Source organism: Anomalospiza imberbis, chromosome 3, assembly GCF_031753505.1.
Source record: "Anomalospiza imberbis isolate Cuckoo-Finch-1a 21T00152 chromosome 3, ASM3175350v1, whole genome shotgun sequence".
NCBI lineage: Eukaryota > Metazoa > Chordata > Aves > Passeriformes > Viduidae > Anomalospiza > Anomalospiza imberbis.
This window is the reverse complement of record NC_089683.1, coordinates 66564330-66672241: the sequence shown is the minus strand read 5'-3', so window position 1 is coordinate 66672241 and position 107912 is coordinate 66564330. Positions and strand designations below refer to the sequence as shown.

Sequence of the window (107912 nt, the reverse complement as noted above, 5' to 3'; positions counted from 1 at the left end):
GTGACTGTTTCTCTGTGCTTGTCCTCGGAACTTCTTCCTGTCACCCCTGGTCTTGTTCTCACTGAAATGAATCATGCACTGTGTACACTGCACATCTCTAGGCAAAATATCTCATGAAAATGCAACCACAGTTTAGTCACAGTTTGAATTAGATCCACTCAAGCACACAATATAGGGAGAGGGGGGATGTTGATTTGTTTGTTGCATATATACTGGCTGTTAATTTTTTATTGCTTGTAAACTTTCTCGATATAAAATCTGTGTGAAAGCTGGACTGCCATGGTAAAGGAAAGTTACCATATGGGAAAAATATGGTTGATTAAAGTGGCTGTTTCCATGTTTGCTCAGTGTTGTGACACATCTTCACACTGGGTAAGGTGATTGGCAGAGAAACAACAGCAGTGAGCACTGATGAGTGTATGCGTCATGTACAAATGCCTGGAGCTCACTAGGGCTTGGTTTTGCAAACTTCCCAGAGCTTCCAAGCATGATTTATTGAAGATTTTCTGCAATAATGAAGAGATTTTAAAAAATAAAATCAAATAAGTGTCACACTTCCTGCTATAGACTACTGAATGCAAAATGAAGAAAAAACAGGAGGACTGTCTCATGTGGGGAATTAAGGTTTAACACTGCAAATACTCTACAGAAGGTACAATCCCATCTTTCCAGTGTGTATTATCTCCCTTCTTTGCATTCCAGGAAGGAAGGATGGTCTTCTTAAACCTGAGTTTCCTGATCTAACACAGACATTGAGTATGACCTGAAACTCATGTCATCTCTTCCTTCAGCACTCCATCTACAAAATGTGGTTAACACTTCTTTTCCCTTAGTCTTCAACCTTGTATATTTTCAATACAGTTTATTCTATGTGTGTATGTAGATATATACTCAGAAATATACAAAATCTGATTTTCCTGGCCACTAGCTGGTATTGTAAAATGAGAATAAATAGCTCTCAGTAAGGAGCAAATATGGTGGACAATTCATAAATTTATCCACTGGTCTAAATCTGGACACCAGTTAGACCTGTAAGCACTGATTCTCATGAGATGCCACAGGTAGCAAAGATGTAATGCACAGGTTTCAAGATGTTTTGCACCTCAGGATATTTAAGCATTTGAAGTTTCCTTAGAGAGGGACAAGACTATTAGCTGTCCCTAGCCACTGGGATGGAAAGCCCAAACACAACCCAGCCTAAACCATTCCCTGTGAGCAGTGCTGGTTACTGTCAGACATCTTCATTCTGTGACATGGAGAATGGGATGTTGAGGACTACCCCGGACCGCGTTCCACAGGGTGACCCTCAGTTGGCTGGTCAATGGGTGCCTGGATAGCGCAATTAAAATCCCCACCGGGAAGACGGAAGGACTCTTGAGCTGCTGGAATCCGAGCGGGTTTATTGAGGATTGATCGAAGGAGTAGGGAGGCAGAAATAGGAGCAGGGAGACAACCGCACTCAGGGAAGGCAGACTCCGAGAGCCTTGGGGAAGGAGAAGCCAAAGTATATAACTGGGGCAGGAAGGATTGCCTAGAGTACAAATGATCCAATGGGAAGAGGGTGTAAGGGAGGAGCAGGGATGGGGTAACATAAACTGGGCCAATGAAGGAAAAGGGAAGGAGTGGTTTTCAGAGAGAACCATTAGAAGCAACAAGAACTTTCCAGAACTTGGGGAGATGACAATCACAAACTAACAGGTGATGGGCATGTGCTCATTTGTATTGAGGGGCAGAGGACTCCGGGGAAATGCCTTATCCTAAATGACTGTAGTTTCCCATGGCATTCCCACACTGTCCTCCCCATGGGCACATCCCACAGGACGTGGTCCCATCATCACTGCATTCTTTTTGGTAGGCTTTGCTTCAGTCCCTGTGGATGCTATACCAGCCGCTTCATGTCTCATCTCACATCCATCCTGAAAAAGCGTGGGGTTTTTTCAGACTTTCAGCCTGTAGATTTTCTTCCTTCGTCAATAGTCTCTCATCATTCAACTCCAGTCTCAATCCCTTTATTCACAGAAGCTAACCTAGAGCTATTTTTTTATTCAGCCCAAAATATACCCTGATGCAGAAGCTTCTGAGGTAATTTTGTATTTCCTGCTGGCCTGAGGCAAGTCTTATTCTCAGGTGTTCCTTTTACCAGGCCTCACTTACTTTGTCTATTCAGCTTTCTCCTGCTAAAGCCCAGATTCCATGGAATGCCCTAACTTGTCCAAGAACTAAGCTTTTCTGAGGTAAGGTGAGGGCAGAGGTTCTAGAGGGGTTCTCCCTCCTGGCTGGCACATCACTGCATGGGGCAGAGCAGGGATGCAGCACATGAGAAGCAGAGCAGGGGCAGAACAGGGAACTAAGGAAGCATTTAGAAAAGAGTCCCTTCTGAGCCATAGGGACCCCAGCTTTGTATTGAGGAGGAGTAAGGTCACCATTAAGCCTCAACTAACTCTTGGTATTTGGACCAGCCTGCCATGGAATCCTTCCCTGCAGCACCAGAGCCTGCTCCACCTGTGAGCTGCTGGTTACAGCTTCTCTAGAAGTACCTGCATGTGCTGAATTCATGGAGGGGAAGTAGACTGTTATATGGTGAATTAAGTCTCTGGATAACCCTGTGGTTAATTAATCAATTACAGATGACTAATAAACAATGTGAAAATGACAATAATGAATTTTATTTTTAATATTTTCACAAGTGGAATAATCAGACTTGCTCTGATCTGGTGATTTATCAGCTAGCTGACAGGTGATAGCTTATGATTTTCACTCAGGGGCTATGAAGTGGTTTCTGCCAAAACTGTCAGCCCTTCACATATTTTTTTAACTTCTGTCATCTAGGCTTTTCTTCTTGGGCTTATTAGCAATCAATGCCTGCCTAGCCTAGGTGTGTTTCAAATGGAAAGACACAATATGGAATAACTTTTGTGGAAGAATATGAAATTAAATGCAATTTAACTTGAGTGTCAAGCAAAAAAATAATTTTGAGGGAGACTTTGCCATCACAGCAATTGAACTTCAAAATGTAACCACTGGCCAAGAATTCAATCACAAAGATGTCTCCTTTTTGGGCTTACCTTTTGAGGCCAGATATGCAGACACCTTTCCCTTGACAATTCTCCCTCTGTCATTCTGAAAATATTACCTAAACTTTTGATTCCAGCATCAGTCTAATGGTGTTTCTCCTGGAGACCAGTTAGCAAGAAGAAAAAGGAAAATAAAAGGTGTGAGAAAGCAATTTTTTGATTGTTAAATAATAATTTACTGCTGAACTTTTCTGAACATTTGGAAATATGGAAAAATGTATGTCCAAAATTAATCACATGCACACACACACAAAAAGCAACACATGGGCATAAATTATTACAGTATTTGGTTCTAGATGTGCTAGTCATGACACAACACTCATTAAAAAAAAAAGCTCATTGTGCACTGTGATACTTGTTTCTTCTCTGGTGCCCATGAAAGGCAGCTTTCTAAACTGAGAATTCTGGTTTGTGTCTCTTTGGCCAGCCCAGGCTGGTGCTCTGGATACATGACTTTCCTTCAAGGGTCACTTTGTGGCTTTTGGGAGAACCAAACAGCTGCAAGGTACAGAGAACCAGACAATCCAGGGACTGTAACTCCAGATGCCATGCAGCATTTGGAGACGGACAGTCACCCTGAATTTACTGCCACATACAAAGAGCAGAACTGATGGGGATTAGCTATTTCACCTTTTTCCCCAAGTTCAGAGCACAATCTGTTCTGTTGCTATATCCATTTAGGTTACACAGATAAAGATTTTGCAAAACATCCTTGACCTTGCCACAGTGTTTTCAAAATATTTACTGAATTTCAGTGGAAAGAGATACATTCTGTAGAGAAACAACCAGGAGTATAAAACTGCTACACTGCCAGCAGTGGTTAAAATGCCAAGGTGTATTTTAAAAAATTTAATTAAATTTGAGTTTTACAGTACCACAGGAACTGATTAAACATATGCCTTCTTTTGACAGAGCACTCTACTCTGTCTGTTGTCGAGGGAGATATTGGGAACTAGACTCCAGCTGGCTGCTGTGCAGTGAATGGGGCTGTTTGCATGTCCAGGGCCTCCCTGGGTTTCATCAGACTGTAGCATGGCCTCTTCTTATTAGCACTGTTTTCATGGGGAAACACTGCTCCAAATCTCAGGCAGAAGCTGTGTGAGCAAAAACCTTTCACTTTTCTCTGAAGAGGGAAATCCTGCAGAGCGCCCATGCAGAAGTGGCAGCATCTGTGAGCCCTCCCCTGCCTCTTCCCATGTCTCATCTGTGGACAAGAGGATAACCCAGCCTCTCAGCCCACCCATTTAGCTTTTCTGCAACTCAGCTGAACGCCAAGTGCCCTGTGGCAATTCCCTTATTTTAGCCTTGAAGCAAACCCTGCTGAAACCCTGCTACTATCCCGTGACTCCCTACAGCTGGGACTGAAGCAGCCCCATCTCCTAAAAATACACTCCCTTCTAGCCTGAGAATAGTCGGTTTGAGGGTTGTTTTTTCTGATCTCATTTATTTCCCATCACTGTGCCTCTGATTACTTTCCCTCAAGCCCTCTCTCTCCCTCCTACCGGCATGCTTTGCCTAATTCCTCCCGCGACGTTATCAGCTGGGATGATGAGCAGCTGAGCTCGGTATTAGCGCTGACGCAGGCGGGCTGACAGATGAAAGCGTGAGCGCCGCCGGCTGCGCTTTCCCGGGAAGCGGGAGGTGGAAGCTGACGGGCTGGCGAAGAGCGAGAGCTGGCGGCTCTCGAGCCCCTTCCCTCGGTGGCTCCGGGCGCAGAGCGACACAGGGAAAAGACCCATATGCTTCGCTGCCCTCGGCTTGCCAAGAGCCCCTGACTACCTGGCTGATCCGGGCCCTGACCGGTGCCGTGTCGCACAGCCTGCCGGCAGCTTTGCCAAGGGATTCAGTGCTTTTTATTAGGCTTTTTGTCGGTTGGTTGGTTTTTTTCCTGAGCATTCACCCTTAGGATCACAAAACCTGGGTGGCGTGACTGCCCAAGGCCTACTCTAGCAGGAAATGGTGGGAGATGAAGCACCATTTGAAAAACAAGGCATGCCCTTAGTTAGTCTACCTTGAAGAGGGACTAGATCCTCACATTTTCACTCCCACTGCTCCAAGGCTAGGTAGCTCTACACCCTCCATCTACCAGCCCCTAATCAACTGGGAAGCGCTGGGGATTTTTCTTAAGCCTCAGTCCTTGGCATCAACTGTAAAAACGGTGAGTCCCCCTTTGTTCCAAAAAAAGGTGGGTTTCCAGTTCTGCATTGGAAAATGTATACTGAGCAATGACTGGCAATAATTTTACATTATAAGTTCTAGCTGACTAGATTCAAAGTCTGTTTTCCCTCAGAAGACCTTCACAACACCTCGAGCTGGGTTTGTTCCATCACAGCTACTGTGATGAACTGCCAGGAAGTCTCATCAGGAAAATTGTACATAACCAGCCAGTATTTCTCCTCTCTACTTTGTTACGGGCTCAGCCACCTATCCCTGCATGTTCCTCTGCTAGTAATGCTTCTGATGAGAAGATGTTTCTCCTTTCTTATCTGACCAGCTACAAGAGAATTACAAGGTTTATGCTCTGCTTCACTAATAAATCTGGATTTATGTGTGAAAGAAGGCAAAACAGTTTGGGGGAAAAAATCTACTCTAAAATGCAAATGTCCATTGCTTCAGTGGACGCATCACACAATACAAGTAAATAAAGCTGTAAAATTCTCAATTCCTGGGGAGCTGGTGGTCCCTGTTCCCAAGGAGAACAGGGACCACCTGTATCCACACCATCCCTGTATCCCATCACAGGGCCAGAAGAACCTCAGTTGGAGAGCCAGTACTGTCTGCTGTCTGGTTAACTATGGGCTCATATTATTTTCCATTAGCTTGCATAATATAAATCCCACAAGGATGAAAGCTAAAAGAAGCACTATTCCATACATTCTGCATTAGGCTGTTCAAGTGTGGCAAAAACAAATAGTGTCACCCAGTGCTCTGTATGAAAGGTGGCAGGTGGTGGCCCTTGGGGTGTGATCGAGTGGGTTTGTTTCACCACTAGATGACACTCCTGTCTTTTCAAAAGGCTCCCACCACCCCTACTGTGGCTGCAGGTCAAAAAATTTTGAGAACAGATTAACCTGGCTTCAGGTGGGAGCTCCCTGAGCCCCTCTTAGACACAGTCACTGCCTGATTAATTGCAAGTGGTTGCACATTAGGAAGCCTCACCTTATTATTTTGCAAAAGTAAGGTAGAGAAAAAATGATAACTCAACTTCTGAAATTTCGGTTTCCCTCCCAACAGAAGCAAGCTAACAAGTGCTTAGTAGAGAGGGCTTCTCCTACTGCCTTGTGAAGCATGGCTGTGGATTAGCAAGAGAATGCATTGAGCTGGTTGTCAAAAGTATGATGGGCTCAAGGCCCCGGTACTGCAAGACCCCAAACTCACTATGAAACCATGGCCAGGAGGTGCCTCACTCCTAACACCACTTTAAAAAAGCCACAGGGCTTATGTGGTGTTATGGCCAATACCTAAATTATACTCTCTGCAAAACCAGGACAGCTCCTGGTGCCCCAGATCTCTCAGAAGACAGAAATCATCTTGTTTACAAGTGCTCAAATACCACAGGGTTACACACCATGATGATGGAGAACTTTCTGAGTGATACTCTTCATTCTGCTTCGGCAATTGATTATAAGTATCTGATAATGCAAATTTTGGAAAGGTAAGACAGTAAAAAAAAAAAAAAAGCCTGAGATTAGAAGAGCCAATAATAAAAAGTCCAAGATTAAAATGCTAGTATGGCTTTAGGTTACACAGCCATCTAGTAGCAGAACACTATACAGGACACAGGGAAATAGAACATGGTGTTTAAGGACAGCTGTAATTACATTTCTGAAAACTCTCCATGAAGAAATGTCCATATACTTCTGACACATGCTCTTTGATTCCCAGACAAATACCAAAGGAGTGAAGCGCCTATTCCTCCCAGAAATAAGAAAATAGAACATTCAAACACAGCCTGAGATGGCAGCCCTACATCACCCTCTGATCAACTTCAACAGGCTGGTAATGTCATGCAGAATCCCATGGGATTGTACTTCCACAGATCTGCTTGCCAGATGGGAGATTTATGGTTTTTTATGGCTTAGAAAGTGATTATGGTGGAGCAAGATAATGGGGGCAATTTATCTGCAAGCTAGCCTTTACAGAAAATTCCTAACATGAAGACCTTCTCCTCACATTGTGCATCTTATGAATTACAGTCTTATGAATTTTGCTGTTTCCCCAGTTTATGGTCTTTGCTTCCTCTTTTTCTACAGAAACGGAAATCTGCTTCCCAAGTACCTTTCCTCACTTGTAGTGCTGGCCAGGCAATTAACAACTTCACTTAAAATCAATATGTAGAGTTTTCCTGAGTGTGTAATAAGGTAGGAGATGAAGATAGATTTTTCTTGTGTAAGCTTTCCACATTAAACCTGAGTATTTACTCCTCTTGCATAAATCTACTTACCTCCTTCTAATCATGATGATGAAATCAATTAAATACATTTTACTTGTCTGCACAAAAACTAATGAGAATACAATTTACAGGCAAGCAGAGTATTCTTGATAATGAATTATTGGATGGAGACTCGAGCTAGCCTCTAAGACTTGTAAAACTCAAAAGACTTTTAGAGTGCTGGAAAAGTCTGAAGACACACCAGACTACCAGTGCCTGAAACCTGACTTTTCTCCCCTGTCAGAACAAAGCAAAAGCTGTGTGCCTGATTAGAGCTATGACCATACATAGGAGAAAACTGTCCATTTTGGGGAAGCAATTTACAGGAACAGCTTGTTTACTTTCGGACAAACAGTGCTGCCTGTGAAAGCCCAATCTCAAGCACAGCTGCAGCTGACTTCAGTGGGAATCTGCTATGAGTCAAAAGTGGAGGCTCAGTAGTGCTCTATGGAGAAGTATAATTATAATCATAGCATGGATTATAATTGGAGACTTGCAAAGTCAATCAGCCTGCTTCTGGTAATATCAATAGCAGTCTGGTGGCTAAATTGCCTAGACTAATTCTTTTTTAACACCTCAGCCTTAAGACTCATCATTAGACAAATGCCATATCCTAATATATACTGCAGCTTAAACACAATGAGAGCTTCAATCTGTTTTTTAATTTCTGTGATATTCTGTCTTTTTGCCCACATACAGGGAAAAGAAGTTTATTGTAGGCAGAAGACTGCACAGACTGTTCCCCATCAGAAGGTTCTTGCAGTATTCTTGTCCCTGGGAAGTGATGAGCTCCTGCAGACCTCTGGTGCATGATGACATTTGAAAAACAAGCAATAAACAAAACAAGTATTTGCTGCAGCTCAAAAATTTGCTGAAAGAAATTATGAAACTAATATGTATCAGATTTATAAATGGGAGAAAAAGGCCAATCACCTGTTCAAAAATCTAGGCAGCCCCCATTATGATCCAGCTTACTTGTACAGTTACCTACTCAGTCCCTGCAAGAATGAATACTTGGAGGGGAAAAAACTGACCCTTGCTTATCCCAATCCCCCATTTTCCTCTTGTACAACAAGCAGAGTGTGGATTTGGTTCTAGCTAAAGAACCTGTCCAGGGTCAAGCAGATGCATATCCAGTGGTGATGGCACTTGTGCTGTGTCAGGCCCCTTAGTGGAGCAGGCAGGGTCAGTACCACTGAATAGCACCCTGAAGTTGTCAGGAATATTTTTATGCTTGTTCATTCCCTGGATCTGTTTCAAAAGGCAAGCATTACACTTGGTGACAGCAGCCAGTGTTTTCAGTGCTAGGCTCCACCAGCAGTTAACTCAAACTGGCCTGATTTTCAGTGTTCCAATTTGAAGAAAGTTCCTCAGCTCCTCACTCAAGTCATTTTTAGTTATAGACCTACCTTTTGGTAACTGATTGGGAACATTATGACCTGCCTTTAAATGTAATGTGTTACAAAATTAGAGGGACAATTTATGGGACAGCAGATACTTCCCTTTGCAAGTTTCTAACTTCCCAATGCGTTATATCCCTATAATGAGTCAATAAAACAAGTCACAGCTGCAGCACAATGAATGTCAAGAGGCACAATGGACAGCGGGTATTTTTGATGATTTACTCTACCAGCCTCCTGAACAAGCACTTTTACTTTCCGAAAGTTCACTGTGCTACACTGTACGAGGTGAGTGCCTCTCGATGCTTTGGCTGCACCTCCCGTACCGCAGTGAGATCGATACCGTACACCGGTGTCAGCCTCGCTGGGAGAGGAAGGTCAGCCGAGTTAAGCCGTCAGCTGGCCCGCAGACAAACCCTGAAAACAAAAAGCGCAAAAGCCTTCAGGGACTCTAAGGCTTAAGGCAACTCAGGCTGGACACGGCCAGCGGCCGCATTCCCGGGGGCTGGCAGCAGCGAGGGTTCAGCCGCGGGTCAGCGGAGCCGGGCTCAGGTTTGCCCTGCAGCGGTCACACACTCGGTGCCGGAACGGGCAGAGGGGCTGGAAGACACACAAAATCCTTCCAGTTCACACAGATGCCTTCTCTTTCAAGCGGAATAGGGGCAGACGGGGCACAGCTCTGCAGGGCCCGGATGAAAGCACGGGGCTTTGTTATTCTGCAAAGCCAGTGCCTCCCAGTTATTATTTTTTACTTTATTTATAGCGCTACTCAAAACTGAGTACACATTTTGCTACGGGGGAAAGAAAAGCCTAAAAAAACCAGCTATCCTTGCCTCCAGCCTCTCGGAAATTAGCCCGGGTCAGCGAGAATTCAGCACTTCTCTCCTGTAGAGGGGAGGGGCTGAGGGACCGTGCTCGGTGCCAGGGCACAGCTCGGAGCAGGCGCTCCCTGCGAGCTGCCCGGGCCGTGTCCCGTCCCTGTTGGCGGCGGGGCGTGAGGGCAGGGACGAAGAGGCCCGTGAGGGCAGGGGCGGCCGCCCAGCAGTGCCGCCATCCCGGTGGGGTGTAGGGGCAAGGCTGGAAGCGGCCCGTGAGGGCAGGAGCGGCCCAGCAGCGCCGCGATCCCGGCGGGAGCAGGCACGGGCGCAGCGCCCCCTGGCGGGCCCGGCCGGGAAGGAATGGCGGCGCAGGGACGTCACACGGAAAATCGCGAGTCCTGTCGCAAGATACTCACAGTGTGTGTTACCTGTTGGCAGAGACACGATTCACATCGCCTTTTAAAAATTCCTCCAGGCAACAATCATGATTATGAGTTTTTAAAAGCGACTGAATGACTCAGCCTCCAGATTTGGATGTCTGGAGTTAGGCGTCCCCTCTATACTATCTGCACTATTTATGATTAAAAAAAAAAAAAAAAAAAAAAACCAAAAAAAAACAAAACAAAAAAAAACCCCAAAAAAACCCCAAAAACAAACAAACAAACAAAAACCACCCAAAAAAACCACGAAGTCTGTGCCACAACATTTTTGTATGTTTCTATTTAAGTTAATTAGTTCATTTCCATATTATTCTCCATACAGCTACACTGCTACCAAGGTGACAGTATGAAAGAAACAATGAATACAGTGGAACCTGTAAAAAAGGATGGAACAAGGAGACTACATCGTGTTGAGTCTGAAAGCAAAGTACTTAACTGGACTGCCAAGAGTGCTATCTGTGCTACCTCACAATGTTCTGCCCTGTGCATCCCGCTGGCGAACTCCTGGCCTCTTGCAAATCTCCAGCTGAATGTCACTGAGCAGGGACTTGATCTGATAAAATGTCTTGCACTTGATTTGCAATTGTTCTGCACTGCACGCCAACTCTGTTGTAAAAGTGCTGGCTGTGTGTTGAATTATAGCAATGATATACTCAGCACATATGTGCTGATAGATAGGTGGGGGACAATAATAGACCTTCAGCTCATGCTAAGTTTAGTGAGAAGACTGAAAAGAGAATGATACTTCATATGGACTTGTTTGTCTCTGCTTCCAATTTGTAAATGGTATGACAGAGATCTACATTCTTCTCACCTTAGCCATGTTTTCAGATTTTTTGTTGTGGTTTTTTTTTTTTTTTTTTTTTTGTGGTGAACAAATCAGAGTCTTTAGGAGAAAGCAGATATGGACATAGACAGACAAACACACGAAACAGAACTTAAATATCTCAGCCTATGCATATGGTACTTCAGAGCATCAATTATCAAAACAGTTTCCATCTGCTACATCACAGCTGCAATGTGCTAAGCCATATATGGGAGAAAAGAAGAAACCACTTGAAAAACCTAAGTTTCCAAAGAAGTCTTTTAAAATCACAACTCTGAATAGTTCAGGTGAAAGCCATTTAAGCAAGTCTGAGAAATGTACTTTTAGGAAACTCACCTGTTGCACTTAGAACAATAGAAAAGCATTTCCTAGCTTTTCCTAATGCTTTTGGTGAAATGCTGTGAGATTCATTCTACCAAGAGTAAGAACAAGGTAAGAGGAAGTATCTCATTCCTGCATTAGCTGAACCTCACATTCACTCATGCCACATTTTTGTGGTGTAAGAAAGAAGAGTACAAACATAGCTTTAGGCACTCATGGCTAATATTTAGTTCCTTATCTTTCTCCAGTTCCCAAGAGTAAAATTTTTATGGGTTATGTAAACTCCTGTGATATAAAGGCTTTCATTCCTTTGTCTGCTCTGGTGGACTAAGGGTGGAGTAGTTTTAGTCTTTCCTGGATTTTTGGATCTGTGATTGTAACCTCTGCCAGCAATAGTCTCCAGAGCCAAGTAAGGGTTTTTCTGTAATAAAAAAAAAAATAATAGTAATAAAACTCCATAATAATTGTGGCCTTAAAGATGAAGGAGTGGAGTATAGAAGATGAAGGACAGATTTTTTTTCACTGCCCCTTTGTGCCCCTTTAGGTATTTTCTGCTTTCTGTATGTCTGATGTAGTTCTGATTGCTGCTAGCTGTGCCACTGCTGAGTGCTTGGACTGCCTCTGTACCTGCCTGTAGCTGACATCTACTGGCTTTTGCCACGAGTAGAACGTCCAGACATTGGATGGAAATCAAATCTAGCACACTACAGGCTGCAAAACAGTAATCTCCTTTTAGCAAGACACGTCACTAATTGACTTATTAGCAAGTCAAACCTTACAGAAGTCCATGAACATGCAGCTGCCCTATCCCTCCTTGCATATTCCAGGTTTACAATGAGCTGGCTTATATACCGAACCAGGATCTCTCTTGCCCTATGCTTGGTCTTGTGAGCATGGGTCTGGTGAGAATGGGTCCCCCATGGTGTCTGGGAAATATATCTGGGATGTCCTGGCTGTGGGCCCACATCCATGGAATCCAGCTTTCTCAGGCTGAGAGTAGACAAGCCTGGGTATTATTTTCCATGGCTTGTGCTGCGCCCACAGGGCTGCCATGTGCAAGGAAGCACCTCACATCTACCCATGGAAGACTGAGCCTTTTGGGGCTTGCCTTTTGAGGGAAAGCCATGTGTTGGGCAGGGAGGCTCAGGTTTCAGAGAGAAGCGTGCACCAAGATCTGACCCAAAGTGACATGTCCTGGCTACACCTGGGCCTGTACATGATCTCATTTTCAGAAAGGCCTGCCAGTCCCTGAACCACTGACCCTAACCACATTCTTGATGCCACACAGATCAAAGTTTCTGAGTCCTATCTAACAATGTTCTCCCACTCCCCCCAGCAAATATTTCTTCTTATTGTGGCTAGTGGCGTCTTCACTGCACCTTCCTTTTGTGCTGTTATCTCACTTCATACAATGCAAACTGTTTCCTCTCTTTTCCTGGCTTCCTACTTCTCTACCGTCTTTGTCCTCTTTTGAGATGGAGGACAACAGCATCTTGTTTTTCTGCAAACAAGAATATTTAAATCATTGAAATCTGACCTGAACTTAGAAGCTATTAGGACTGATTCAAGAAATGAATGAGAGGAAAAAAAGGCTCTGAGAGTGAGATTTCTTCTGCAAACTGCCATGTGATTATGCAAAGCTGTTCTCTTATGTTTTCTGCCAGACAAAATATGTAGACATTTTTCTTGCCTTTTGGAGGGGAAATGCTGTGCATGTGCATAAATTCTGTCTTCCTTGAATTAAAATGAGACCTTACAGAGTGGGTAAATTGCACTTTGCTGGGGTGAGCAGACTGGCAGCTCAGAACTGAGCCTGGTTTCACAGCACATTGCTGGTCTCAGTAGCAAGGCAACATGGAACAGGCTTGGTCTGCTTTTTGGTCTGTAACTCACTGTGTAAATGCCAGCCAAATTAAAGCAAAGCAGATGGGGCAAGTAATATGAAGATTAATGAAGCTACTTGCATTTAAAAGTAACTGTAGACACATATTTTAATGGAAAAGATCCTTTCTAATTCAGAATAGCTGGTCAAAAGAAAAGGATCAAGCAGTGAAAACTACTAAAGCTTAGCAGAACATACCTACAAAGAATTATTACAAGTGAATAAGTCCTTATGGACTTAATCCCCATTAAATTGAATTATCAGGTAAAAGACGTATTTTCTTTCTCTGCTATCTGCACCACACTGTGAATCTACCATTTTTCCTAAAACGCAGAAGTAAAGAAATCAAACTCTGATAAATTCTTTAGGGATTATTCACAATGAAATCTAACATGTTTTCATTCTCCTATGACTTTCGCAGTTTCCATCCAAACTTTTACGAATTCCTACTGAATAGTGACATTTTTCCTTTGTATAACTGGCTACACTTCAGTTGAAAGAGAAATCAGTGTCAAGGAAGAGTACAATAAGCAACTTCTTTTAGTTTTACCACACAAAAAATACAGCTCAACCTTAATGAGATGCTGAAAGATGCTCTGTGCTCTAATAAAATTCTAAATCAATATTCAAAATTCCAGCCAATTACCAAGTATATTTGTAGAACATTTTCAGTATTACTCTAAACTCTGAGCTCACTAGGTGTTTCAAACTACATACCTGGTTCAGAGGAGGAAAACCAGGCTCGTCTCTCACATGCCACTGTGCTGCTTCTTGAAATTGCTTCTTCTTGATGTATAGATACTAACAGACTCTTCAACTGTGTTTTAAGTGCAGAGAGTGGAATCAGCTTTGTATTTTATTCGTGAGTTGGAGGTACTTAAAGATGTGGGGGAATCACAAAAAAATAAAAAGAAAATCTTACCATTATATTGGAGACTGTCTCTAAGAAGCACACAACCTTCTGCCAGACCCTGATCTGGATTTTTGAACTGCTGAGTTACCAAATTCTCTTTATCTCTGTAAGGAAATGGCTGCCAGACTCTTCTTCTGGAGTCAGACTTGAAATTTCAGGGGAGAAGTATGATAGTTAAACTGCAAGTTTTCAAGATCAATATACATATATGTGCTGTTTTTCATACCCAGAGACTTTTCATGAACAAAAAATGAGAGGCTGTGTAAGTGACGAACTGTGCCAACATATGCAGAGATGATTTTCTCTAAGAAACATTAGAAGGTCCCTACTCCCACTCCCTCAAACCTCTTCAGTGTTATGATGCCACCAGATACCTGGTACAGTAGGCTTTGATGCAGCCATTCTGCTATTGCACCTCCAAAATGAATGTCATCTTGAAAGATAACGCAATCCTGTCTTGATCCAGAAAAGACTGCCCTATCTGTTCTGTTCTGTAAAGGGCTTGACTCCATGTGTGAGTCCTTTGTTGAAGTTTTTCACTGAGTAAGAATGCACATAATTTCAGGGTTGTCCTTCTGTCCCTAATGAATCGGGCCCAGTAGGGCTGAGCTAAGTATAAGCAGGACTCATGACAATCCAAATTCCAGTACTTTCATTACAGTAAATGTTATAAAGTTACGGTGCTTAAAAATTGTGTTACTCCTACAGGGCAAAAGAATAAACATGTTTTACCCATGTGAGCACATAATTTGACTATTGAGAAGCTTGGTCTACAAACTTCAGGCAAAAATCCTATTGATTAAAACACAACGTACCATTCTTGCTTTCCATATAGTAAAGTGCTAAACGCAATGGCTCTTGAACTTACTGCAAATGGCTGTTTTGAAATAGTTTTGTTTTAGTTTTTGTACATCTTTCCCCACTAACTTAGCCTGTAATATAGTGCACCATGTAAAAAAAGCTGTTTTGTTGGCATGAAACTGATGCATATGAAATGTCATCTCTTTCTGGTCCAATGTATGTATATTCTTTGACACAATCCAAACAAGGCATTTTCTCTTCCAGGCTCCACTGAGGTAAGTGAATATTTTGTTCTTCTGGAATATGCACAGGGATTTAGTAAAACTGTTACTGTGCTTCTCTTAAAACATTACACACTCCAAAGTACATGCAATTAAACAGTGTGACAGTTATTCACACCCTCATCATATCTGCACTGTTGAAATTATAAAAGCCAATTGAGACATTCACAAATCACACAGCAGATTTCCACAATGCCACATTACCCTTCAGCATGAGAAAATTATGAAACTTAGAATTATGTTTAACATCAGAACAAGATTTGATAATGTAGATCTGAGTACACTGTGCCTGAGTTTAAGTCAGTTGACAGCTGATTACATGTGGGGACAGGTTGTGATCATGAAGGCTATTTGCTGAATTTTTGACATTTAGATACTGATAATGCTGGCGTTTGGAGCTGGATTGATTTTTACAACAGAATGTCATTATAGCGCTTGCAGTGACATGAAGAACAGAACTTCAACTTGATCTTCCTCTACAGAAGCTCATTAGAGATTCACATAAGAAGACAACCAACATGTGCTATTGCCATGGAAACAAGATGGAATATTATGAAGCAGTATATTCCATATTCCAAAATAGAGAGGACAAAGACCAATTACAGCAAACGACTGACAGGATTTTTATTTGCAGCCTGTATGGGTCAAAGCAAAACTTAGCTCCTGCTCTTTGGAATAAAAATCACCAGTGCAGTTTTAGGCCTCTGGTTTCAATTCTTCCTTTTCAATGACAAAAACTCAAGCTAGTTAGTTTAGTTTAGTTTATGATGTATGGGAGGAAGGAGGCTGAATGGAAGCATTGGCATTGCAGCAGGTGTGTAGGTGTGATGAGTTACAAAGCACATATGTCATAGAACTGACAGAAGATTGAGTCAAGTTCAAACCAAATAGTGAGGTATGGAGAAAACAGAGGTGAGCAAAAGCAGCAGAAGCTAAATATCTGGTCATTAAGATGCAGAGGAAAGACTAGTTTCAAAGACAATGGCTAGCCAGTACCAGTGGCCAGAAATGCAAAGGATAAAATTTCTTGTGATTTACATTAAATTGGTGAGTCTCACAGTTTCTTACCTTGCCTAGATAATTAAATGATTTTGGACATCCTCGACATATTTCAGGTATACAAGACATACTTAGTCTAACTTCCCAGTCTTCTGCTTGTGACTACATACATGGAAAATACTTACGTCATTTAAAACACCTGTCTGTTCTGGAGTTTTCACAATTGTAACAGTCTGATCATTGTGTTCAAGTAATAGTGATAATTTCTGAGTGGATTTTTTTGGGAAAGAAAGATGGATGGGGAAGCAGAATGTGATGTTAGTTTTTTGTGTTTGATGACATAATGACAAACACAGGAATTCTGCGATAATGGAAACAAGAGCTTAGGGGAAATATTTCACCCTTTGAATAAAAAGCCTGTGATTGCTACTTCACTCACACACTGGTTTACTTTTAAGAAATATTTTTAAATTCCAGCTGGGAGTCTATTGTAATTAGTCATTTGAGCAAAGTCAGCATGGGCAAAATACATCTTAGGAAAGAGAAACAAAGAAAATAATAGGGTTTTAAGGAGTGTTTAACAAGCCTTGGAAAGTTGTGTCATGAGTTTGTCACTACAGAGAGTTACTGTGAGATTCCAAAACACTTTAACAGAATGATGGAAGGGAAAAATATTACAGTACATAGAAAGCTTGTGAGCCTACTCCATCAGGCTTTGGTAAGCCTTCCAATGGCAGCGTGTGAAAAATGTGGTTTGCCACTATTTAATTATGATAAGCTCCACAAATTGTCATCCACTTAAGGAGCCAGGTCAAATGACTTTCAAAACTGTCAGGTTGCATTCACTATTTCAACTCTGATTCATTCTTGACTGGTTTTGTTTTGACTGAAAAGAAAAAGACAAAAAACACTGGGGTTTTGGGAGAAGAGTCTGAATGGAATATGAATTTTATTGCAAAGTTGTTCTAGCAAAGCATAAAAACTTTAATAGTAGTGAGTAGCTTTGTAGAATACTAGATAAAGTTTTTCTCTAGCAACAGGCAAAGAGATAAAATGTGATATAATTGCCAAAAGTACTTGAAAATAATAAACATTTTTTTCTCATCTTTGCATATGAACTTTCCTTCCCAAACTGTTAAATACAATTCATAAGTGATAGCAACTACACTTTTTTGGTTAAATCTTTACCATTTTTTCTTTTTCTTTTGCTCTGCTTGCAGGGCTGCTTCCTGAGCTGCCAGTTCTTCTTCTTTTCTGTGCTCGGCCTCCAGCAGCTGATTTCTGTATGCTTCCCGAATGCTGTAAACTCTGCTTCGGGCTTCATCCAAGGATGCCTAGCCAAAAGCAAACAGCAATACTGCCCTCTCAAAACATCAGTCTTGATTTCACCACAAGCAACTGCATCCTTCCTGTTCTGTTTCACTTTGTGACTCTCTAAGTACAAGGAGAGCATGTCTCCTTTTCTTTTTACATGGATGTTTATTGATTTCTCAAAGGAAACAGCTATATGTCAATCTTTTCACCATGAAGAAGAGAAAGTTCAGGAAAATCCTTTCTAAACTGCTGGCATAATAAGCTAGTTGTGTGAAAGAAGAATAGGGCAACAGAGTAGTTACCTATCTGGACCTAGTCCCTTTTCAGTTACTTGTTTGCTTTGCAGTCTTAAACAGGTCTATTAAAAACTAGGTGTCAGAAATGCTGGAATGGCTTAAGAGTTGTGGCTTTTTAAGAGGCTAAAGGAGCCTAACTCATAAGACCTTCAATGAGACTTGGGGCAAGTGAGACTTTGACACCTCTGAAAACTTCTCCCTTTCCATTTCCATCCTGAAAAATGGGGATACCTGGAAATCTGTATATAGTTCTTCGTGGTCTACAGATGAAAGGACTGCAAAAGTGCTTATCAGCACAGTGTGCATATTCACAAGTAAATCTCATTTTAAATTCATACTGTGAAACATTTTTAATGGAAATACTTTCTAGAAAGAGTCAAGGATCTACTCTTGTGAAAAATTTGCCCTTCTAATATACAATATGTTAGGCATCCAAAATCATAGCAACATCTGAAAACCTGGACTGGCATCCTTATTAGAGTCATCCACTGTTGGAGAACTGCAGCTCCTTGCTGACCTGTAGTTGAGCAATACAAATCGGGCTGTCTGGGAACTAGCTAAGGAGATGTTTTCAATTAAGATTTCTGTAAATAGGTTGATTTGATGTAAAATTATTTTTACTGTCTCTTATCCAGTATGAACAGTTACCAGCTGATTGATAGTGGTTATTGTATCACCACTGTAACAAACAATTTTGTTCCTGTTGATGCTCAACAGTTAAGCCAATTTGGTATGATACTTGTACCAATTTCACGTGCAGTGATTTGGCTGACCTAATCCTCACAATGGAGCCTACACTCATGCTACTACATTATTATTTGCAGACATGTTTTTTTGAGGTTTAATAATATTAATTCTTCATTTGCTGGCATCATGCATATTTCAAGAAAACTGCATTCTCTCACTTTTCTGAGACACATTAAGAGCAACTTATCCCCCTGTGTAATTGTTTTTTTATTACTTTTCAAAAGCTGTATACAATTTTATAACCAAAAAAAAAAAAAAAGCCAGACTGGAGATGCTGTACCTAATAAGCATCTGGTCATGTATGTCAGTTTTTGGTCATTTTTTTCTGACTTTTAACCATCTTTTTCTGGTGATACAATAGTGTTTTTGCAGAGAATGTATCAAAAAATACCAATAATATCATATTAAGGGTGTCATGCAGTACTGTTTTTTTTTACTTTAGAACTTTTCACTTTTGCCCAAGTGAAATTTCAAGCTTGTTCATTGCTTCTAATGTGTAGTACTGACTACAAAAGCTTTGATAATGGTTGATCAGGATATTCAGACTAGTGGCGGACATCACAGCACCAGTTAACTGGAAAGCAATCTTGAAAACATACCTGCAGGTTCTCATACATTTCAAGTATATTCTGCTTCAATAAAATTCTGTCATTCTCTTCTTTTTGTTTTTGTTCCAAAGCCAGCATGCAAAGTTGCCTAAAATGGTTGAATTTTTCTTCTTTATGTATCTGTTGCTGTAGAATGATAGACTCATTTCTCAGCACAGGTTCAGACATTGTTTTTCTGAAAGAAATACAAACCAGATATTTGTTTCATGTCAAATGCAGTTTTGGTTGTTGTCTATTTTGCTTAATATCTATATGCAAGTATTTGGCTTATATTTGGCAACATCACCATCATATGGTTGGATATGGTTAAGAAGTCACTTTTCCTCTGCTTCTATATAACACCAATAAGAAAATACATTCCTGAGACCAGGTCTTCTTGTACTTGAGTGTCTATTTTAAATCTATTTGTAAAATCATGCTCATTTTCGAGCACATGAAAAACTCCAACATGTGACACTTTTAATTGGAAGAAATGTATTTTCAGAAGTTTTTGATACTATAATTGAAACAAATGCAATTTATCTTTTAGGGTTTTTTCTGCTTTTGTCATAATGGCACATAAGTGGATAATATACTTTTATATTTTGCCCTAAATGACTAGTGTAAAAGTCAAGGAGTTGAAGACAAATGAAATGCTTTCAAGATTTAAGCTTGTGGAAGGTATTTTGCCATATTTTTGCCATACTGTTTTAAACTATTCACTTCAATATAATACCAATTTCCTTCTCAATTTAAAATTAAATTTGAGCATATTTTTAAGCATTTTTGAAGTCTTTTGAAGATCAATGAAATGCAAAAATGACACATGGAATACAAATGGACCTAAGCATGAATTGGGCTATAGCTGCAGCACAGCAAACAAGGAGGTGCATTTAAATTAGCTCAGTAAATTCATATCAACACTTGTAATAAAGAATATCGTTCTTTTGAATAATAAATGCAATTAGTACAGTTATTTCAGCTATTAACTATTATTAACTGAAGTGCATTTGTTAAATATGGTATTTTAAACCTGCATAACATCCTGACAATTTTTTTATTACCTGGGATTGGCTCAGTTGGTTGGAGTGTGGTGCTGGTAACACCAAGCTTGTGGGATCAATTCCTGTACAGGCCATTCACTGAAAAGCAGGACTTGTTGATCCTTGTGAGCCCCTTCCAACTCAGAATACCCTATGATCTGGATGCTCCTTTCAAGAAGATTCAAATAGCATATTTGCCTGAATCCTCATTTTCTTAAAATGTTTATGTCAGATACTCATTACATGCAGTGCAGTGATTCAACACCTTTGACATTTATTATGTTAGGGCATAATTTCTTACCTCATGTAAGGACTAAGGTCTATAAGCTCCCATTTTTTTTGCTGTGTTTTTAATCTTGAGTCAATAGCTGTTTGTGGTGTTTGCTTTCCTGTGGTAAGAAAATATAAAACAAAACAGATTAAACTGGTTATGTGGTTATGCTAGGGAGCTCCACCTAAATTCTTACATAAATTTTTCTTCCTTTGGCTCAGCAAAATACATTATTAAATAAGAATATGGGCTGGAAAGGACATAATATTTCTGCCCTTTTATTTCCAACACTTAGGACAGAATCAAAGATGCTATTAAAAACCCACATATACTAGAATGAAACTAATATGTGTATTTAAGCTAAATCCCCTCTACTCAAAGTTAGTAAATCTAAGCAAGAACATTGACTTTGCAATGCCTAAAAAAACCCCAAAACAACTTCTGAGTATCATATTCTTTTGTTTAAAAAAAAAAATCAATAGAAATATGATCCTCCAGTCCTGGCTGTAGTTTAAAAAATTATATTCCCTTTCAGGGATAAGATATAATTTAAGAAATACCAGTTTAAAGAAAAACTGTGACATACTAAAAATGCTTTTCTGAAATCTTAGACTATTTCTTTAACCACATGGATAATAACCATGCTATGTTTTATTGTAGCATTCTTGCAGTACAATGACACCATTAATTATGGCAATGGGCTGAGCTGCTTTGTCATTATTTCAATGCTTCCTTCTTTCAATTTGTCCCGATGTGCTGAAAAAACTTGTGAAATTTGATGAGATTTAATGAAAACTGCACTAGTTTTCTTTTATAAAAACTCTTTTACTACCTTACTTATAGCAGTAACCAGTTGAATTATGTTAAAAATATTACTGGACTTTTCTCATGAGAAATAGGAAGAGGTTTCTGAGCATTAAAATGATTACTGTTTATATATTTACTGTCTATATATAGACAAATATATCAGCCTTCTCTGCTGGTCTCAAAGGGTGACTTGGATCTTTGGAAGTGCCTTATTCACAGAACAGTATTCTCCAGAATACAAAAATACTGCATGTTACAGAAAAGTTCAATCTCATCATTGCCAAATGCTGCACTCTGTGAAATAGAACCACAACAGCTTAAAGTCATTGGGGTGTCACTCTTTACTTCCTAAGACATTATATTAGATTCTAAATGCTTAGTTTAGAAAAAAGCTCTTTGTGGAAAACCATTAATTTTGAAGTCCTTTAGCCAGTAACTTCGAGGAAACAATATTGTTTCAAGTAACGAATGCTGTGTTAAAAGCATTAGGTGAGGATTAATTCTACTTTAATATCTGAATCTTTCCTGTGAAGATTACTTACTGGGATGGAAAAATACTGATCTATAGTTAAGTACTGGTCACAGATTCTAGTTCCATGCAAGGGTCATGACCAGATATTGTCACAATCAGACCAGGAAGTATTCTTTCCTTTCTGTGATGGCCTGATCTCAGCGTAATCACAAAAAAAAAAAACAAAACAAAACCAACCAAACAAAAAACCAACAAACAGCTTGAAGTCTTGCACCCAGTTCAACCTTTCATCAGAGTACAGAAATTGGCAGGGAATACATATGAAGAATCCATAGAAGTTGTAATCACTAAATTAAATTAGACAGCACTAATGGAAGCTTCCAGGAAACTGATGCTACTCAGTATGCACTTTTTGACACCTCTCTTCCAGACCACCCTCCATGAACAGTTTCCATGAACATGCACTTTAGGTGTATTAGTCTCTTACTGACATGCTATTTTAGCTGCTAAACACTTTTTTAGCATTTCTACACTAATGAACTGGTACTTGGAATTGAGGGAGAAGGTATTTTCCACTAAACTTCCAAAAATTTCAGATTAATTTAGGGTTAGAATTCTACTACAGAAGGGCTACCTGTAGTTTGCTTAAGGGTAACTTGGCAGCCTCCAAGAGCTGTGAGGCTGTATCTATGTCTGGAAACAGAGCACTGAAACAACTGAAATAAAGAGGGGATAGAGAGCAAGCCTGCCATCGCACATTTGGACACCTTATCAGGGCTGATCTATCCATCTACTACCGGTATTTAATGCAGAAGTATTTCCTAAGGAGTGAAACATGCTAAACAGAAGACAAAGTTGTACTCTTACCTGCTTCTCCTGAACTAGGTGTTAAGTTGGCAGTCTCAGCCCCAGCTATGGGTTCCTCTGAATCTCTCACAGCATACTTATTAATAAAACGCACACGTTCCTGAAAAGCCTACAAATCAAAGTTTTATAATCCAGATAACAAAACTTTTACTGCATATTTTAAATCTCAAAGAATTTTCAAAAGTAGGATTCTATAAGTCTTCAATAAGACCTAACATCAGGGTGTAGTGTGCAAGTCTGCCTGGTGCATCAGAAAAGATGCCATGGCCCCACTGAATCAGTCATGAGATATTGTACACTTACACTAAAGATCACTGTCCAATGAAATGCTGGGAAATCACTGATCTCTGGGCAGTTGACAATAGTATTGGGATTAAAAATAAAACAAAAGCTGTATAGCTGCATGTATGGCTAATGCACCTCATAGGAACTCCTATAGCCTATGATTTAGACTTCCTCTTGAAAAATGGGACCTTTGGATGCAAACCCTTTCAGACTCAATTACCTTCACTGCCAAAACCAGACATCAGCACTTCTGTCTTTTCAGAAGGTGACTTTGACTCACTTGGAATTCTCTTAAGGGCTGTCATTGCCAGAACGGACAGAGAAACCCTTTGGCTTTTGGTCAGCCTGGAGTCAGGCACTCAATTTCCAGAGTCAGAGGGTCTGTGACCCCTGGAATAGGCAGACATTGGGCCAGGGTTGTCAAGAAGAAAGGAGAGGAAAAGTTTCCTAATCTGAATAGCATATCCCCAATTTGGACCTTATTTTAGCATATTCTGTTGTGGCTGCAATTTTTTCAACGACAGTTGTTTAAAAAAAGTCACTAAAAAAAGCCCTAAGGGCCTTCAAAAGTGGAACCCTGTAGTTGCAATTCAGTTGATTTTCTGATTAGAAAGCTAATGGTGATAGAACCAGATTCTGAAGAGTCTTCACACATCAAAGGGTATTCATTTCTAGCTGACCTTTACGAGGCTGTACTTGCATTTTCAGTCTCAGCACAACTAATCAAAGCTGCAGAGCAGCATTTCTCCCTAGTTCAGAATTTAATAGAGTAGTGTCAGGAAAAGTTTTGAGCTTTGAACACACTGAAAAAACTGAGAAAATCTGAGAGTGTAACTGGAAAGGCTCATGTCTGAGGTTCATTTCTGAAAGATAATATTAAAAACCCCAAATTTCTAAGCTAGGGATTCTGGCTGAACATCCCTTAATGGACAATGGTATTGGGAATGACTGTCAGGTGAGTTTGAAGACTGCACTTTGTTCTTTTATTTTTCTTTGGTAACGATGCTTCCAATTCTGAATCAGCACTGCACTTTTTGCTTTGCTAGAAAGAACACATATTATTTTTCCATCTCAAGCATATGTCATGTCAAAAGCACCCAGATGTACCTGGCAACTAGATCAGTATTGCTTCTCCAAAACTGTGAATTCATACTGACTGTGTGTTACAGGCTCTTGGGAAACCTGCAAGGGACAATTTGGGTACTGATATGACCAGGTGCCAGTTCTTCAGGAGAAATAATTTTTGGCATGTTTATAGCAGTGTATTTCTCGATAGAATCTGTTCATGCTAAACATTAAACTTGTCACAAGTAGCAGCTTTGCAAATGTGTAGAGGCAGCGGGCTTTCTAAGGAGAAATTTTTCTATGTTTTGTAAAGTAGAATCTAAAGTCTCAGTGATCTACAGAAGCCTGATCTAGATGATCTGGATTCTTACCCAGAATTCAAGCACATAATCACTTTTAATTCTTTAAACTGTAAAATTTCCTGTCTTCCAGAGGAGTGAAGTGATCAGCCCTATGAAGACAGGTTTCTGTTGTGGCAACTGCTCTACCATTACAACAACTTCTGGAATTTGTGAATAAACATTACTGCAGAGATAGCACTCTGATATTACCTTGACAGCTCTCCCTGGCTCCGCAGACTCCCATGCTTCTTTCATGGCTCTGATCTCATCTACTCGCCGGGTGTCCATTTTCATCTCCAGAAAGTCTGCCTCTTTCTGGTCGCTAACTATGCGTAAAATCCAGTAGGGTGCGTTCGAATCTCCTGGCTGAAATTATCATAAACATAGTGTAGTCACTTGTATACATCTATTATCACTCTTTAGGGTGAACTTATGTTTTTGTATACTGGTAATTTTTCTGACTGATATACATTGTACAATGACAGACTTTGATATGCATTATGACACAAACACAGGCTGCCAAAAGAAAGAAAGATTACTTTGCAATGCCTAGAAGCTCTTTGAGGTGTTTTGTTTACATGTTTTCCCCCACCCCCATGCAGCATGTTCCACACTCCCAGTTCTTCTGAACAGTTTGTCTGAACAAGAGTGCTTTGTGTGATTTTTCATGCAATTGTTTTCTCTCCTCTCCTCCCACAAGCTTCTTCACTAGAAGCCCTATTATATTCAACTGGGATTTTTGTATAAAAATAAACCTTGCTCTGTCTTATAAGGTTCTTTCCCAAGCACTTCCCAATCTCTAAAACCCCTTAATGCGTGGCTTCTCCAGAACCACAGGGTAAGTAGGGCCTGAAGTCTAGTACACTATTCTGATGCCTGACCAAGAAGTGAGATAGAGTACTGCATATGTTTCAGGAAAACATATCATCTGAAGAAGCTTTAAGCCTAAGACTTAGAACTAGGGTTAGCAGTTCAGCTCTTGTTTGAGACTAAAGGTGGACATCTTCTTTCTGTGAGGGCTCCATCTCAAAACTTGTATCTGTTCTAGTGTGGACTCCCAAGAACCATCATCCCAGCACCTCTAGTGTAAGGCACGGTTCCAGAGCTCTGTATAATTAGGTGTGGATATGAATCATAGGGAAGTCTGCTGTGCAGCAAGGTTACTCAACTAAAAAAATCAGTAGAGATTTCTTAATGAAAACCTCTATGGTTCTTTGCTTCAACTACACACCATGAGGCAGCAAAATTCCCAGCAAAAGCAATGCCATTAAACAAGAAGCTGTCAGTTCCTTCATTGCTTTCCATTAATCCGTTTGCAACCAATAATGTCAATTATTCCTTTTAAGGCATAAATGCTGGCAATAGCTTTTCAGACAGCCCCAGAACACTCAGATGACCCACCCCAGGGGATAAGAACTTCCAAGTAAGCAAGTACACACCAATTTTTCTGCCACTGTATGTCTACATGCTAATGACAATTGTGATACATGAGACAGGAACTGACTACAGTGGAATGACCTATTTCATCTCCCTAGGAACCCATGGAAGCCACTACAATGAGGGATTAATAGGACACAAATATGGTGAATTCTTGGAATTTAGTAAGCCTTCAGCAGAGAGAGAAACTACACCAAAAAAAGGAACCACCAGTTTTTCCTTTATACATAAATAAAGAAAGTAGCAAATTGTGTCTCTAAATCCAGGATGCACATCTTTTACATTCAAATTTTTTAATTCAACATTTCTCAAGCACTAAGCTCAAAAAGGTGGCAAAGCAGGGTATAGAGAAATACAAGGGACATTAGAAGTTATAGCAGTACTGATTTGCAGACCTGAGAATATCTCTATATTCAGTGCAAGGATGGCATATTCAATAAATCAAGGCTTTGGTTTTGTTCTCACCTGAGATTCAAGTGATGGACTTTCTTTCCAGAACTTCTCTTTTTCTATCTTCTCAAATGCTTTATCTTTTGATCTTCTGGTTGATTTAGGAATATTTGCAATCTTTTTTACTTGGAAAGAAGTGAGAATTAGGGGAAAGCTGTGCTTCTCATACTGTCTCCTGTGTGTTACTCAAATGTAGTTATAATGCATTTTGATTTAGAGAATGTCATAGTTATCCATAAATACAGTTCTCCATATAAAACCCAGGGTGGAATAACAGCACAAAACAGCCATACAGAGAGACAAAGGAAAGCCAGTTAATTAGTTGACACTTTCAAGTAGTACCAAGAAAGAGTATGAGGACCAAACAACTTTAAAAAACATACTTACAAGGTGAACACGTTGTGACAGCCTAATCTGTCCTAAATAACACTTTAGCCAGTCCTTAATTGAGAGTTTTCCATGGTGCCTGCCAGCATTGCTGCTTTGTGTATGGGTCAGCATAAAGACTGCAATGCACAGAATCACAGCCTGACTCTTACTTCTCTTCCTCCATCTCATACAATCTCTGTCAGTGTTTGTTATGCACCAGGAAAGTAAGAAGCTCAAAACAGGTAAAGCCAATGTCCTCATTATCTCACATCCTAAGACTGTCTAGTGCAGAGAATGTAGATACACCCCATAAAAATGCAAGGATGTTAAAGCAAAGAAACATGTTTGAGACTCAATGAATATTTAAGAAATGAAAAATTGGCATTGTCAGAACTACGTGAGAAAATTTTAAATTAACTATATTATCAGTACATATGTATACTATATGTTTGAATTAATGATACTGAGAATTGACATTTGCAACAGGTATTTTGCAGTGTCTTAGCTGGTGAGAGCTGTAAGAAGACTTCTTCCATGTCATATTGTTTTTAAAATAAATTAGTAAATAAAGCATGTAAGAGCATATAACTTTAATAGCAAAAACAATGTGTCAGTTTAAACAATGAGGGATGAATCCAAAACACTATGAGAAAGATTAAAAACTTGGGTCTTAAATCTCCATTTCCTTCCACCTTTCTACTGCCTGAAACATTGAGAGAAATGCTGAAAACCTAGATTTAGCCAATATGGTAAAACAGGGGATTTCTCTTAGAAAATGTTGATATGAGTGACTGTTTCACAGTCTGATTATAATAATATGTCTTTCACCTAATTATTTTAAAGTAGATATCTTTCACTTAGTGCTTTTCCAATTTCTTTCCACTGAGGACAAATCACTGTACTGCACAATTAATGTGCTTTGGATGAGATCTGCATTGTCATGGCTGAGGTTATATGGATACATAAAGTTGTAAATGTTAATGATATAGAAACATATTTATAACTCACCTATAGCTCCACATACAAATATATATGGTATATAAGTGTATTACATATATATCGTACAAGTGTTTGCCTATAAATGGTATTATTCTTGTCCAGTGACATTTTACACCAAAGTGTAAAGCTTAAATAGGTTCAGTGCTGCTATATTAATGAATGAAAGCAAAAAATTAAAGTGGTCTCCACAAATATTGAATATACTAAAAAAACTCCACAGGAAATGCAAATATAAAACAGTGATGACACAATTAAAAGTTATAAAATTATTACATAAATGGCTCTCCCTTCAATTTCATATTATCATTACATACTAGCACCATAAATCAGGCTGGTGTACATGCATTATTCAAGGCATAATTAATTTTTAGAGATAAATTATTTGTTGTTTATACAAACACTCAAAGACATTCAGTGTAGTTAGCTAAATGATCCCAAAGACTTTCTATGTAATGGGATACTACAAGTTTTGTCTGGTTTCTAGAAATATTTTGTGACTCTGAATTACAACATTTTGATGCTCTGAACTTATAGCATACCCTGATAAGTTAGTAAAGAATAAGAAAGCATAAGAAATGACAGGGGCTAGAATGAGGGCTAGAACACTTTACTCCAGATATGAAGGCTTAGTGCAAAATTAAGTTGAGATCTCCAAGCTCTCCCATGTACTGCACTGTCCAGGTTCTCCCTGCCCTTCCCAATTCCTCAGCAGAGCAAGCAGTATCCCCAATTTAGGGATCCACCTCCAGAAATGCCTGGAGGGGGCAATGACAGCATTTTGGCATGCTGCCCACTCTGATTCAAAGGGAGATGTGAACAGCAGCTTGGGGCTTTTCTAAGGGTAAAGCTAGGCAAATGCTTTGAATGAGATATGATAAGAAAGGCAGGCAGATGATAGAGAAAGTAAAAGGCCATTCCAGCTCACAGCTTGTGCATCAATCATCACAAAATCTCAGTGGCAGTTTTTATATTTGTGTGGCACCAAGAAAAGCTTGGTCATCACACAGGCTGACAGTGATGACACACAGCTGACAGCAACTTTAAAATTAGCTTCTCTACTGCTTTTCAATTATTTATACAAAAATTCATTTAGTCTAATGCCAAATGGGACCAAAGTGATCATCCAGTCTGATATCCTGTCTATGACAAGTTAAACAATTGCACCAAATGATTCCTAGCTGAAACTCAGCTTAGGCAAGATAGACAGCTACTCCTGATTTATGCAATTTAATTTACAGAGAATCTATCTTATTCATAGGTATAATACAGAGGAGTCTTTTGAAGCTTTCTTTGAGAAGACATCATGCTACTGCTATCTGAAATAGGCTCTGAGCATTTAGTGGGATTACCCAGTAGTTGGTAGTAATGACTGTTAGTTGCCCCATGAGGGACTTCCAGATTTCATTAAGAAAAGACTGAGAAGTTCAGATGTTGCTTTTCCTTCTTTGACTGGACCCTCAGAAGGATTCTTGACAGATGGCAATGTCAAAAGTCTTTCCAAAGTTGGGCTCACCCAGATACTAAAGTTAAGAAAAAATACACCAGGATAGAAGCAAACCAATAATCTGGTTGCAGTAGTAGTGTGGGGTTAAGGTGTGGCTTAGAGATCTGCACCATCATGTACCCTCTGTGAACTATTTGTTCACTGAACACCAGGCAAGTGATTAATCACTACTGACAGGCAAGCTGGGAAAGGGAAAGAGAGAGAGAGAGAGAGGGATCTGAACATCCTCTTAAACATCCCATGGAATATTCTCCTTGCCATGAGCCAGCAAGTTCTCCTGTGGGAAAATAAAACCTGTGGGAGAAACTTTCACTGCTCTGGAGAATAAAAAGGAATATTCCAAAGCATATTGCCTGTCCTGCCTTTTCAAACCTACCTCTACTACCCGGGCTGGGCACTCTATCTTCTTCTGCCTTCCCAGTTGCATAGACAGTCCTCATCAACAGCTTACACTCCTAAGTTAATTTAAGGCAATATGTAAAATACGTGCTGCAGTCAGCATTCAGAACACAGTGATGATTCTGCTTGGGGTTGTGACAGTTGCACAATAAAACTGATGATCTTACTACAAGAAAAATAAAACCAAAGAACCAAAAAACATAATAGCCGAAAATCTTATATACAAAATGAACCTTAAAATGATTTTGTTCACACAGTCAAGCAACTGAAAATGGTACTAGCAGTTGCAAGATTGCCTGCTAATTGTTCCCCTTTTGCACAAGAATATTGAGCTTACATTTTTAAAAGTCTTTTCCACAACAGTTCTCAGATCTCAGAAGAAAGAGGCAAAAAAAAAAAAAAAAAAAAAAAGTAGGAAAAAGAGAGGAAAGAATGAAGACATAAATGAAGTATAAATAAACTACATGGAACTTGCTGATTTCTGCGTACTAATGCCTTTTTAATGCTTTGTTTGTGCAGTGGGCTCTTTAATGAAACATTTAATGGGATTTCATATATAATAAATACGACCTAAATATTATTCACAAAATAGCTTTCGCTAACATAGTTCTTTTTACAAGTGCAAACATCAAGAAATACAAAATTATCACAGCATCTGTATATCAGAGAATTTACTTTCTTCAAAAAAGTTCTAAATAAGTATTTATAATATTGGTGAATATCAAGACTATAATAGCATGGGTCTTAATTTAAAGGGAGACTAGTTTAAAATATTTTAGTAGATCTTAATACAAAGTTGAAATATGCTTTTGACATGATAAATTAGCTTTAATACAAAATTAACTCTAGATGGCAGTGTTGGCTTACATGAAAAAGAGATACTTGGAGAAAACTTTTCACATAAATTTTTAACCTGGCTCACTGCAGCATTCTTAAAAATCACGTGGTGAAACAATACCTTTTTGGTTACATACCAGTATTACTATTATATTAATTTTGTGTCTGACAACTTGTGTCAGCAATTTTAAATGGCAAAGGTCAGTTTTCAAACTGATTTAAGACTAGGTCACAATCAGAAAAAGGAATAAAAGTTTGAGCTTTCCCCAAAAATACTTAACTACAGTAAGCACTTCTGATAAATATTGCTGTTAATAGGGGTACAAAAAAATAGGCATTAAGTATTAAATGAATATTTACTTTAAACTTTTTTATATAAGTTGTGTTTAAACTCTGTTGGTGGCCTAGGCAATCTGTTTGGTATCCTTGTATAAACAGAAACACTCAGTTAATAAAAACTGTGAAATAGATTTGGTTACTTTGAAAGGCAGCATTTATGAGAGGGCACAAAAATTACACAATTTAAAAAGTATTATATTTGCACCATTTTAAAATAATCCCAAGAAAAAAAGTGCTTGTTATCACTGACTGTAGCTTAAGTATGTTTGACTGCAAATGAGCATCAATTAGCATGGAGAAGGGGAGCTATGAACTGGAGTACTGCTACCTTGAATTCAACATAACACTCATGACACTGACAATGTTCAGTGATGTGAGCTAAGAACTAGCGAAGAAACTTAAGAGAATAAGTGACCTCCTTTGACCTGCAGTTTTACAGACCAAGGTGAAGCTGTATAAAAGGATATTGTCAAGTGCAAGCTGTCACTATGTTGCCAACTCAGAAGCTTAAGAGGATGGAACAGATTTGTCAGAATTGTTAGATGTAACAGATTGTGAGAAGCAGTCTAACAGGGAAAATGAAGAGAATGAATGCAGTCATCTAGGAAGAAAAGATGATATTGTGAAGAACCCAACAAAATTCAAGCAGGTGAAATCACTAAAAGAGCTGTGTACAAGCCTGTAAGCTGACATAACTCCTCAAATGCTACTAAAATTGTCTACAGACTGCAGTAAATCAAGAAGATACATATTTTTAAAGTTGTGTAATAATAACTGAAGAAATAATGAAAAAAGTTTCAAATATTGCACACATCCCAAATCCAAGAAATTAAAAAATATCTATCAGCAATTACTGCTACTGAATCTAAGTTCAGTCCAGAGTACTAGGAATTACTGAAAAAAAGACTTGACCAGACATTTAAAAAGAAACGATTAAATAGAATAAAAACTGAGACATACCACCAGTAAATAACACCCAAACCATCCTAAATAATTTTTTTTGAATATTAGCAAGTATATGTATATGAGGAAGCAAATAATTTCTTATCACTTATTTTAAAAATTGAGTTATAGAACTTTAATATTAATGATACAGAAAATCTACTGAATGATGGGAAGTAATATTTTAGGTTCTGCAGAAACGTAGGGATGAGAACACAGGAGAATCGGCTGTGGGTGTGTGTATGTGATATTCTGCACCAGCAGGTGGAGTAGGGCTGCAGCCTCAGAGCTTGTAGGGGATGCAGAGGAAAGCTACTGGGCACATTAGGTGTCTAAGTGCAGCTGGTGGAAGGATCCACCATTTTAGAAATATACAGTCTATCCAAGGAACTTCCATTCTTTCCAGTCCAAGAGGGAAAAGCAAGATAAGGCAGTTGGTGCTGTTTGTGTTTGTGCTTCGAGTGTCTGTCTGAGATCTCAGTAGCTGGCAATGTGTGTGTGTGTGTATTTGTGTATACACACACATACTTACACATATACATCATGTGTAAGCGTGTCTATGTGCACGTGCTTGGTGGGATTACATCTTCAGCCTCACAAACAGTTGGACCTGGGAATGTGCAGTGGCAGCGCCTTGCATCTGTCAGGCTCTTGGGTCCGGAGGGATAAACTTGAACATAATAAAGATCTAAATAATTTTTGTCAAGCTTGCTGATAGAGGAAGAAGAAAATATGAGACATTTATCTAATTTACAGACTACTGACTAAGATTCTAAGTTTTTTTTAATATGTCTTGGGATTGGTTTTTACTGTCCCTTAAGAAGAAATGCTACAATAATCTGTAAAAAATCAAAAACCTTTTGTAATTTCTCTTCTTCTTGTCCCCTTCTATGTAGATTAGACATACATACTGCACTTGGGAGCAATCCTAGTCTTTTCTCTTCCTAAATTCATCTCCTAACAGTACAGAAGGAATACATTTCCCAAAGCAGGCCTTTCCCCCCCTTCTTCTTCAGTGCATTTTCTTAAATTATCAGCAGCCATGTTTCTGTTCCAGATCTCTACTTAAAGCTGAGCCCTAAGAACCTGAGTCTTGCAGTGTATTCTGATTTCCTTATATATTGTGAACTGAAGATGTAGATTCATGCAATCAAACTTCATTTCTAAGAACTATGAAACAAAATGTTTTGTTGCCTAGTTATTTCACTCAAACAGTGAAAAAAAATTGCTCGGAGCAATATTTTTTAAATCAGTAACATGATACATTTGACTAAACATGTACTTAGATCAACCTACCTTTAATTTCATTTTTCTGCATTTCTTTCAGTTCCTGAACAAGCAAAGACTCACTCTCAGTAAGTGGCCAACTATCATGCAACACCAATGCCTCTACTGAATACTGGTGAGACTATGAAAGAAAATGCAACATGCTGAAGTAATAACAATTGCAGCAAGCATTCAAGTCCTGCAGGTTAGTAAAGTGCCAGCTATTGAATTCAGCAAATAAAATACATAATTAATTTACAAGCTTGCACATAACAACATTCACAAGAAGCTTAAAAAATTAATGTTAATTCCACAGATCTTATTTTAATTCCTGTGAAAGGAAACAATTACTCATGTGTTTATCAAGTAAAACTAAAGTGGGCTACACAATAAGGAGCTACATTCCTGTAAGGTTTCCATGTAACTTCCCTATGTATGCCATGTACTAAAACAAAGACTTTTGTCTCTGATTTTAAGACCTTCTACAGGGCTTTGAGCCCTTGTACTAGCACTCAGTAATGCCTTAATTTGAGATAGAGGTGACAGGGTCCATGGGCTGTTTTAAACATTGTCTAAACTGAATTGGAAATCATTGTATTTAGAAACTGTTTTCCAAAATTCTAATGCCAGTTCTGAGTCAAAGGAACAACTTTGGAGTTTATTTCTCAATAATTTTTGTTTTCTTTATTTTGTTTCAATTGAACTCAACTATCAAGAAAAAAAATCACAGCACAAAAACGTGGAGATGTAAAACAAGAACTTTTTCAGAAAGTATACTCAATTTCTCTAAAATAGACAATACTAAATGGCATCAAGAAAAAACAGTGGTTTGACATTAGCCTCTGACAAACTTAGCCTGAGTAGCAGATATTATGTGTCTGTTACTAAAGCTTGCAGCTGACTGGAAATAGGTGTTTCTCTACGCAAACTATTACAGACGGTTTTCTATAATATCATATTTCAAAGAAAGCTCATATTGAAGCATCAAAACTTTAATTTCTGGTAATTTTTGATCTTTATGTGAAAGTTATGCTATACTTGTATTGGATTTGCCAAATGAAGAACACTTAAAGATAGAGAAAATCACCTCGATATGAAACCCCCTAGTTATTTAGTCATTCATACATGTACATTGTCCTTTTTTCATCACCTCATTCAAAAGCTACCAAAATTCTTAATTTTGGATTCTTGTTTTTACCCCAGGATAGAAGATTTCTCCACATGTACCAAAAGAATTAGCAATAACCCTACACTGTTTGTTTCCCTTTTTTTTTTTCTTCCCGAATCCCAGTGATTAACAAACTCTTACATGTTGTGGGCTTCCAACATTATTTTCAAAGCTTTCTGAGACTGAAGATTCATCTGTTAATATCACTGAGCATTCTTGTACAAGGTCTGTCTTGGAAGAAGTTTTGCTGTCCTTTGATGAATTACTGCTTCCTTTTTTCAATCGTCCAGTTTCCTTCACTGCACTACTTTGAATACTCTGGAGGTTTTTTACTGCAAGATGACAAAAAAAAAAGGTCCTGAAATTCTATGAATTACTGGTATGAGGTAAACAGATGCTCTCAAAAAGTAACAGAAAGATTAACATAGTCCATTTTCTCATACTGGATTGTACTCACAAGCTTCCAATTAAAATCATGCTTATTCCAAATACTACCCTTGTTTCATTTCACATGCAAATCAAAAATATCTTCAAAGCAAATAATGAGAAATTTAAGACTGTGTATAGATGACTGCTGTTACTGTTTATAAAGCATATAATTTTTCCCCTCAAAACCCATGCTTCTCTCCTGCACTAACCATCACAGCACCATGCTATACATTACAAAATACAGAGAGTCTTGTGCTCCCTATGATTGGATCCCTTTGTGGCTAACCTAATTTAATAAATAGTGTAAAACTGGATGAAGGGAAGAGGTGCATTGGTCACAGTTTTGACACTGCATACCCTTACAGAAGTACCTTATCTCTTTGTGCCAACCTGAAACAAAGATCATAGCTAACATGAGCTGAAAAAGAGCCAGTCTTGAAAGGAGATATAAAACTATTTGTGATCTATCCTTTATCAATGTACATAATTGTCACATAAGGAAGATATTATGTGGAAAAACTGTGAAAACCAGAATGTTCTAAAGAAGGCCTGGCACAGAAATATTAAGTCAGGAAATATAAATTTGTTTTCATTTCTAATGCCATTGAAATGTGTTATTTTACCTGCATGTCTACAGAGAAAGTAAAAAGGAATTCTAAAAATGAACATCTCAGAAAATTGAATAAGGACAAAGAAAAACACCTCTGGGGAAGTAGTTTCACCTGTGTTACATTAACCATAACCTGTGTTACACTGGACCATCTCTGGGAAAGAGATACCATTCTGACTTCACTGTGGACAAGAGGTTTTACTCCTCCCAGGGTTTATTGTATAAAAAAAAGGATGATACTGCATAATTGTAACACTTTGAAGGAAAAATGCACACTTTCATGCATGTTAATGAAACATCCAGGGAAATTCACAGGAGGTGGCAGGACTATTAGACACCACATTCAACAAAATTTAATGCTGGTGTGTCAAAGAATAAATGCCCAATTAGAGGTTAAGTTTGCCCCTAGACACTCAAATGGAGCCAGGAAATATTGTTTCTTATGAAACCCAAATGTCATGGATTACTTCCTATTGCATCTTTCCTCTGCGTAAAGCCAGTGCTTCCTTGTTCCTAAGAAAAGCAGAAGTCAGGAAATCAAAATAAGACCTTTCAGAGATGGTCTCTCAAAGAAGTCTCAAATCACAAGTTCTGAGTTGCACTTCTGCATTGCGTTCAGAATCTTTAGCACCAGAGCCGTCCCTCTTGCTGCCCCTGTGGCAAGGAGGTCTGTGAGAGAAATGTGAAGGAAGACAATACTTGGTTTCTTCCAAATCATTTCTAGGGTGCTGCAACTCTGTGGCTGTTATTTTGTAAAAGGTATGCCTAAGCCAGCCTGTAACTGAGGAATAGTTTCTCACTCAGCTGCTGCTGAGCTTTCTAGGTATCAGTTAACATCCCATGCTGTGAAGGTGAGAGTAGATGTAGTTCATAGTGGTTAGATTATTAGGTCTTTCACCAGAAGGAACCAAAATCATGAGGCTTTCACTCAATAGAAGTGCATTGGGATGAATAAGAAACAATACCCACAGATCCAAATCTTGAATAATATACATCTGCAAGAAAACCTGTTTCAAAGAAACAATTTGTATTCCAGATGGAAGAATAACTTATATGTCTAAATAAAGACATTTTCTAATTGCATAAATTGCCTTTAGGTTACCATTTGCAATATTTGCATAAAGGTTTCAAGTCAGGAATGATCTTCAGTGCCTGTTTGAGCACTGTTAGCAAGGGCCAGTGGATCTAATTTACAAAAGGGTAGCTTTAAAGCAGTGAAGCCACCTAGATATACTCCTTTCGAGTCAACAGATGGGTGAGCTCCACTCCAGGATGTGTTGTCGGGGCTTTAGGAGAAGTGCGCTGCCCTCTGCAGGACCTTACCTCTACCGAGCAAGACAGGTAGAGTTCAAGGGAGGTTGTATTCCTTAGGCTACAACTGGTTTTCATGAATGCATTGCTATTCTCCTATTCTCCCTCCCCTAAACCTGAAGAGTCTGAGTATTGAACAATTCTATAAAGATTTTCCCAGAGGAAGATCCTGCCATGAAGATCATTCCTTTCAGAATGGTGGAATCCCCCATAACAATCAATCTGCTTCCTTTGCAGGAAAGATCACTTGGAAAAGCACCCCAAAATACATACACAGCCAATAATTCTTGCAATGGTCACCATGGGGTGCTGTAACATCAATTTTTTTTCTTACTACATACAAAAATATATCTATGTCACTCTTAGTTTTCCTAAGTTCTGGCTAGAAGGAACTTCTGCCTACCTCACTTCCATATTCAAACAAATTCCTGAAAGGTATTTTTATATTTCTTAACAGGATTGTATCAGACTGCTACTGTGGAAAATAAAAGGATTGTGAGCATTCACTTGCCCGTCTGTGCTTAGGCAACTGCTGTGCTCGTATCAACAAAACAAATAGTGGTTGCAATGTGTATGTCAATATATAAGTCCATTATTGTCAAGCAAATGTTCAAGGTCCAAGTCACCTGCTACATCTTAGAAGAGGTAAATGTACTCAGAATCAGTTGGTTTAATGTAGTTTTTGAGCTGTAAAAGACATTAATAGAACAGCTGTGACTGGAGATGAATTAACAGGCTGTGGGTGGGCAGGGAGATAATGTTTTCTTGGTGATGGTTGCACAATAATGTCACTTAAGAGAACTTCTGGCAACACAGTGATCAATCCCATGAGACACAGAACATGTGTGGTAGTGAATAAGTGTCAAATTTAGGGATTGTATGAGGCTTAACTAACAAGACTGGTGCCAATGGTATAGCAGTGTTTTCTGTTTATTCTTATTCCAGGAAAACATACTTTTTTAGAGAACAAAGCACTAGTTACAGAAGGAATCTTGTTGCATTGAGTGTCAGTTGTATGAATCTTCACCTGAACTTGGAATCAGTATTCCTGAGTGTTTCTATATTGTTATTGTACAGGCTATTAGAACACTTCTGACAATACCAAAGAAACCTGCTTTTACAATGCCATAGATCAAACGCCTACTGAACCTAGAGACACTCAGTAGATTGGGTAATACAATACTCTCATATCGGTTATACTGAGTACATTTCACAATATTTTCATTTAATTTGGACACTATGAAAGATTCTACACAAAGTATCTTTGTGATATACAGGATGCATATTAATAGGAAAAGAACTTCATTGTTAAGGCCAGTTGGTCTAGTATTGTAAAAATATAATAGTAAAAAAACCCAACAAACAGTAACAGCTTCACAGTCATTCATTCCAAATGGCAACTCTCTATATACTCACACACACTTAATGAGCATCAGAATATTCATTTCAACTTCAAATATAGCTTAAAATCATAACAGGATTTTAAGCCTTCCACTGCTAAGGAGACCCTGATTCAAAAACCTGCCTATTTTCAATCAGGTTAAAGTATCAGATATTTCACTGAATAATTCAAAGTGGATTAAAATAATTTAAAATTAGCAGAAATTATTTGTATCATTGCACATTAAAGCTAGAGTGTTTGTGTCTGATTTCTGAGGATATTTTGCAAAGTTCTCACATATGTGTCCTGGTAGACTGGCTAAAGAAAAACACCACTTCTAGTTATTTTGCCCCATCCTCTCCCTTTCAGCATTTACTGGAATCCATTTCTGTTCTCTGTCACTTGACTGTGCCTTTGAACTTATTTCAGTCTTCAAACTATCACCTTTGCAAGGAGACAGTCTCCCGAAACAAAGTTTCTCCTTCATTTAGAGTAACATGGCGACTTACTGCCACTACTGTGATGCTGATCCTAAACTGAGCTATTTTATACTTTCCTCTTTCTATTTCGACCAGTCTACCATGAAGTTTACTAGTCCACTTCCACATCCCAAAAACATTAACCAAAAATAACTACTGATTATCTTGGTAACTCAGAGACAATCATGACAGGTTCTCTATGACTTCTTTTAAAAACCTAATGTTTTCACCTGATGAAAACATTTTAAGAGCATGGTGTCCATAGGACTAAATATTTTTTTTTTTACATTTCTGGTAATAACAAGGTGCAGTCGAGACAGAAATTGAGATGTTTCATAAATATTATTAAATTAATTATTTTTCCCATAAAACATTGGAATTTCATATTGCACATTATGCTAAAGGATCATGTTTGAAAACTCCAGAGTTCAAAATAGTCGAGGTGAGCAGAAGAAATATAATGCTATTTTGGGCTTTAGCAAAGCAATAATCCAGTATTTGAACAATTTCTCTTTGCCTCAGGTTCTCAATATGCTCAAACAGGCAAACTCAGATTTACAGAAGATTTATTATTTAGAAGTCTTCATAGAAGGACTGAAGACTTTCATATCTTACATATCTTATGTATAGTAGTGTTGCTGGAGAGTACAGTAGCAGACTTGTTGGCTTATAAACATCTGCTTTATTTAAGCAAACTTGCAATTCTTATGAAGAATTAATTGTAAAACTGAAACAAGTATAATGAATAATTCAAAACATCACACAAATAAAATGGAAATCATTTGATTTAGAAATGAAGTATATAGAAAACAGGAAAACAAATGTAGATTATCAAAGAGGATGGCATGGCAGTTGCCTCTAAAATCTATTATGTATAAAAGAAGTAAAATGGAGGCAGGCAGATGGTACTTAATTTTTGTTAAAAATTACCTGAGCACTACAGGGTCCATTGTTGAAAATATGTCTAAGAATTATGTACCTAATTGAATTGTACTTATTGGTTTTGAACAGTAAAATTAAAGGTTAATGAAAAGAGCAGGGAAAAATAGTATTTTCCATGATTATCTACAGTTACTGTAAGAATGTATATATTGCAGTGAATAAAATTATTAAATATGGCATACAATACTTACACTGGGAGCTCAGAAGTGATTGATTACTCCAGAAATTAAAAACTGGGATGACTGCATTGCCCTTTCCAATGACACTTGTAATTTCCTTCTCATTATCTAGGACTTGTAGTTTAATGAACACGTCTGAATTAGAGGTTTGTACCTGCAATGTAGCAGTATGTGGTGCTGTGACCTTTACAAAATACCTAAAGAGGAAGAAAAAAAAATAGCAATATAATTAACTATACCTGATCATTCTTATTAGGAAAGTACCTAAATGTTGTGCTGAACTGGAAGCAACCACTTAAAATTGAGTTACAAATCAACTGTTTTCCTGGAATCTGATGGGCTACGCTTCCTGTAGTGAAGTTTAATGCAGTGAATCAACAAAAAAAAAAAAAAGCAAGTGCTGCTGCTAAAAAATGGGATGGTCTAGCTATTTCTTTTTTTTTTTTTCATTGCCTTATCAAATGTCCAACTAGACATTTGACTGCCTACTGTACTTTTTTTGTTGAATATCTTTAGTCAGATTAAGAAACTGTATCATTACTAAAGTACATGAGGAGGGAAAAATTATTTGCTTTCAAAAAGATAGGGATATCTCTTTTGATAGCAGTAGCTACTTTGGTCAGCTTATAAGACTGTGGCATTAAAAACCAGTTGAATTAGAGTCTGAGGACAAAATTAAAATAATTTTTATGTTCAAATTGTTCAAATAGTTAAATAGTTGTTATGTTGTAACCCATTGCTTTATGTATTATATGATTTTTGTCCATAAATTCAAATTGTTATGACTAATCTCAACAAACAAGCAAAGAAACAAAAACACACAAAATCCATCACCTTGACTTCAGCACATTTGAAGCTAAAAATACATAATTTTTTTTTTTTAGACTGGCAACATCAGGAGGGGGGAAAGAATGAAAATCATCACGAGAGTGTTTACAAAATTTTAGTGCATTTATTTTGTTTCCATTACATGCTTTCTTTGATTATATTGAAACTGATTCCTTCTCTTTAAGAGACTTGTATCCCAAGAATAATCCATTGGTTTGAAATATTGAAAAAGCTTTCAGGAATCAAGATAAAACATTTTAGAATTAACCTTCAAAATATACACATTTAATCAGCTCTATGCACAGGGCCTGTTGTAGTGCAATATGTAGGTATTTGTGTAAAAACTTAAATATAGCAATTTAGGAATGGTCAGTTCTGAACTCAGAATGGATTTTAATGAACTTTAATTAATTAAAAAGGATTAATAAAAACTAAATCACGTTTGTTAAATATATTCTCCTAAAAGAATCAGCATGCCAAAACAAAACATATATAAAATTTTCTGCCAACACTTCAAGATGAAAATTGGTCTGATATATTGGGAAAAAAGGTGTTTTAATACATGTTTATTCCCCAAAAGTATTATGGAATTTCATTAATTGGCATATGGATAAGACAGAGCTTATAGAAATGCAAAACACTGAATTTTGATTTTAAAGTTACAGTCTGTTTACTTCACACCTGTTCTTCATTAAGTAGTGGCAATATTTCTGAAATAACACTTTCACTAATCAAATGTTAATTTGATAGCCCATAACATTCAGATATTTGCGTCAATATTCTCCCCTTCGAAGAAAGTGGAAAGAACACATTTTTCTGGTAGGGATGACCGATATAAACCCCAGAATTTATTCATTCTTCTCTCAATATTTACCTAAACAGTAGGAACTCACTGTTGGGTATGTAATACTCTTTAAATTGTAGAGTAGAATAGGTATTATTTACAGCCTCACGAGAGAGAACTGGAAGGGCACTATGGGAGCTGATGAAGCGGAGCTTCCATTTGCCACCTGGCACAGGCTGGTCACCAGTGTGTGCTTCAGCCACAAAAGTGTATCCTTTCTGAAAGGGAAAAGAAGTCATTTTTACACGGCAATAACACTACTCAAAAGGCACTCTGTGACTACATGCAACACACTTTTTGTCCATTAACTTATTAATATAAAAAGATGTCCCTCATCAGCAAGAATCTTACAACTCCAGTCTATTCTGACTTATGGAGCATCTCTTATTTTAGCAATTTATATTTGGCAAAAATTTACATGGCAAGTTAAATTCAATTTCATCTAACTGGAAAGCTGGCAGGTGTTTTTACAGACAGATACAACCAAAGTCATTTTCTAACCACATTATTTGATGATTTAAAATGCTCCTTCATGCTTAGGCAGTGTGAAAGTAGGAGTGGATGAGTTTGCTGCATGGAAATTTAGAAATAAGATTATTTCAGTCTTCAAATTAACATCTGCCCTAATTTAATAATGCCACTGCAGATATAACATGAAATGACAAGATATTAATCTTATTTTTATTAATATATTAAGAAAAATATTTCTAGTATTAGAAAATTCAAGTAAAAATAGTAAAAAATGTGACACACAATTAATAAGGCTGATGCAGATTTAGGTGCTCTTTATGAATCCTGAGAATAGGAATATGAGGAGCCAGGATATAACATAAAAAGATTCAAACTTTGATTACTTTGTATTTGTGAAAATGAAGGCAATGTGAATGTGATTACTTGAAAGGAGGGGCAGGAAAAAGGGATATAAGGAGTGAAATGGCCACTTGTAATGTTGCAGGGGAACTCAGAATTAAGTCCCTTTTTCATGTATTCTAACTAGTCCTACTAACTCCCTATTTCAAGTATTAAAATTTCATGTTCCACTGAAGAAATAGTCCAAATGAAAATTCTTTGAAAGGCGCTATTTCTTTCAGTCCTCTTCTAAATTGCATTTAAAGAGATCAGCATTTACCAGCAAAAAGAGCTTTGTTGAACAATCCTTATAATAAATAGGGTTGTGATTTCAGAATTATCCAATAATTCAGGGCTGTGGCTCCATGAATACTGAATATTTAGAATGAAAGTAAAATAAATTATTCATTATTCCAATTTGTGCAACAGTAGCAGTAAGGCACTTTACAACCTTGAATCGCCACAAGGTAACAGCAACCACTCAGAGTAACCATTCAGGAGAACTCATTTAAACATCTAGTTAAGCACAGAGTCACAGGCCCCTCTGTTCCTATCAAGTACACCTGGAAACAGAGAAGGATTTAGCCAGATAGTCAACTACTTTCTGACAGCATGGGATGCGTGAGAAGAACAAATTCTCACAATTTCTCTTGGATACCTATCTATAAAGTTAATGTTATACAATCTTAATTTTCACTAAAAATATTCAGAAAATTCAGACTTCGGACCAAAAATTTGTTTGAGTGAGCATTTTGTGAATACTACAAGAAACTAGAAAGCACAATAACTGAATTTTGTGTCTGGTGGGAGGATCAAGTCACTACTGAGAAATACGAAAACAGATGTCAACAACCCCATTAAATTTATGTCTCCCTTGTAAATAACTTTCAAGAGGTTTCACTACTTACTTAGATATCCTGTTACAATTCATTGTCTCTAGAATCAGAAAGGATTGTTTTTTAATATACCACCCAAATTAACTTTATAGCAAAGTAAGATGAATCCCTTATGTCCTTCTATGTCTAGTCAAGAAAAATAAATGAGCAGTGTCCTTGCTCAAATAGATTTCTATTTTCTAGACTAAATATGGTGGTAGTGATGATTCCTTACACTCTTATCTATGTAGGTCAGCTGAAGCTTGAGTGCTTATCTCTATCCTTTTCTACAATCTGTTCAAAAGACTTGTGAATAATAGAGTAGAATTTAAAAAAAAACCAACCAAGAATTAAAACAAATTCAACTGTATCCAGCAGTAGAAAAAAAAACACACAAAAAAATTTAATGCAACCCGAAAAATCCAAATAACGCTAAGCAAATACCCAGTTTCCATCTAGGTTGTAAAGTCTGCAAAAAGAAGACAGACTTTATTGCTAGTGTGCAGATTTAATCTTCATTGTCAATCATTCTGAAATGAACTTTAACGTGTTCCAGAAGTGTCTCTGCAGCAGAGTAACAGTATCTGTTGACAGGATTCCTTTTTATTTCTGTTGTAATTTGCTGAGTCATAGTTTGAAAGCAGAACTGGTAGGTGTATTAAAAAAAAAAAAATTATGTAATAATACTGACATTTAAGAATTCAGGCATACTGAATAATTTCTTGCTTAATGTACTACATTGTTGACTATTTTTTACAAAATACTGTTACAAAAAATGTAACAGATTAAAGTAATACCATTGTGTTTACTAATTGCAAAATGTCTTGTCAAAGCATCAATAGAGCTTTTAAAAGCACGTGCAGATCCACTGAAACAATAATCAACTCTTTGCAAATGGGAAGAAAGCTAAATTGTAGAGCATAGGGTTATATCCTTACTGAGGAACTCAAGAGCTCAGTGACTGAAAAATGCTGTAAGAAAAAGTAGAAAAATACAGCATGCCTGCACAATTCTGTTTTAACACTCTAAAAATCACTCTTCACTGCTATCAACCGCATTTAATATTACAAAATATTGACCATTAGTTTAGCAAACAGTAACAAAACTGTGGGTTTAAGAGAGGACTTCTTCAATAGGGAAGAGCAGGAATCCAGTGAAAAGGGCCAATTTCATTATTGACAGAATCACTGAGGCTACTGTGTTGTACCCATGTGAAGAAAATACATACCCTTATAGTTCCTTATGCAAAATTTTTATGACCACAAATTAAACATTGGCACAAAGTTTACTGTGCTCAGTGTTATGCATGATGAACAGGAAAAAAAAAAAAACAAACCCAAAATAGCAGCTGGAAAGAGTACAGAGGAGAGAATAATCAAAAGTTGACTAATAAATATTCAACACAGAAGTAGATCAGTGATGGTCTCTGTTCAAACTTGCTAATAAACAAGGGTGTGCTTTTAAGAACACTATGACATAGCTAAAAATCTTAACAGAATTTGAGCATTTGTTATTATTTTTAAAATTATACTTTTCACAACAACTTCTTGCATTTACCTTATTTTTGGCATAAACATGAGGTGCCACTTTGAAAAAGGCATGTGGCATTTCCTCCTGTGTGTCATTATCAAGAACATGAAGTCTACAGGAAGGGATAGTGGTAAACACCTTTGTCAATATAAACATGTCTTCTGGGACAATAAATATTTCTCTAAAAAATAAAAATTAAATTATATCAAAATTATTTTCCCAAATAAAAGGATATGTGCAATACAAAGCAAAAAATATTGACATGGTTTAACCCCAGTCAGGAATTAAGTACAATGCAGCTGCTCACTCACTCCCCACACCCAACCTACCTGAGGGTAGAAAGAAAATATAAATCTTGTGTGTCAAGAACAGTTTAACAATAGGAAAAAAATATACTAATAAATATTCTAATAGTATGAATATTTTTAATGATTAGGAGAGGGAGAGAGAGTAACAGAACCCAAAATAAATTAATGATGCTCAATACAATTGGTGTCCACCCACTGACCAATGCCCACCCTGTTCCTGAGCAGTGATCAGCCCCCTTTAAGGTAATCATCCCCCAATTTATATACTGAACATGACATTCTCTGGTATGGAACATCCCTTTGGCCACTTCAGGACAGCTGTGCTGGCTGTGCTTCCTCCCAGATTTTTGTGCACCTCCTCACTGGCAGAGTGTGAGACACTGAAAAGTCCTTTGCTTGGGGTATGCACTCAACAACCAAAACATGAGTGTGTTATCCATATTGTTATCACACTAAATCCAAGTACACTGTGCTCTACCAGCTACTAGGAAGAAAATGAAGAAGAAATTAAGAAGAAAATGAACTCTATTCCAGCCAGAACAAGTACTTGTCAGAATTTAAGGAAAGCAGACAGATAAGTAAGTTTTTAAGCAGGTTAGTGAAAAAAAAGAGTGTATTTATACTATTCCCCCATAAGAGTTCTAAGGGCTTTGTGAAACTCACCTGAAAACCAGAAACCAGGCATTTGGTGGTTGATCAGCATATGTTACTACATAGTCAGTGAAATACATCTTACACCATTCATCTTCATAACAAGGAAACTTTTCAACTGAATTACAGTTTCTTTTAAATATTTCTCTAGAAAGCAGAAAACAAGATAAAGACTTCAATCTAGTCAGGATGACATACATATATATATATATATAAACTGAATTTTACTTATGCTGATCATGAAGAGCACTACTTTGTGCATGAATGTAAAACAACATAAAATGTGTTACTAATGTTTCTTTTGTAGTTTTTCACTCTTAAGTAAAAAAAATCATGGAGGGATCAGTTCTTTCACACCTCATGGCAAATATATACACATATTTCTATCCATCAGTCTACCTGTGACTACAGCTGCTTCTAATATCCCAAGATGTTATGGCTTCTATAAAACTTTACCTCTTTTTCTTTTTTTTTAATGAATATCAGCATAATTTCACTTTCTTTATATTAAGTTGTCATCTTAAAGCTGTGGAATCATTAGGAGATTAAAATCCTTCATTTAGTTTTAAAACTTTTTGGAACAACAAAGGAATAAAAGCAAAACTTATTGGCCAAGGTGCTAGATTGTTATGTTAAATTGAAAACTGTTAGCTGTTAAAAAAAAAAATTAAGCACAAGCACATTAGCATGATTTTAACACTCAAATGTATCCCTCAGGACAATGCTTATGAACCCCATAAGTTTTATATGTCTGAAAGCAGGCTAAAAACTGTATCTCGTCTTTGCTGATGTAGAAATGCTACAAATCTAAAAAGGATGGCAAATATTTGGAACAAGGCTGTGGTTGCAGAGTCCTGATCCCATCAATGTACACAGGATTTACAAGATTAGAAACACTAAAAGGTGAAATGAAATTATACCTGGTGTGAGTGTTGCTCAAATTGCTGGTTATAGGGAGTGAGGATTTATATCCACAGGCAGCAAATATTGCCAATTTTCACTCCTCACCCCTGGAAGAACTGATTTACTGCTAGATCAGTTGTGCGAACACTTGCAGAGAGATTTTTGGAGGACTTAATGGAAATACGTGATCCCCAGAGAGTGTTAGGCTTGCAAATGACTTAATGAATACTGTTGAAATTATTATAGTCATCTTTCCAAAAGGTACAATAAAATATCAGGGAAAGCATAGAAATACACCTACTACATTTCTACTACCTAGAAATACATCTACTTCAAGCAAGTGCAACAAAAAAGTCCCCTGTTGAGATAATAAACTGTGTACAATTCCACAGTAAAGCTATCTTCTTCCTACTGTCAATCATGATTGCTTAACAGCACAAATCAAAAAGTTTCCTTAAATCAACTGTTTAACTAAGGAATCAGTATCAGATCTATACTTATGGAGCAGCCTACCAAAAGGTAATATTTTAGATTAAAAAAAAAAAAATCGGAAAAAATCAGTAACATATCTAAAAATTATATTTTACTCATGTAGGGTGCACAGAATAAAGCATAGCATATATTTAGTAAAAAACATTTCATCCCTTCCATCAAGGTTTTGTAATTTTGACAGTAATAATGCTCTTACCATGCTTATTTTGTGAAAAAACAGTTTATGACAACTACCTGCAATAAAATAGTTTGATTTATTGCACAATTACCTTAACAATGTTACAGCACACTGTTCAAAATTTAACTCAATCATAGCCCACAGGTTTTTCAAAGTTTCTTCAACATCAATGTTTTCTTTAGTACCTAGAGATAATAAGTTACAAAATATAACATTCAATTTTGCTATTGTTCTAAATTTACACCTGCCAAATACTTCTGAAAAAAAAACCACTTGTACAAGTAAATTGCCTTATTTATTTGGAGTTTTACAGAAGTCTCACTGAGCTGAAAACTGTATTTTTCTTTGACAGAGTATATTCCATTCATCACCATCTTTGTACTTTTCAGCATACCTACAACTGCAAAAATTATGTGATCAATATTTTCTCCAATTTACAGTTTTTTCACTGTAACATGTTGTAGTGATATATGGCAATCTCTGTCCTCAGAGAATATGCTATTGAACTCCCAGAAACTTTCATCTGCCAATAGCAGGAAGAGGTAGGGATGCACCTAAACTATCTGTGTATCTGTGTAGCTAACAGGAAAAGAATTAGGCAGCTCCAATGAGTAATTCACTCCATCCGTGTTGGATAACTCACATAACAGGATGTGTTGTCATCTCAAGGTGTCTGCTTCTATACACAGAATACAGATGAAGACTTAGACTAAAAGTTTTCATTAGAACAATACAAATCTTGGTTTATTTCAATAAATACCTTATCCTTTTAAAAATAAATGTCACTTTTCTAACTTGACCGTGTCCAGATTCAAGACACAAACTTTGAATCTCAGACTAAAGATGTTTTTGTTAACCTTTGGATATCAGCCTAAAGACACTTAAAAATTATAGCAAATCTTTTCTTATCTGGTCTTTCTGAAATTACAAACTAACAACCTGTAAGTACAAGGCCTATATTTAATCCTGATCCTTACAACTCTACTCAGAATTTTGCAGTTGTTATCTTTCTTTCTTCCTGGACTGTGGACACTGCATTTGGACACAGTATTCCAACTGAGATAATAGAATTGCTGAATAGGAAATATGCTACAAGTCCTGAACTGCTATGCAAGATTCCCCTATCTATATGCACAAGAATGATGGATAGTGTCAGTACAGTGTCTTTGGAGGACAGCATTAGACTGATACTGTGTGTGTTCCACTGACTACTCATTATGATATTTAGATTCTTGTATGATTTCCTTTACATTTCCAGAAAAAAACTCTAACATTTAGCCCAGCTCTGACCTAAATCTACATTAATATAATTTCTGGTTTAGTATCTATGCAAATCTAGGTGGGTGTATCTTTCAGATACTTTTCTGTATCATATGTGCTAACTGAGTGGTTAGGTGTACTTAAGAGAACTACAAGTTCTATTTCATTAGTTTCAGTTAATTTTACCTAGATATTAATTAGTAAAAAACTCTTTACAGTGAAGATTTTAATAAGATGAAATATGAAATATTTTTGAAAGGCATTTTTAAATGACACACCTGGTTCTCTGCTCTTCAGTATTTTCCTAATATAGGTCCCTCGCCAGATGGCCTGAATTTTGAGAGCTGCTGCTTCTTCTTCAGATGTGGGAGTTTGATTCTCACAACTACTAAGGGATTTCTCCTCACTGCTCTCTGAAGGATTCGAAGAATAAGTAACATCAACAAAGCTGGAAGTCCTGTAGTTGCCTGTAACAAATTTAAAAAGAAAAAAAAAACAAAAAAACAACAAAAAAAAACAGAAAAAAAAAAAACAACAAAACAGCAAGAGACTGATTTCAAACACAAATCTTCTATGATGAAAATATCACTCTTGTAATTTTTTTTAATCATAAGTTGGAGAAAATATACTGTATAATTACACAAAGTCAAAATGTCAGCTACTTTGCTAATTACAAACATCAAATCATTTTTCTCTCCATGGACAGCTATTGCAGGACATTTTTTAAAATCACATCTCCTACTGTAATTTCAAAATATTCTTCCAAACATGAACCAAGAGGATTTGATACACTAAAGCCTGACTCTGTACACTGCTTAAAAGAGCTTCACAAGATTTTGATTACTTTTGTCTCTCAATCTGGTAATTTTATTAAATAATAATTTCAACATCAGTGTTGTTCAAAACATTTTGTTTAACCTTCACAAAGGAGCCACAGAATAAGGGTAAGTTCTATGATAAAGGGAGAGCTCATTTATCTGACTGACTTTATGTTACCAAGGAGTTTCAAAGTGCAGCAGCAATTAGTGGGTTCTGACAGGTTAGCAATGAGGTCTTTGAAGGCATTGCTGCCTAGAAATTAGCATCCTGGGAGCCATCAGCACCAGGAATTAGGGAGGGGTTTGGGGAGCAACACTCCCAGGGACCAGTGCCAGAGGGGTAGTTTGGAACTGCACACATATGGAAAAAAGGGAGCAAGACAGCGTGATAGGAAGGAAACAATGCTGCAAAAGGAAGTACCAACAAAGAAAAAGAAGAGGAATCTGCTTGAAAAATGTAGACAACATTGCAGACAAACAAGCTATCTTAAGATACTGCTTTCATCAGCCAGCTCACACATTTCAATCTAATCACTTTTACTCAATATTGCCAAATCTGGTTGTATTCTCAAACCATCATTTCTCGTCAGTATTGCATTTCCAAACCCTAGAAAGCCTCTTTAATGCTTGGGGACTGGAAGATTACACAACCCCACTTCATTAGAAGCCAACAATATGAATGGCACAACCACTTTTATAAAACAGACACATACACTCAATCACAGAATAACAGAGACCTTAGTGGACCACTGAAAGTCATCTGGTCCAATCCCACATCCAAAGCCAGATGAATTTAGAACAGGTTTCTCCTGTTCTTGAATAAATGTCCAGTCCATTTTTTAATACATCCATAACAATGGAGACTCCCTAATTTAAGTGGGCATTCTTTTCCAGTTTTTGACTGGCCTCATAGTGAAAAAAGTTTTCCTAATATCCAACTGGAATTTAACACTTTCTAAGATGTGTCCTGTCTGTGCATCTCTGGAAAGGTTTTGGCTCTCCCATTCATTCATCACTGTAACACACTTCAAAATTAATTTGTTCAATCTACAAACCTGTCTACTTTACAATTAAACATCCTAGTGGCAAGATGACTTCTGACCCCACTAATCATTGTCTTCATGGAAGGGAAATAGACTTCGATTTCAGCTCGTGCTTTGGCTCAGAAAAATTAGTTCTGCTGCAGAGCCTACATTTCTCATATAAGGCAAAATAATGGATTATAAAGTAACAGTTGTATATATATGAACACACATATACACAGATTGATCTCATAGGTAAGAATATCCTAACATGGAGCAGGAATCAATAATATAGAAAAGTAAATACAAAAAGTATTGGTATGGTGTTGCCCTGTGAACCAGCTAAAAACTTCATCCACTGGTGGGCTCTATAACAAGAAGTAAATACCTATAACTCTAGAAATAAAACATTTCATTTGTGACGAGAAAGAATATAGGGATATACAGTAAGTTAGTTAAATGTTAAACTGTTTCTGAAAACAGAAATATAAAAAAATTTGTATTGACCGTCACACAAAAATCAATTCTATTTAAAGAAATGGTCAAAAGTTACCACTGATCAGGCCACAACCCAAACATTATGAGTATATATTCCTAAAGTATATACTCCTAAGGAGTTTTTTTTTTGTTCTAAATTTTTTAAGCTATGTCATAAGAACAAAAATATTTTTCTTTGCAACATTTAAGGCAAAATAATGAGGTCTTAATTAAATATTCTGATCTCTCAAGGCTTTTTTTACTTAACATTTCTTAATATTTTTTCTTATAAGCGGAGAAATGTATACTGTGAAATGCTTTGAATCAATCAATCTTGAACTAGTGAATGCTTTAAGTCTATCACTATTGAACTAATGGATGTTTCAAATTTGACATTATGATTGAAAACAGATTTGTCAAAAATCTGACATGCCTTAGCTGTTAATCAGAAGATACTGTGCTAGTAATAAAACGGAAGCTTTCAAAGCAGCCTAGCAAGACACTGCTCACCATAAAATCACTGCAGCTCCTGGAGGCAATGTAGGAATTATTTTTTTGAAAAAGGAGTATTTTGCATGTACTCAAGAGGCATTTTACATATTCAACCAAATAATGTCAAACTTTTCCTCCTTCCTTACTGGAACTCAAGCTCAAATCCAAAGTGCAAGAAGAAACAAATGTTCAGAATTCTCTTTTCAGTCACACAATGCAACACAACACAACCGTATAATCAATCAATTTAATCTATGTTTCTGGAGAGAAGCTTGTTCTGAAAAAGAACTGAGCAGGACTTTCCAAATACAGTTTCACAGTCGAGATAAGCTTACCAAGAACAGCTTGACTTCTAGATAAAATTTCAGACCAGAAGGTTTTAAGAGAAGTGTACACAAAAGGCACTCCACTTCCAACTTCAAAGTTGCAATTTATCCATGAGAAAGAAATGTAGCCCCTGAAATGTGCCTAAATGACTGTTAAGTGATTGAGACTCTTGAAAATCAGGGCCACAGACCTCCACTGACTCCACTGGCTCACTCTTGGGCCCAATGAAACCAGGACAAGGTAAACAAAGAACATGTGCAACAGAGAGCAGGCAAGCATCCTGATATGCTTCCTTTCCCAGGAAACATCACATAACTCTGTAAATTCAGTACCTCATGATTGCCTGAAGTTCTGCAGGGCCCCTTTATTCATTCTCCTCCCAGAATGCAACAGAAGAGCCATGCCATGGGGAAGCACTCAGCTTCAGATACTTCCATCTTTTTTTTCATTTGTTCACATGGCACAGTCTACCACTTGTTTCTTGTGGCTCTTCTGCTAATTGCTACTTGGGGATGGATGATACTTGGCAGGCAAATAAATATGACTAGATCATTTTCAGGATGGTTTCTCAGAAACCTTTGTAGGCATGACCACTAACTGCAGGAAATCGTAATATCCTTGCCCTTGCTAAATCTTGACATTAATTCAGCACACAGTGGAAAATTAATATAAAATGGAAGCACTGTTTCAAAAAAATTCACATTTGACCTGATATACTTGCAGACCCAGATGACAAAAATATTTCATTCATCTGTTATGTAGCTTACACTGATGTCTGTTAGGTTCCAAAGGATTATAGCCTCAGGTCCTGAGCAACTAACCTGACAATGCAGCAGTGCTAATGTGGGGGTGGGGCTTTCAGCTGATGCCAATCCTTCAAGGCCTTTCTACAACGCAGTTTTCTACTGGTATTTCCTGCTACCTACCTGTTTTTCCCTGATAGTTCACTTGGTTTATGTTTTATTTCTTTAGGTTTCTGGATGGAACCTGAACAAAAGCATTCATTTACTCCAAAGAAACATGTATTAAACAGGGCAAAATGTCAATAAAAGTCAAAAAATGCCCAATATCAATAAAATCAAAGAGAAACAATTACCTTTCCACTCCAACAGGGATCTCTTGTAATTTAATTTCAGAAAAGCAAATAATTTAAAAGGATATATTGGACACTGGAAGAAACAAAACTGAAACAGAACTTGCTTTCTCCATATATTTATTCCACTTTTTTGATTCACTGCCCAACTGCTAAAAATTATTCTGTCACAGTGGATCTCATACTTTAGTAACTTATATGAGATCTTTGCTACAACCTGTCAACTGTGCTAATTATTCAAATCTATTTAAAAATGTCTTCTAATGCTGACAAGTGTTTAAGGGTTTTTTTTGGAAAACAGAAATCAGTAGCACAGTAATACTTTAAAAATGTGACAGCTGTTGTTTATTTTAAGTGGTTTGATAAATGTCAATATGCTGACCCTTGTAACATACTCTTGTCATGGGATGGAATTCTCTGAAAAATACCTGATGTCTCACAGGAAGAATAACCTTCAGAAGAGAGGAGATTCAGAGGAAAGTTCCCAGTAAAGAGAGATAAGTATACGTGCTTCTAAGTGTTTTCTTAAAAGGACAAAAGTATTACAACATTTTGTCAATAAAGTTGTTTACATTTGAATTCAGTTTTTATACTATTTTCTAGAATAAACTGACTAATCTAAAGAAAGTTCGTATAATTTTGTTCGATCAAGTAGAAACACTTTATTTTGTAAGTTCACAATAGACAAAGAAAAAGCTAAGTCCCCATAAAAAGCCTTCAAATGGTGATCATGTCTCATCCCACCAATCAGATATATTATTTTTCTGTTGTGATATGAAACCATATACATAAGGCTTTTATTGGTAAATTAAATGCTAACATTAATAGATTAAAAAGTTACAGAGACTGAAAAATAAGTCCTAAAATGGAAAAGAACCACATATTTGGTTGCCAGGCAAACTTAATTCTAACTGTGTAAAACTCCAGCCTGCATAAAAAAATGAAGCAAAGAAACAGTGGGAAGAGAATTATCCCTGCTTGTAATAAATAGGTTGGCCTTCCAATGGCTCCTCACAGAGTATGTTCAGGTACACACCCTGACCACAGGCTGGAGAAGAAGCAGTTGGTGCTGTAGCCAGTTCCACACTACATGGGTATGACCAGCCAGCCAATTAGCCAGGCACCACAGCAATTACCCAAATAACAAGCTTAAAAAGCAAGCAAGCGAGCAAGACAACAAAAATTTAAATACCCCTCCCCCAAAAAACCCCAAAAAACTCTCAACCCAACACTAAGAAATAGTTGAACTTTCAATAAAGGTACTAACTTGAGTCTACATTCACTCTCATGTTCTGAACAATATAGGCATTTCAGGTCTTTTCAGCTGAAAATTTGAATAAAAGTGATGAGGTGCAGTACAACAGGTAAAAAATGCAGATGTGTGTTAATGTTTGTCAATATTGACAAATGCAACTCAAAGAAAACCATGGGCAGTTTTATAAATTAACAAAGGGTAATCAGACTTTCTGTAACAAAGAAAAGGATCATTTCTATTCTGAGATGAACCTCAGATGTCCTCTCAACAGTAAAAACCTTAGACTTAAAAATTAACTGTGCCTACTTAAACAAGAAAAAACAAGAACAGAAGAGTTGGCTTCTCTGAAAATAAGAATGGGCAGACATATTTGAAGTGATTAGCAATATCAATACATTACCTGAAAACATAGCGTCATCCCCAGAAATATCAGTGTCTTTAAAATCCAAAGTAAAGGACCTGAAGGCAAATTTATATCTGTAAAGATCCTTCTTGTCTGATACATATTCGATCAAATACCAAAATGCATTATTGAAAACCTAAAATCAGAAAGAGAAAAGGCATTCAATGATTCATTTATAAAGATTGATTTATATTGCTTCTCATTATTGTTTCAAAAACTGTTTCTCTCATCTCTTACAATGTATAAATGAAGTCTTTAACTTCCTCAAACAAATACTGAATCTGAGAATTAATCCCCATTGTAGGACTATAATCCTTCAAGACAACAACAGAGAGAAAACCTGTTTCATGTCTGGCTTATAAAGAAAATAGGACTCATTCTACAGTGTGTTCATCACCCAGAAAGATCCTAGTTTATGTGTAGGGGGTTGACGGCCGCATACCAAAGGACAGAAAAAACATATTATAATTGCTATAATGACAATGGGAGTTCTAAAGTTGAGGATTCAGAATAGAGACAGGAAACTGAATGGGAATACTTTCGGGATTAGGAGGTGCCACAGTATGGGAAGAATTGACTCTATTTTTATGCTTTGACACATTGATTCTCTTTAAAGAGCAGAAATCCAGTCTTTTCCTCCCTCATTCCTAGTAGATGGGAATTTTTTAGCGTGCTTTACAGAACTTGTTTCATAATCTGAGGTAAAGAAAATAGTAACAACTTACTGGAAAAGACAAGATTTTTCTGTTTCATTGCCCTTGGTTTCAGATTTTTCTGCTTTCTGGAAACATATTTTATGTATTTTAATACTAATAAACATGTCCTTTATTTTTAAAATTGTAAAACTGGGGAAGAAAGACTATAGTAGATCCTTTCTTGTATTCAGAACAATTTTTCACTGTTTGTATTAAAGACAGATAATTTCCATATTTTCATTCTTGAATCACTGGCACTCAGTGCCTTTCATTTATCTAATTTCTGTCTTTTTATTCCTTTTCAGCCATACATTGGTCTTCTTAGAAGGGGAAAAATTAAGGGATATGTGGGTTGACAACTACAGAATTTTTCTTAAGGTCTCAAAATTTTGCACATATTTCACATGAGCATATGCATTTAAAATTTGTTTATTCAATTCCTGAATTCAAACCATTTTTTTCCTCGTGGATTTGGCATGTAAAATACCTCTTTCATGAGTGGTGCACCTGTAATAATTGTTCCTTAATTCTGTTATTTTGCTGAATTTGAGTTGGTGTCCAGCCCATGTATAAAAGTGCTAATGTTCTAATTTTTAATAGCAGTGATTATAAAAATATTAAACCCTTTTTCTAAACTACACATAAAAAGTCTAAACTGCATGAGCTAATACTTTTACAAAAATAAATGAACCTTGAATATATAAAATACTGACTTTAGAAAAATCAAGTTATAGCAATATGATCAACATTTGCATACACATAAAAATTAGTGTATCTTCTACAAAAATGTTTTGTTGCAATCTTTTTATAATATTGGAAAGCTATAGCATAGAGATCTATCAGAAAACTGTAATACTGTCATCATGTATCTTTAATTTATTGTACATAGAGAGCAGAAAAGTTAAATAAGAATGCTGCAGTTTCAAGAAACAGAGAAAAGGAACTTGGAATACTGTGAATGAAAGAACTCATTACTGCCTTCAGAAAAATAAGCTGTAATTATGTTTTCCTGTTCCATCAACATTAGGCACAGAAAGTAACCATTAGATTTTTCTGCATTTCAGGTAGTATCTTTCAAATTCAAAATGAAGTTGCAATATAAACACAGCTCATGCTTTCTGCCCCAAAGTATGCTAAACTAGATTGACAAAAATAGACTCAATTTAGAATCTGCTACTATGTGCACATTGAAATTTTTTCTTCTTAAAAGAAGATAATTATTATACAGTTGCAAGTTATGTCATTTGGGCTTACACTTTATAATGAATGTCACATTCACAGCATGCAGGTGGGCCTTGTTAAGTGCACAGGGATTGTTTTGAAGAGGATAATGGCAATGTGAAGCAGTTATCCAGTTTCTGTAGCTTTTAGATATGCGTTCATTCAAACTATTTGCTCACCTTGCTGTTTTCTTCAGCTATTTTAGTATCATGGAGCCCTGGAGGACAATAAGCTACTTCCAATTCCTTCAAGGCTTTAGGAAGCTCATCCTTACTGCTGTAATTATGTATCACATTTCCAACAGCTCTCAGGATAGCTGTAGCCTGTTCTATAAATCGAGAGCTTTCCTGAGGAAAGAGAATAAAGCAACCATTGTTAGAAAGATTGTTTTAAGATTTTCTTTGGTTTTCCTTCTGGGCCATGACAGAATACAAGTTTTTTTTTCTGTGATGAAGTAAAAAAACTTTTGGAATTCATTCAGATGTTCTTAATATTACAAACTGTAATTTATGTCTCTGATATTAAAAAGCATATCAACTTCTTACAAATTTTAGCCAGTGAAATAAATAATAGGCACCATAAGATATATCTATTAATTGTTTTATATATGCTATATATGTTTATATATGCTTATATATGTTATATATGTTTATATATGTTTATATATATTAATTTATATATCTATTGGTTTATTTTTTCCTATAACATTAGTCCTAGGAAATTTAATCAAAAATAAAATCCATATAGAAATTTTCCACTGCAGTGGTAATAGTGACAGCTGAAGTGCTCAGCATCTTCTGTTATGCAAGGACAAATTAGTATTAGTATCCTGCTGAAAGCAATGATCAAATATATGCTGCCTAAAACATCAATAATCTTCATCAGGATTTCTGTGCAAGAATGTGGATGCTTTCCTGCAAATGACAGCCTGCAGATAAGTTGTTTCAAAAAGAAGTATAGGGAAAACCCAAGGATAAAATTATGCTTTATTTTCTTGATGAGAAATAGCTTTTTGTCCCAAAATTGAAGGTAAGGGAATAGTACAGCCACAAGATATTTTTAATGATCTGACTTCTTATATTTCAACTTCTTTACCACAATAAATGTGATAAATTTGCACAAGCTGTTTTAGTGTTCTATTCTTAGGAGACAGAATCTAAACTATGTAAATTGGTTGTTACACTCACCTTTTAAAATGTTTTTGCACAAATGTTCTCTAGAAAATATATTCCCTCCCGTCAGGGACTTCAACAAATATTTGGGCCTACTGCTTGCTAGAGAAACCTTGAAAATATGTATGACAGTGGTGTCTGTCTGGATTACGGATAATGAAGAACAAAAGCTGTAGTAAATTCTCCCCTGGCCCTCTTATCTCAGCTATGAAAAGTTGTTTGATTAAATTGTTCATTTTAGAAATAAAAGCTGCTCTCGGACCCGGTGAGTAATATGCAATCTCATGGGACTGAACATACTTCACTGATGTAAGGTTTTATTTAAATAGGCAGGTATTTTTTAATATTAGTTAATATTTATATATGTATTTCATGACCTGGAGTGGGTTATACCCTACCCTGGCATATATATTTCAACATTTTCCACATTTTATGCTGCACTTCTATGTAAATCACAATAATACCCAATTTTAACTTACATATTTATGTAAGATAATTTTTGCAATATGCATCCAATACCTGTTGTGCTGCAAAACACATATCTTTTATGCCCTTACCAGTTTCATATTAAAATTAATACTATACCATTGAATATAATAACTCTAAATGGAAATCCAATACTACTTTAATTAGTAGTCAGAAAAACTTTTATCACAATGTTTGATTAGTCATTATGCACACCTTCTGAAGAGCTGGCATCACAGTCTCCTCTTCTCCAAAGACACATGGCACCATGGTACACAGCTGAATGTGGTGCCCTATGGGACAAGTTACTGTGAAAAGCAGGATGTGTCGCCTAAAATCAAGGAAAAAAACCCAAACAAATTTTCTTTTTTTTTTTTTTAATTGCAACAGTTCTTAAGCTTTTCCTTTCACACATTTGGTGATATCAACAGAATTGTATTTAGGTGAAGAATCTTATCCAGGCCACAGCTTCAACATGTTAACTAGAGATCCAGCAGCAAAAGTAAGAAAGGAGAGTTCATGCCCCCCAGACACACTGGCAGTTTTAAATTACATCTTCTTTCAACTGAAATTTAAATGCTCCTTAGCCACTAACAGACAGTAGGAAGAGCATTCCTTCCATTCTTACCAAGTGACTTCTCTTTTGGAATGAAATGGGGAAGTGGTCAGTAAGCCCATTTGTCTCCCACACCTTTTGTAAATTAAATCTGACTGAAAGCTTCTTGTCTCTGACTGGAGTAAAGAGAATCAAAGGTGGGAAGTTTAAAAATTTGAGCTGATGAATTTATAAAATTGAGCTATCTCTCTTAGCTTTGAAATTTACTGGTGCAAAAAGATACACATTTTTGGCCACCCTACAGTACAGAGAGATACAGATTTTAGAAACTACATTGAGAAAATACATGTGAATCCAGAACTAGATGTGAATGTAGTCTATAAACATAATAATAACTATTTCAGTTTTATTCTGAATCAAAAAAAATAAAGAGCAAGATAAAAGATCTTTGATTTAATTTCAGCATGCTAGAGCTGTGGTGTTTTCTTTCTATGTCTATTTATTTATCATCTTACTTAACTTTTTAAAAGTATATTTTGCTTCGTCTCTTTGAATTTTAACTGATGATTTTCTCTTTTTGGGAAAGTAGAAGGCCTCAGTTAATTAGGCAGGAATATTATGCTTATGACAGGACATGAAGATGCTGTTTTCCTGGTTTCCCTAGAAAGGTTTACAGAAAATAACATATCAAGGCCTCTTGCTTTCTATCTATTTCTTTTTTTAAATAATCAGCTAATGCTCCACACTGAATATTTAGAGTTACATACAAAGAGAAAAAAAAAATCATATTAAGTAATACATGAATGGGAAGTAAGATATGCAAGACTTCATGGATAATGTTAGAATTTCTCCTGTCATGTTTCTTAAATCCTTTTTCATGAAAAGCATTGATACCACTTATGGTATCATCATGCTTTTACAATTCCACTAAAAATGCTAATTCTTACATTTTTCTTGCTACTCCAGGGAACATTTCAAATCATTCTAATTAGAAACACTTTTAAGTAGGAATTTGTAGGAATTCAAATCTATTTTTTAGCAAGTCAGTGTGATTTTTCTTGTTAAATGCCCCTAAGTAAGGGTAAAGAACTCAGAATCGTTATAAAAGTGTTGGTAAATTCACAGTAATTTGGCAGTCTTATCAAATCCTAGCTATCAACCAGTCTGACACTCCTAAAACTTATGTTTTAGGAAATAAACTCTTACTGGGTTATTGTGCAACAATCATTTCAAGCCTTAACTAAAGAGTTAAGACAGAAATGAAGCCTCATACATACCCAATGGGAAGATTTACCACAGTAGCTTTGGTTGCAGATGTATGCATCTTTAACACAAGTTTTCCAGGAGTCACAGATTTCCAAGAGAAATATTCAACCCTCAGCACACCTGTTGGACATTCTTCTTTAGTACCTAGGTTAAGAAAACAAAACAAAACACAACCCACATAATATGGAGAGGGCAAATAATATTCAGACATCTATGCAGAATCTGTAGCTACTTCACAGTCATTAAAATATTCATTTAGGTTTTGCTAACACAGAAAAAAACAGCCACTTAAAATGTATTGGTGGTACAAAGCATGGCTTATTTGTACTATTTGCTAGAAAATAATGGCTATAAAATGTGTTAGTGAGAAGTATACATCTGATGCCTTGAGAGGCTACCTAGAACAGAGGCTAGACAGTGTTAAAGAAATGAAGTAGGTATTTATTAAAAACTTAAGGTATCACATCAGACATCTCCAAAGTCACTTAAGGCTGCTGTAAAACTCCAAACAAATCCTTTCTGTCCACATGCAAATTAAGTAAATAGCCATTAAAATTATATTTATTTACATTTATAGCTTACAGTTTAATTACTTTTACAGAATGGTCAGTTTCATTTTTTAAAGCATTCTTTTGGTTCTTTCTATTCTACTCTAGATGCATTAAATTACATCCATGTCAAGTGCTTAAATATATGATTAACCTAAGCCAACTACCATAAAATGCCATAACTCTTCTGAATTCCATTCTATGTTTTTAATAAAATACAAGGGAATAATATTTAAATCATTCAAGTTGTTAGGTCTTGAAAAAGAAAACTTAAAGGTACTTGAGAGCTTATTGTGTACCAGTTTAAAAATAATTTCAGAAATTTACTTTTGTTGTATTGCTGTTTTTGCTACATTATGATCAGCTAAGGCATAACGTAGCTTGCAAGACTGGAATTCATAGAAAAGAAACACAAGGAAATCCATTCCAGAAATATACAGATGAAAAGCTTCCAGCAAATCATAATAAACAGAAAAGGGAGGGATTGTTTAATGAAAATGTTCATCAATATGAAATAATGGTGAATTATTGCATGAATATCAGTGTATTTCTTAAAACCAATTTGACTATTTCAAACTATTGCTAAACTCTTGAACTGTGCCCAAGTACACAACAGACAAACACAACAGCACAAACATATTCAAGAGTGGGAAAACACAACATTGACATATACTTTTGTGTGTTGGCCTTACCTTCAGTACCATACCAGCGTACTAATGCAGAAAAGCTAACCAGGATTTCAATGGGCATCAGACTGTCCACAAGTAAATAATAGAAGACTTCCTCATCAGAAGACTGTATAGAAAAATGGACGTTTGTTCATTCATTTGCATTGAATGCTGTCCAACTGGCCTTATACAAAGTAGGACTAAGATTTTGGATATGGTGACCTTAGCTATGGTATGGGAAATAAGCAATTAATTGTCACTACTTCTTCCAAATTTCAGACATGTCATTTAAGCCCAGAGTCTCACACTGCATGTAGAATAGTGTTCAGTTAAGAGATAAAAGGAAACAGAACTTTTTTTGCATGAGAATATATCTACTTTTATACTGATCATATGTACCTAAATGCAGTACTTTTACTTGTCAAACAACAATTAACAGAAGACAAATAACTTTGGGTTTTGCTGCAACTTTCTGATTCTAATTAATTACAGAAAGCTTGAAAGAAATAAGTACTCTTTGAATTTGTAGATATGAGTTGATCCTCCCTTATAAAGGGTTTTTTATCCTACAAATCTCTATGAGGACAACATCTTTCTCTCTTAATACATTATTCCTATGTCAATATTAGAAACTATAGAATGATTCTATTTTTCCTAGTAATTCTTCAAAATCTAACAGTGAATGAGCTTCTTTCTTCAGAACTATTAGAGTACAGTTCTTCCTGGATATTCCAGAGTTATATAAATCAGGTTTTTTGGTATATCTATCTTCCTATCATAATAAGAAAATGTTCTTTTATAAGCATGATACAGAATTTACCTAATACTGTAAACATGTAATCTCTTTCAATGTTAGAAATTAAAACAGTTTTACAGCAAAGGGTTAGGGGTTTTTTTTGGCACAAGAACACACAGGCTTACACAGTCTTAATGCTGATTATGGCTTACGAAAGTATATCATGCAGTCATTAGGAACATTTCTTGTGATGTGATTACAGAGGTGGGAAATTGCAGGTGTACTGCAATTATGGAGCATTAATCCATGTAGTTAACCTTCTCAGTACAGGATTTTACATGAGCTTCACACCTGGAGTTTACATTTCGGTACTCTACAATTACGTTTCAGATTCACTATAAAATAAGAGCTGGGACACGATATTCAAGCATGCTGAATAACCCCCTGATAATATGAACTAATGGCAGGTTTAGAGAAACTCCATTATTCAAATGTAACTAAAGAGTATTTCTAAATCCCTGCAACAGGATGCTGTAAATAGCAAAAGGACTTAGCAATTACAGATAAAATGGAGTGTTATGCTAAACAGACTCACAATTTGGGTTTTAGGTAACAGGGGAAGATGAAGGAGAATTGAACAGCAGATTATGTAGCTGAATCATCATTAAATTCTATTTAGACACCCAATTGTTAAAAGGTCATTTAAAATCAAAATAAAGAGTGGTTGGAGATCTGATTATCTATAATTTTTCTTTACATAAGCCAATTTTTTGTTATTGTGCAGTAGCATTCCACAGCATTTTTCCTTTTCTTAAACACACATATATAATGCGGAATATTTGCTTGCAAACATACGTTTGTATTGACTACAGTAATCTTTCTGCATTGTTATTTTTCAGTAATAGCAGTTCTATATGCTCTATCAATATCCGTTTGGATATATGTATTATCTAATTATGTAAGACTGAGAAAAAAAAGCACAATACAATCATTTACCGTAAAACTTGTCTTCTGATAATTATAAGCATATGTATGTGGCTTGTGGAAAACATACAGGTTCCTAAGAAGGATATAAAATTGAAATGTAAGACATATAAATATAAGATATACACTAAATATAAGATATATATTGAAATATATGATATATATGTAAGAAAACAATCAGTAGAAATTACGCAGTTTAGATAAATGCCTATTTCATAGCAGAAGACATTAATTTTACTTTCACAAGTCAGATTCACAGCTATTTCTCAAAAATGGTTCAACACTTTTAGTCATAAAACAGGTGAATAAAATTAATCTCCAGAGAAAACAGCTGAAATTAATTCATGTATTTGCTGCATTTCTACACTTTTCCATTGGAGGTCAGGCCACTAATTTGTTTATTTTCAACCTGTAAAGGGTAACATGCTAATATTACTCTAAAACATCCATACCCACATAAAAATCACTGTGATTAAGTTTTATACAATGTATAACTGATAGATGGACTGTTTTATATATATTATTCTACTTTTTCCAGTTCTCTGCTGTTTGTAGACCTTCAGAAAGCTATACAGTTCCTGACAGCAATTTTTTCCGATTTTGATTTCACCAAGGGAGACATAAATGGCTTCAGCTTTAATTGAGGGTGGAATCAGATCCGAATCAATGTTGCGATTACTCAGAAACTCCATTGGGATCCTGATCTACTGCTGACATAGCAATTCCTACAATGACTAAAATACTCCTCACTTCTCAAAGTTGATATGAACTATGAACATGCTTCTTAGTTTCAATGTATCTGAGAGGCAGGCATGACAGAGAAGGAAAAGCTTTCAACTGAACAGACAGATAAAATGAAAATCTTAGGTGCCTAATTTCTTATGAGGGATAAATTCTTCAAAGGTCAATGAAGATGCTCTGTTAACAGCCACTTTACCAGTTGACTCTGAAAACAAACTCTCACTCATTTAGAGATAAAAAACTGACAAATGCTTTTTGCCTTATTTAATTTTAATATTGGTCTACAAAAGGTCAACAGTACTTTAACATTTGGCTAATAAGGTAGAAAGTTCATATTTCACATTCTCTGTATGTGAGCAAGACTTTTAAAGGAAATTAAATTGCTTGTGATTTTTTTTTTCCTGAATGTCCTACCTTCCTGAACCTAGGACTACCTAAAAGTATCATGGAAATCTTAACAAGGCCTAAAGTGATTGGTGACTTTTTATTCCTAAAGTTCCTGTACTGCTGGCTGGTATAAAAGTTATAAATTCTCCTTTAGAGAGTGACTGGATTTTAAACACTAATTTATGAAAATAGAAGCTTCACAAAGAAATTTCAGTTACACATTCAAACAAGAAAAGAACTGGGTGAATTTTCTCTGATAAAATTACTTCACTCAGGAATCTTAGATTCTCTAATGGATATGTTTGTACTAGGCTCCTTAAATCTGAAAGACAGAAGCTGAAGATATGATGCTACAAGTACACTAGATTTTTTAATATTTTCAGAGGCATAAATGCCTTGGAATGATATTGAAAAGGGAGCGAGACAAAACATCTAGTTGATCAAGCAAAGCTATGCTGATGGCAACAGATTTCAACAACCTTTTTTTCTTTAGAACTGTGTTGTCTTGATGCAGACTGTGCCTGCCCAGTGCCTCATTGGTTAATGGCCACAATACTCCAGGACCTACAATCTTCCACCCCAGCTCTAGTCTGACAGTTGCTTTATGGAGCTGGTGGTTGTGTTCTCCACTATATTCTGGAGGACACACCCAAGGCACAGAGCAGGGCTGCAGCCACAGACCCACTGTCAGCAGGGACAGTATGTCTGGTCTGAAGAGTAGCCTTGAAGCCACCCTGAAAGGCAGGATAGCTAGACAAAGGAGACCTGTTAAGAAGATACAATTTTTATAAAGCCATGTTTTGAATTTTACTGTTGTTATACAGTATATTGCATGGAATAAAACCCAAACCCTCTATTCCTTACTGGAAACAAATGCAGAAGTCTTCAAAGGTAATCCAGGTTTCCCTGGAAACTGAAATATTTTCTGATGCTGTTTCATCCTTTGATTTAGTCCCTGTCTGGCTCCTCATATCCGCATCAGCTCTTTCTGACATTTGTTTTGTATCTGAACTGATATTGTCATGTTCTTCTGCAAAGACAAAAAGACACACAGAGACAATACAGTAACAATATGCAATTTAAAGTAGTATCATTCTTAAAAATTATCCTAAAATTGCAAGAAAATTATCCATACATCAGTTATTATGCATACAGTTTAAAACTAAAAGCTATCACACTAACCTAAAGAGCTCAAATGGTGACTGAAGCAACTCTATATGGAAATTTAGGGTTTGCAGCTGCAGCTGCTTAAGTAGTCTGCCTCAATAAACTGCCACATATTGAACTGTGCCCTAGAATCTTCAATATCAGCTTGTTAGGTATACATACATATGATTTCTGCAAACCTAAATTCAGCTATATAAAGAAAAATACATACCCTTGTCCAAAGCTCCCATTCTGTGAAAGGCTAATGAGGAGTATTTTACAACACACAAAAAAAATACAGAGAAAATTGGAGGACACAAAGGCCTAGCCTTGCCTCTGGTACTTAGTACCCCTCTGATGCTACTCACACAAATTAGTCTAACTACTTCTAAACAGAAACAGATTTGAATTAAATTACATTAATTTTCTTGAAGGAAAATCAGCATTAAGGTCAGATTCATACCAAAATATAAACATGGACATATGTAGACAGATTTTGCAATCACTTAATAACTTTTTGTGTTGTAATGTAACTTTTTCTGTGTTTATTCTCTGAGAGTCATATAAATAGTTACTGAAAATGTTTGACCTGGCTCAAAAAGAAGAAAATAGCTCAACAAGTGAAAATAGAAGAACTGAACAGCTGTTAATTCAGAATTCTTGTCCAGGAAAAAAGATGAGGTTATATTCAAATATAAGGAATAACAAATGAGAAAGCAATTAGAAACATACATAATTTATATTTAAATGTGCTTTGTAATTCATTATCACCCGTACACATGGAGCTTATGTGTGGCTCTAAATCAGTTTGCATCTATTTTTCAAGAACTGAAAGTAATGCAAGGAAAGGCACCAAAGGCTTTTTCCTTTCTTTCAACTATAGAAAAACGAACTGAAAGCTAGAAAATCTATACTTTCTCTTCAATTTAAGTTAGCATAGGTGTTAGGTTTCCAGTAAAACAACCATAGTGCTCTTATTTTTAAGAGCCTCTTATTTTTCTGACCAAATCCTTCAAACATTCAAAGTAATTTAAAAAACAAGGTATTTGTTTTGAAAAAAAAATTGAATACTCTTCAAATAGTGATGTAAAGCACATTTCAAAGGAAAACGCATTAAAATGAAAGCTGATTTTTGGTTCTTTTTCTTTTTTTTGCCATTTTTCAGAAAAAAAAAATACTATAATTCACAGTTATTAAAAAGAGCTCTTTGTAAAAACTCCACTGTATTTTCCTGGAGAGTAACTTATGAGAAGTGTTTGCATTTTTTTGAACACCAATCTGAAGATTTTACTCTAAGTAACTATACATGCTATACCAGTTCTTTGAAACCTTTTCCTGTAAAACCAACACCCATAAATAAGTAAGACTGCTGATATATGTACACGAGGATTAACGCTGGTACACCAAAAACATGGGAATGGTAAAACTCTGACAATAAACTTTACACATACTTACCTTTACTGGGTACCTCTGCATTTTGTTGCAACAAGGGAATGGTCTCCTATACAGTAAAAAAAAAACAAAACAAGAAATAGTAATGATAGTGATTATAATCTTGCATTATTTTGTAAGAGAAAATACTTGATTTTGGGGCAGTCCTTCTGGAGACAGAGAAACAAGCTGGTAAGTTATTATCATTGGCTTGGGCTGGGTTTTAAAATGAAAAATAAAAGTAGCAAATTTCATCATAATACCTACATACATATCAGCAACAGGCAGATTGATGTTTCTCTAGAGAAGTACATGTCATCTGCAATGTGAGATAAAAGCTGTTTCATATACCTACCACTTCACTATTAAAACAGTGTTCTTTGATGTTACTGGTTTTTGACAATAAAGTAAGTTTTATTCTAAGAACTAATATTCATATTCTACAACCAATTCTTTTTTTTCTGTTTCCATTCTTGAAAAATTTATAGAGGACTCCTTTTCCAACAAGCATTTCTTACTGTGCAAGTGACAGTACACAACTGTCATTAGCAACAGCATCCTTGATTATAATAGCATCTTTTGTTTTCTATCACAGTATAAATAAAAAGTAACCTCTTTTTTAAATGCTTTTGGCAAACAACTTTATCCTAGTCAACCCCAGCTCCAAGCTAAAATTGCTGAACTAATATGAATGCAATACAGCTGCTAACACGAAGTTCAAATGAAATTAGCCAGCCTTTCAGAAAGTCTACTCATTAAATTTACAAAGACAGGGTCCTTGTTTTTGAGAGATTAAAATCTTTGATTTAAAAACATGTTCCTAGTCATCCTTCCTTCTCAACTGCCCTCTTGTCTGCAATATGTCATACACTGAAAGAGTTACTTCCATCTCTTTTCTTTATATTTTGTGAGGTTGGGCAGGACAGATTGCACAGTTTCCAGTTTACTTCCTATTTGAATGTAGTACAACTAATGGCTTAGCTGGACTGGCTTTGCCTTTGCAAAGGCAAATATTAAAGCCTAAAAAAGCTATTACAAACAAATTTGAAAGCTTCCTTTCATCCCAGGTTTTCCCTTACATATTTTTATGTGTGTTAAAGGTGCTGATGCTGAAGCTGGTAGCATTGACCTGGCCAGCAGCTGGACACACACAGTGATTTTCTGTTCTGCATTTTGAAGAGGAGTGTGGGAGCTTGCTGACTTGGAGCTTTTATGCTTTTTCAGTACAAACAAGAAATATATTTTGAGGGGCAGACTGACATAGTTTAGACAGTCTGAGTTAGACTAGATGGCAGGTCACAACAGCACCTAAATCTTGCACAAGGTGATTGTGCTGGAAATCCAGGTCTGCCTCAACCCTCCTATCACAGACTACGCAGCATACACTATGTAAAGGGACCTGTGAACGCTTCCTTAGAGGAAAACCTTATGGCTTCCTACTTTAATTTCTAGCTCCAGTAAAAGTCTTCTTGCAGCATTTTACAGAATTACTATGGGCTCAGGACATGGGAACAGGCTCAGGAATCTCACCTCTGCCTCTGGCAAAATTTTAGGTGTTTGATATTCTCTAAATTAACAAATGAAAGAGCTGAGCAAATAAACTACAGATTTAAGTGTCTCCATCCCAAAACTGGAAGTGGCAAATAATTTAATACACATAATTTAACTACAATATTGTTTATTATGGAAATTTGGAAGTCCCACTTTTGCACAGCACAAATCTGAAATTCTATTCCATGTCTGTTATGGGCTTTTGGGTTTTTTTTAATGTTCGTGAGTCAAAGCTGGGGACAGAGCTAAAATTAAGAGCAATTAAGAGAAAAATTAAGACACTGCTGAAATTGTTAACACTTGGATTAAGAATTTAGTAATTGAAATATATTGCATTTTACAGTCATTTTTAAGATTAATTTCCTGGTTTTCTATGAGCTGAAAAGGACACTATAGGATCTTGCAAATATCCATGTATATTGGATATCAGCTCCTGTTTGCAGAATTCTGCACACACAACTAACTGTTCAGAACAAGTCAAACTGTGATCGCTTGTCTTGTTACATTGAGAGCCATGTCTCAGCATATGAGCCTGAAAAAAATCACATGGACTATCCCTTCCCTTTAAACTGTGACTTCGGAAATACATGCACAGAGCTGTCATATTTCTCCTTGTGAGCCTACAACTTTCAAGATTCCAGTGTTGCCAAATTTCTTGTGGGAGTCACAGGACTTACCTAAGCTGATATATGTCAGCTGTACAATTTATCAAGTTTCTTCTCAGAAATCCTGGGAATGTCCAAAGTATAAAAAGTATGAGATCTAGTGTATAAGCCTTGAAGACTGCAACATCTGTACAACAAATCTAGCACTTGCTGCCCAATGTACTGCTCATGGACAGTACACATGATCTACACTTCTAGTAGGGGCATGAGGTAGCTTAATATAGAGCTACTTTGTCAGTACTAACAGCTGGCAGCAGGGAAGCCTGGAGAGATACAGAAAATCCTCAAAAACTGCATCAACTGAATTTCCAGTAAAGAAGGAGAATGTGCCCTGGAAAATCTGGATGCTTGGTAACTTCATGCAGTCTGAACTGTGAAACCAGTCTAACCACAGCTGTGTAGAGACTCCCATAGGCTCATTCACTCAGTTTTTGGAGCACAAACATAACACAGTCAAAAGCGGTCTGCTTTTTCAATGGCACAGGATGTGTTCATCTACCTAATCTTCACTGACTTGGAGACAACTGGAGTGTCAAGTTCTCATTCTTTTATACTATTGCCTCATGTACAGTGCCTAAGACATTGACACAGAAAGAGAAAAAAAATAAAGGTATTTTTCCTCCTTAATGAACACGCATTGCCTGAAAAGTCAGCTCTGCTGCCACAGTATCTTATAAAGAAATAAATTAGAAAATATTTAGGTCCAGCTGTGAACATGGAATGATGCACACAGATTCTGGGAGAAATATTTCCTTCAATGAATGGCAAACCTGAATGATAATTCCATAGATAACTCAAAAATATAATTTATCATCTCTTGTTTTTCATAATCACTAATGCATATTTGTAAAAATAATGGTAATTCATAAATTTATAGCTATCTTGTTACATTCAAGAATTAATTCATATTTTTCATATTTCCTAACAATAGCTATATTTTTATTTTGTTCAAATCTACCAAATAGGACAGTCTTCCTTTTATTCCTCATTGTGTTCACTAAATGGAATATCAGTTCTCATTTTAGCTGTGATGTGAGAGTAGGTAACAGGTGGATTTTGGAAAAAGGAAATGTTACAAAAGAACAAATATCTGCAAAGCTGTGCACAAACTGAGATATAGAAATAGCTTAAAAATACTAGATTAACAATTTAGCACCTCTTTTATTAAGTCTCTAATGTTGAATCTGCCCAGTATATAGGGGCAAGTAGATAATTGTGGGCCCATCAAGGTGTCTCTATACCACAAATGTCTAAATGCCTCTTCTCAAGTCCCTCTTCTAATTCACGTGTCTCATATGTCATGTGTAATTTTTCCCTGAAAATAATAAGCAGGGAATTTTCATTTTATGCAGGGTGAAGTAATTTTCAAAATGATAAAATCTGTAAGGAAAATAGATTTGTTTTATTTCCTGACTAGCTCTCCTGGTGACTCAATACCAATTCACAGCACTTATGAAATATAACACAAGAAGGATTGGAGTGAAAAGAAGAAAAAGCTTGTTATGATACAACAGTCAGTAATGCTTCTGGTGAGCATGAAAAGACCACACAACAAAGCATGCAAATTAAATAAACTGGTAGCAGTTGCACACGAGAAGATAAGACTGAGATTGAATATATAACGGACAGACTGAAGTAAAAAACATGAAGGAAACACGAACATTAAAAAACAAGTTTTTTCTATTTGTGTCACTAGGAGAGAGTGGAGACTCTAACACTTTTGCACTAGAAATTAGCATTGTCAGGGAGCTTGACACTGAAGAAGCCACAAAGAGAAAGATGAGTGTTCTGCTTAAGAAGTATGAACACAGCAATCAGGTCAGCATATTAAAATATCTAGTAGCCACTGCACATACTGATGGTAAACACATTGTGCTTTTCTTGCTTTGCATTTCCTCAAACAGAACACATGGACCTTTACTCTCAATGGAATTGGAGAGCTATCAAAAAATTCATCCTGATGAAGAATATTCAAGTAGGCTTTTGAATGGCACATCTACAAGGAAACATCTATCTACTCCAGGATCATCTTTTTCTCAGAAGTGTTTGACAAAATTACGGTTGCAGAAATCTGCAGGACTGTGCAACTTATATATGATGACGGTTTTGGTTTTTTCCTGGCCACAAAGTACTTCCACATGTATTTCAATATGTCCTACACTTATAAATTACTTCCTATTGAACAAGAATTAAAGAGAACCTCTCCAAATAAGAATTTGACCCTATGTTATTGAGTTTTTAAGCAAAAAATTAACAAAATGCATTTTCTTAAGAACAGTGATTCAAGATCAATTTAACTGCCAAAATTAGATATTTTTAAATGTTTTTCCCTAATGCAAATCCAAATGCTTCCAGTTTGAAAAAAAAAAAGTTTGAAAAATTCAATACTGAAGCATTTCTATTTTTTAGCATGAATATTTTAAGGACATGATAGATAATGGCATGTCTTTCAGCTTCATATTTTTCAAAGAAGGTACATCCAGCTCCTAGAATTTTTTCTTTCATGTATCACTAGTCTCTGTTTCTGTGACAACAGACCTTGCAAATAGTGAATCTGATATTCAGTAATGTTACTTCATGAAGTTTACATTAGAGCAAATTGAAATATGACAGTTTAAACTTGTCGAATATCTGGCAAAGCAGCTGACTGAATTTCAGTCAGCTTGAAGAACAGAACTGCTGCATCCCAAAATTTACCAAACCTGTATCAAAGGTTTTAAAGCAGATGTCTCCTGACTAGTAATGCCTCAGTTTAAAATGGAGAAAAAGTTATTCACATTCAGTAAACTACAATGCAAAATTTTAAAAATTAGCAATAATAATTTGGGATATCAAAGTTTCTCTTTCAGTGTTTGCTTTTTTTTAATCCCTAATTGACTTGTTTTTAAAAAGCATACATTATTATATTAAGTTTTAAAACTACAGAAAGCAAGCTCTTCCTTTATGAATTTGCCAGAGGTATCCTCATAATTTTGTTGATGAAAAGATTTAATATGCAAAAAAAAGAAGATTGTCCTCCAAGTAAAAAACATTTTCTTTTCCACTCTGTAAAAATGAAGTTCTACTTGCATACTTTAGCTATTAACAGGCACAGCATTTTTCAACTGAGGTTTAAATTGATTAAGTAATATTAAATTGAGGCAAAAGTTCACGTACAAGTCAATTAGCTGTTCATAACTTCTTACATTTCATGTCTGAATCAGACTGCCCTCTGCCTACATCACATTCATGTCTTCTTCCAACCATTCCTGCTTCATCAGTGTCTCTGTAATGTATTTTCATACTCGCCCTTGTCTCTCCTTGACTGCATGTCCTACTGTGACAGATCAGCCTTCTAAATGACTCTGGGACTAGGCGAGAAAATCTAAGGGATGTTTCACACTCCTTTGATATTCCAGCACATAAACTTCTATTAATTTACAACTAGCCAAATCTGTATTTGTACACCTAGAAGCTGAAATAATGAAAACAATAATTATTATATGCTATAAGATGCTACTTTGTTTGAGGGTGATTTTATGATGCTTGTATTTCTAATTGTCTGTTCTCTTTATGTTGGATGTTAAGTTTTGCACTCTTAAGACTGGTTCCAGAGTGAAGGTGGGGAGAGAAGAAGTGCACAGTTTGCAGAAATTGCACTTGCTGGTTCACATTCTTTTGGTGTGTGTTGTTTGCAGCACGGACAGTGAGAGAGAGCTGTCTTTTGCTTTTAATTAGATTTTTTGCTAGCTGAAGCAGAGAGTTTTTTGGACTGTAGGTTGCTGAGTTTTTATGAAACTGTTAAAACTTATTTTGGACTGAAAATTTAGAAAAAATATTGGAAGTTCACATTGGCCCACTGGGGCCCAGGACACAGCATTTTCCAGAGCAGGAGGGAGTGATAATAGACTGAGCAAGCTGACCTACAGCCCACAAAAAGGACTTTCTGGATTTGCCATCTCTTCAGAAGAGCTAGAGGTTCTATTGTTCAATATTATTAATTTTTTTCATGTTTGTGGATACTTTGCTTGTTAAGTGAATACTTTGCTTGTTAAATAAACAGTTTTTTCCACTTTTCTCCAAGGAAATCTTTCCCAAACTGGTGGGAGGAGGGGCTGTTTGAATTTGCTTTCTAGAGGGACCTCATTTCAGAGGTTGCCTTCCAAATTTCTTCCAAACCAAGACATGCTTACAAGCTCCTTTTTACCCTGATGCTTCTTGTAATGATTTTTGTATGATGCCTTTATTAAAAATACTTTTAAAGGTAAAGTACTATTGAAGTACTAATTAGGCTATTGTTTATAAAATGTATACAAAATATGGAATAGCTAAGTATATCACAGAATCACAGCTCATAGATATATTCCATTGTAAAGCATTCTTCTTCCCTGCAGAATTGCCTTATTTTAAAATTCTTAAATCCACTAATGATATCCACACATGTACATTATCTAAACACACAGTATTCATATAGATCTGAAATATAAAAATGGTATAAGTGTACTGTGCAGAGGAAAAATAAATAGACACTCCAAAAATTACACAGAAAATTACTTCCTATTCATTTAAAAAATTAAAGCCAAAAGAGAAATGCTATCAAACGGCCTTCTGAGTAGTGTTTACTGGAGTAAGAATGAAATTGAAGAGATGCTGGCACTGCCACATTGAGTTTTTTTGTAGGTGTTGAGCAAATTAAATAACTTCAGTGGAGCTCTGTTTGTTTCTTTTTAAGTGAGTATTTAAGTCTTTATTTCTCTATGTTGCCAATTATTTCCCTATATAAAATATTTTTTCATTAAATGTATTGTTCAGAAAGTCCTTGAAAGTATCATTTTTTTCTCTGTTAAACTTGTAAGATTTAAATATTAGAAGGAGAATTTTGTAAAAGATTTATCTAAAAGCAGACTTTGGTAGCATATTCACACTCCAATTTAAAAACAGAATCAAGAAAAGTATTTCAAAAATCAGTAATTTCAACTTCCCAAAGTCATCCTGGTAATGTTTCATTCAACTTAGGTAAGATTAATCTTATCTATCTTGGAAAATTACAGTGGAGACTTCTACCTAGTAACTAGCATTGGCTTGGGTGGTTTGAGCCAACTTGTAGTCAGTGCTGCTTCTAGTGAACTTGTTTGGAGGAATGTCATTCCCTCACAGAGCTGCGCAGGAAGCCTGAGGGTCTATATCATAGCTGAGGATTCCTTTAGAATGCAGAGCTTCTGAAATTTAAGAGCAGGCCAACTGAGCAGTGAAGCTCTACCTCTTTTTCTAGATCTAGCCAGAAATCCTTCCATTCAGTCCTAAATGAGGATGTCATTTTTAGGCATGTGTTAATAAAGTTTACGTTTTTCTAGTCACATGCCTAGGTACATCTTGCACTACAGTCAAAATAAACTATTCATAATATAAACTAAGATTTATTTAGAACACTGCAGCCTATCTTTTTAAGATACTCCTATCAAAAGGATTTTAAACAGCAAAACCAGGACAGTGTTAGTAATAGAACTTTTATAATGTGAGTGAAAATCATAAAAAATAAAGTTAAAGATAAGGTATTAAGAAAGATTTCCCACCCAATACACATCAATATAACTATAAAACAGAAAGGGTAGGGAAGTTACTTAAATAAAAAGGGAAAAAGCTTTCTAAAATGTCTTTGAAAACATGTATTTCAGTATTAAATAGTTTCTATTTTGTCTTTCAATCTCCTTTGTAATATAAAACTAGGTCAAGTTAAAAAAATAGAAATATTACCTGAGAATAATCTTCTGCATTTGTGTATCTCCCATTTTGATTCATATCCCCATTACTGTCATTTTCATCAGTTTCACTAACAGTAGTGAGATGGGATATAGAATTAAATCCTTTTTTGAGGGTAGACGGTAGAAAGTGGCTAAATAACAAAAGAGAATGCAAACACTTTAATCCACACATTTCCTTTCAAATGACAGTCTTCATAACTATTCTTAACAGAACAGTTAATTTGTGTCTCCTTTATTTTGAAAGATTCCTGGGGCAGCACAGAATCCATATCTTCATATATTTCCTGTCATTACTGGCTTGGCACTACACACAAACTTAATGATAGACAGACCTCTTAACTAACCCTCAAAAAAGCAAAACCCAAGCCATCTGAAAACTAGACAATGTCAGAAGTGAATAAATTACTATGGCCCCTAGACAAAGAAAAAAATACTACTTGAAGGGAGGTAAGGCAAAAAATTAAAATGTTTTATGTCAGAATACTTTTTGTCTTTTCCCTCAAAATGGGTCTCCATAGCTACCTAAAACACAGGATAACCAAGGAAACCTGTGCAGGCCTATTCTGGTACTAGCAAAAGAAAGCTTTGTTGCTGACTTCACTGGAGGCAGGAATAAAAACTGAAGGAAATATAAGTAATTCTTTGCTTGTTAAATGAAGAACTAGAAGAACAAGACCAAAACAATTTTGTATACATACTAATTAGACTTAAGTGTGTAATTGTGCTATTACAGCAATAAAGAACAAATTAAATCTAAGCATGTGTTATCTAGTTTCTAAGGACTGAGATAATGAAAGACCAAGATCTTTTGCAGTAACAATCAAAATTATCTTGCCTTTTAGTGTTTCAAAATAATTTATTAGAAGAAAAGGAAGAGATTAAAAACCTTCAGTCCCAACTGTGTATCTAAGTCCCTTATCTCATTTACACAGCTATATTATTTGAATGAAATGTTAATACCTGCTATATTTTTTTTTGCTGCTACCTATTAATTAAATCACAAAGATTAAAGTAGCTAATTGTCATGGAAACTTAGCATATTAAATAAACTATCCTTCCCCAAATGGGTTAAATTGACAATGAAGCAATCTATCAAATATGAAAAACCAATATAAAATCTGTTAAAGTGCAAATACTTCAACATCTTCATTATTAAATCTCTCATTACTTTGATAGCCTGTTAATTGCTTAGAGCATTATAATGTATTACTACTCCTACTGTTTGAAAACAAGCTGTAATTTAAGTACTTTTAACTGACAAAATGCAGCTGTATCAGCAAAACAATTACATTACCAGAATATTCCAAGGTCATGTCACCCATGGACAAATGCTACTGTTCAAAAAAATTAAGAATATCTAACACGTTTATTATCAGTCCATCCAATTATGATGATCAAAATGTAGAACCTGCCACATATGTAATTTAGTCAGTTTATTTAGAGATGTACTCAACAAAAGGTGTACACACCCTAAGAATATACACAGATCTCCAACAATTTACAATCTATTTTTGGATTCAAGTCTCAGGAAAATCATATCCTCCAAAATGACATAAACCTTTTGGTGTACACTGGGTATAAGATACATTCAATTCTTTGTGACAGAAGCACAACCAGAATAAAAGAGACAGGATTAATAACTCTAGAACTTTTCTGACTGTTCACATCATAAGCTGAAACCTGACAGAAGTGCATTATGCAGTGTGTCCTGTGGAAAAACACACAGCTCTGATAAATTTTATGGTAATCTTTCTTTTCTTGTCAGGAAGCAAGTATTATGCTGAGCACAGAAGATTGACTAGAAGTCATGTATACAACAATTTCTGAAACTTCTAAGACATCCTATATAAAGACTTTGGTTTTCAAGGGTTTATAGGACTTCCAAACAGTCTTTAACACAAGGCATTTATACAAAGCTGTGTTTTGACCATGAGCTGCTTCATCTACACTCTGTGGGGCCTGTTGTAATAACAATCATGTACAGAGAACAGCCTCTTTTATGCATAAACATTACGTGTTCCATATCAAACTTGTGATGCCCATGAAAATACTGACTGGCTAGTCAATTATTTCCTTGTTATGTGTTAGAATTAAAAAAAGACAAGTAGTTTGAGGGAAACTTTGAAATACTTCAAAGAATATTCTTATTTCTGGCAGAAGTAATCTAGCAAAAATTCTACATCTTTGGGCCCACTGGGTAGAGAATATGGTAACGTGTCTTTGCCTGACAGCACTGTCTGTCCTCCAATGTCAGAAGCCCTGAGAAGTGTGCATCTGCCTAGGTGACTGTCTGTACTGGGTGTCACAAGTGAAGACCCATGTGGGCATGTCCACCCCCAGGAAGCTTTCTCAGCAGTACAGTCATGAGCAGAATGTAGGGAGACACAGCCAAGCCCAGAGACTCTCATCTTCAACAGGAAGTGTGTGCTGCACTCCCAAAACAGGAGGTGTTCGTAAGCCTCAAAGACAGGAGGGTGAGTATAATTGCATATGTATGCATCTGTGTGCCCAATTGGAACTTCTTGAGATTAGCTGCAGGAAGGCATTCAGAAGTTTTTAGGTGTTTATTAGCATTTTGTAAGCATCTAGTATACAAACTTAACTGTTGTACTGTTGATATAGATCCTAAATGTACCGTTCACTGATAGCTCTTTAATTATGTGACACCAAAACATCAACAGAATGCTTTGTCCTGATGTGCTTCAGACATGATCTGAGCAGTTTTTCCCTGTGACACAAGTAAAGATAAGTCATTGTACTTTCACAATGCTAATGCTGAAACTGCATTATATACTTACATGTCTGTTGGAATTTTGACAATATCCAATTTGTATTTCAAAAATAGGCTAGCGATCTCAACATATTTTTCAGGTTTCTCTACCACAGACTCTGGGGAAAAAAGTAACTTGTTAAATATTTGCATTCATAAATGTATTTAATACTAGAAATGTTGGGAAATAATTTCCAATGGGGATTCATCACCCCTAAATAATTTTCCAAGTATTATCCCATGCACTTGAATGGAACAGAAAAAACAGGGGTGGTTCTAGGTGACAGATCATAAAAAAATAAATGCTTTACACTCTGATCATCAGCCTGCAAAGCATTAAATTGTGCCTAATTTATATGTAAAGTTGGCCAGGGTAGCTCAAAACAACTACGACAGCACTTTTTGCCTTTGCCAATTTCCTCTATTTCTTATTCCACTATACTTTGCTAGCCTGCCTGTAACACTTTCATGCTCAAGCTTTCTCATATCATGTAACTCCATTATGCAGTACAGACAACCCTAGGAAAAAAATTACTCTAAAACCATGAGTTGATGCAGCAGGACTAGTCACATACTTTAAATTTTTAAAAGGTGTTCAGAAGCTTTCATGGTTCTGGATCAGAGAGCTTCTGTGTTACTTTGATAACATCCCCTCTTCATTTGCTCCACTATAGTGCTTTTTTCAACGTAAATTAAGACATTTCTCAAAGCATATAGAAAAAATGGCTAAGAGGAAGTAATACAAAATTTAGTTCAATTGAAATTGAGCTAACAGATGATAAGTATGGTCCTGAAATAATTACAATGTAATTACAAATTTATTTTGCAGTTTTTAGTAGACAGACCTTGGGGTTCAGATGTCACAACAACTTTCTTTTTTGGACGGAAAAGCTTCCAAGGTGGAAGTGGTGGTGGTTCTGAAGGTGCTACCAGAGGACAGGACCTAGTTCTAGTGATCAGGACAGGATGGCTGTGCATATGGGAAAGCCCATACTGCCTCATCTTCTCTGAAGAATCAGCCTATGGAACATGGAAGGATAACCTGAGTCAGATCTTCTTTCTCCTTATGTCTGTCTAACAAACAGGAACAGTATGCACACAAAGGAATCTAACAGCTTGTATAACAAATGAAATTAATATAGTTCACCTGGCAAGACTATCCAAAAACATGATTAGAATTTGATATTCAGCACAAGAAGTATATTTAGGCGTTTACATGCATTTCACTTTTTATAATAAATTCATCACTTCTTTTAACTTATTCATATAACCATAACAGACAATGAATATGTAAGAAAACAATAGGCACAATATTTTCTTTTAATTAATCATACTTTAAAAAAAAAACACTTTCTTAGGGAAAATGTCCTTACTTCATGCTGAATTTATAAAGTGGAAGAATCCTGAAATCAACTGGTCTTTTAGATACCTTGTAAAAACTCTGTAATGTATTGCTTTGAACCAACACATCATTCAAGCTAAGATTTTTATGTGATGGATGATTTATAAAACACATTAGAGACAGTTCAGTTGACCTGTATACCAAAGCCCTTAGCAACAGACTTAATAACAATTTTACATGTGGACATTGAGTGGTGCTCTTCACACTAAAATAATAATGGCCTAGTACTTAACAACTCAACTGACAGTTCTGTTACAAGATTTAAAAGAGACCAGTAGTTAGACCATCCTTTTAATTTTAAAAGCACACATGCTAAGTAAATCAATAACTTATTTCTTTACCATACTCATCAGCAAGTCTGATGGCCTCTACTAATTTTAAAGTGTTCCTTTGGTTCTGTATTTAGGAACTCTATAGAGAACAATGTTGTGGTTGTCAGTTGAAGAGTGGAGAATGATTTAAATTAAAAATGCCAGTTAAAACATCCAAGATTGAAAAGGATTTTGAAAATAACCAGTTAGGTGTCATAGAGGGGAATTTAGCTGTTGAGCATACTAGACACTTGTATGACTCAATTATTGATATTTTTTTCATTTTATTTGAGCAACCAAGACAAATTCAAGCCACCACAATCCAAGGAAATCCATACTAGAAAGTAAAGCTAAAAGGGATACTGCAAAAATCTGGGAGGAAAATTCTGGCACAACTGCAGTCAATGACAAAATTTTCTCTGAGTTTAGGGAGCAACTCTTATCCCAGTGAATTCATTTTCTAAACTTCATTTCAATCAGTGTCGTTTTCCTCAACCCTTTAATACAGCTTGAAAATGGTGGGGTTTTTATCCATAAGAAATCCCCTACTCTTCTAAATTTGACTCCTGTCAACTTCCATTTTTCTATCAAGTCTTTACTAAAATACTAGTTTGGACATATAGATTCATCTGTCTCATCCTATACTTCTTTTTCAGTAATCTCTATATCCCAACAGACTGTAGTTAAGTTTGAGACTCAGGGTGTTAGGTGGCAGGAAAGATATAAGCCCATGTCCCCACTTCCACTTGCCTTTTGATGACTAGCATTACTTATTATTAGCAAAAAGACAATATTGACTGAAACCTTAAATTAAAATAAATTCAAACAATATCACAGATAACATGTTAATATTCAAAATTGCATAAAATACACAGCACAATTAAAAAAGATTAGTGCAAGAATTAAGTGCACTAAAGCATAACACCTGCAAAACATTTCTGGAAATTTCTTTATTAGGCTTACCAGTTTCCTGAGAAGACAGCTTCAAAAGTAATGATATAACTATAATAGATAAAATTTAAATGTACAAAAAAAAAAAAAAAGACACCTAATTAATAATCAACTCAAGAAAGCCTGCTCTGCCATTACAAAAAGCTTTCTGAGGAGTGTGAGTGACTAAGTAGAAATTTAAGTGTTGTTTTTACCTCAGCTTCATTAAGCACTACATTTTTTCCAGCTGCTTCTACCAGTTACAACACTAATATCAGAAATTGATATAAACATGCTATTTCTTATATAACAACATACAGGGAATCTTAACTGTCTTCAAAAAATTAAAATTCATGTTTTTCAAGTAGCCCTTAAAATAATTAGACTTTCCATTCAGAAGCATCTCATCATGATACATTTTCTAGACCACATCTAGTCTCTCTTATGAGACTTCAGGTTCTGGGATCCTGAGGAAACTGGAGGAAAACTCAGTAAAATCAGCAGGCTTTGGCAGGGAAAGGCATGTTCAGAACACAGAAGTACCAAAATATAAATGTAACTGAGAGTTATCATCTAGTGACTGTTTCACTGTGCTAATTGTATTCTTTTTGTTACAAGATTGTTGCAACAAAATGAAACACTGATAACAAAATAAGGAATGTTTTCCTGTCCTGGGAGCACAGAATCTTACCATTTGTGTTAATAAAAAAATGTCCTCTTCAAACAAATGCAGTGGTATACAGCCAGCATACACGACCATTTCTGGCTGGGTTGGTATGGGCAATTCTACACAGAAAACATCAACATGCTTTAGAACAAGGTAAAGAGTAAAAAACATAGCTGTAGCTCACACTACATCATTGTGCTTTCTCTGTGTTATTTTTATTACTATTTTCTTTGCCTGACTATTATTTTATTCAAAAGAAGAGCTCATTGTATTGCACTCTAAAAAGAAGCCATGGATGGAAAAAAACACCTCATTTAAATAATCAACAGCACTTGCATATTTTACTTATTTTTCATAAATGAGTGACAGAAAATACAATTTAAAAATATGACAGATCAGAGGTAGTGAGGTAGCTTTCAACATTGTTTTTTTTCTCTACTTCAAATTTCAAAACCAGTAGATACTAGCATAAAGAAAACAACACACATAATCTGTGTAGATGAAGTAAAAACATTCTGATTGGCCAGTACTAGCTAAATGCTTCTTACCAGTGAAGGCAAAATTTGATCTTGCCAACAAAAGGATCCAAAGCCAGAGCTCTGGCCACTGCTTCCAAGGGATATAGAGATTGAGATAAGTAATTTGAGAAACATAGTGCATGGTTACTGCTGTCGCTTCTGCCAAGCAGATGAAAAAATTGAGGTAATGATGGCTGCCTCAGAAAGTATGAAGTTCTTATCCCACATACCTTATAGAAGCTTGTTTGTCTGTAGTTCTGCTACAGGCAAGGAATAGAAACAGGGGCAAATTCACTTTGTTAAGCCTAAAAATCTGTCACACTAGGCAACCATATGATCATCTCCTACTCTTATCTGTGAAAGAGGCCACTGTCAGAACTCACCCCCATACAGGCCACCAATTGGTGGCTCAGTGCTTGACACCAATCAACAGTGGATGGGAACTGACTGCCACTGTTAATTTATTATCTTACTGTAAAACTTTCAAACCCTTTCTCCACGAGTCCTCACAGGCAGCTTCTCACAACACTTACTCCTTTTCTCTTTCTTCCACACCGCCAGCTGATTCCTATCTGTCCCTAGTAGCACATATGAACCCTTCCTGTCCCTATCACGATTGCCTGACCCTTTCTGTCCTTAACAGCACACACTAACCCTTACTGTCCCTAGCACAACTGCCTGATACTTACTCCTCACAACAGCACAGCCAACTGACTCCAACACTCCTCTCAACCAGCTGACCCACTCTTTTATAACACCCATCCTTACTGGACCATCCTTACTGGACACAGCTGTGACCTATTAAAGACAAGGCTGTTCCCACTCTTTGGTAATTAGTACAGCTGCAACTCCTCAGGGGCGAGATTGCCTTCAGCACTATCTCTATTCTCTCACAATCCATCCTCCCACAAGCCACTGCTAATTCCTGAATCATTAAGAGAAGACAAGGATATCTGATAGTCAGTTCATGCTGAAGGGAAATTAAAAGTCTAAAACATAAAACATACATCTCTGGTTTTAACAAAAAGACATCTCAAAAAGAAAGGTATCTATTTCTCTCTACTTTCCCTTAGTCATCTCAGAAAACTCACATACAAGATTTTAGTACACAGGTTGTGACAACGGTTTTTCAACAGAATGTTTTTTAGGAAAAAATTCTTCACAGAAAGAGTTGTTAATTATTGGAACAAGCTGCCCAAGGAAGTGGTTGAGCCATCATACCAGGAGGTATTTAAAAGATATGTAGATGTGGCACTGAGGAACATGGTTTAGTGGTGGGCTTAGCAATACAGGCTAACAGCTGGATTCAATGAACTTAAAGGTCTTTTCAAACCTAAATGATTCTATGATTCTATCCCCATCTAACAAATCCCATCCCCATCTAATAAATATTCAACTGGAAGTTGCACTAAGAATAGGTATTTTCCGTGAAATGAAATAAAACGAAGCTATCTGCATATAAATAGGCAAGTGTCTGGAAAATACAAATTTTCAGACCTAAACTCTATTTATTTAGAGGGTATGCAACATTTTATTCTCAAAGTCTAATATCTTCGCATCTTATATATTCTTCCAGGAATTCAATTACCCAATTAAATATAAGCTAAAGGCAAGTAAGAGTTACTTTCCAATGGATTCCTAATTTTTCTCACTGCATGCATGTGATTCCTATGTTAACCACAGCTCTTGTGTTAGGTGTGGGTTTCAACTTATTCAAAAGCAAGGCTATTGTTAACTTTAATCTCAGTCCTTACCAATATATCTGATCTGCTACAAACACAGCAATATTAGCTATGATGTCCTGCACATTACAGAACAGTATGTGCCACAAGGTATACCGATCTCATTGCATGTGAGAAGTATTTCTGAAATAAAAGTGTTTAATCAAATACCAGGTGGAATGTAAAGCTGTCATACTCAGTCCAGATGGGTTATGAAATAAAATGTCTGCAGGGCAGACAATAAACAGCAATGAACAAATTATTGGAGCATGCAAATGATTAACCAGGCACATCATATTCACTTTAATAATACCATTACAATAGTAGTACATTATGTCAGTAGCTTTAAAAATTACATATTATTTGATCTTTTCTCACTGTACAAAAAATGAGGACAATTTATGCAAAATATTTGGCACCAAGTGTAATGATGATTAGTGTGGATTCAGCATTTGGGGAAACTAGTTAAAGCTGACAGCCTTTATAAAATTGCACTATTAGATGAAAAATGTTATAATACACAGTACAACAAAACAGAATCAGCAAAGCCTGTTATTTCTATCCATCAGTGTGGATATAATAATTCTGGAGTCCTTTGTTAAAAAATTCTGAATCCATGTAGCTACTAACATTTCACACTTGCAGCTTTGCAAATTCACTTACAGAGAATGAGCACTGAACAACACAAAAAAATGCTTCTGTCCCTTCAAGAAGGGAAAGTAAGATTTTAATTGATCCATGTAAAATACATATCCAGTCACTTAAAAAGAAAGGCCAGGAATTAAAATTGTTGGTTTTAATAGATCTTAACCATTTTTATTTGTTTATCATATGTTTTGCATATGATTTGCAAAGAATTTTCTCATTCTTAATGTTTCTTTTAAATATTTATCTATCAAACAAGAGCTGATGGTATAGTATAACTTTATGATTAGTAGACTAATGATGCCAGATGAGAACCACAAAGGTGATGTGAAGGCTGGAGAACCTCTCCTATGAAGAAGGGCTGGAAAAGTTTGTGTTGTTCAGCCTGAATTAGAAAAGGCTCCAGGGAGATATTAGAGTAGCCTTCCAGTATCTAAAGATGTGCTTACAGGAAAGCTGAAGAGAGAATCTTCAGGCCATGGAGTAATAGAAGAAGGGGCAATTGTTTTAACTGACCCCTCTGAAAGAGGGCAGGCTTAGATGTAGAAAGAAAATTCTTTACTGTGAGGATGTTGAAGCACCAGAATAGGTTGCTCAGAGAAGCTATGGATGCCCCATCCCTGTATGTGTTCCAGGCCAGGTTGCATGGGTTAGGCTGTGAGAACTCTGGCTTAGTGGAAGATGTTCCTGCCCATGGCAGAGGGTTGGAAGTAGATGATCTTTAAGGTTGCTTCCAACCCAAAACATTCCATGAAAACACATCAGTTGGCTTTCAATATCCTGACCATCAGGTGTGCAGCTCAGATGTTAACTTCTGCTGCTGTGATAGACACAGATCAGCTTTGCATATTGGAAGTTATTTTTGAGTTTTCAGAAAAATAACCTGTGTGCTCTTCTGAAGTGACACAAATATCGCAGAATGATGATATGCACTTGAAAAACCAAAACATTAGGCTTCAGTCTTGTAAATGAAAACTCTTGAATAGGCAAAAAAAAAAATTATAAGAATGTTACAGTGATGTGACGTTTATCTCATTGACTTGGATAATTACAGATCTACTCATTTGAGTTCAAAAACTTCTAAGTATAATAATAATGTTATGATTTAAAAGTATGTAACTGATAAAGGCCTGACTGCATAAAAAAGGCCTGGTTTTTACAATAAAGCAGCTCTCCTTTGCACCTGCCTGGTGACCCTGTGTCTCTTTGGACTCTCACCTCACAGTACCTCATCTCACATCATATCATTTCACTGTAATGACTGCTCATAAAACAGGGGGATACCCTAAGTATGAAAGGTTTGTTACCAGAAGAAAAAGCTGCTGAGTGGAAAAGTACAGTAGGAACATATGAATTGTCTGCCAAAACTTCCCAAAGACTGGCTGACTGATAAAGTCAGATCAAAAGTCAGTCAGAGAAGTCCTTTATCAAAGACAAAGTTTGGTTGCTCTCAGGAAGGGTTCAGACTGACCATATCAAGGGCTTGTTATTCAGCTCGATCCACACAACTGGATGAATAGAGAAACAAGTTCAATGCTTCAATGATCCTGCTATTCATAATGTGTTTGTGGGGTGCAGCAGGCATTGGTCTGACTGTGCAAGTGGTTCAGAACTGCATATGTTTTTATTGGATCAGGCCGGGTTTGAGCTATCATCCAGGCAGCCCTTGTGGTACCATTTTAGATACATCACCAAAACACTGGGGTAACACACAAGTACGTCAGTGGCTGCTGAGCCGAGCCGCACACCAATAAATCCTCTATTTCTCACTCCACTACCCCAGCAAGAACACTGGGGGTGGGCAAAGGGTTCAGTCCTCATTCTCTGCCCCATCCCACTGTGGGGAGTGACCAGGTGGATGGGTGGTGGCTTAGCTGCCAGACAGCATCAATTCACCACAACCTTATAGCCCACACAAAATCAAAAGCCTGTAAGAGAAGTTTCCAAGTACTTGGAAGTAACTGGTACTTCAATGTGCCATGAATAACAAGGTCATGAATACAAAATGCAATGAATACAGAAAGTTTTGCCATTTTAAAAGTCAAATATAAATAATATCTGGAGTAGTTGAGTATCTCTTTAGAAACAGTCCATATTTATCACAAAGAAGAAAAATTTCCTTGAAGTCAACAGTCAACAGGCAGAGTGAAAGCTTGCAGAAGGGAAATAAGCACTTTTATCATGCTGGGAATGAAAGAGTTTTCACATCACTTAAAATTAAAAAAAAAAAAAACAAGAAAAAAGTATTGCTGCAATAAGTAAAGTCACTGTTACAAAATTCCACCAGAAAAATTCAGAAACATTTTACAACTACTGCCTCTGGAGTCTGACTTTGAATCAAAACCTAGTTTCAGATGTTATTTTATGCACAACAATGGTTCTACTGTCCGGAGCCACTCTGCAGACCGTGTGTCTCATAAAGCCTGCAAGATTTCCCTCTTTTGGCTACACTCTCACAACAAAAATGCATCATAATTCAGTATTATTTCAAACCTCAATTCCTTTTTTTTTTCCTTTCAGTCTAATAATTCTAAATTTGCTCTGTTACTACAGAGATACTTACCTCTTCTCCAAAAGTCTTTTTTGGTTCAAACTTAGGATAAAATAGTTCTCTGATCAGTGTACTTGAGACCTGAATTAATAATCTTTCTAAATAACCTCTTCACAGGACACTAATTGGCTTTCAGAAAAAAGCATAAACTGTGCTTTAAGTGGCAGGATAAAGATCTAAAAATCATGTCATTATCACATGGAAGCACTGCCTCTTTTTTTTTAATGCCCTTTCACTCATTTTGCACACTTTCTAGAATACATATCTTAGATCTTTTTGCTTCCCTTCCACTTTCTTTTCTCAATCACCTGCTTGAGTACTAGTTAGTCACTTTACTTATAGTCACATGAAACACCTCATTTCCTATTCCACACGTGCTATGCTAAACAAACTACATTCCTGCAATATATTTTAAAATTTACTGCCATTTAACTCATTTAGTGGTATGTAAGGTAGGAATTTAAAGAAATATATTTGCTGATGACAAACCACAATCTTAGTTTGCTGTAGTTTAAAATTATTTAAATCACTCATTTTAATCAGGATTCAAATCAAGAAGCAGGAATACCTTCCATTTATGTAGTAAATTTCATTTTTACTTTGCAGTTATTTCCCTTAAGAAGATGTTCTACCTATTCTCACCTACTGATTTGCAACTGCAAATTACTCCAGTTAATAAGTGGTTTTTGCTGCTAGTCACATGGAAATGCCACATGTTTCCAAACATAAGCAAAGCCAAGAGCATATAAGCTTATTGTATATTTGTTAAGATCTTCTACAGTTTATGCTAATACATTTGAAATATCTTGGTTGATTGTTTAGCTGACTGATTAGTATTTATTTGTAATTTGTCTAAAATGTATTTTCTTGAGGTTTTTTGTTTGTTTGTTTTTAACATTAAATATAAATGCACAAAGCAAGAATTTACTTAATTTTTATGGTCTTATGAATATATCAATACAGGAATCAAATTCACCACTATGTATTTCCTGGATAACGATAAAAAAATTTAGATTTACATCATGGAGTGAATTCTAACAAATATTTCTGCCTCCCCCCCAAGCTCCCCTGCCCTTTGACAAAGAAGCGTTCCTGCTTTTTCCAACTGCAATTTTGTATATAAAGTGGATATTGAACAAATAAAGTACAAAAGAGGAAGGACTGCTGCAACTGTAAGACAGTTTGGCACTAAAACGAAGCACTGCAATATACTATTTTTAATCTATATTGCAGATTAGGTTACAATGACTTCAGTGTGTAACATGAGCTATAAATAACTATAATTTAAACAAAAAAAAAGTAAAAAGTAAATACAACCTCCCCCCCCAGTTAAGTTCAAAACCCAGTTAAAGCAAAGCCTTTTGCTTTACATATATCTCCTGTCTGTATTTTTAGCTTCAAAACAATAGGACTTACTTTCAGTTAAGTCCTGAAGGCCTTGGGCTTTTGCCAACTTTTCTGGAGACTGAAGTGCTACCTTGCCTTTTTCTTTCTCTCCTTTTTTTTTCTTTCCTACTTTTTTCTGCTCTGCTTTTTCTATTAAGCAAAATAAAGATTAAATATTTTTCTTTCTCAGATAAAAACTTTCAGCCATCAAATATCATACAGTGTAAATGCTTTAATAAGATTTTAGATAAATTTTAAAAACAATCAACCACAAACTCTTTAAAGTCAAGAGTTGAAATACAACAAAAAACTAATTTAATTTAATTAAAATAAATTTTTAAAAAAAAGTAGTCCTTAAGATGTAAATGAAGATTTGCTGAGAAGGAGCCAGAAAGGCTTTGGTTCCACCTTTTAGCTATTGCACAACTTTTATGTCCTCACTACAATGTAAGAAATCATTGTATTTCTGGCACTGTGCCAAATATTTTCTTCATGTCCTTGCTCTCATGCATCAGTAATTACAAAAAAAAATTCACATAGACAATGCATAAATTTCCAATGGACATGGAAGTAGAACGTCTCCCACAGATGAAACAATCTTTGAAGTCTTAAAACTTAGACTACAGGAAAAGACTTCTTAAATGCATTTAAAAAAAAATCATAGAATCATGGAATGGCTTGGGTTGGTAAGGACCTTAAAGATCACCTAGTTCCAACTCCCCTGTTGTGTTCAGGGACACCTTCCATTAGAGCAGGTTGCTCAAAGTCCCATCCTGGCCTTGACCTCTTCCATGGATTGGGCAACCAGAACTTTGAGGAATCTGTGTCAGGAGCTCTCTATTGTCAGAAAGAATTTCCTTCTAATACTCAATCTAAACCTGCTGTCTGTGACTTTAAAGCTATTCCCTCTTGTTCTAACACTACATGCCCTTGTAAAAAGTCCCAGTCCAGCTCTCTGGTAGGCCCCCTTTAAGTATTGGAAGGTGCTCTAAGGTTTCCCTGAAGCCTTCTCTTCTCTAGGCTGAACAATTCCAACTCTCTGACTGCCTTCATAGGAAAGGTTATCCAGCCCTCTGATCATCTTAGTGGCCCTCCTCTGGACTTGTTCCAACAGGTCCATGTTTTTTTTTTTTTTGTGCTGGGACCCCAGAGCTGGATGCTTCACTCGAGGTTGGGGTCTCACAAGAGCAGAGTAGAGGGGGAGACTCACCTTCCTCATCCTGCTGACCACACTGCTTTGGATGCAGCCTAGGATACAACTGCCTTTCTGGGCTGTGAGCACACACTGCTGGCTCATGTACTGCCTCTCGTCCACCAATCCCCCGTGTCCTTCTCCACAGGGCTGCACTCAGTTCTTCTTCCAGTCTGCACTCATGCCTCAGATTGTCTCAATCCAGGTGCAGCACCTTGCACTTGGACTTTCTGAACCTCATTAGATTCTCATGTGTCCAATTCTCAAGTTTGTCCAAGTCCTTTTGGATGGCATTCCTTCCTTCCTTTGTGTCAACTGCACAATACAGCTTCACAGCTTCAAAGAATCACAGTGGTCCAATCTGGTCCAACCTCCCTGCTCCACCAGGGTCATACTAGAACACATGGCAGAGGATTGCATCCAGACAGTTCTTGAATAACTCCAGTTTAAAGCCACTGCCAGTGAGGGAAAATCTCTCCGGGCAATGTGTTCCTGCTCGATCACTCACACAGTAAAGAAGTTCTTCCTCGTGTTCAGGTGGAGCTTCTTGTGCACCAGTTTCTGCCCATTTCCTCTCTTCATATTGTTCAGCACCACAGAGCAGAGCTTGTTTTCATATTCTTGGAACCCATCTTTTAGATACTTATACAAATTGATGAGGTCTCTTCTAAGTTGTCTCTTCACAAAGCTGAACAGGCCCAGCTTCCTCAGCCTTGCCTCGTCAGAGATGTTCCAGTCTCTCAATCATCTTCATTGGATTCTCCGCTGGACTCACCCAGGAGCTCCATATCTGTAATGTGCTGAAGAGTCCAGGTCTGGACACAGCCTTCCAGATGCAGACTGAGTACAGGGGCAGGATCAGCTCCCTCAACCTGATAGCAATGCTTTTCCTAATGTATCCCAGGACATTATCGGCCTTCTTGACCCCCAGGGCACACTGCTGATTCAGGGACAGTTTGTTGCCCACCAGGATCCCCAGGTCCTTATCTCTCATGGTGACATGGATGGCTTTGTGTCATTCAAACATTAATCCCAAACATCAACAGAACATCTCAACAAAGCTTTTAGCCTCAGAGGTGGAGATTACAGAGCTGTATCAGACACAATGGTTCCTAGATTCTTAGTGATTTCAGTTACTAATGAATTTTTAAGTTTTAGGCAGTATTACATTTACTTCGTTTTCAGGGAAAAAAATGACAGCACCCTGCTGGATGAACAACAGTGCTGTTCCCAGCGACATGTCCATTCCAAACTCTGAAATATCTACCACACTGATGGCTGGGTCAAAATGATAGCAGGATTTCCAAAGAAGAGAGAGTACTACCTCAGCCAGGTAACTTCTAGGACTTTCATAACACTTTAGACATTGGGACATAGTATTTGGGATTCAAAGCAAGGAAGTCAATGATTTTGCCAAAAATCTAGGAAGAAATAGAAATTTTAGCATGTGATTTGTACTCTCCAAAGGCATGAGAAGTGTTGTGAAATTGCACCCATGCCTTCAAGTTAAAAACAGCAACTAAGAAAACAGTCTCAAATAAAAATAATGACAAATAATATACTGGAACAAACAAGTTTCTAAATCTATTTTTTTAAATTTAAATGTAAGTAGGATTAGCAGCTCTTAAAGAAAATGACTGCCTATACCTAATAGCATAAAATAAAAGTTGCAATAAATAAAAATGCAGGTAGATGTTAGGACATATTTGTCATAACTCTGCAGATAATCACACTTTACAACACCCATCATGAAATGTATAATTAATTGATGGTCAGAGCAGTGTTGCCTTTGGAGAAACTGTAACCTCTCTGATTGGTATCTCTCTGCAAGGAACCGGACTTTAGAGAAAAAGTGAAGCTATTTTTATAAAATAAAAGACTAGTACTGCTTCTCATGAGATCTATAGCTAAAACAAAAGTATTTTGAATATAAATCATTGCAACATGTTCAGTGAAACAACAAACCCACAGAGTTGCATGTGGCAATATATGCAAAATATACTTATATGAAACAGAGATTATGTTAACCTTATTTATGCTTGGCCTACAAAGATTAGACTATGTAAAATTACAGACCTTTGCTAACATTATTGGCTGTCTCTCCTCTCTCAGCTGTATCTGGCAGCTTACTCACAGATGAAAGTTCATTTTTTAACTCTGAGTCTCTGCTCTCTTCAGGTTTTGTGTCATCCTGAGTAATCTCAAGTTCTGGAGCCTTCTCCTCTGGCAACTTGAATTCTGGCACAATCTCTTTCAAGAAGCCCCAGACTTTGTCCAAGTATTCAGGCCTTTAAGAGAAAACACAAATGTGTATGTCATTTGTGGAGATATAGGGATATTTCCAATAAAAGAAGAAAGTGTGATTTTCATTTAGACAGCACTATACCACAACTGACAGTCCAACTCTACAAAATGCTACTGGGTTATTTTAGTAGCTAGAACACACTCGGTATCAGAAATATTTGTTGAAACAGCTTACGGAAAGACCCATAAAAAAGAGATGGTGGTTAGAGATGCATGCAAATAAAGCATCCTTTTTCAAGATTTTTAGCAGATACAAGTTGTGGCAGAGAAACTTGCAGACCACTTTACAACTACACCATATAATACTGTGATTCTATCTCTGTATATTAAAAAGCTTCTCAAAAGTACTTCCAAGCTGGCAAGTTTCTGATATGATGTAACAGTTGCAGTCATGTTGATTTTCCACAGAAACTCAGTGATTCCAGAAATAATCTCAGAGTCATGAATGAGTTTCATGCAAACTAAATGCATTCAACTTTTTTTAAAAAAATAAACTAAGTGATTGTAAAATGAGCTAAAGTCATCTTATACTACTATTCCAAAGACTCTGTAGTATTCACATTCTCATATTCCATGATATAATGTATTTGTAGTAAATGAATACTGCTTTTTGCTGTTGAAGTTGTAAAAGTAACTATAGAAAGAAATAAAATTTAGGCTACTTAGATTTTTAAGTCCATGAACTACATACACACTACTGTAGGACACAAATATATCAAAAACCTAAATCGCAAGCTAGCTTGAGACATAAAAATTACTGAAAAATGGAATAAAATATTATTTGACTGAAATTATTTATTAGCAAAATATGGTTATAAACAAACAACTTTATCTAAACAAATTATATATAAACAATAACTATTTGTTATCTATATATTCATTTGAATGTATATATCAAAAGGCAAAAGGGTGTAATTCAAAAGAAAAGTCTAAATATTTAGTATCAGTATCCAGGTAATTTAGTAAAAAGAATGTCAAGCTGAAAAGTCAGAATGCCTTCCTTTAAAAATACAAAATTAACATAAAACACACAGGAAACAAGAAAAATATTATCGTAGGTAGGAAACACTATTTTTGCTTGAAACTAGAAGTCTGTTAACTGTTACAATTTAAAGGGTGGAAACACCATACTAGCTGACATTGATTACTTCCAAATTCATGACATGTGCTTCCTGTGGTATATTCAGATATAAAATTATTATTACCAACAGATATTTTAAAACTGCATACTAAATGTAACATAGATTTCTCTAACCTTGTTTACCTCACACTGTTTAATATTAGTTAAATTAATTTTATAAAGAACAGGCATCAGCATGATAAATAGCTTTACAGGAAACTGTAAGACTTACAAAGAAAAACACAATAAAATTACATTTCTCAAAGGTATATTTCCCAAGTACCTGAACTATAAACCATTCACTTTCCCAAACTGATGGTGAAGGACTTTTAGGGTTCAGCTTTATTTTTCATAATGCCTTATAGAATTAAATATTAAACAACTGATACATAAATTGTTAAATAAAAGAACTTACTGGAGAGGAATAACTTCTGGCATCCATCCAGTCAGTGTTTGTAGAACTCTAAATTCCTCCATCTCTCTTTTTCCAGTTTCATGTATACTATAAGACAAAGCAGACTTATTACAATTATAATGTTACCAACTACAGTAAACTTTGTAGTCTACATTGCTTTCTGTAATAAGACAATGTAATAAGGAATAAGATCATACACAGAATAGTTTGATGACAAACAAGTGATTAATTGCAATTTTAGGAGTTTTCCAAACCACTGCTGACTACTCCCCTACAAAGTCAAATTATTTTAGTCCATTATTTTAGTGCTCCCTCTGGTACAATGGCATTTTTTTTCAACTTTGTTAGCAAGCATACTATGCATACTTGCACACAGTTGCAGGGTTGGAGATTGGGTTTGAAATCCCTTGTGCTAAAAGAGGGTTATGATTCTACAACTTCCATTTCCTAAGCAGCTTCTCTAACTCCCAGGTTATTCTGAACAAGCTGGTTCACTCTAGCTGGTTCACTCACTTTCAAGCTGGTTCACTTCCACTCTAGCAAAGTTCACTCTTTCAAACTGACATTCTGCTGCTCTCTGGAGAGGTTTCCTGAGAGGACCAAGGCAGAAGCCAGCACTTTTATGGCTAACCCTTGTGCTCTGGAGAAATGCAGTATGCCAATCACATTCCTGCAGAGTTTCCTAACAGGCACCTCTTGGCAACTCCTTAGCCTGTGTCAACATACTTTAGATGACTCTTCTGACAAACATAGCTTGATAGGATGAGAACAGGAAAGCTTCATTACCCACATGTGTGTTTTCAATTATTTTCTCAAACTTATTCATTTAAATTCTTGGTGTTCATTCCTCATCCCATAGGAACCTGTAGCCATAATTGTCAATTACTGCATCATAGGCCACCTTCTACCTTTCCAGTCAGTTCTAGGGAACTAGATCACTGTACACAACAGCACAACCGTAGCAAAGGTATCAAAAACAGCTCACAAAACTCTACTTTTAATATTGTTTGAGTGAATACTGGTTAAGGCTCACAATAACAATTTCATTAATAGTTCACAGGTACTTCTGTTTAGCAGAAAGTCACATGTGAAGTTTTCAGGAATAATGTCAAACAAATGAAGCAAATAATGAGAGTACTCCAGTTTCTTTGTAAGTTTTCTGTGAATAAATTACAAACTCATCTAAAAATGAAACCCTGGGCCTTCTGTAGCTATAGAAGATTTTGTTTTACTGATTTACAGTGTCAGCTTTTGGAAGTGTATAACTGTCATTACAAAACATATTTCCTATGTATACTAAATCAACCTTTTGCTGTTACCATGTGACTTCACAAAACAAACCAATAGTGAGATGACAAAACATACCTAGTATTTGCTAACTTAATTATAGCTTTGGACAGCAACATTGGCCAAAGTTCATTTTGGCAGGTTGTAGCTGGTAATAATAAATTCTCTTCTTCACTGAACGGCATAGTGTCATCCACAATGATCTTTCTCCAACACCCCTGTGACAGGGAAGGGGAGGAAAGCAGAAAGAAAAAAATTAGTTTGTGGACTGGCAAGTGAAGAGTATGCAGGAGAACTTCAGAACTTTTAATGCTTTCCCAAGAACCCAATTCTACTGTAACTTCATTTACATCACAGATGGCTTTAAAAAAAGTTCTCACATAATCTATGAGAAACATGGAAACAGCATTCATAGCATTTTATTACTGCTCTGACTTATTTGTTCCAGAGATTAATCTAATTGCTGCTATTTCCAAATATATTTCATCTCATATGTGTAGTACATCATGTGCATGCATTCAGTACTGTTTCTTCAGTTGCCATGACAGATGCCCTGAGAAACACTAATGATTAAAAAAAAGACTTAACTAAGATAGCAGCTTTTTTAAATGTCTCTTTAGATATCAGTCAGGAAAATACTTGTGATATAAACAGTCCCCCTTACTTCCCAAAAACTACCTGGGGATATTGACTGGCAGTTAGTCTCCTGTTAAGCATTACAACAGTACTTTATAAAACACTATACTAAACAACACAAAATGATCAAATGTAAAAAAAAAAAAAAAAAAAAAATTTAAAAAAATTTTCTGTATTTCCAGGATAAGAAACAAACAGGTAAGAGAAAGTACTGATATCTCCAATACCAGATGCTTCATTAGTAAACTGAGCTAATATTCCACAAAATAATCTGGTCTACCATTCTCCAAATAAAACTCTCTGTCCTAGTGATGAAGATACAATAGAAAACAGGTGGGCCAATAGCAATTACTTCTGTTAATTCACCCACAAAATGATGAAGAATGACCAAATCACTGAAGTGCTCATCATGTGTTATCAGAGAGTGAAAAGCTATTATTCTCTGTTTGTAACTAAACTATGGATTCAATCTGAAATGACAGCTGATTAATGCTATGAATTCTATAGGTCTAATGAGAAAACAAATTCAGGGCAGAGGTCAAAGATATTCAAAAAGCATAAAAGAAGCTAATATTTTTTAGGATAAGAACCATTTTGTGACAACCAGAACAAAATATTTAAACTTCCCTAATTTGCAAAGGACCTAGTCAGGAATATGATCACATATTCATCTCCTCTTCCAATAACTGCTGAAGTTTACTAGGGAGAACAGAACAAGTTGATAAGTAAAGGAAAAGAAACAAAAAAAAAATTTAAAAATTTTAAAAGTGGGGCAGGTCTATAGAGGGAAAAAAGTGAGAAAAAAATAACTACAGGAACAAGTTCAATAAACCTCAGGAATGCAAACTGAAAGTAGAACACGGGAAAGAATTTATATATTGTGTCAATTATGTGAAAAAATTATTATGCACAGGTTTGATGTGCACAACAATGCCTTCAGGATTCAATGCAGAACATTAGTGAAATCAGTTCATTATTCTTCCACCTTTTGCCCTTTTTCATTTAATTTTCTACTTTCTCCTATGAAATATCTTTCTCCTCTTCTGATATTTGTCTTTCCTTGTTTGTACATTTTGTTTAATCTTCCAACAGGTGACCCTCTTTTTTTTTCCTGTTTTTCTTTCTGTAAAATACAGCTGTATACTCAGAGGGAAAAAAAACGGAATAAACACACAGGCCCAAACAGAAAAAAAAAGGACAAAGAGTGTAACAAAAAGTGACAAAAATTACAAAGAAAATTAAGCACACTGGTAATTCTTGGATATGCTTTGAAATGTAGTCTTTTACCACATGACTTCATAGTATCTGCAGCATTAACTTCACACACAGAATAATGTCTTCTGCTGAGGAACTTGAACAACACAATTTATGCCTTCTCAAACTCATGCAACTCATTTCTGTATGAATAGAAGTTATTCCACAAGTGAAGGCAGTAGTAAGGGGTGAGAAAAGCACAGGCATGTAAATCAGGTAAGTGCTCCCCTTACAGAGAAGGTCACTTTCAAGCTTTTGTTTTCAACTCACTGTCTCAAAAATGTTTTCAACTTTGAGCAACTGGAAGTTTAGTAGGGTTAGTTATATGTCTTAGCATGCTGTGACATTTTCTGTTTCCAAAAGGCAAATGTAACTGAAATAACTCCAACAACTTAGATAACTTTTGCATGTCAGTTCTTTTTATGTTACTATTTCTTTATTAAAATGAGGTTCAATATGTAATTAAGTGTTCCCTGTCGACTGCCAAATGTGTTAAGAAATTATTATCTGTTATCTTTAGAAATCCTTGGGATGTTTCAGTTTTACCAGTACCTCTTCAGAAAATGGTCCTCACACTGGAAATATCTAACTATCTTTAAATACACTTAGAGACAAATGGCTGTGTAAAGTCAGCCAACTGAATTACTTAAATATAAAAAAATTTAGCCTAATACACCAGAGGTGTGGGCCACATGTCTGACTCTACTAAGCATTTGCATCAAACCTAAAAAACTACAAAAATATTGTCTTTGCAAGTAATAACACTTTTATCAGGCCACAAGTTGTACAAAAATCACATGAACTGTAAGAGGCATTTTAATTACCAAGCATTCAAATCAATAATTTGTCAGTTTTTCTACTCCTAAAAATCTATGTATGTTCAATAATAAAATGTATGTCCAGTAATCATTAAAATTTCTCATGCTAGCTGCATCATATTTTTATATTGTTGGAGGAAACTACTCACCATCCAATAAAGTTTCAACACATATTTTCCAAATTTATTGTACAGTGGTATATGTTCCTTGTTAGCTTTACATAAGGCATAAATGTGTTCCCAAGGTTTCCAAAAAAGTGTGGGTGTTTCACTATTTAAGGAATTTTCGTTATATATTCTCCAGACAGCATAGATTTCACTTACAATCCATCTCATCAGCTAAAACAAGAGAAAAATAGAAAAAAATTATTTTCAAGTAAACATTTTGAAAAAAAAGTCAAGTTATAATGATCAAAGAATAAAACAGATCCTGATGTAAATAAAAAAGTGACATAAAAATATAGCTATGGTTCATTGGAAAAATTAATTTCACTGTTACGACTTATCTTAAAATCATTACAATACCTATCTACAATAACACAAGACTTTGTGAAACTAAGAAAAGGCACAGTATAAATAAAGGTATTCATCATTTAACAAACTAAGAAATACGATCTTAAAATAAATTATGTTACAGGACTTCTGAGTTGTCACTTGTATAATTGCTTTTTAAAAGCCAGCTGCTAAAAGTCAATATTCCCTTGAATAGTCATTATTTGTACTCAGTAAAGGAAATCCTAAATTATTAAATGTACTTAGAAATTTTTAATTCTTAAAATAAGAGCTTTAACTAATAATGTTTTATGCATGTGTTTTTATTATATGCAGATTTATGATGTATGGTAATACTTGTGAAAGTATGGCCAACTGTTACAAGGATTTATATATACTGGAATGAAAGAAAGCTTTTACTACAAGAAACTTGCCCTAAAATTAATTAGTGGTTCTATGGACATTCTAAGAAACATGTCCTAAAATAAATTACTGGTTTTTCAGACTTAAAAATTGATAAGACCTGTCTTCTGGTGTTTCCTCCCTTTTATCTCTGCTGCTGAATTTTGAATTTGCATTGACATACTGAATGAAATAGAAATTATTAAGTAATATTACATTCAGTGAGGCACTCATGCCTGGTTTATATTTTCCCATGACCTGCAGAAATTCAGTAAACCTTTATTCAATTCTGGAGAAACGCAAAAGACTGTCTAGATCACAGACATTTGCACACACATGCAGGCCCACTAGAACTTCCAGAAAGTTTGAATAAAATATATAAATCCTTTCTAATATAGCCTTTATTTACTCTATACAAGATTATCCAGTAGTAATTACCTTAGTTCATAGACTGCATATATATATATATTTTTTTTGTTTTGTTTTGTTTTGTTTTTTTAAAGTTTGGCAAACCTCTCACCATCATTGATTTTTTAAATTCCAAAAAAGGTAAACATAAATTATAATAATCTAGACAATTTCTTGCCACTTTATCCCCTTCATTCATTTTCCACTTAAAAAAACTATCACAACTTATTTCTTCTTTGTAGGAATTTGGAGTGAAATTCAAAAAGTTGAAGAAAGATAAAAAGGAAATAATTTTTTTAAAGGGACATTAATGTATTTCCACCTACCTCAGAGCAAAATATGTGCTCATTTGCTGAAACAAGGTCAAATGAGGTTTCATTTTGGACTACCACAGGAACCTAGTAGAAAATAAATTAGTTAAGTCCATAAGTAAATTATCTGGAAAAAAATTAAATTAACATTAGCATTTAACTGCAGTGACCATGCAAATGTTGGACATCTGGCAAACATTCATTACACATTTGAAAACTAGAAGTAATCATTTTGTAGATGGCTTGGTATTTCTTAATAAAACTTCCTTAAAATGTAGGTTCAGAATTCTTAAACAATGATTATTATTTTTATTAGGATATTTAAAGAGCATGAAATTGAATAATCACATAAGTAAATTGAGATGCCCTCAATTTCTTAAGATACTTGCAGTTCTGCATTTAAATCATAGTCATAACACTGTCTTATACTTTGAGATTCCCTTAGCCACCCACCAGGGTTCACAGGGATTTATTTGCTCATGGTCAAATCTTAATAGCCTTTCATTGCTTGACATTTACATTAATTTTTATATAAAATCTCTGGTAATCATTGCTTGTTGATTCAAAACATATTGGACCAAAAGAAGCATCAAAGTTTTAATCAGGTCCTAAAGAAAACAAATGCTTTCTTCATAGTACTCCAGAGATAGATTTTAAAAGCTATTTTTAATACAGATACACGTTTCCATGACTTTCTGGGCCGCTAGCTCTCTTGCCCTCATCTTTCAGATACCTCCACTCAGTTTATGCATTTTGGCAGTGTTTCCTAGCCAATCTTTTGGTCTTGTCAATTACTCCTCTGACCTCTCCCTCTCCCTCCATTAAAAATTAAACTTAGATCTGTTTAGTGTCTATTTAATAAAAAATGTAACTGACAAGCTGACAAAAGGAAAACTGACGAGCCTGAAAAAGTTGGGTGGTCCAAGTGCTTTAAAACTTCAATATTTCATCTGAAGCAAATAATGTAAACCCTTAGATTAGTAACAGTGTTGGAGAACAATAATCTTTGAAATGGGAGGCTGTTTATTTTCTCTGCAATTAATTTTAAAATTAAACTGATTAACAGCTATGCACAATTTAAAAATGTTATGGTTATCTAGCAGACAAGTACTGTCAAAGACATGTACCCTGTGTAGCCCAGAAAAATATGATAGTTGAAGTGGAAAAAAGTAATGTAGTTCTGGTAAAGTTAATTCACAGTTTCATGACATATATGAATACTTCAGACACCTGCTCAGGTGAAACATGCAGAAAATTTTCTGCCATGACAGTAATTTTTAAATGAGAATAGAGAAATAGAAGAAATCTATAAAAATAGAAAGGCATCTCTCTGTCCAGTTGTCTTCCAAATGAACATGGGTGTCAAAAAGTGAAGCAGATCTGGGAGGATACACGACCATGATGTTTTGTACCAGGAAATGCTGGTCCATGGTGGTCTTATACCATTAATAAATTTAATTAATAATTAAATCTCAGATTCCGTATAGTATCATGGAGAATACTATTATTACAGGCAACTGTAAAGAATGGGATTAGCATAGGTAATCTTATGTCCTTTTAGACACTGAGAAACCCATATTGTGTGGCATCAAGCAGGCCTCTGATTCATCTATACAGCATTCTGTGCAGATCCCATCCATTTTGCTTTTGCTGACCTATGATACAATTCGAGCTATGAAAGGATATTCTTACAAGAAAATAACTCTGCTCACAATTTCTGCTGTAAATGAAAGGAAGTTGAAGAACTTGCTGCTGTGGTTACATAAAGTCAAGGAGATGCAGGTGATATAATTGCCAGTAAGGAGCAGGAGCTGCCTGCAGGCTCCTCCATCACCATCAGCTGTGTGAGCTCACCCTGGGCCCAGGGTTTCCAGCGCCAGGGCCCAGCCATGTGTGCAGCACAGGTGAGCTGTCACACGTGTCACTGAGCCCTCGTGTACACCGGTCTCCAGGACAGGACTGACTGAGTGGTCAAGTGGCTTTTACCTGTTGAACTAACTTCCTCTGCTAATTTCACTCTACTTTTCACAAGTTAGGCAATTAGCGTTTTTTCATCATGACCTTGCTTGTTTCTTACCTCTTTCGTTAAAAACTCTTGTGGACGTTTCCATGAATGCACTTTTAAGGATGCCGGCAACCTTATTTTCCCTTCAGGATCATCAAACCCAGGCTACACAAAATAAGCATGAATGAAAATGGACCACTTTTAATATACAGTAGATACAGAAGATACAGTATTGTGTCTTCCATGAGATTTAAAATAATATATTGTTCACAGGATAATCACTTAAGGAGCAAAATAGCATAAAAAGTAACTAATAGTATATACAATTAAACAAAAAGAGTCCAAAGCCCAAGGTGAAGATGCACCACAAAAGCCACCTCCAGTGTCCAGAGAAGTTTATATGGTCTGCACCTTTTCTAAGAGGTCTATATGAAATTATTCTTTTTCTTTTCCCCTTTCAGAAAGATCTCCAAAAAAAGCTTAAATTGTTAAGCCAGTTACTCTTCTACCAAGTTATTCCTATGTACTTTTTCTAACTCACTTATTTCCATAGCTTTTCAAGGTGAAGACTGAAAGTAAATATCTAAAGCAATTATTAAGACACAAAAAAATCCCATTCCATGCATTTAGCACTGCTATAGAATCCAAAGAGAGCTATAATTATACAGCTTGCATTTGCCCATTAAAAAGAGAGGCTCATACAGTTTTCAAACTTGCATTTTTGAAGTGATGCTTATCCTCCATGTGCACAGAAGGCGACAGGATATGTGATATCTGTTTACTTACTGGCAAAATGTGGATGAGGACATGACTCTGATACAGGTTGTGCTGACTGAGAAGTTAATCAGTTACATGGTTAATGTCTTTTATTTGTGCCTAGATTTTCAACAGCTTCTAGGCATATTATACATTTGTGAGTGTTTCACAGTCTATGCTGCACTCTGTCTTCTACAGACCAGAGAAAGAGTTGCCGGGAACAAAAATCTATGATACTCTGAGTTCTTAATGATTAAAAGAAGGCAAAACAAAGTACATCACAAAAGCATAAAAAACAAACATGAATCAAAGACTCCCAAATAACCTTTTCCCCACATTTTTAAATTAGTTTTTTTCATTATGTAAGTTCCTTCAACATAATAATCTGCAACAAGCTATTTCAGTACCTGAAGGAAAAAAGATAAGCTGGGAGGGAGGGTAGGGAAGGAATGCTTTAGGAATACTTTTTTTTTCCTGAAAGCCTAAAGAATTCCTTAAAGCCTGGACCACATAAAACTGTATTAACGGAGTTTATATTCTGCTTTCAGAGACATCCAACTCTGACTTCATGGCATAACAGGAAAGTTTAGCTCTTAGACACTAGATAAACCAGAGAAAGGAGGTAGATGGGAATGACATGACATTATGCAGAGTAAAAAAAAAAAAAAAAAAGCCACACCTGGAAAGGTAAAACCTTTATTCAGCTTACTAGTGCAAAAAATGCTTTGAAGAAGAGTATTATAGGTCTAGTTATACTTTGCTGAAAATATCAAGTTTTAACTTATCTTTTATTTAAGGAGGCTATAAGAGACGAGTGCCAAGTCTTATGGGTTCATGCTCAACCACAAGTTCTACAGGAAGGACATGGAAGAAATGAGCACAAGAGACAAAGAAAGGTCAAATACATAATCTCAGCAACACAATGCACAGCTCTAGAAGTGGGCTTTGTGTACAGGTGGTTGGTAAAAGACTTTCAGTGTGACAAGGAAAGAGATCAGGTTGATTTCTTTGCCCACACAAGAAAATAGGACTGTTTATATTTGTGTTCCAAGTGTACTTTAAGATTGTGGATGACATTGTTAATTTTGTTTCCAACTGAAATAACCTATATAATGTTGAATTCTGGCTACCTGCTTGGATCAAAAGAGGTCACGTTGCAAAATAATTTAGATTTGTAAATTCATCTGCTGTGACTGGCATATAATTCCTTTAAAGATGTAAAAGGAGCAATGTTTCATACAGCTTGTAGCTGAAGAACTGAAGAGTCCAGTAAACAACTCAGAACACCTCTTGTGCTAAAATAGAATGTTTTCATATATAGTTAATTTGAAGTTTATCTATGATAATAATAATGTCTGGTAGACCTGACAAATTAGTTTTAGATAAGTGCTGAGTACAGCCCAAAGACACCAAAAGTGGTAAAGGAACAGGAGAAGGACACAAAGGAAAATTATTTACTTGACAAGTTAATGACAGTCTTCAGTACAGAATGTATACCTTCTCTCAAAACAATATGTTGGCCCCATAGGAGTATAATATAGTCAACCTTAGGATAAGAAAAAAGTAATCTAGAAATATATATGGAAACATAAACATAGTACACAAGGACACATTCAGAAGAAATATGTTAACAATGCAGAATTTGCATATAAAATAGGTGATAAATCATGGTATTTAATGCATTTTAAATTTCAATTTAAGATGCTGAGTTTAAGAATTTTTTTAAGAAATAAGTTTACTACTATTCTGTGTAGAAGACCCATACATTCTGCAATGATAACCAGTGTGAAGGAGTAAAAATCCATGAGATTTTTAATTCATTCCAAAGTTGGAAAACAGGAATTTTTCAACATGTGGCAGGTGCTTACTTTCTGCAAAATGACAATATTCCCTTAAATCATTCTCCACATCTAGAACTGCAGGCAGTGGTTCACATGTCCAGAAACTGCAGTGTTGAAAAGAAAGTACTTCAACATCCATTTTTCCCATAAAAAAGACGGATGCATCAAACCTTTTGAGTCCACAGAAACTGAAGTGCCCTGAGGAGTGTGTCAGTGCCCTAACATACTACAACAGTTCAGCTGCTCCCACATCCCCATCTTTAGTTATGCTATGAAATAGATTTGAGGGTTGTATTTTTTTAAAACCATTAATGTACACACATTAATGCACACAGATATGTTAACTGTTCATTTTAAAGGCAGCAAATAAACAATGCACCATACTTCTAGTTTATAACTGTAGTTTAGTAGGGAACTATTTAAACATATTGAAAATATATGATTGAAAATAAATATATTTATCAGTAACACATTATTTTGAAGTTGTGACAAATACTCTATTAAATACAAGTACAAAAAATGAAGTGGAAATAATATGTGTCACACAACTTACTGAAATTTGACCTTTTCCAGGTTTTTCTTTTCCAGCTTTTCCAGCATCCCATTTTTCTGCATTGATATCTGCATCATTCCATTCTGGCCAAATAGGAAATCTCCACTTCTCGTTGGAAGCAGCTACCCTGAAAAGCATAGAAAACACAAAACAGCATAAATAAAAATCAACAGCATTATTAGACAAGGGTAGTAGAAAGTATTTTATCTTATAAAATATTCTTTTTTTAATGTAATATGAATCTTAGTGGTTTTAACTATGTTAACTTTTTGTCACTAAGATAAGCAAACTTATCTTAGAAAGTGCTTGTTGTTATTAGGTATAAACCAAAAAAATATTTAATGCATTTATACTTCTGCTGAAGTAAATTGGGTAGCTGAAGCAAAAAAACAGAATTTGAGGACCATTTCTTCCCTCTTCTTTTCCCCAACTTCAAGCTACACGGTTCTCCTTTCTCTCCTGTGCCAGTCCTAGCATTCATCTCTCAGTTCAACTCACTCACCCATCTGAAGGCATTCTTTCATTATTTCTGACTTACTCTCTTTAGATAACCAGAAGAAGCTTGCCATGGAAAAAAGATGCCCTGGGGAAAAGGACTCCCACTTCTAGGTATCTGTAAGCTGCTAGACCAGCCAGTGCTCTCTCCAGGCAGTTTCATTCTCAGGGCTCTTGTGCTACCAACACTCTTACTATTTTCTCATGCTGCAATGTGAGCAAAGGTACTGAGGGAGTTGACTGATTTGGATTTTGGTAACTACAGTGCTTGGTGACACTTTAAACTCAAATAGACATAGATCTAAACAACCTGATGTAAACTGCTCCTGCTTGAGTAGGAGTTTGACTAAATGGCTCCCAGACGCACCCTTCAATCAATGGTTTTCTATAATTCCATAATACTTTAGCAATAGGGACAAAGACATGGGTAAAAATAAAGATTTCTCACTGTCTAGACATTAACTATGTTCATCCACACTACCAGTAACTCTTAATGGAAGACAGCTGTTAAAATTCAATGCCATCTGTGCCTTCTGCTGTGCAAAAACCACCCAAACATAGCTTCTACTTCTCTAACTGGAAAGAAGATGTATTCTGTAGAGTGATACTTAGCTTTATATTTTCATCTTTGTCACCTCAGTCATCTGTAAATTGACTCTATTAGGTTTGATCTTATATTTATGGCATATTTTCTCTAGTGTTTTCTTGAAGATTCAAATGATGCTTCATTCTGTATTCAATAATATTTAACAAGCAATTGAAAAACTCTGAGGTGTTTATCAGTTTCTCTGTACCATTTCCAGTTGTTTCAAAGAATCTGCTGCATCTGTGCTAACTGCATGCATGAAGAACAATGAAAAACTAAGCGCTGGCTGTATCAACAAATTCAACATTTGTGATATTTTGAAATCTGAACACTTCAAACACCGATTTAAATATGACTCCTGGCAGTCTCTAACACATAGTAAAAAAACTATAAGTTCAAATTCTCATTTTTTGTACTTCTTTCTTACTTCAGATGAAATAGGAATGGCATACTTATAATTTTTAAATATTTAAGGACTACTCTTAATTTTTTTGTATCTTTTTTCTACTTCTAAATCTGCATTTGCTCTTCTACATGTTTATAGAGAAGCATGGAAATTTCACTTACTGGTAACAATAATAAAGATATTCTGACACCATTCATAAATAAAATTAATTATAATTGCAATAATTTGTAGAACCATAGAATGGTTTGGGTTGGAAGGGACCTTAGAGCTCATCTAGTTCCAGTCCTCCTGCCATGAGTAGGGACACCTTCCACTAGACCATGTTACTCAGAGCCGTTCCTCATTTCTTGCTATAAGATTTCTAAGTGCTTTGGGACAATAATAGAATTAAAAAAGCATAATTTCAAAAAGCAGCAATGAGATATGGAAAACTTACTTAGTTACTACCACACTAAGACCGAAAATCACTTTCCACCACACTGACATAACAAAATACCCTCATCATTAACAATGTTGAAGACATGGAAACAATGATTGAGATGCCTAAACTAAGTTGTGGAATTCTTATGCTACTGCTTCTCAAAAAGGATAATTCAATAGGACCTGGAAAATTCAAAAATAACTGCAATTTAATTGGTCTCCAAATATAAGTAATAAATAGTAATAAATTAAAAAAGACAGCTGAATTAATTAAAATACTGTTTTTGAGTAATGATATTACGAAGATACTCTATTACAAGAATTGAATAATATAACTGAGAATTGTTTGAAATGAACTGTAAGATACAAGGACAATGCAAATTACTGCTATTTTATGCTCAAGCTGGATGGGTTCATTGTGCAACAGTATTTTTAAAACCAACTCACTGGCAGACTTCCTTTTAATCCTGTGCTAAACCCTAAAGGAGAAAAAGGAAGAATAAATTGCCAAATGAAATACCATGAAGTTGGCAGTAATTCACCTCAGACCCTTAAAGCAGCTTTTCCAAGAATACTGGTATAATTGATATAGTGCCAACAGAGGAAAGAAGGGACCGCATGAGACACAAGCACAACAGGGAAAACCAGACAGATTGCAACCTAAGTTTTTCAGAGACTTCAGATTTAATACAGAGACGGGAAACAAGCTCACTGGAAATACAGTCATTTAGTCTGCAGACATATGCACTATCACATTCTGCAAGCAAGATCTTGTCAGCTTGGTTAATGGAGTCTAGGAAGCAAATATTTTCTTCCTAAAACAGATAAATCTAATTGTAAATTATCTATGACCATTCCTTAGAGAGGGAACCCAGCAACATTGAAGGGAGGCTTCTCAAGAATTACAGAAGTATTGGTAGGTACTTTCAAACAGCATGGCTACTTCGACATTCCTTTCCCAATACCCATGTCATTCTGGATCATCAGACAACAATAATTTTGTGATTTCTTAGAAATCATGAAGATGCCAAGAGGCAGTAAAAAAACGTGTCCCTTTCTGTGGATTGTTTTAACAGTCATAAAAAAACTTCTGTCCTCAGTAAAGCTTTCATACGAGGAAAAAGAGGGTAGAGAACAAACAGATGCTTCAACTTCTTCTCCAAATCTGTGCTGCAGGAAAGCTACTTAAGTTTTTCTCTAGTCTCTTCCAACCTCAAAGACAAAAGACTCCTTTGAAGACCTTATTTATAGCAGAAAGTTCTTTTAAACTATAATCACTGAAATGATTTTTAAAATGTAGCATCTGAATATCTTAGAAACCCAGAGCAGAAACCACGGTAACACTCAAGTTCATAAGAATCTCTAAAAGATACAAGAAAGTTTGGCCAAGTATCAGTAACTCTGTGCAAAATTATTTGCTCTTTTTCTTCATTCCTAGTGCCATTCTTCAGAAGAGAAACTAACAGAACGAGGCACAATCAGATGCTTTAATAAGCAGCTAATAAGGTAATAGTTTTCTCCTTAATATCACCATAGTCAGTAGCAATTACAAAATAAAACCAAAATATTAATGAGTTGTTTACAATACCTTGCCATTAGTCTTATCTTGGATACTGGAGCCAAAACTTATAGGATTCTCTGCAGAAGCAAAACAGTCTATGTGCTCAGAGCTCTCATGTTTGGGGAGACCCAAGCCATGGATGCAGTTCAGGTACGATGAGCAGAACAAATAATTGCAAACCATCTATGCTGCAATCACAGTTGCCTGCAAAAGCCTATGACAACAGGTTTTATTGTCAGTTCATTTTTATGTACTGGGGTAGGATTTCTTCTCCAAAAAGCAGAGTACTTTCTGTGTGAATCAGGTTCAAACTGGAAAAGTAAAGTGATGATAGACAGAAAAGATGAACACCAACTGATTATTTTTTATAGGCATATCATTTTTAAAGGGGTCTGTAATTTAGGTCACTGTTTCCAAGTGTGGTGTTCTCATTTCTAAACATAGCTGATGTCCTTATAGGTGTCAGACAAACTACTAATAGACCTCAGTAACTTGTCAAGAATGAGCCTCTTTTGAAGGCACACACACACATTTGCTAAGAGAGATGCTTACCTAGCCTTATATTTAGTTTTGCCAGCTAGAAGTCCATGTTTTCTTATTTTTATTTGCCTTCACATTAATGGAAACCAAGTTATTCCTCGTGGTTTGCTTTCCAGATTCTAGGAGGGGGAAGAAAAACCCTAAATGCCAAATCCCTTGTGCAAATTTTACACAGTAGCATGCCTTGGACATTATTTGAAAGAAAAATTTATAGAAAATAGTAGTTTAAAAGCCCTGTAGGTTTTAAAACTTTTTTTTTTTTTTTGTTTGCTCTCCTTGGTTTCAGCCTGATTCCATTTGTGGCCCTAAAAATATTGTCTGAATTCTAAATCCTGAATTCTGAATTCATGTATCCCAAGTAAACCTTTTTTTACCATTTGTAAACTGCTCAAAGACAGAAGTAAAATCCGGTGGAATTATATACTTGAGAAACAATATAATGCATGTTCTGCTTTCAAATGGCAGACCAAGACCCTGTAGCCTGCAAGAGCAATGCCAGAAAACTCAGCTTACCATTTTCTGTGCTGAGGCAGCTGTAGTGAAAATTCTCTGCTCTATGGAGCCAAAGATCTGCTATAGAAAAGCTTTGAATACAGAATGGAGAAAAAAACCTTTTACTTATTTGAAAAACATTCTTCATAATCGAAGGTATCAGATTGCCTGGAGGTCATTCATTTGACAGCCTTTCATGTTCTACCACACTAGAGGTCACTTAAACCTTTAAAAGACATCCTTCAAATGTATATTTTTAAATTACATTCCCAAGAGTGGAGCACTGAAAATTAATTCCAAGAGATGTCTGCCAAGGCAGAAACACTATATTATTTAGCTCTTAAATGAGCCCTTGTAACGTACAGAAGCAAAAACAGCCTACAGAGGTGGGCTTTCTATCCAGCATTACAGGTGGAAAACATGATATTCCAATACCTAGGTAATGTCATAGCAAGAGCCTGGAAAGAAGAATGTCTTTTCCAGTCATTTTCAGGTGCCAATCTCAGCCAAAAGAAGTTTATCTCTGATGGATTCTTCCAAGATGGTTATCTTGGAGATAACCAAGACTCTGAGTTATGCTCCAGGTGGGATTGTGCGCTGGTCCAAATCCTTTGAGGTTAACTGGTTTCAAAAGGTGGTGGTGACAGGCCAAGTGAACGGACTGCCACAGACAACAAGGGGGTTGAGCTGTATCTTGCAGTTTTCCACCAAGTCACAGATTTGAAAGCAAGTAACATCTACATCCAATTTGCAGATCAAAGTTCTGTCTGATCAATGTGTTCTTCTTCCAACTAGCAGCAAATGAATAGGTGTTATA

At 36.1% G+C, this 107912-nt stretch overlaps 1 protein-coding gene across 1 annotated transcript; it reads right to left on the bottom strand.

Annotated features, from left to right (window-relative positions):
* Positions 1 to 17121: 17121 nt before the first annotated feature.
* ADGB (androglobin) lies at positions 17122 to 102733 on the bottom strand. The gene is made up of 34 exons (XM_068184889.1): positions 102596 to 102733; positions 99518 to 99610; positions 97456 to 97527; positions 95978 to 96166; positions 93199 to 93338; positions 91834 to 91920; positions 90071 to 90282; positions 86833 to 86952; positions 80006 to 80100; positions 77517 to 77691; positions 76700 to 76790; positions 73894 to 74032; positions 65969 to 66014; positions 64232 to 64397; positions 62252 to 62315; positions 60544 to 60646; positions 59315 to 59447; positions 57698 to 57812; positions 56024 to 56191; positions 53926 to 54064; positions 48320 to 48508; positions 46873 to 46966; positions 45221 to 45355; positions 44277 to 44430; positions 41026 to 41213; positions 39336 to 39520; positions 34134 to 34324; positions 32855 to 32966; positions 26185 to 26294; positions 24493 to 24648; positions 22592 to 22700; positions 20476 to 20563; positions 19144 to 19327; positions 17122 to 17521 (listed from the first exon to the last, which is right to left on the bottom strand). The coding sequence occupies exons 1-34, from the start codon at positions 102731 to 102733 to the stop codon at positions 17372 to 17374; spliced, it is 4530 nt and encodes a 1509-aa protein (XP_068040990.1). The 3' UTR covers positions 17122 to 17371.
* Positions 102734 to 107912: the final 5179 nt, after the last annotated feature.

Excerpts from the sequence above, each read along its gene's own strand:
- ADGB (XM_068184889.1), bottom strand. The coding sequence starts at position 102,733 with ATGCTTTTCAGGGTAGCTGCTTCCAACGAGAAGTGGAGATTTCCTATT. Across the intron at positions 66,015-73,893 it reads ATGCAGAAGATTATTCTCAG|GAGACCATTCCCTTGTTGCA; the intron begins GTAATATTTCTA and ends TTTACTGTATAG. Across the intron at positions 44,431-45,220 it reads GCCTGGTTTCTGGTTTTCAG|AGAAATATTTATTGTCCCAG; the intron begins GTGAGTTTCACA and ends TTTATTTTTTAG.